General features: G+C 49.1%; 1 protein-coding gene across 1 annotated transcript; it reads left to right on the top strand.

Moving 5' to 3' along the window:
• Positions 1-39,517: 39,517 nt before the first annotated feature.
• Pdia5 (protein disulfide isomerase family A member 5) lies at positions 39,518-126,260 on the top strand. The gene is made up of 17 exons (XM_060370318.1): positions 39,518-39,662; positions 62,632-62,758; positions 64,813-64,900; positions 72,539-72,622; positions 72,889-72,934; positions 75,078-75,170; positions 78,921-78,981; positions 83,114-83,181; positions 90,308-90,399; positions 90,514-90,585; positions 97,762-97,898; positions 113,159-113,229; positions 113,691-113,851; positions 116,406-116,536; positions 120,666-120,736; positions 125,636-125,770; positions 126,023-126,260. Exons 1-17 carry the CDS (start codon positions 39,627-39,629, stop codon positions 126,101-126,103), a joined length of 1,554 nt encoding a protein of 517 aa, XP_060226301.1. The 5' UTR covers positions 39,518-39,626; the 3' UTR covers positions 126,104-126,260.
• Positions 126,261-129,115: the final 2,855 nt, after the last annotated feature.

The following is a 129,115-nucleotide window of genomic DNA, read 5'->3' as shown; positions in this document are numbered from 1 at the left end:
GGGAATGGAAGATGGGGCAGGAATTTGCCAGACAGAAAAGTGGGAGGAAGCAGAGTATTCCAGGCAGAGGAAATAGCATGTGTAAAAGCACAAGGCGATATAATTAGATTGGTGTTTGAAGAATTACTTGGCCCTGGCTAACAGATTCCGAGAGAGCCGAAGCCGTAAACGTGAGCAGGTGTGTTATGTGGTGGAAACAGCATCACACCAGCAGTTTGAGCTCCTGGGCTCCAGGATGGCAGTGTGCCCCGAGGACCTGAATGACCTTGAGCAAGCCTTCTACGTCTTCCTGGACCCTGGTGCCTTGCGGGTAAATTGAAAGGGTTGATAACTGGTTTCTCGGGCCCAAGGAATTCTGCAGTGCTCCCTTCATTTGCCCATACTTCTTTCAATCCTGCTCTATACGATGCTCGTGGCCATGGTCATACAATGTGCGCAGCCCTTGACAGTTTACAAAGGCATCTTCCACCTGCTATTTCTTTGGCCTTCACATGCATCTAGAGGAGGGAGGCACGCTGGAACCTGGGCTTTCTCGTCACCCATCTACAAACACCCATCTCTCTGCTGCTGACTCTCAAGTTGTGTCTGCGGCTCTGACCTCACTCTGGAGACCAGATGTATGTAACTAGCTGCTGGGCTAAGGCAGCAGTTCTCATCTTGTGGGTCAAGACCCCTTTGGGGGGGGCTCCCACATCAGATAGCCTGCATAACAGTAGCAAAATTACAGTTATGAAGTAGCAGCGAGGATAGTTTTATGGTTTGGGGGGTGTCACCGAGACCCCGGGAACTGCACTGAAGGGCTGCAGCATTAGGATGGCGGAGAACCACTGTACCTCAGGAATGCCCCATGAGTTCTCCACACGTCCTGAGTGACACCTGGGATCAGATGAGTGCCTCCCTTAAGACCCCACTGGTAGGAAATACAAACCCGGTCTTTCTAGGGCATAGGATGTGGCTCAGTGGTAGAGCACTTGGCCAGCATGTGCAGCGTGTGGGGTCCATCCCACCACAAGGAAAGAGCCAACCAACAAACCCCCGTTTTTATAATGCCTCAAAGCCACTCCACACCCATCATGGCAACCAGCAGTACACCCTGCTGTGTCTTCCTTTCAGGCTCTCGCCACTCCTCCACCTCCTCCACAAGCTCCCCAGTTCCCGCCATCCTCCTGTCCCTGAGTATTTGCTCTGCCTGTTTTCATCTTTGGGCCTTGGGCTGCTTTCCATACAGAAGCCTCCCTAAGTCAGATCCCGTCATTGCGTTGCTGAAAACCCCCCCTTTGGACCCCCTGTCTTTCTAAAGAAAATGCCCTGTTCTTACCAGACCCAGGTGTGTGAGGCCCCTTCTAACCATATGTATTCCCCGTGTCCCCTACCTCTTCAGCCACACCACCCTCCTGGCTGTTTCTCAAAGACCCAAGGCTCTTGCCAAGGAGCCTTTGTGTTTCATGTTTTCCATCTGGAGAGTTCTGCCAAATGTCCACATGGGTCATTTCCTCACTTCAGTTTCCGCCATTGACTATCTCCACCTGACATTTCGCCTGAATCTACGTGCTGTGAAAGCGGAAGGAATCTGCCTGATCAATGCTGCCACCCCAACCCACAGAGAAGTACTTGGCAAATACAGCGTGTGTGATAATGACTTAGTGCATGCACGAAGTATTAACTGTCCCCGCTTTGCAAGTAGGGAAACTGAGGCCCAGGGATTCTCTGAGAGCTGAGACGTGAATTCAGATCTTCCCATGTCAGATCATTCTCATTAGTTGATTCATTCAACACATATAGATATGTTGGTACTTTAGTGGGTTGCAATAGACAATGTACATTACAGTATAACTGCAGAGAGCGTTGATTGTAGATTTGCCCTTGGGCTGACACCAGGACCTTTTCAGACATCTTTTTCCCTTCCTCTTTCCCACTGTCCTGACACAGTGGATCTGTGGATCTGGGCTGAGGGTAACAAGGATCAAGAAAGAGGAGTGAAGATCAGAAGACAAGATAAAAGCATGGCTGACTCAGGGGCAGTGCCAGACTTCCTGGTACTCAGGATAAAGGACCAGAGGAAGCACTCAATTGCAGGGCAAGAGACAGGGTCCCTCACAGGATGTTTGGGTCCAGAGAAAACTTTCAGTGAGACCAGTATCTGTGATGATTTGCCAGGTTGAAGATTCCTGGTCAGGGGTCCTGGACAGGATTAGGACAGGACAGGTGTTGCTGGATAGGGTTAGGACAGGACAAGTGTTTCAGAACAGGGTTAGGATAGGACAGGTATTACTGGACAGGATTAGACTGGACAGGGGTTGCTGGACAGGGTTAGGACAGGATGGGTGTTGTTAGAGGTCACCCAGATAGGCTCATCTCACCAAAAGGATCCCAGATGGTCATCAAGAAAGGTTGTGCAAGGCAGGTACAGTGGCTCATGCCTGTAATCCCAGCACTTGGGGAGTCCAAGGCCAGCCTGGTCTACAAAGTGAGTCTAGGACAGCCAAAGCTACACAGGGAAACCTTGTCTTGAAAAACACAAAAAAAAGAAAGAGAGAGGAAAGAAAGAAAGAAAGAAAGAAAGAAAGAAAGAAAGAAAGAAAGAAAGAAAGAAAGAAGGAAGGAAGGAAGGAAGGAAGGAAGGAAGGAAGGAAGGTTGTGCACCTGTGCTTAGTGGTCACAAACAGAACCAGAAAGAGCCTCCTGACAGGATGGATGGACCCTATCCCCCAAGTGGTTGAGAGGTCCAGAGAAGCTCCATCTTCAGAACCAAATGATTCTCTCTGGTGCCCCCAGCCCCAAATTCTCATGCCAGGGAGACAATAGTCAGGCAAAACTCCTTAGCTGGACAAGGCAACTCATACATGATAACACCAGGACCTAGTTCCCAGCTTACAGAGACGAAGCTTTCGAGGCAGTGTTACTGACTGGGTACATGGGAGGATGAGAGAGGATGTTGCTAGATTATACCTGGATGGGATGACAGAAGCCTTGAATGCTGTGGAGAGGAGTTGGGCTTTTCCAACAACCAAAAGAATCCTCTGAGGTTCGACGCAGAGGCTGATCGTGTGAGACACTGGGCAGACTAGAGGAAGTGGAACAGTTATAAGGCTAGTGTGACAGCCCCGGTGACTGTCCAGAACCTTGCAGAGGACATATAGGTCCAAAAGAAGATGGAGAAGAGAAAAGAGCAAGAGATTCAATACGGCACAGAAAGGAGGAGTGTGGGAGCCAAGAGAAAAATAAGCAAAGGCTGATTGAGTTGGGGAAGCTGTGGCCCTCCACCAGCTTGCTTGTTGCCAGCTCTGCCCCAAGACTGGGGAGTGAGTGGGGGTGTAGCGTGGATGGCATCTTGGTAATGACACAAGCACCATTTGTCTCAGATATCAGCGGGAAGCCCTGATTTGGGCAGGGTAGAGTGGAGGCAGGCTTCTTCCTTTCAATTAAAGAAGAATCTTCATCACCTTCTTATTTGCTCAGCTCTTGGCTGGAAGGGACCCAGGTAGAGGATAAGCAGTGCTTATGCGATGATCATCTCAGAGAGGCTGTGAGGTGCATCCAAGGAGTAAACAATAGGAGAATGCCAGAGTAGCTGTCCCAGGCAAGAAATGTGGACAAGTTCATTGGAGAGGGAGACCTCAGGGATCCCAATAGAAGGAGTGTGCAATCACCTTCATCCACCAAAAGGTGCAGGAGAGAGAAGGCATTGGTGACATTCCTTGAGAAACAAACAAACAAACAAACAAAAGACAGTCACCCTAATCAACTCAGACCTGTCCATTAAGCTTTAAACCATACTCATATGATACAACAGAGTTTCCAAAGAATACCAGAAACTTTCACTTCAGGGTCTTTCTTTCTTTCTTTCTTTCTTTCTTTCTTTCTTTCTTTCTTTCTTTCTTTCTTTCTTTCTGTCTGTCTGTCTGTCTTTCTTTCTTTCTTTCTTTCTTTTTTCTCTCTCTTTCTTTCCTTCTTTCTTTCACAAGATTTCACTGTGTTGTCCAGGAGAGCCTCCGATTCCAGGTCCTCCCACCTCAGTATCTCCAGGTGCAGGGATTCAATGTTCAGAGGCAAAAGATCACCCTTTACACAAGTGTGGATGAGAAATGTCTCGCCTTTTCCAAAGCTCCCAGGTGACTCTCACCTGGGGCCAGGAGGGAGCGCTCAGAGCATCAAGGCTGAAAATATCAGTCTCCCTGGCTTTCCCTCCAGGCGCTGCCATTTGCCAGCTGTGCGCTGATCAAACTACTTAATCCCTTTGTTCCCCAATCTCCTCATTTTCAAAATTTGGCACTAATAAGCCATTAAGTTGTAGGAAGGATTAAGAGAGACAACACAAGATGAACCTGGGATGCTTCAAAAATTGTACTAAATGTTAGTTTTTATTGCTATCAACTGAGTTTGTATACATTGGCTGAAAGGGGCCACTAAGCTTAAAGTGGCTTAAAGTATGCTTAAGAATAAACAAATCCAGCCGGGCATAGAGGCACACGCCTGTAATCCCATTACTCTGAGAGACAGAGGCAGGGAGATCTGTGAGTTTGAGGCCAACCTGGTCTACAAATTGAGTCCAGGACAGCCAAGGCTGCACAGAAAAATCCTGTCTTGAAAAAACAAAACAAAACAAAAAAAAAAAAAAAACAAAAAAGAAAAGAAAAAAGAAAAAAAGAAAGAAAGAAAAAGAAGAATAAACAAATCCAAACCCTGATGGTGCCTCTATCAAGATCCAGGAACCGGTGTTTGGAATTATTTCCAGCTCCCAGGACATGAGTTTGAAACATAACTTCAAATGCTCAGAAAACACGTCAGTTGTCAGCAAGGGGTAGGAACCACCCAAAATGGCCACACCCATGCCTATCCCTGACCCTGGAGAAGGAAGAGAAAGAACCAGCTAGAGTGGCTGAGGGCCACAAGCTGCAAAGGTTATGAATACTTCCGAGACCAGGCAAGGGCAGGGTGGGACCCAGCCAGGCTATCAATAACAGAGAGAAGGTGAACATGGACTCAGGCCAGCCAAGTACTCGCTGGAGGGGAAGATGATCAAGGAACAGCTAGAACAAATAAAAGAAATGGGTAATAAACTCCTGGAGCACATTACTTCAAGATGTAGGACCTGAGGGAAATATAAATGGATTCACGCGGGGTCTGGAAAGATGAATGTCAGAGTTGGAAACGGCTACCCAGGGAGGCAGACAGACGGCCACCTTGAAGGTCGGCGGTGGGGAAGGCAGCAGTGGCCACATCTCCTCAGCAGTGGAGAGACCACTGACGAGCGAGCGATGCTCAGCTGAGGGTTCTTGGTTTCCCTTGGGAGGGCTTGTGAAAGGGCGGGAAATGAAGAAGATCTGCTGCTTTCAGGGGTCGTGAGGAAACTGGTTTGCCTCAAGCCCGTTGTCCAGAAAGGGAACTTATATGTGTAACTAGAGTTAGATTTTATTTTTATTCAGAGGCAACAGTGGGAGACTTGCAGATAATCCAAGAACCATAGGAGGTTTAACCCCTTTAGCCCAACCCCTTTGAAAAGACACAAAAACACGCAGCTGGGTGGCACATGCCTTTAATCCTAGTACTCAAGAGGCAGAGGCAGGTGGATCTCTGAGTTCAAGGCCAGCCCGGTCTACAAAAGTGAGTCCAGGACAGCCAGGGCTATTTCTCAGAGAAACGCTGTCTCAAAAACAAAAACAAAACCAAAAAAGACACAAGAACAGAGCCCAAAGTGATAAATGCATGAGAACCCCAAGACTCTTTGAGTCCATGTAGTGGATGGGGGCGGGGTGGGAGACTGAGAGGTCATTGGAGAAAAACTCGTTACTGCATCAGTAAACTTGAGGCAATGTCTTACCTCCCCTGAGTCCAATATGAAACGACTCCACACGCTCTCGGCCCCCTTAGCTTGGGAGTAAAAGGACAAACTTAAAAAAAAAAAAATCACAAAGCTGATTTCTTGTGCTTTATTTTCTTAGCTGGTAGGACTCGAAGCTTTGCCCCCAAATCCTCCTCATAATGCTTACAAGCTCCAGCAAATACTTCAGCCGAGTCCTGGCGGCAGCCGTACCCCGGTGCGTAGCGCAGCGTTTCATGCACAGTAAAAGCTCAACCAATATGTGTTGAATGAGTTGGTGGAAAACTCCCCTTTTCAGTGTGGATTCCCACCCCAACGTCAGAAAAGCAAACCACCCCCGACTCCCAACAGGAGGCTGAGGCCAATTCCTACATCCTCGGTGACTGTTATTCCGAAGTCTTAGGGTAAATGTGGCTAGGCTTCGCTCTAGGACCCTATACATCCGGGATGTCCCAATGAGATATATACGTGTTCAACACAGAGCCCGGGATGCCACAGACAACACAACAGTCTGAGTCTTTTTCTTCCTGTTGCCTAACTAGGACAACTGACTAAGAGAGGTAGACGGATGTCGGAGACTTCAAACAATGAAAGCAATCTGGAGACCGCGGATCACTCACCACTTGCACAATGTGGTAGTTCTAGTCCCTGGAACCAGAGAAGACCATAATAGTGCTCTTCTTACGGGTTTGCTTTAGACCTCACTATTTCCAAAAAACTGTTCAAGGCAAGTCAAACAGGTCTTAGAACAGACATCTATGTACATAAGTAAAATAAGACAAAGGTACCAGCTGCTTGGTGGGGTTAATGGGATGCAGGAATGGAAGAGGATGAAGGATGATGCTGGGCAGAGGCTGAGATGGTCTGTGAGAAGAGTCACAGGCCCCGGTTCCAGTATAGGCCATGGCTGAGGGAGTAAAGATGGTCGGCAGCGATGGCCTTGTCTCAGCTTGGCCCATTTATGACAGCGCCCAAAGCTGTATATTTGTGAAGTTCCAGGGTGAGCAGAAAGTGCTCCGTGTCTCTTTGATGAGTCCAATAAAGCAGAGACCTGGTGGGAAGATCAAAGACCTGGTGGGCATGATAGACTTAAACTTGGAAATGAGAAACAGCATTGCTTTGGGGAAAACAAGGTACACACGTACGATCTACGTGTGAGCTTTCCGCCGCCGTGACAAATACTGGACTGGAGTGAAGCAAACTGAAAAGGAAAAAAGATTCCTTTGGATTTATAGCTCTAGCCTGCGATCAGCTGGCTGGCTTCATTGCTACTGGCCTGTGAAGAGCGTTGGAAGCAAGAGCCATGGGAGAGTGATAAGCTGCTCCCTTATGGTAGGCAGGAGGCAGAGAGACAGAGAGTGAGCCTGGGTGTCACCAGACTGCTTTCTGCTGCTTTTCATGGCGCTCTCTATACTTTGATCAGGCTTTTACCTGTCAGCTCCTGCTCTGTAGACATCTGTGTCATCTGTCTACAAGAAACGCTGTCCCGGCCACACCCAGAAGTGGGCTTCGTTAATCCCCTAGGTGTTGCTGAATCGCACAGAGCAAGCAACCCTTGAGATCTTTAAACAAGATTGGTTACCGTTGTTTATCTATTGTTATGTCTTGCCACACTCGTGGAGGCCACAGGACAGCTTACTGGGACTGGTTCTTTCCTTCTGCCGTGTGGAACACGGGACTCGAACTCAGGTCTTCAGGCTTGGTGGCAGGCACCTTTACACACTGGGCCACCTTGCTGGCCCAGCGTTTAAGATTTTGACATTTGGTTTCCCTCTCTCTCAGTTTATTTTGTTCTAAAGGCAAGGAGACAGGAAACAACTCTGGGTTTTCTCCACTCTGGGAGTGGCATGGGAGGTGTGCCTTGTGCTTGTGAATTGACCAAGAAAACCAGAGGAAGGATGAGAGGATCAAGCCAAGAGAAATGTGCTGAGGACTGTCCCCACAGGGGGTCTTGTTGGGCTATGACCACAACTCAGCCTTCTGAGTTGGACAGTGCCTTCTCCATTCAAGGGTATCCCATACATCAGCCTAGTGAACCTCTGAGACCCAAAGGACTTCAGCCTGTTACTACCCTTTATTTCACGACCCTACTCCCCACTTCCAGGGAAGGTGAAATCATCCTGAGCCAGTAACTTTTAAATGAAAACTGGCTGAGAAAGGCTGGATTGTGTTGAATGTGCCTGAGAGTGCCCGGAATAACATTTCTTGCATTAAGCAGAACAAAGGCTTGAGGTCAGAAATTAACTTGAGTTCTAAGAAAATGAAGTTGCATGTTTGTACACCTGAGTCTGTGGGTGTGAAATGTCTACCTGCTATTCTGGTTTTTGGTGTTACTGTTGCTATAGTAATGCTTCAGTTAACCAGAGAGGATCCTTCTAAGAGCACCCAGCTTCAGGAGGCCCCTAAAAGAAGCATCTTTGGTGCTGGGAACCCCTCAAACCTGGGGCAGCAATGAGGAACTTGAAGAGTCATGCAGCACACACTTGGGGTTGGCTGACTTCCATACCCTAAACCTCTATTTTCTCTTTTCTCTTCCACCTCAGCTCAGCCGTATGACGTTGGGCAAGCCATTTAACCTGACACCGAGAACCTAGGGAAAGAAAACTAGGAGCCTTTGTTTACCCTATAGGGTTGTAACTTTGAATTTCTCTATCAGATATGCTTCTCCTGGGCCTCAGGCAGAGTTACATTTGAGTCTTGACTCTTGCTTTGTCTGTTCAGCATATGTGAAATGTTGGAATGGGAGAAATTTTATTGTTGTTGTTTATGAGCACAGGCAACAAAAGCCAAAAAACACAAATGGGCTTCCATCAAATTATAAAGCTTCTTCACAGCAAAGCATATAATCAACAGAGCAAAGAGACGGCCCACAGAAGAGGAGAAAATATTTGCAAACTATTCATTCAGCAAGGAATTAATATCCAGAATATATAAGCCACTCAAACATCTCAACAGTTAAAAAGCAAACAATCCAGCTAAACAATGGGCAAATGATCTGAATAGGTATCATCAAAAGAAAACACATAAATGGCCAACAGGTAGGTGGAAAAGGCTAAACTTCACTAGCCATCCGTGAAAGGCAAAGCAAAACTGTGGTAAGACATCACGTCACCCCAGTAAGAATGACAGTCATCATGAAGGCAGAAAAAACAAAACAAAAAACTGCCAGCAAAGATGCAGAGCGAGGACTCACACACACCAGCAGAATTAGCAAAGCCACTACAGAAAGCAGTATGGCCATTCCTCAAAAAATAAAACAACCAACCACACCTTGCATCTGTCACACTCGCAGAAGTACAGCCCAAGGATGTGAAGTCGCTGTGTCAAAAAGATGTCCTCACTTCCATGCTCACTGCAGCGCCACTCCAACAGCCAAGACGTGGAAGCAAGCTAGGTGACCGTCAACTAATGGATAGATAAAGAAAATGTGATATATATGAAGAGTAAAAGAAGAAGAGTAAAAGCCTGTCATTTGCAACCACATGGATGAGCCTAGAGAGCATCATGTTAAGTGAAAGAAGCCAGCCCCAGACATTGATACCATGTGATCTCACTCATATGCAAAGGCTAAAACAGTTGATAGCATAGATGTAGGGAATGGGTAGTGTGGGAAAGGTAAAGGGAAGGAAGGATGGAGTAAGTTGCTTTTTGGGCACTTGGTTACAGGTAAATAAATGAAGCATGTTCTAATATTCTTTATCACAGTGGAGCAGATTAACCATTATTGTTTGTGTCCAATAAGCGGGAGAGCTCGCTGTGGAAGTACATACCTGTAATCCCTGTACTTGGGAAACTGGAGCAGAAGGATGACAGTTGGAGACTAAATAGAACCGTCTCAGTAGAGTAAACAAATAAATTCTAATGAGCCATGAGTTGAAATGAGCTGACAGCCAAACGGCAAGGCTACAGTGTCTGAACAAATACTGAGAACCCACTGTATGACAGGTGAGACTACGTGTGAATTAATATCAATGCCATCAAAGTAGCCAAGGAGCTACAAAATAGCAGAAGAGGGGAATCTGAGTATTCCCAAAAAGAAAGGAGAAATGTTTGAGGAGGTGGCTCTGGCAATTACTCTGATTGGATCATTATGCACTAAACAGTGTGTTTGTGGCACACACTCTTTGCCTCATAAACATGTACAATTAATACGCGTTAGTGAAAAATGAGATGGTTCCAAGTACACAAAAGTATCCATAAGACAGCCAGATTTGAGCATCCTTTGTGTGGTGAGAATTCAAGGCCATTTTATGACAATACCAGTCAAGCAAACACGGTAAACTCCTCCCTTCCATCCTTTCTTCCCTAGTGAGCAGGAGAGAGAAGGGAGTTAAAGCAGACAGCTTGCTGCCTCTCATCCCACTTGGGGAATGGAATTATTTTTGAATGGAGGACAAAGTGCTAACAGGATTAACTGCTGTAATTCTATGATTGAATTTAGGACTGAGTTTGCACCTTAGGGTAATTACAGGATGTTTTGTTGTAGAGAATCGAGTAGAGTTTTACATTCTAAAACGGGGTGCAGATTTCCTCCAACACAAAGGTGTTCCAATTCATTTGTTTATTACTGATTTTGTTTTGTTTTTTTTAAATCGTTTTGTTTATTTTTCTTTTATGTGCATTGGTGTTTTGTCTGCATGTCTGTCTGGGTGAGGGTGTCAGATTTACTAGAGCTGGAGTTGCAGACAGTTGTGAGCTGTCACGTGGGTGCTGGGAATTGAACCCAGGTCCTCTGGAAGAGCAGCCAGTGCTCTTAATCACTGAACCATCTCTCCAGCCCCACTGATTTTGTTTTTTTGAGACCAGGTCTGGCTATGTGGTCTAAGCTAGCCCTTCTCATAATCCTCCTGCTTCAGCCTCCTAGGTATGTACCTACAACCATGCCAACTCCATCAAGTAAGTTTAGAAAGACATGAGAGAAAAAAACTGTTACATTGTTGCATTCTTACAGTCTTTGCTAAATATGTTGATTATGCAATGGCATCCAGTTCTGGTAGCTGTTGCTCCCAGGGGTGAAGGTGAGGACATAGGAGTGTGGGTGTGGGTGTGGGTGTGGGTGTGGGGTATCTGCCTCCCTAACATCTTCCTCTTTCTGATAGTGAAACCCCAGTTTCCATCAAAGAATAATTCTGCCCTCTTTGTATTTTTGGTTCACCACAGCCATCCACTTTCACATGTGGCTTTAAGAAAGTCCTGTATCTAAGCTCAGCCAATCAGACTTTCTTACCAGATTCATGAACCCTGACAGCAGGGGTGTCATCACACAAAATTCATTATTCCCACCAGCCTCCATTAGTTCTCGTCCCCCAGAACTGCAGAACATACCTTGATTCCACGGTCCCCAAAGACATCCCCTTTCCTCGTGCGTTAGCCATGGCTGATTTGTCTGCTCCTTGCATTAGAGAGATCCTGCTTGTCAAACTGGAGGATGAAACGTGTGGCAGAGCAGAGCTGGCAATGTGACAAGAGCCATCCCGTGGGAGGGAGTCCTGTGCTCCTCTAATGGAAATGTCACAGAGAACATCACATCTCCTGTAGAATGTGGACAGTTATAAAAGGTGACAGATAGATAGCCAGATGTATAGGTAAAGACGCATACGTTTGCTTCACAAATCATACAGGTCTTCTCTCTGGCCTGGCGCTGAGAAGGTGAGTGGAGTTTGGTTTATGTTTTGGTTTAAGGCTGCTGTGGCATTTCGATGTAGGACACAGATGATTTGACTGAATTAGTAAAAAGCAAGTCACTTCATCCTGAAGCTATGGACCAATTCTGCAGCTCTTCCAAGAAACTCTTTACTGAATATTGTCTCTTCTTGAGCAGTTTTATGTATTGAAACTGGGTTTTTTGGTACGTGTGGCTTAATGATGTTTATCTCAGTAGGAGTCAGTGAATCAAATGTCCTGGGGTTTAAGCAGAACAAAATAGAGGGGAATCAAGAACTCCTTATTGAAGGCTGGGAATATAGCTTAGCTGGGATGTGTAGGGCCGTAAGCTCAATCCCCTGTGCCAAAGCTCAATCCCCTGTGCCAAGTACACATACACACACACACTTATCCCTTCTTTGGGCATTCTTGTTCTCTGACCAGTAAGCCTCCTCTACTGTCTCCTTGCTAGTACAATGTGAGTGTTATTCAGACACCAGTCTATATTTTAGGGGTGGATTGCCCCAACCTAATCAACAATCTTAGTTTTTCAAAATAGTACTTATCTTGTTAGTAATTGGTTCGGGGGGGGGGAAGACGGCTGACTAAACTTTTGTTCAGTGGGGCACTCACAGCCATTTGCTTCATGGATTATTCCACGAAGGGACACGTGTCACTTCCTTTCCTTATCACTATGACAAAATGTCGGAGAGAAACAACCTCAGGAAGAGAGGTTTGCTCTGGCTCGCAGTCTAGGGATACAGCTCAGTATAGCAGGAAGTTGTCTTACGGTCGGGACTCCGTCTGTGAAGGCAGCTTGCTGGAGAGCTTGCCACATTCTCCCAGCTCAGGAAGCTCAAAGAGCTAATTCAGATACTGGGAAGGTATCATCCTCAAGGAGAGAGAGAGAGAGATCATATTAAGTGGGAATGACAATGACTTGAGCTTTGAAACATCAAAACTCACCCCCACAGACACACCTCTTCCAACAAGAGCACACCTTCTAATCCTTTCCAAATAGTTCCACCAATTGCAGACCAAGCATTCAGCTATAGGAACTTGAGGAGGCTTTTCTCATTCAACCGTAACACCATCATGAGTTTTTTGGGTTTTTTTTCTTTTTTTCTTTTTTTTTAATCTTAAGATACAAGGAAAATACCAGTATCTTTTCTGTCTCTGGAAGCTGCTGTGTTGAGGATGTGATGCCTGGAGATAGTGTGGCTGTTGGATGACTATGAGGAATACAGGCTAATGAACTGAAGATGGTGGCGGGGGGGGGGGGTCCAGGACAGAACTTGCTCTTTGATGGTACTGTTAAGCCAAAAAAATTGACCAGTTCTATAATTGCCTGAGGTCTGTGCTTCTTGTTATATGAATAGAATTATAATAATTATTTTCATTTCTTCAAGCATTTTGGGGTTATTGACGTTTTGTTTTGTTTTCTAGTTCTTTGAAAGCCCTTTCCAGTCAGCAGTTCCCAACGCATTCTAGAAACTTTCCTAAGGGGCCCGTTCATATCTGTAGGGTTGGTCATGAAGGGACAAAGATACTTTTTCCTAACTGGTTCTAATGTTCTTTTGAACCTTTCAAAATGACTGTTTGAGAACTGAGGACTTCTCTAGGTACACAGAGCCAGATTATTACTAGATAATTATAAACTGCTCCCTGAGGCTGTGGCCTCACCGAATGGTCCCCCGTCTCCCTGCTCTCCTCCCTCACCCACTCGCTCTGTGCTACTTCCCTAGTCTGACCTGTGGACCAGGGGAGTATTCAGAATATGAAGTATTATCACAAAACAAATGTCATGAGCAGGCTGCTCTAACATGTAGACACTACAGAGGATTTCTCTCTTTTTTTTTTTTTTGCCTTGTGACAATATTACAGATAGGACTTTCATATTGCTCGTGCCCGCGCGGGGGGGTTGGGTGTCTTTCAAGGTCAAAAACTTAAAAGAACTCGAGAAAATCATGTCCTGTAGCGTGTGTGAAGAAACATGTCCCTTGCTGAGAAAGAGATGCTAAATTGGCTCAAAATACATCTGCACATCATCCTGGTTAACAGCAGAAGAAACACAGACCCTGTGCTTTTGTAGGCACAGGGGCTCCTAGTGTAGTCACCAGGGGCAGAGGAGCAGCAATAACTGATGTGGGTTCCGAGGCCGTGAAAGAGTTAAAACACCCACTGCCACAGTGGAGAAGCAAAAGCTCCTTTGGAAGAGCAGCAATTGCCAGAGATAAGGCAGCTCTGACCTTTGGTTCGCTGATTAATTTTGCAGAAAGGCAACCTGCAGAACACTGCCCCCAAGAGCAGGCAGGCCGTGACCTTCACCCAGCCATGCTGGAGAAAAACACAGAGCCAAACCCAAGCTGACTTTGGGGCTTTTCCAAGAGAGCAATTTACAGGCATTTCCTGGGGTCACCGATCACTCAGTCCCATGGGTAGTCCTGTCTGATGTCATTACTGCAGTGCCAAGCAAGACACGGCTGCCACCGCAGAGGCCGACCCCTGTGCCACACCAAGGCCCACTTACCCACTGCTCCTGCCTCCCTTCTCTATCTATACAAGCGCCTTCCTCTTCCTGCTTCTCTATCTGCAGAGGCCCATCTGCCTCTCAAGGCGGTGGGATGTGAAAGGGACTCCTTCCACTCCACCTCCACAGTTCTCCAAGGTGCTAACTTAGCCAGACTGGAGTCCTGCCCTCGGAAGTCCAGAGACGGAACAACAGGGGGAAAAGGGCAGCCTTTTTCCAGGACCAGCAGGCAGAAGGATGAAGTCAGCTCTATTCTGCCGAGCTGGAAACCATGGCCAGCCATGAGAGGCAGTAAGAGTCCAAAGTAGAGGTGAGGTGATGATTCCTGGGTTTCCCAAGCTCTACCCTGGTGGACCAATCAATCTGCGGCCCTGCGACTCCCCACACCCAATATTACAGCCCTTGGGGGCAGCTCCGTTTTTGTGTAGCTTAGCAAATTGTTTCTGATCAAACAAACCCAGTGCGTTATAGCTGGGGGCCTCTCCTCGCTCATCATGCGCCTCCTTGGACAAGTTGGAGGGGCTCACTGAACACACAGGGCAGTGGGGAATAGCAGCGTTGCACCAATAATCACTCAAATAAATATATAATGAGTGATCTTTTGGGTCCTTTCCCTGAAGGACGGAATTACATCCCGCATAGACACTTATGAAGATGAAAATGCATTTTAATAGGTTGAAAAGGTCAGGTCCCCCGCACATCAACAGTTAAACTTCAGCCATGTGGAAACTGTACTAATCCTAGCAGCTCTCTGCCTCCTGCCAGATGACTGAGGCCTCACGGTGGATCTGTAGACTTCAGCTTCCCATCATCACTTTTATTGCTCTCTTTAAACCCTGGGGTTTCAATTTTCCTTCCCACCAGAGCTATCCCGCTTCTCCCCACCCCCACCCCCGTAATTCTCTAGCCCCGGGCTGTACCATCCACACCTCAGAAGAGCCACCTCTCCCTAGCAGAGGGCTGCTCAGACCCCAAGGAGCTGTGCTGTCACTGATTTATGACTCCTCGTCCTCTGCCTGTTGAGGAAAATCACTTTATCAAGATGAGCCGTCCGGGTGGGGGTGGAGCCGGGTTTCCTGTTTGGCTTCTAGTGGCCCTCCTGCATATTTCAGAGGCCCTTAGTTGACAAGCCACGAGGAGGACTGCGTGCAAGGGATGTGGAAAGAAGTAAATGTTGCACGGAGGTGTGTGTTTTGCCTTACACTCATTCAGTTGTGCAATCCGGGATTTACAGGAGGAGATGCAGCAGCTCTGAATGGAGGACTGAGGGGCAGCTGTCCACGCACGGGCACAGCAGGGAGGCATGGCCTCAGTCTCCCCAGCAATGGTGCTGGACACACTGGGAGTTCACTACTGGCAGCATCAGTAACATGGCCTCCTACGTTAGCACTGGAAGGGCCTGGCATTTCCACCTGGCTGTCTCAAACGAGGAAAGCAAGGTTCAGAAAGGAGGTGTGAGCCTACCATAGAGGCTCACACCTGTAATCCCAGCATGCAGCGGGCACAGTCAGGGGACAGCTGTAAATCTGAGGTCAGTCTGGTTAACACAGGGAGTTCCAGGCCAGCCCAGGCTACATGTGAGGCTGTTTCAAGAACCCTTCCCCCACCTCCCCCCCCCCCCGTAAAAGGGAGGACAAAGGTCAGAGCTGCATCTCAGTGGTAGAACACCCTTGCTACCTATGCAAGTCCCCAGTATCATCAAAGGAAAATAGAAAAGCAAGGTAAGGAGGAAGGAATTGTGTGATGCCAGGCGGTGAAGGTAGGACAGAAGCTGCAGTCAGGTCTAACTTAGGATCCCTACTAGGCTTGTTGTGGGCAGCCTGAGACACGGGGAGCCAGACAGTGGCCTTGGTACTATATATAGTAATCTTGACATCATTGAGGTACCCCAGTCTGAGACAGACATACAAGAAGATATGCAAGGCTTTTCCCCCCCACTCTTTATTTCCATCTAAATAGTTGTACCATTATATTATAAAAACTTTAAAAGTAAGACAAAGAAAAAAATCTTATCCTAGATTTTTGGAAGAATTTATCTATGGGAGAATTTATCTCTTTCGTTTATTTGTTTTGTTTTGTTGTTTTTTGAGACAGGGTCTCACTTTGTAGCTGTGGCTGTCCTGTATTCAATCTGTAGAGCAGGCTGGCCTCGAACTCACAGAGGTCCACCTGCCTCTGCTGGTATTAAAGGTATGTGACACCACTGCCTGGAACATTTAGCTCTTTTCCTTATTTTTTTCATATATATATATATATATTTTTTTTTTTTTTCCTGAATGTACTTGAGATTATACTGTATCTATATAGTCTTGGGTCCTGGGTTTTCATTTAAGTTTATAGCACAAGCATTTTCCATGCTATTACTTTGTCTTCGTGGCTATAGTATTTATGGTTACTTATGCTTCCAAATAGAGGTATCACAGTAGAGCCACTCCTATTATCATTAGACGTTAGATTTCTCCAATTTTCAATTAACATAAAGAGTGGAATAATGAACATCTTACATTGTGTTTTCTCCATACTTATGTTATTTCTTTAGGATAGCGTCCAAAAATGGAGTATCTGAGCCAATAATTCTGAGCCATTTTACAGCTCTTGAAACAGATTGCCAAATTGCCTGCTAAAAGCTTCTTACCAATTTACATAAACAATTTTGAATAAGAGTCAAAAAAGGTGACCAAATAAAAACTTAGCCAGGACTTAAATAAGAACCGCTCCGTGTACACACCAGGGTAGTTAAATATCGGGCTTGTAGGCCGCGGGGACATCAGACCTCTCTCTCATAGGGCGGAACAAAAGAAGAATATAAAGGGCCGCAGGCTGGTCGCGCTGTTATTACTTCCAAGCTTCTGTGCTGTGGTTTCTTGTGGCTGTACAAGAGAATAACTTCAATTCTGTCAGCTGGCTGAGACCAAGGGCTGCCCCAAGAGATCCTGGTTTAATTAGATGGACCCGGAGCGCGGTCTGGCTCTGAGATTGGAGACGGTCCCCAGGTGATTCTGTGGGGCACAGGTTGAACACTCCTCAAGAGGCAGTCAGCCCCGCCGATTTCAAGACACAACGCCCCGTGATGACTTCCCTAGATTTGTTTCCTTCTGAGCTTCCTGTGCTCCGGGAGACCTCAACCTGAGGGTGCCAACAAGTCTCCCTGCTCCGCCCATCCTGAGGCCAGAAATGCCTGCTACATCCGGCTCCCACGGTCCCAGAGTCTGGAGGTCCGAGGATTACTAAAACGACCAATGAGGAAGCGCTTGACCTTATTGGGGTGACGAAGGGCTCTGCGCTGCCTGTCTCCCTGGAACCCACCATAATGGCAATCTCAAATATCCACCTGGAAGGGATTTGCTAAGCCCTTTAATACAGTTCCTCATGTTGTGGTGACCCCCAAGCATAAAATTATTTCTGTTGCTACTTCTCTTAACTGTAATCTTGCTACTATTATGAATGGTAATGTAAATAGTTTTGGAGGCAGAGATTTGCCAGAGGGACCGCAGCCCGCCAGTTGAGAATTACTGTTGTAGGGTATCAGGCAGCCATTTAAAAGAGTTTATTTGTGCTAAGAGGAAAAGTTCTTCAAGATGCTGAGTGAAGACTGGATACCTGAAAGAGATGTGTTATGTTTGAGTGACAAGAACCCTATTACACGTTTACTTCCCTGTACACAGAAACTCTGAAAATCCTGCAGAGGCACATAGCTGTGATGACTTTGGAAGCATGGCTTTGCAGGCATGCCACCGGGAAGAAGAGAGGGTACCTGACACACTTCCCTCAGGTCCTCCTCTGTGGCTTGTGTGCCTCTGGAATGTTATTTAATTTTTATAAGTGTTTTGCCAGCATGTATGCCTGTGCGTCACCTGCATGTCTAATGCCTGTGGAGGCCAGAGAAGGACACCAGATCCCTTGAAATTGGAATTGCAGATGGCTGGATGGTTGTGAGCCACCCTGTAGGTGCTGGCAACTGAATCCAGGTCCTCTGCAAGAATGGCAAGCACTTTTACCCACTGAGCCGTCTCTCTGGCCCCAGCTTGTTTGTTTCCCAGACAGAGTTTCGCTCCACAGCCCAGGCTGGCCTTTAACTCCCCGTGCTCTTGTCTCTATCCCCTGAGCTGCACCACGCCTAGCCTTGTGCTGCTCTTACGGTTTTTGTTTTTCAAAGAGCGGTAGCGATGGCTTTGACTTGCGATGGTCTGACTTGGGAGTTTCGAAATTTTGGAGCAAGATGTAGTGTTGTGCTCCCTTGTGAGGCCAGGCAGTGACAGCTCCCGTTAGGCCTCATGGTCTTGAAAGGAGGCATATACTATACCTTCACTTATCATGCCTCTGTGTGTGTGTGTGTGTGTGTGTGTGTGTGTGTGTGTGTGTGTTTGTATGTAGTATAGGTATATGACTCCTGCAGAGACTAGAGGAAAATATTGGTTGGCTCCCTCTATCACATGCTGTCTTATTCCCATGGGACAGAGTCCCTTACTGGATGGGAAGCTCCAGACAGGGTCTCAAACTGAATGGAAAGGTTGTTGTTTTGACTAAGCTAGTTGGTCAGAAAAGTCCCAGGATCCATCTCTCTGTGTCTCTACCCTCAATGTTGAGGTTACAGGCACCCACAGTCGTGCTTGGCTTTTATAAGCAGGTACTAGGGATTCAAACTCAGGTACTCACGTTTACACAGGGGGTTTTCTTGCTCCTTGCACCCTCTCTGCAGCCCCATCACAAAATCTCAGTTTATGGGTAGTTGCTCGGGTTCTGACAGTAAGTAGAGGAGTATCTGTGTGTATCTGTGTGTAGCATTGTATCATGCTAGGTGTGATGACATACATATTTAATACCAGTGCTGCAGAGGCAGAGGCAGAGGCAGAGGCAGAGGCAGAGGCAGAGGCAGAGGCAGAGGCAGAGGCAGAGGCAGAGGCAGAGGCAGAGGCAGATCTCTGTAAATTCTAGGGCAGCCTGGGCTTCATAGAGAGTTCCAGGATAGCCAAGGCTACATAGGTGAGATCCTCTCCAAACAAAACAAACGCATGAACAAAGCACCTAGCACACCCCCCTCCGTACAGCAGGCTGCAGATCTAAAGCCGCCAGAGCTGTCCCTCTTGAGGTGAGTTAGGCCAGGGTTATTACTGCTTTACAGACGGAGAAGTGGAAGCACGAAGAGGTACAGGCACAGCAACCGGATCCAGGCTAATGAAAGGTGGGCCGGAGTCCAGGACTTCTGCTCTGCATCTCCAGCCACCATACTCTTCTCCGTGACCCTGTGCTTTGAAGCAGGATTCTGATGTCCCAGAAAACACTGGTTTCCACTCGCCGTGCTCCTCACCCGGAGCCTGGGAAGCACAGGAGTTGCCTATGAGAAACTGTGTCCGCAGGAGAGAAGACGAGGAAGAATTAGCAGCTCTCTCGAATTCTAGGAGCCCTAGCAGCAAGCAGGGCCCTTCCCTGCCTCCCGGCACTTGGCCTGGTTGTGAGGGAGGGGAAATCTTATGCTGAGACTGCTGGAAATGGGGGGGGGGCAGGAGGAAGAAATGCAATAATGGATTGCCACAGAGGCAGCACGTTCAGCATTTGGGAAGCCGAAATCCATTCCCGGCCTGCTCCTAGCCACAGACTCTGGGCAGCAAAGGGTTAATCACCCATCTCTGCTGAGTCTGATCCTGAAAAGCTCCCTGGTAGAGAGCTGAGGTCTTTAAAGCTGTGCAGGGAGAGCTCATCATCCCTCAGAGGCCCATAGCATACTCCCACCCTCATGGGCACCTTTAAAGGTCATTTGTGTACTTGGCTTCCAACTGCACCCTCTGTCTCTCCCAGGTAAATCCAGAAACTTAGTGAGGGGAGGCAGCGGGCATCTTTCCTCCCTCAGTGTCCTGCGACATGTTGCCTCCGGGTGGAACGAAAACTCCTCGTGCTCACCAAAGGTTAGGTACTGAGATGTGTGGTAAAGACAGCAGAAATGATACATACCCAGTCTCCAACACAGGTGCCTGGCAGCCAACAGCTCTCAGACCGTTTCTCCTTTTCACCTCACTACAGAGACACTGCTCCCTCACCACTCTGGGACCACGGGTCACCTTCTTCTCCCCTTTGCTACATCTTCTTAACGCACCCAAATAACCCCCCTTTCTCGAAGCTGAGCTCCTGTCCCTTCCACAGAAACGCTCTTTTAGGCCACTCCCATCCTCTCTGCAGGTCCCATAGTACCTTGGCTGGCTCCCCCCAGACCACATGTCCTAAAGGATCTGCTTTGCCGTTAGTATGTGCGTGGGGGAAGCTTTCCGTCTCAGCGCATGACGAGAACCTTCCCAGTCATCTGTAAGAACCTACCGGGGAGCTGTCAGCGTCCTGTACACTGGAGCAGACAGTGCCGAAATGTCCATCCAGCAGGTTTGCCAATATCCCAGCACTTTCCCACACATGATCATTGTCACCTGCTATTATTTTGGCGCTCCTCAGCCACTGTTGAAAGAATTAGGGATGAGCAGCTGAACTGAGCTAGAATGATCACTCTGTTCAGTCCTAGGAATTAGAAACGGAGGACATTTACTACTGGCTCAGCCAACACTGTTCCATCCATCCATTCTGGACCAAGTTGTCTTCCCCACTCAGACAATGGTGATATCATAACCCTTAGCACCCATGACTGTAGTCTTACTTGGTCTTTGCAGGCGACCAGTTAAGATTAGGTCGTATGACTGGTGGCCTTATAAAAAGGGGACATCTGGACACTGAAACAGATACAGGCCAAGACAAAAGGATGTGAGATTGCAAGGGAGACACATCTATAAGCCAAGGCTATCAGAAGCTAGGAACCAGCCTTGCTGACGTCTTGGCTTCACGTGGCTGGCCTCAAAAACTGTGACATAATTTTTGCTATAGAAAACCTAAGAAATTAGTAAATCTTCTCTCATGAACCGCATGTTAAGCATGTGGTTGACAAGATGGGCAGTTCTCAGGGACTGGAGAAATTGCCCAGTGATTTAGAGTACTGGCTGGCTGCTTTTCCAGAGGACCTGGGTTCAGTTCTCAGCACTCAACCTGTGGCTCACAACCATCTGTAACTTCAGTTCCAGGGAATCTGATGCCCTCTTCTGACCTCCATGGGCACCAAGCACACACGTGGTGTCTAGACACACACGCAGGCAAAGCACCCGTACACATACAGTTAAAAATAACAAGACTAATAAGTGCTGCTTTTCTTTCCCTCCTCACCCGCCCTCTATGGTTATCATCACCGCCACCATTGTCTTTGTCATTGGCATGCTTATGGAGCCTTTCTTTGTGCCAAGCACCATACTAAACACTCTAAATTTAACCTTTCTAATAATCCCCAACGTGGATCCTGTCTGTCCCTACTTTACAGATGTAGAAACCGAGACTTGGTGTCAAGAGTCACATGGCCAATGAGCAAGAGAGCCCAGATTTAGACCCAGGTCGTCTGCCTGGAGATGGAGTCCATGCACTGTCACCGTCTAACGGTCCTCCCACCTGTCGGAGAGCTGAAGACAGGTCCCAAGCTACATCAATTAGAGTCGCTCTCTAGGATTTTTTTAAGGTATGAATTTGGAGGCCAGGGTGATTGCCCAACCCAATGGCCTGAGTTCCATCCCTGGGACCTACATCGTGAAAGGAATTTGTCTTCTGACCTCACACTCGTACTCTCCCAAATAAATAAATAAAATATAGAAACAAAATTCAGAATATGAATCCGAGAGAGAGAAGAGGTAATCTTGGCTGGCTGCATTTATCAGACAGCCTTTGACACATAGGAGGGGAAGATCTGTTTAGAGAAAGGATAGTCAGAGATGAGCGACGGAGAGATGAATGATGTCTGGTCCCTGTCACTTTCTAACCAGGAGAGTTTATCCCAACCCAACCCTTCCCAAAGCTTGTTTGTAGAGCTCACAAATCCCTTTCCTTGGCTTCCCATCATTTACAGATACAAGATTCTAGACTAGAACACATGTATACACATTGGGAGCTGGGTCTGAAGGACTCTCGCCCCATTTGAGGTGCTCTCCTGAGAGGTCTCTTCTCAGCCTCTATAAGGAGTGCTCTCTCTGCAAGAAACTGAGTACCAGAAAGAGCTGGTTCTGCAGTGGAAGATGCAGGGAATGTGTTTGAACAAAGTAGAAAAGAGAGAGAGAGAGAGCACAGTAGCTTGCTGTGGAGTCTGAGAGCACTGGGTCCTAAGGCTTGGCTGCTTTCCTGCCCTTGAAACCCAGGAGCCATCCCTACATGCGCGTAATCCACTCCTCCTTTTCAGTTTAAATTGGCATAAGTTGGTCTCAATAGGTTGTATGCAAAGAATCATAAATAATACAGGCGCAGCAGGAACCCAATAACTCTTGAATATAATGGAAGGTTCTTAAGGGAGGCATAAGGATGGCGACTATTGCTTAAGAATACTGCTCAGAAGCTTGTATGTGGAGGAGATGAGTTGAGAGAGCACAGAAAGGGGATACCATAACAAAGAGGCACCCACTGAGGTCAGGGTTAGAGGTGACAGGGCCCAAGGGACTGCAAAGGGAAGTGGGGGTTCCTGAGGATAAGGAATTGGCAGGGCTCTGCCATTGAGGAGAGTAGGGGTGTCAGGGACAGACTTCTCAGAGATGGCTGGGAATCTGAGCCTGCCTCCTGAAGGATGGAGCCATTAATAGATGGAGAAAAGTAAGGAATGAAGCAAGCTGAGGCTGCAGTGACAGAGCTAATTAGAGTTAGCAGGAAGGAATGTGGCTCTGTGTTCGAGCCAGGAAAGGCAGAAAGCCTGGTGAGTGAGAGCTGGAGCCTCCGAGGCCAAGGCAGCTCTGGGAAAGCATAAAGGAAGAAACGGTGAAAGGCAGGCAGCTTAATTTAGGAAGTGAGAGAATGACTTACCTGAGTAGAGACAGAGCAGACAGTTCCAGGAGGGCAGAACCGAGGAAACGGAGGAGGGAGGCCTTCCCAGAGGCGATCCAATCGTGGGAAACAATGTTCGGGAAAGGGCAGACAGAGCAAGAAAGGACGGGTCTCAGGGGACCGAGACAAGGTGATTTAGCTCACTTGGATTATAAGAATCCCCCAAGGGACCAGTGAGTCAATGATGAGGGGAGGAGGACAGATGGCGAGGGCCCTGGAGAGGAAGGATGAAGCAATATACTGCCAGGACAAGCTGCAAGAATGTGGTGAGGATGCCTTTACAGCCGAGGAAGGAGCTAGGCTGTCTGCTCCATGAGAAAGGTGAAGCCTCCAGAGGTGGAGGCGAGGTAAGGAGCCTGGGCCTGCCCTACCTGATTCGGAGGTGAGAGGTGGCCCTGTAGGTGAGACCTTGAGCAGAAAGAAAGAAGAAGCGAAAGATTGTGCTTGCGAATAACCAGCAAACTTCAGCAGAGAAGGAATTCACCAGAAAGCTCTCAGTGGCTCGTAGAATCCAGAAGTACATTAACTATTTGTCCTTCACAACAAAGTACCCAACATTTAGAGGGTAAATGTAACACGTTTGTAATCCCAATTTCTGCAGGCCAGCTGCGCAGTTCTGGTTTGAGGGGCCCTTAGGAGTCTGTCCTTGTGGTGTTAGGTGGGTTTGACCTTCTGAAGTTTGGGGCTGGAGGAGCATTTCCAAGATGGCATGTTCCCTTGTGGGTGGGGTTCTTTCTCCTGTAGATGAATGTTCCTGTGACACAACCGTTGGCTTCCTCCAGAGTGGCTAGTGCTGAAGACACAGGGAGCATGGGAGAAAGGGCAATGCCTGCTGACGTAGTCTCCCAGGTCACACACCAAGGTGTCACTGTGTTCCACACAGGAGAATGAGCCACTAAGTCTAGCTCATTTTGATGGAGAAGGTGAGTTAAGCCTTACCCCTTGAGGATAATGCATATTTGTGTGCACGTTCTAGAAATTAAAGCACCACAGGAAACTTGGAGAACTAGTCTTAAAAACTTAGGAAGTTGCAGCCAAGGTCATGCCAAAGAACTGCCCAGGGAAGACACTGGAGGCTCTGCTACCCAGACATGGTAACTTGCTTGCAACGCAGGTGCCAGGGAGAGCCGTTCTGCATCTGTACAAGACATCAGTGATTCAAAGGCCGAGGGACCTGCATCCCACTTCCGAAATCCCCCCCCCAAGAGCCCATCTCTGAGGATGCCAAGACTCTCCTGAGGTATTTAGTGGGGGCAGGATATTGGGTTTCACATCATAGCCAGGATGAGATTCTGAGTCATTTACATGTAACTATAACAGAAGAGTGACCCCACAAGTGGAGGATACATAGATGTCTTAAATTCTGACGCATGGCTTTAAATACGCTGAAGCCTTTAGTAATGCAAATGTTATTATTAAGGAGGAAAACGGTGTCTTCTAAGGTCAATTCTAGATTTAGCTTTAGCAAGACAGTGGCTTTTTTTTTTTTTTAATGAGCTAGATGATAGGACCAGAGGCCTTGTGGGTAAAGCCCTCAGAGAGGGAACTTCTGGGAAAAGAAAAATGGAAGGAATACAGATGCAGCGTGGAAATAGCTCTCAAGACGGATGCAGTCAGGAGCTAGGCAGAGGCACTCGGCTCCTCAGATGCTGCAGACAGACTTCTAATCGTCCCACAATGCCCAGTTAAAGAGTGACGACTGGGTAGCGTTTGGGGGAACTCTAGCCACATGGGAAGACTGTCTTCTAACTGAAGGCTAAAGAATGGCCTGGAGGGGAACACTGGCTTAGGCAGTCTCCTAGTGGTTCTCAACCCGTAGGCCGTGACCCCTTTGGAGACCGACTGGCCCTTTCACAGGAACGGCCTATCAGATATCCTGCATGCAAGATATTTACAGTATGACTCATAACGGCAGCAAAATTACAGTTTTGAAGTAGCAATGAGAATAATTTTATGCTTGGGGGTCACCACCCCGTGAGGAACTGTATTAAAGGGTCACAGCATCAGGAAGGTTGAGAGCTGCTGTCTCAGCAGGAGGCAGGATACTTGGTTTGGAAGGGGTGCAGGGGGTGGGGGAGGAGGGAGAGCGAAGCCAGGAGAGTTGGAGATCAAGGGCAGAGGGGACAGTTCTCAACTCCATTTGCCAGCTTGAGGACTGGGCCCTGCAATGTGATGTCTTCTTAATGGAATGACAGATGGATGCCCCGCAAATGGTCTATGATGAATGTCCAATCAATGTCCAATAGTGAATTACTAATTACCCAGTACGCAACCACGCTATCCTCAGGCCTGCCTTAGAGGGGCAAGCAGCTGACAGGGCTGCCCTGAGATGTCTTCACGCACCCTGGTTTCGGGAAGGGTCTGCTTGCCGAGGATTCTCTTTTGGTTGGAAGATTACTTGATCAGTTTACTCTGCTCTTTGCCCATAATGCTGAGAAAGTTTGTTTCCTGCACTGTCAAACACTGTATTTCAAACCATTAATAAGCTCCTACTATGTGCTAGGCCCTGTGTGGTAGGATCAATCAACTAAATTTAGTCTTTGTCCCAAGAGTCTTTGTTTCTCTTTCTGTCTTTGTCTTTGTCTCTGTCTCTCTCTCTCTGTCTCTCTCTGTCTGTCTGTCTGTCTGTCTCTCTCTCTCTCTCTTTCTCTCTCTCTCTCTCGTGTGTGTGTGTGTACATACATGTGTTTGGATTCAGGGATTAGCATGGTGGGAATTTGGACACCTTACGAAAACGTGCTACACTGTGAAAAACAAGTGTTAAAGAGCAGTGTCGCCAATGCAATTCTCTGAGATGCCCTGCCCATGCGGTCTCACGGACTCTTCAACACAAGCCCACGCAACATTCCCAACTCATATCATATCCTCAGAAGGAGGATGTGAAGTCACGGAATTTCTCCGGTCATCTGGATCGTGAGCGGCAGAGCCTGCCCCATGCCCGTGTCTCTCTAAGGACTTGGGGTTTGGTTTTGTTGCCTGCCTCCAGCTGCCATAAGTACATCTAGCACAGAGCTTACTGTTTTAACTTTCTGCATTTTTTTTAAACTGGACTTGCCTTATTTATTTGTCTAGTCTCAAATTTTCACATTTTTTTCACATCCAAAACCATTTTATTGCAACGTGTAGGAAAAAAAATTGTAAAGGAACACGGGGCTGGCGAGGTGTGAAGATCTGAGTTCAATCCCAGGGTCCCGTAGGAGGAGACACACTATAGTGGTTCACTGGCTCAGCCTGGTTCTGAACACGCAACACAAGTACCTTGTGTTGTTTATTCTGTCCTGTCATGCAGTGAGAGTCAACACTACCTGAAACACCCAGGCTCAGATTAGAGCCTACAGGATGCTAAGACACGGTATGTTTTGTTTTGCTTTATTGTATATACAAAGTTTTCTGCTCTTATAGAAACATACGAATTTAATTACAGAAAGCCAAGACTGCTAGTATTTTTCCACTGTCATTCCCCAGCATGCAAGGATCAGATTGATATCTCTTTGAATTGTATTGATTGTATTGTGTTAGAAAGGTTGGGTTTTAAAATTGCTGTTTGAATTATTGACTTAAATTTCATAAAATCATTAAATGCATTCGACTTGGGATTAGGATAGAATTTCCAATCATTTTTTGAACCGGCCCCAAAGACACTTTTACCATTTTGTATTATGTATTTATGCAAAGCAACTTTCCCAGCATAGATGATCTTAAAATAAAAATATTGATCAACCCTGAAAAATGTTGAAGACTCTTTATAACCTGCAGAAACAAATTTTCAGCCAAGATTTGTTTATGTAAAAATAAATAGCTAGGTTATCTCATTAAAATGAACTATTAATGAGATTGCATTAATAGTTCAAAAAAAAATAAAAAGCAAACAAAAAGGATTTATTTTCATATTTTAATTGTACGTTTGTGTGTGTATGCTTATGAGTATGTGGGTATGTGCTTGTGAGCATAGGTACCAGAGAGGGCATTAATTATTAATAAATGGTTAGGTTATATGTGTAAGAAATAACGGTTTTAAAATAAATGTTTAGGTTTTACTGATTTATCATTGGTAAATGTTTGATTTGTGAACCTGTTTTACGTATCTGTATACTTGGGGCCTCATACAAACTTCTTGCATGAAAATAGGGTCAAAAGTATATAAAGTTTAAGAAGCTGTGATACAGACCAGGAGAGCAATTGTCCATCTGTTGGAGGCCTTTGTTTAACTGAAACCAGGTAAGGGTCACAGAGGACACTAACGGGTTAGCACCGTGGTTCCCAGGCTCTGAACACTATGTCACAACTACGAAGGGAGAATGAGCCACTGTTCTTGACTGTGACCAGATTCCTGCCAGTAAACAATTTAGAGGATGAAGGGATTATCTGGCTTACCGTTTGAAGGGATACTCTCCATCATGGTGGGGAAAGTGTGGGGAGCTGGTCACATCACACTTTCAGTCAGGGTGCTGGCTAGTTTTATGTCAACTTGACACAGGTGGAGTCATGTGACAGGAGGGAACTCAACTGAGAAAATAAGTCTGCAAGATAGGGCTCTCAGGCAGGTTTGAAGGGCATTGTCTTAATTAATGAATGACATTCAAAATGCATTTAAAAATATTTTATTTTCAGCAAGGAGTGGTGGCGCTTTCCTTTAATCACAGAACTTTCCAGGCAAAGGCAGGCAGATCACTATAAGTTCAAGGCCATCCAGGTCTACAAAGCAAGCTCCCAGGCCAGCCATGTCTATCTACCAGTGAGACTCTGTCTCAAAAAAAAAAATAAAAAGCAAACAAAAAGGATTTATTTTCATATTTTAATTGTACGTTTGTGTGTGTATGCTTATGAATATGTGGGTATGTGCTTGTGAGCATAGGTACCAGAGAGGGCATCTGATTCCCCGAAGCCAGAGTTATAGATTGTTGTGAACCGCCCAATGTGGTTGCTGGGAACCAAACTCTGGTTTTCCATAAGAGGAGTATATGCTCTTAACTGCTGAGCCATCGCTTTAGCTCTCCAGAATCTTATTTTTTTAAAAAATATTACATCATGCATATATGCATGTATTTTAAAATTATGCATATGTCTGTTGTATGTCTGTTTATGAACATATGCGTGTGTGTGTGTATGTGTGTGCCCCCAGAGTTCAAAACCCCTAAACCTGGAGTTACAGATGGCCGTGAGCTACCATGTGGGTGCTGGAGATTTGGCTCCTTTATAAGAGCAGCAGGTGCTCTTAACTACTGAGCTATCTCTCCAGCCCCCCAGAACTGTATTTCTGCTTCCACAAGCCCATGCTCTTACTGCTCCCGGGTCTACTTTCTGGCCCCTGATCCGAGTCCCCGTGTCACCCCTCCCCCCACATTGAACAATGAATGAAGTCACGTGTCCTGTATCTTAGCTTCCCAGGACCCAGAGGCAATCTTTTCATATTTACTGCCAACAGAGACAACGAATCCGTCTCCAGACACATGGTGCTTGTAACATCCAAGGTCAGAAGCGAAGCAGACGGTCGTCAGCTGCCTCATAACCCTGAGCGCGTCCGTGATAAAGCGTATCTCAGGATAACGTTGGGCGAATTTCCAGGGGAGGATGGCGCTCGTTTTCCCACAGCGCTTCTGAAGGGCAGGGTAGGGCTCCAGAATCAGCTCGTTCATCCTAGCAGGGCGGTACAGCAGGTGGTGCCGGATGGACATAGAGATAAAGACAGGCCTCGAAGAAAATGAGGTGGGCTAGAAGCCGTGGCTGAAGACAAGCCGGATGGTGCTGGGCCAGAGTTCTCAGTCCTCTGGCCCTCTAAGCCCAGGCTTTACAGAGTGGCCTCAACGCTTTCCAGAAGACCGCAGAGGAGCCTCGGCTGTAAATAGCACAGATGAGACAGCGCTCAGGTATTTGGGCGATGATGCTCAGGCACAGGACGGATGCCTCCAAGTCTAACTAAAGGCTGCAGAGGATGAGTGAGAAGGTCTCCAACGGAGTCTCCCAGAACCTGAGCAGCTCGGTCAGGTGACACCCGAGGAAGTAGACACCGTTCAGATGGAGCTTCTGGAGAGAGTCAAGTTTGGGAAACTGAGGAATGAATGTGGTAACACACTCTCCCACACCTCTGGGAGAGCGTGTTCCTGTTGACCCGAGCTCAGGCTAGGAACAAAACGTTGCGGGGGTTCTCTGCTCAGCTTTACTTCGGGATAGAGGCTGATTCAAAATCCCTCAGGCTATCCGTGACACGGTAGATGAGCAGTGTCCAAACCTGCACTTTCAAACTGCACAGCAATACCAACCTTCTCCTCTGCGGGGACGAAAGAAAGACGTGTTTGTTCCGGGAATTTGTTGTTCATTCACATCATGGCAGTTGAGCATAAGTCCGCTAACATCTTCAAGGCTGCTTCCTCCCTATCCTTGATGCTCCTCTGCCCTTGGATTCTTCCTTAATTGATTGACTGAGTTGTTCTCTCTCTCACTCTCTCTCTCTCTCTCTCTCCTTTCTTACTGTCAGTATCTGGCTTTTACTAGTGAGAAGCTACCACCTTCTGGGTTGGACTTTCACGACAAGTTCATCCAGCATGGCCTGTCAGGTGTCCAGGTCCGAAGTCTTCATTAGTCTCCTCCCACCGTGCCTCGGAGGGAGAGCAAAGGGTGGTTCACCTTCCCCTCAGGATCTCTGTGTTTGCTGGTGAAGGCCTAGTTCACAGTGCAGGAAAGAGCTCCATGTGGGTCTCTTAGAGCCAAGACAGCCAAGGCCTTGTTTCTCTGCAGTCTTGCTCTGCTGCTTCCAAGTGTGTGGGTGAGGCCTGGAAACATTCTGATGAGTGGGAGATGAATATTCATGACAGGACTTTCAGAATCCCAGACCAGGCAGTGACTGAAGTGAATTCAAGAGGCTCCTGAATTCTCACTTTTTTTTTCTTGGCTTCAGTTAAAAAGTTTCAGTACTGTGAACATAACATCAACTTTTTCATCTTTTTTTAAAAAAAGATTTATTTATTTTTATGTGCATTGGTGTTCTGCCTCAATGTCTGTGTGAGAGTGCCAGATTCTCTGGAACTGGAGTTACAGACAGTTGTGAGCTGCCATGTGGGAGCTGGGAATTGAACTCAGGTCCAGTCTGGAAGAGCAGCCAGTGCTCTTAACCACTGAGCCATCTCTCCAGCTTCCAACATTTTCATCTTCATCACCTTTTTGTGTTTTTTGTTTTGTTTTGTTTTTTTGAGACAGGGTTTCTCTGTATAGCCCTGACTGTCCTGGATCCTGGAACTCATTCTGTAGATCAAACCGGCCTTGAACTCACAGAGATCCATACCCGCCTCTGCCTCCCGAGTGCTGGGATTAAAAGCATGTGCCACCACCGGGCTTCAGGGAGTACACCCAGTAGTGTTAAGTACGCTTGCATTGCTGTGCAGCCAATCTCCAGATCCGTGCTGCACAACTGAAACATCTCACTAAGTAAGTGGCGGTTCTCCCTCCTCTAGTGACAATCACCATTCTACTTTCTGCTGCTGAACTTGACGCTTGTAGGTACCTCACATAAGGAGAATAAGTCAAGGTGTTTGTCTTTTGGAGACTAGCTTGTTTCATTTAAAAAAAAAAAATATATATATATATATATATATCTTTGTTTCTTTCTGTGTGTGTCTGTGCTCATGAGTGGAGGTGCTTGTGGAAGCCAGAAGAGGGCGTCTGATCCCCTAGACCTGGAGTAATAAGTGGTTGTGAACTGCCTGACCTGGGTGCTGGGAAGGGAACCCCAGTCCTTCCTCAAGAGGAGCATGTACTCTTAACTGCTGAGCCATCTCTCCAACCCAAGGTGGGCTTGATTTTAACCATAATGTCACCATTTCATTTATGTTGAGAACATATCAGAACTTCCTCCCTGTTTACAATTGGATAACATTCCCCAGTACACCGCCCTTTCTCTGTCCGTTCATCTGTCATCACCTAGGTTGCTTCTCCCTCTCCAATATTGCACACAATGCTGCTGTGAACATGAGTGTTAGGGGTTCAGGCAACAGACTGAGCTCAACAGATGTTTATTGAACTGTAAACAGGAACTGACTGGCCAGGGCCTTAATCTGGACTCGGGAGCCAGGTGACCTCGGTCTGCCCCTAAGGCAGATTTTTTTTTTATACAAAAAAATGTAACCAAGTAGTAACCAGGTAACAAAAATGTAACCAGGTGTAAGAAACAAACCGCAACTAGGTAACAACCTGGTAACAAAAATGCAACCAGGTGTCCAGATGTAGGAAGAGACATTCCATCATCTTGGCGAGCTAGACAAAGCATTTCTAAATTGACCTTTAATTTGATTGGTTCTGCAGTTTGCGGACTCCATAGAGTATCTAGGTAACAAATTATACAAAGTTTGAGAAATGAAACCTTAGAGACATAACCAAAATGGACACTTGGAGGCAAAATGGCTTCTGATAAGCTAAAGGCTATAGCAGGTGTTAACAGAGGCGCCACAGATATACAAAGAAATACCGTAGGTCTCAACAGTGGGGCTATGGAATTTAAGCAGGTTACAATAGGCACACATTTCTTTTCAAGGACCTTGCTGGATCATAGCATAATTACATTTTGTGAGGTGTTGGGTATTAAATCCAGTCATTGGTTTATGTTCTACCACTGAACTACCCACTAGCCCCTGGCAATTAAATGTTTGAGGGCTATTTTACAAAAAGGGTTTTGTCGTTTTACATTAGAGCAGTGTATCTAGATTCCAGGTGTACCATTTTACAACACCACAGCCACATGTATAGATTCCAATTTCTTCCCACTTTTGCCAATATTTCCCTCCTTCCTTTCCTTTTTTTTCTCTTTTTTAATAGCAGCCATCTTAGTTGTGAGTTGGTATCTCATTGTGATTTGTTTTGTGTTTTTCTAACAATTAATAGTAGTGAGAAAATTTGTGAATTTGTGTATAGTTGGTAATGTGTATTCATCTTCTTCATTTTAAAGCCAGGTTTTGTTTTATTTTCTTTTCATCTATTTGTGTTATGGAATTCTGAACAGAGAGACAGGACATGGAGGCTCCTTTAAGGAGACAGCTTGTGACAGAGTTAGCAGTTTTTGACCAAACTTATGTTCAGGAGAGAGAGAAAAAAAGCCACAAACATAAAAACAAACCATGATGGTATACATGCCTTTAATCTTAGCACTTGGGAGGCAGAGGCAGGTGGATCCCTTCATGTGAGGCCAGCCTGGTCTATAGAGTGAGTTCCAGGACAGCCAGAATTATACAAAGAAATCCCGTCTTGAAAAACAAAACCAAGCTGGGCACAGTGGCACACACCTATAATCCCAGCACTTGGGGAGCCAGAGGCAGGCAGATCTCTGTGAGCTCAAGACTAGCCTTGTCTACAAAGCAAGTCCAGGACAGCCAAGGCTACACAGAGAAACCCTGTCTTGAAAACAAAAACAAGGGTGCTGGAGAGATGGCTCAGAGGATAAGAGCACTGATTGCTCTTCCCAAAGGTCCTGAGTTCAATTCCCAGCAACCACATGGTGGCTCACAACCATCTAAACATGAAATCTGGTTCCCTCTTCTGGTGTGCAGGTGTACATGCTAACACACATTGCATAAGTAATAAATAAATAAATCTTTAAAAAACAAAAAACAAAACAAAACAAAATAAAAAACAATAAAAAAGAAAAACCAAAACCAACCAACCAACCCTCCCCCCCACATTCTACCCCTAAAAACTGAATCCCGAGTACAGAGAGACAGAGGCTTTTACGTGATTTTTGCTTCTTTGTCACCCATGAATGGCAATATAATTTCATTGGCTGTTGTAGGATGGGATTCTAAAGAGAGGAAAGGGAAGGAAGAAACTGCAGGAGAGATATCAACTCTCAGAGCAACCCATGCAGCTGTTTTTCTGTTTTGCTTTTCCTTGGTTTTTAGAGCCTGGACCACAGTGTGTGTAAAGGTCAGAGGACGATCTGCAGGAGTCTGGTCTCTCCACTACGTGAACTTCAGGGATCTAACTCCAATCGTTAGGATTCACGGAAAGCACCCTCACCTGCTGAGCTAACCTGCTGATAACCAGAGCGCTTATTTTTATTTTTGTGATTGGGTTATTTTTATGTTCCAATACCCCATTATTAAATAAATGCATCATTTAAAAGTATTCATTTCATATCCTGAAGATTATCTATCACTCTGTTGACTGAGTCCTTCGATGGCACAGAATTTTCAAATTTTGACATAGTCTAATTTGTCTCTTTTGTTGTTTGAACTTTTTACTTTGTATCTAAGAAATTATTGTTAAATTCAATGTTATGTTTTTTGAAATTAGGTTTATATTTGTGTGTCTGTGTGTGTGTGTGTTTTCACAGGTACCTGTGCCACAGTACATGAGGGAGGTCAGCTACTCTCCTTCAACTATTCAGCTCTCAGGAACTGAACGCAGGTTGTCATGTTTGGGAGCAAGCACCTCTATTTGCCAAGCCATCTTTCTGGCTTTTATTTAGTCTTTGGTCCATTTTGGGTTAATTTTCATAGGTGCTGGACCCATACAATATGGGTCCAATCTCATTCATTTGTACAGATACTCAGCTTTCCTGGTTCTAATTGTTGAAAAGGTGGTTCTCCAGTTTCAGCCATCTCTAAGTGCACAATTTAGTGCCATTATGACTGCCAGAAGGCAGGCAGGCAGGCAGCAGCGTTCCACGGACAGAATGAAAAGAGTGAACCGAGCACTCGCACGCCGGCACGCTCTAATCCATCACTCTCTGCTCTTGACCGTGGATGTAAAGTGACCCGTCCTTTCCAGCTCCAATCTGAAACCCCAAACTGTGATTCCAGTACACCCCCCTCTCTCTTGAATTCCTTTTGTCAGAGCATTTAATCACAGCATATAGGATAAGAAACTGAGACGCCCTTGTTAGGGAATTGTGTTACCTAGAGGCATGACGCAGCCTTCACGTCTGTAGTTACCAACAGGAGACCCTGGCAATATGGGTCCTGTTAACATTCCCTGGTAGAAACGCGTGTGTATGGGAGCAGGGCTGGTCAGCGTGCCTACGCCTCAGATTCCAGTCACACACCTGTAGCCCCGGCTGCATGTAATTCTGCTCCAGCTGCAATTGATCTTGGAAAGCACTAGAGTGTATAGAAAGAAGGTGGAGGGTTGACTGGGCATGGGGACTTCAGTGGTACAGCTTTCTTGAGTCATTATGTGTGTTGGACAGGGCTTTTGGTGATGGAGCTGAGTAACCCTTCCTCCCATAAGTAACTGCTCACCAAAACAAAACAAAACAAAACAAAAACCAATTAAGCCCAAGCCAGGTACAGTGGCTCACGCCTGTAATCCCAGCACTCTGGGAGGCAGAGGCAGGTGGATCTCTGAGTTTGAAGCCAGCCTGGTCTACAAAGTGAGTCCAGGACAACCAAGGCTACACAGAGAAGCCTTGTCTCGAAAAACCAAAACCAAACCAAAACAAAACAAAACTAAGCCCCAAAATTTATTGGCTCATTAATTTGTAGATGAAATTGTTACTTTGCTCTGTCCTTGGTGCCCTATCTGGAGTGAATAAGACATTGTTCACACTCTATCAGGAAAAGTAACACAACGCTCATTTGGAAGCTCTGTGTGGATTAAACACATTCCCATTGGCCCTTCCCTCCAGCCCCTGAAAAGCATCGTTGTCCCTTCTGTCTCTATGACTTAATCATTGTCTTTGTCCTTCAGGACCACCGTCTATACAGAAAGTTCTGGGATTCTAAAGAAGGGGAACTGAGTCCTGGGCTGGTAGGATTTAAAATGATGAGTGAGGCTCTGCTCTCAGCCGTCAAAGTAGACGTAATGGGTAGGGTAGGATGAAGGCTTGTAAGGCAGCCCCGGCAATTGTGAGTACTATGCTATTTCAGATGGCTCAATTACTTTTAGCTGGCTCCTTCACCAGCGCTGACAGGTTACCAAAGCTTTCTTAGCTGTTTCTCTTTTGAGATCTGGTGTCTTTTTACGTTCTCTATTCAGAGCTGATCTTTCCCACCTTTATCTCATGCCTCCTTTTTTTTTTCTTTCAATTTGTGAACTTTATTGAAATATATATTTTTTTCAGTATAAATCTGTGAATGTGTGTGATGATTTTTCACAGTATGAACACATCGATGCATCTAAATTCACAGGGTAGAAGAGAACTTTGCCAGCATCCCAAAAGACCCCTTTCAGCGATTCCTCATGCTCTTCCTCTAAAAGGTCTGTTCCTTTCCACTCATGTGCCTCATATACACGGAAGCGAGCAGAACACATTCTTTTCTGTCTTGCTAGCATTTCTCATGTCCTCGCTTCTTCTTCTTTTTTTGTTCTGAGTCAATTCCCATCATGCTGATTGTCAAAAATGGTCACTATGGTCCTCATCTCAGCCGAGATGGTGGAGGGGGTTGACTACATGAGCGTAAGGTGAGGTCAGATTCACAATACAGCACCAGACAGTAGTTTCTCTAACTGAGCCCTGAGGGACCGGAGCTGGAAAATGAATGGTTCCCATTGCAGGCCCTAATGGAGGAGGAATGCACTTGCCCTGAGCTCTGCTCCTAACATTTCAAGGAGAGTGAAGCTAAGAATTGCTAAACATTCCCGGAAGAACCATAAATCGCATTTTAGCTTGTTTCAATTGCAGAATGAAATGGTCTGTTTTCTTGGAGATTTTTCTTCTTCCTTCTCAGTCCCTTGTCCTCTAGTTACCTGGCTCTCAGCTCTCAGGTATAGGGTGGGCTGCTTGCCTGCCTTCCTTTCTTCCTTCTATCCTCTGTCCCCGGTGTGTGACATTATTCCTGGGAAGACAAGGACTAATGAGTCATCATTACAGAGAGGTAGTTGACAATAAACCAAAGTATCAATACCACCCAAATTTAACTTGGTGAACCGATGAGTTTATTAGGGTTACTTTACGGGAATATGGGATCAGTACCAGGCAGCTAGCTGCATATTACTGAAAGCCCACCCCAGTGTGGGTGATGGTTCATGAAAGTCAGAACCCTGAAGCTCTCTGCACAACTTGCAGGCAGCTCTACAGGCTGGAATCTTCCTCTTCTCTGCTGTCCTTACTGTGTAAGTAACCTCAGGGAAAGAGGGATCTTGTAAAAGTGCTAAGTTTTAGGAATTTACTAATACTTTTGAGTCTTAAAGGACCCCTTTTTACAGCTTTCTGAGTCTTGGTGAGCTTTGCCTCCAGGGAGACATACTTTAATTCAGAGAAAAATGCTATATAACACCCTCTCCTTTCTCTTTCCCTTTATTTCTCCCCTTTCTCAGTTTTGACAATTGAATTTTAAGGTTCCCTAGACCAGGAACTTCAGCCAGTCTTAGAAGACATTTAAGTTACAAGGAGTCCTAATTATTAGAAGATTCACCAAACCTTTCATTGCCTAGACCTTTTAAAAGTCCACCGTACAAACGTTACTGTAACAGCCCAGGCAATTAATTCGGCAATTAATAAGTGACTTTTTATGTAATTAGTCATCAGGCAACCATCATTTAAGCACATTCTCTCCCACTCCCACAGTGCTTCTTCATGTTTCCTGGAACCTCCCCTGTGTTCCTCCTCCCTTTCTTTTTTTTGTACCATCACAGATCACCCTTGCCTGTTGAACTTGAGTTTAACAAAAGCCCACAGTGAGTATTTCCTTGGGTCTGCCTGCTTCCCCTCGGCCTCAGAGTAGGCATGTCTGTAAAGTAGTTTCCATAGACTGAAGTGAGAGGTTCTGGGGAGCACCCACGTTGAAGGTAGGCTTCATAGTCCGGTAGATTGAGGACCAGGCTGAATAAAGAGGGGAAAGAAGCAAACCAGTTGGCACGGACACATCTGTTTCAGCTTCCTGGTCACCATGGTGAGAACCACTGTGCTTCTCCATGCTCTTCCCACCAAGAAACTCGGAGCCCACACAAATAATCCCATCCTTAAGGCACCCCTGTGGGGTGCTTTGTCGCAAGGAGGGTCTAAGACAGGGAGGGTCTTGGTTTTTCTCACAAGCTTCCTTTTGCCGAAGGGAAATAGAGTCCCAGGGAATGATGCGTGGCCCACCTTCCCATGCATGGGTTGTGAGCTTGAAGCCGCTGAGTGTGTGAGGGAAGCCGTGTTCCTCAACAGGACTTCATAGGGCCAGTCACCCAGGCAGTGCTGGAGACACCCATGTGGCTCAGGTCCTGGAAGTGGAATGGTAAACAGGAAGGCAAACTCATTTTCCGGAGGAGCAACAGAAAACAAACACAACTAAATACGGCTGTCCCCCAGAATCGTTCGTCGGGGATTGTTTTCTAGAACGCCCCTCCAGACAGGGAGCTCCAGGGTGTTCAAGTGCCTCGAGTAAAACAGCTCAGCATTTGCATATAACCTGCGTTTAGCTCTTGTCCACTTCCGCATCATCTCTACATTACTCATGATGCTTAATGTAATGCAAATGCTATGTAAATAGATGTTCCAAAGGCATGTTTAGGGAACAATGACAAGGAAGAAATCTATGCGGGTTCAGTATAGTTGAAGATCTTTTTACAGAATGTTTTAAACCCACAGTTGGTTGAATTTGTGAATGCAGAACCCGTGGATAGAAACAGAATGAAAAGTGCAAACTGTGGTCTGCACAGGCAAAGCAGGGACCCAGAGCTAGGGAATTAGGAGGCTCAGGGAGGGGAGGGTGAAATTGCCTTTTATGGTTTGCTGTGGATGGGGACAGAGGAGCGCTCCAACGGATTAGAATGTGCCAGTCAAACAAAGAACAGGAAGTACGAGCTGCTCAGGGGATGGGTCCCAGGAAACACTGATATGAGTGACAGGAGCTGAACAGGCCAGAGCGGAATGAGGATCTGGGTGAGGTCTGAAGGGCTGACACAGGGCTCCAGATCACGGAGGAATTTGTTATGCTAAGGCAGTGGTTCGCAACGACCCCTTTGTGGGCTGAGCAACTCTTTCACAGGGGTCCCCTAGCAGATGTCCTGCATGTCCGATATTTACATTAGGACTCATAACGGTACCAAAATTACAGTTATGAAGTAGAAAGGAAAATAATGTTGGGGGTCACCCCAACACGAGGAACTGTATTAAAGGGTCCCAGTATTAGGAAGGTTGAGAACCGTAGGAAACCATTGGAGGGGTTTAGGGAAGTGCCTAGCCAGACCCAAGTGACATTACCACACGGATTATTAGGAACAGCAGGCATTCACTCAAGACTGCTGCTACGTTTGTGTAGGTAGGGCACACTGGTGACCGTTGGTGGTGGAAGAATACAAGTATGTTGGAGGTAGAACTGAGGGTGTGGTGAGGAAGGAGATGGGCTGGTCTCTAGAGGCAAAGGTGACTTCTAGGTGTGGCCTTGAACTTGTAGACACGGGGTAACATTTATGCAGGGATCGTCTCCATTGTCCGTAGTTGTCTGTTTGCGACCTCAGGACAGAATAGGTATCCAACAAACACTTCTAAGTGAATGACAAGCCGACGGCACACATGACAAAGCGGATTCAAAAGAGGACTTTTTGTTTTGTTTTGTTTTAATTGTTTTTTACATGTATGGGTGTTTTACCCACACATATGTATGGGTACCACATGCATCGCTTGTGCCCTTGGAGATCAGAAGAGGGGATCAGATGCCCTGGAACTGGGGTTATGAGACGGTTGTTAGTTGCCATGTGGGTGCTGGTAACCAAACCCAGCCATCTTTCCAGCCCCCATTTTACAGTTTCTGTTCAGGTAATTAACATTCGTTTAACATCAATTAGCTATCTACAGGCTACAGTTTGGTGGCATTTAATGCATCCCGATGTCTCGCAGGTCTCCCTCAATCTAATTCTGAAAGACTTTCATCATTACCCTCAGTGGATTCTCAAATTGAAATTCCATCTCCTCCTTTCCCCAGCTCAGACAACCAGTAATCTGCTTGCTTGCACAAAAAGGTCAAAAACAAAAACAAAACAACAACAAAACTTCCACAAATTTTGCATATTTTATATAAATACAACCATACAGTGTACAACCTTTTATATCTGGTTTTTAATAAATCAGTATCATGTATTTTTGATATTTGTTCACATTGGTGGCACTTCTATTTATTGGCTGAATAGTATTCCTTTGTATGGGTGTATATCACATTTTCTTTATCTGTCCATTGAGGGTATTTGGGTTGTATCTACTTTTTTTTGACTATTGTAAGCAGTGCAGCTAGGAACATTGGTGTGAAATTACTGTTGGAATACACTCTTCAGTGCTTTTGAGTATGTGCTTTAGGAGTAAGTGGGTCTACGGTAATCTATACTTAACTTTTTAGGGATCTCTAAATTGTTTTCCGACACCTCAATAAAGAGGAAGGTGGGAGCCTGGGAATCCTACCCTCCACAGGCTACGCTAGACTTTACAATTAGTATCAACAGTCAACTGACTGGAATTCTCTGGCTTGCCTCCTAATCCTCAGGGTGGGGAAACTAACGTCTGGGGCAGAGTGAGTTTGGTTCTGAAGCTGCCGGCACAGAGCAGGGCCCCCTAGTGAACCATCCCACCCCGACTCCCCAGAAACCCCCCACCCCCCATCCCGGCAGCTGCTGCCCTGTGTCCCCAAGTAAAGTCCAGCGCAGAGGCGTCCGGCTCTGCCGCTCGTGAACTACAACTCCCGGCAGGCACCTGTCTGAGCCGCCTCTCCCAGCCTGGTGCGCATGCTTTGGCAGACGTGGCACCGGGAACTCGGAGGCGGGGAGCGGCTGTGAAGTGGCTGTAGCTGTTGGCCGAGGTGGAGCTGTCGGGCGTGCGCGGGAGCCCGGAGCAGACAGCAGGAGGCGGCGGGGATGGCGCGGGCGTGGGGGCTGCTACTGGCGATCGGGGTGAGGCTGCTGGCCGGCGACACGTGGGTCCCGCACGGCCGCGGTCGCGCGCGGTCCGGTGCGGTCGGGGGCGTGCGCGCCGGGTAGCAGCGGGGTCCAGGTCCTCCGCTCCCCGCCGGGGCTGGGCCGGGTGATCCCTCGCTCCGGGTTCACGCTCCCGCACAACTTCGCCCGGGCGCAGGTCTGGGGTGCCCTCAGCCTAAGCAGGGATCCCCGGGCGGCGCCTGCACCTGTGTGAGTGTGGGGTGGAGGTTGCCTTCCACTTGCGCAGCGGGCACCCTTGCTCGCGGCTTGGACGCCGGGAGAAAGGGCGCGCAGCGGGCTGGGTGGGGTCGTCACCTCCAGGAGTTCTTGCTCCCACAGCCATGGGATGCCGCCTCCAGCCCCGGCCACTTTCGGGGTAGTGTGGCGCCGGGGATCTTTAGACGAGTCTGCGTTTCCTTCCACGAGATGGGGGACCGTAGAGAGACCCCGCTAACGAGCTTGTCAGACAGGTCGGCGGTCCACAGGCGGCAAAAACGCTGCCGGAGTGATACAGAAGTGGAGGAGGGGTGCACCGGGCTACAGGCTGCGTGGGGATGGGAGGACTTTCCCCGGGCATCCCCGGGAGAAGTGGGGATGGGTGTAACCCCCGGAGCTGAGGTGCGGCTGTGGGTGTGCGACAGGGTGCTGTGGCCTTCCACACCTCTCCCAGAACTCGGCATCCTCGTGCTGGGTCCGTCTCCTTACGCCCCACCGCCAGTACCAACAAGTCCACCGGACTTGCTGCCCCTGCAACTCCACGGTTTCCCCTTTGGGTGTGGCAAGGATGCCGGGCAGAAGTGGGCGGGGGGGGGGAAGAGAGGGGTGAGTGGGCTTAAACATTTGAACTTGCAGCGCCTGTCCTTTGGGGTCACCGCTTACGGAGCGCCCTCGAGTTTTCTGTGTGTGTGTAAGTAAGGAAGTTCCCTGCGCTGTGTCCTCCCTTTAGGAGAGATGTAGGCTACGTGGGTCTTTGTTGGTACCCTGTAAGGCGGTGGTGGTGTTGAACCAGTGCCCTCAGTTTCCTGGAGCCAGTAGGTCTGACTGCCATCAGGATGTCAGCTCTTGAACTCTGGGGGAGGAAGGTTCTGCTTTCTGACTTTCTCCCTCCCTCCAGTGAAAACAAGGGCTTAGGAGCCTGAACTTTTACTCTGTAAACATTTATCAACCGCAGTGTTTGCCACCGGGTTGGATTTTTGGGTGGAGATCAAACTACGCTTTGTGCCTGCTGTCAGGTGTTGCCTTGGGCCGAGCAACAGTGAATCCTGTGAGCAAATAATGATGGTAGGACAAGAGCTAACTGCTGGTAGCGCGCCACGGGGGAGCCATACATTATTTGAGAGACAGGTCCGCCAGGGAGAGTCTCTGTGTCCTTCCTGAGATGGGCGGAACTGAGACCTGGAATAAATGTGTAGTAGGTTCTTCAGAGGTCTAGCAGGGGCCTTCCCCACACTCAGTGAGGAAGAGCCCCAAGGGTTGTCCAAAGCTCTGGAGTCCGAAACAAGCATTGTATGTCTCTAGGCCGGGCAGGTGCAAGGCGGAGGGATGAGTAGTCCGGTGATGAGTGACTGCTGGCTCCGCCTCTGTAAATTCACAAGCTATGTGCTTCTGATAAAGGCTTCCTATATCCCCGGGAGCACTTGAGGTTCTTTGTTCACTTTATTGACTGAAGGCCACTGGGTGTGGCCCAGGGGTTATGAAGAGGAACGTAACTGGGTCTGATAGGACAGGAGGAGGTTGAGGCAGGAGGATCATGTTTGGGCTACAGAATAAGTTTAAGGGCAGCCTGGGCAGGCTCAGTCTCAAAGGAGGGGATGGGGGGGTAGGGGGAGGAGGAGTCCTAAAACTCAGGGACAGAGTGCTTGCCTAGCATGTGTTAGATTCAATCCTTAATACTGTATAAAAATAAAAGAAAAAAAAATTGAGTATCTCCTGTCCAGTATTATCTGTGGTCAGTAAGAAGAGAGGTGAGGTCTGAAGACACAGGGCAGAACTTTTGCTTACAGGAAGCCCTGGGTTTGATCCCAGCACCACGTGAACTGGGTGTGGTGTAAAGCCAGGCAGTTGGGATCAGGAAGTCAAGGCCATCCTCGGAATTCCAGGCCAGCCCCCATGTCTTTAAAAAAAAGTGAGCATTGTACAAAAAAAGTGATATTTTGAGGGACCACATTCACTTTTATCACAACATAGTAATAACTCGCTGCACTTCGTTGATGTAACTTATTTTAGATCTTTGCCTAGCTATAAATTGAACTTGATCACAGGTATGTAGGTCTGAGAGGGAAAGTCAGTATGTTCTGCTCCATCTGCAGTTTCACTCCAGAGTGGCCGCTCCTCAGATAAGGTAAACTGATGGGAAAGGGTTTACAGAGATTTGTGTACAGGGCTGTACACGTACCACATCATTTTACAAAAGCAAAAATATGGACATAATTTAATAATAGTGGCATATTGTAGTGCCTTCTGGCCTCCTTCAGACTTTGGAAAGTAATGTTTCCCTGTTAGTTTGGGCATCTCTAACAGATACACCATAGATGGGGCCCTTGTAATGACAAATTTGTTTCTCGCTGTTTCAGGTGCTGGGTGACTGATGTCAGGGTGCTAGGGCAAAACAGATCCTCTTCCAGGCCACTGACTGCTGATTTCTTGTATCCGTGGGTGACACAGAGGGACCTGGAGCTTTCTGGGTCCATTTGAAAAAGCACCAATCCTATTCCTGCAGGTTTTTACATTTAAGCCCTGATAAACTTCCGAAGGCCCCATCTCTTTATATCCACGACAGTGTGTGTGTCGTTAGGATTTCCAAGTGAATTTTAGGGTATACCAAGCAGTAGGTCCCACATTCAGAATACACTCAGTACAGTTAATACTTCTTGTTCAGATATGCTAAGATGCGGGTGAAGACCAGTTAGAGAGGGCACATGCTCAGCTGTAAAAACCGAGCTTCAGAACAGTCTTCAGGGTGGAGTATGAAAAACTAGCAGAACACTGAGGTACCGATCGTTCTAGAAGGTGGAGCAGTGGGTGGCTTGTGTTTTTACTTCGCTGCTTTTTAAAAATATTTTCTAAGTGTTCTATATAAGTGTATAATCCGAAAGATAAAAAAAAAAAAAAAAAAAAAAAAGAAAGGCTTTCTTGGAAGCCCTTTTTAGTTTTTTAGAAAAATCCCTGGTGCTACCTGGGACAAGTTAGCCCCAAGAGCTCCCAGACTAAAGAGATCAGGGCCCCTCAATCTGAGAGCCTGCTTTCCTGCTGTCTACTTGACACTTCCTGCCCAGCTTGACCTTCCACGAGGACTGTGCATGCTTTGTTATACAGTGTCTAGGCGGTCACAGGATGGAGAACTGTCCTGTCAGGACCAATCAGCGGCTGTCTCCAAGTTCTCAAATGTTTAGCCAAGGAGTCTGTGAGACTGTGGCAGAACTTTCAGGACTGTACAGACAAATCGCAAAAATAACATCAGCGAATGGATTTTTTTTTTTTAATGTACCCAAATATTCTCAGTTTAAAAACTTGTCCAGCAGCTGAGCACACACTTAAGACTTAAGAAAAGCCATCTGTGTGCTAGGCATGGTGGCACACGCCTTTAATCCTAGCACTTGGGAGGCAGAGGCAGGTGGATCCCTGAGTTTGAGGCCAGCCTGGTCTACAGGGTGAGTTCCAGAACAGCCAGGGCTACACAGAGAGACCCTGTTTAGAAAAATAAAGAAAGAAGAAAAACTTGCCTAGGGCTTTGGTTTTGGCTCGGTGGTAGAGTACTTAGTTACAATGTGGGAGGCCCTGGGTTCACTCTCCTGGGAGACATGCATTTTTTTTTATGTCTATATTTTGTATACAGTGTTTAGTGTTTTGTTTTTTTTTTCATGGTAGTATATTGCGATTTCATATAAAAAAGCTCATTCTTTATATATTTTTAAAAGATGGACCACGAGCTTGTGACATCTGAGAAGTCGTCTTACTTGGCCCTCTTCATTTTGCAGTGCTGGGGATTGAACCTTGAGCCTGTCACATGCTAGACCAGCACCCCACACCCCCAGCCCTCAGCAGAACCAAGGAACAGAGCCAGACCCACTGAATTATAAATTGGGTCTCTCCCATTCCCCACCCCCTGCTTGCTTCCAGTGCCTACGCCCCCGTGGTGGCTGGAACCTCAGAGCCCAGGGGACTGTGGGTGCAGGCTGGGAAGGCATGTTCCCCCAGTGGCCTCTCCTGCAGAGCTTTTAAATTTTTCTCAGGCAGGTTTTCTTTTCCTCTAGCACCATTATGTATTTAATAGGCCTTTGTGGGCTGGCCTGGGGACCTAATTGCCATTGATAATGCTGCTTGGAGCCTAGAGTGCACTTTTCCCACAGAAGTAAACACATTACCAAGGAAGCCTTAAAATGTGTGGGGTACATAGGTGGAGCTGTGGCTGAGTGCCATGTGGATGTCAAGTGCTGATGGCTGGGGATTCAGGCCAGGGGCAGGTGGTGGGTGCTGAGTGACTAGAGAAGGCCTCAGGAAAGAGTTGCTCTCACAAGAAGAGTGGACTCCAGGCTCTCTGACTGTTTGACTCCTTCTCTGGCCATTGTGTGGTGGGCACTTAGCCCAGGCCCTGGTATATGGGTGGCAGGGTAGCGTTTGGTGGAAAGAGTGAGTCTGCAGACAGGGAAGGAAGCCTCCAAGACAGATGGGAGCAAGACAGTGAAAGGTCCGAGTGGTGGGGAAGAAGGCTGGAAAAGTGGACAGTCAGGAGCCTCACATGTCTGCCAAACCCTGGGACTGAACTCTGTAGGCCCTGGAGAGACAGGCGAAAGTGGTCCTTTTGATAACACCACGGGACATGGAATCGTACGGATTGAGGGGAGCTGCTAGGCCACTTTGCTTAGAACACTTTTCCTCTCACACTCCTCTTTGTTGTCTGTTAGAGTCAAGTGTGATATGTTGGAAAGGAAGCGGGCTTTCAGCCAAATGATGCTCCGCAGATGCATGGCCTTGGGCCCCCGAGTCACTTATTCGTAAGCCACGGTAATAATACCCATTTTGCCGGCTGGAAAGGATTTGAAACGATGCAAAAAAGCAACACAGTGCTCCGTATCACTGCAAGCTGTTGAATACTGGGCGTAGGACATTGGTCACATGCATCGATGGTCCAGGCTGGCAGACGTGAACAGGGAAACCCTGTGATAGGGGTGCCAGGTGGTGGTGGGGCGTGTGCCCCTGGGGTTCTCCTTCAGGGCCTCTTGGAGCTGACTCTTGCCTGCCTTCCCCTGGGAATTGGTTGCTGCATACAAAGAGGCTGAGGAGTTAAGTCCCTGTTTCTCCCCTTTCCTTCTGAAAGTCGATCCTCTTTCAGGGGGAGGGGGATCCTCAGGTCGGGGGAGGGGGTTTAGAGACACACCAACCAGACCACATTAATTAATCCCTAGAGGGTTTCACCCCAGCTTTGTGGTTTGGTTCTGTGGGGTCCTTCTGTGTGGTTGGTTTTGAAACTAAGTGCTCCGGGTTAGAAACAGCTGTAAGGAGAGCACATGCTCTTTCACACCCAGGTAACTGCCCTAACCACCCACCTGCTCTATTTTGGACCCAGGCGGGGACAGAAGAGGTACCAGTGTTTTACCCTCACCCTGTGGTGGGCTGTCTGTCCCTTCTGCTCGTCGCGTCTTGCAGTATTGCTCCTATGTCTCTGGCTGTTTGTTCTAGGGACTGGAACTGTGAGAAATCTTACGTTTGTAGAGGGACTCAGGGTTGACCCAGTTGGTCCGTTGTGTCCCATTTCAGTGTGGTGTTCGTTCCTGTGACCCCAGAGAGGGATGAGTCTGTGGACTGAGGTGGGGAGGAATGCGTTTCTCAAGGGCGGAGGGCATGTGGCTCCGAGGGCGAAGGCGCAGTGGCTGCCCTGAATGTTTAAGCAGCCGAGTTGGCCTTGTTTTTCTGGCGTGGCAGTGCCGCTTGCCCTGTAGCTTCTTGATTGCTGTAGCGGGGGCTGGGGGGGGGGTCACCACTGGCTAGGTACCAGCTGGCTTCCTCCTCTCCAAGAAGCTCCAGTTTGCATCCCCTTTGGCTACCCTGCGCCACATGCCAGTCTTCTAGCACTTCTTATCAGCTATTAGCTTTGCAGTGGTGCACTGGGGGGCTAATGACACTCAGATGGCATGAGGTTAGAATAGCCTTTTTACAGTCTTTTTATTCCTCAAAGTCACACTGAGGCCCCAGTTGTATGCGTAGTTTTCAGCTCATTACAGCTTTCTAGAGCAGGGGTAGAGTTCCATCTCCTCTAAAGAATGCCGTCATTCCTCCAGCCCTTTGGCGTCTTGTCTGTCAGCAGATCTTTTTAGACCTCATTGGCAAGTGCCTACAAGGTCCAGGCCGAGAGCTGGGTTCAAGTGTACAGGTGACCTAGCCCAGAGGTAATGCTAGGCTGGGAAGCTCCATGGTTAGGCCAGGTAGGCACAGGGTCCTTTCATCAAGGGGCCTCGTCTTACTGCATCCCAGGAGGAATATTCTATGTGCCCATTGAGGAAATGGGCCAGTGCGGAAATGGGCCAGTGCCAGCATCCCAAGGGTGTGACCGGAGTTTGGCCATTCAACAGATGCTCCCCCCCCCAATGTTTATTTTCTTGGAAACCATTATGAGCTGGGTCCAGTGCTGAGATATTTGGGCTGTGGTGATAAGGCCAGCGCCACCCTTCCTCCTGAGTCAAATATTATTGATCTCACTCAGATGTGAACTGCCGGCAGAGAAAGAAAGCATAGCGGTGAGAGACGGTGTGACGGTCCCTCGCCCGATGCAGGGAGCTGAAGAAAGGCTTTTCCAAGAACCCGAGGGCCCCGTCTCAGAATAGTGTGTTCAAAGGTCTCGGAACCTTCACAAAGGAAAGCAGTTAGAACCACAACATCTCTTGAGTGAGATGGCACTGACCCATTGAAAAGAGATTTGCGGGGTTGGAGAGTCATGGAAGAGCTGGACGGCAGGTGTGAGAATTTCTGTCGCTTCAGGCAGCGCTGCCCACAGTCGGCACGTTGAGGGTATCTGCACCAAGAGCAACAAAAAGCTGGTTTCTGTTGGAAGGGTGAGCGCCTGCGGTCGCTACTGTCACGTGCTACCCACCCCGTTCTGGGTACCCCGATGGCAGCAAGCGTAAGGGTGGATCTCTCCTCCACCCAGATCCGTAGCCCCTCCCGCCCGGTGTGCTGCCCTCGCTGTATAAATAACAGCAGGTGAGGGAGCGGAGGCAAGGGGGATATGAGTTCCAGGCCAGCCTGCGCCACGTAGTCATTGCTCCAGAAAGCTCCGTGGCAGAGGGTTCACGCAGGGGTAGAACACATAAAGCCCTGGGTTCCATCCTCTGGGCCACAAACAGGGTCGGATTCATAGATACAGGTGCATGGGAAAGTTATCCAAGATTTGGGACGTAAAAGATGATTTATACACTTTATTTATTTATTTATTTATTTTAGATTTGTTTGTTTTCACTGATTGTCCCGCGTGTGGGTGTTTTGCCTGCATCTGTCTGAGCACCAAGTGCAAAACCGGAAGAGGGCATTGGTTCCCCTGGACCTCTAGATATAGACAAGTGTGAGCTACTTACTTCATGGGTGCTGGGAATTGAACCCTGGTCCTCTGGAAGAACAGCAAGGCTCTTAGCCATTGAGCCACCTTTCCAGCCCCCAGTTTGTGAACTTTGTATGTCATAGCATAGCACTGTAGATGTCCACCCGGAAGGCCAGCTGCGATGGGGAGAGAGCTTTTGTTTACTCTCAGGGCTCATGTTTGCATTTGAGGAGGCTGCAAATGATCTATCTGTATGTGAACGGGAAGAGAAACCCAGTTGTTCCTGTTAGCTAATTTGGTCCTAACTATGTTACTTTCCAGCAGCCTCTTAAAAAAAAAAAAAATTAAAAAAAAAATATTTTTTTGAGCTTCCCTCCTTATATCCTCTTTTGACCTAGGTTTGCTATTTCAATTCATCTTTTATTGAGTTAAATAAAACTTTTGAAATATATGCTTAATTTTTGATTTGTGTGGGAATGAGGTTTCTTTCTTTCTTTCTTTTTTTAAAAGAAGTTGACTGATCCTGGAACCCACAGCAAGAACTGCCGAGTCAGCAGGTGTGGTGCCTGACCTCAGCTGTCAGCTTGACACATCCGGGAAGGGGGAACCTCCATTGAAGAATTGCCTTCGTCAGTCTGGCCTTGTGGGCACATCTGTCGGGGCATTTTCTTGGTTGCTAATTGTTTGAGAAAGGCCCAGCCCACCATGGGCGGTACCCTTCCTAGGCAGGCGGGACTGTGTAAGAAAGGTGGGCCAGGGCGTTTACACTCCTGCCCTGCTTGAGCTCCTGCCCTTGAGCTCCTTCCCTCGGGGAAGCACTTTGGACTGAAAGCTTAAGATGGGGCTAAACCCCAACAGCAGGTCATATTGAATGTGCTTCGCAGAGCAGAGGCTGGGGACTGGGGGCGCTAGTTAGGAGAGCCCTTCTATAGAGATGTCTGTCGTGGAAAGTGTGGGTGGAAAAAGGAGGGGGACTGAGTGAGCCCAGAGGGACCTCAGCATGTTTAGAGAGAGGGAGAGGAAACTGACAGGGGAGTTAGGAGACCGGAGGATCACAGAGGCTTAAGAGGCTGAGGACCCACAGGAGTTGTGGGGCAGGGGACATGGTTGAGCCATTTCAGCAGGGGCCAGATTTCAGAGGGGTGAGGACTGGGGTCCAGAGAGAGCAGTTTCAAAAGATTCACCACCTGCAGCCTCTCCAGGCAGGCTGTAGCTAAAATCCACTTTAAGAGAATGTGCTGACCCATTTCCCCAGCAAAGGTTTGGTCAATAAACTTTAACTAGCTTTTTTTTTTTTTTATAAGGAAAGAATATGCACATACGTTTCTGACTTCTGGGCTGTCCAGACCTGTGGAGTAACTGTCTTTAAGAGTCAGATCCCTCAATCTGTACTTACAGGAAGCATGTACTTAAAACAGTTGTGATACAGCTGTGGGTGGTGGCCCATGCCTTTAATCCTAGCTCTCGGGAAGCCTTGGCAAGAGCCAGGCAGAGGTCTGTGTGTGTTTGAGGTCAGCCTGGTCTACCTAGGGAGTTCCAGGCCAGCCTGGGCTGTAAAAGGACGAGGGGTGGGGGTGACAGCTACAAAAAATTGTGGTGTCTTCATTTCTCGTGGCCGTGACAAGACCCCTGAGGTAACTAAGAGGAGGGAAGTTTTATTTTGCCTGGGCTGGTGGCGTCACCAGCTGTCACGGTGGCCAGCCTGCGGAAAAGGCCTGTGTACCTTGTGGAGCAGAGACAGCAAGGAGCCTGAGTCCCAGGATTGTCTGACCTTCCAATAATGCGGCAGTTGGGAACCGAGCTTTGTACACTTGGGCCGTGGGGGAACATTGCAAATCCAAACTATGGCGGGGAGCGTTAATTTGTGCGGCAGGCAGTCATTTGGCAGGCGAGGTTACTGCTCTCCCCTGACTGCTGCGGGTGTGCGATTCTGCCTCTGTCTTGAGCCGTGTCACTTGGCCCGAGCACGTGGAGTTTTCACTTCTCTGTGAAAGACTTGCAGGGAATTTCAGGCCTGCTGGGCTAAGGGAGGACGATGGATCAAGCCGTCACGGCTCTTTTCAGTCACACTCAGTGGCAGGAAGGGAAAAGTGAACTCGCTGGCCTCGTGGCTCTTTTTCTTAGAGCTCCAGGGAATGAGAGGGAGTGCCAGAGGTGTCTGGGGCAGTGTTCCCGTGGCCAGGTGTAGAGAAGAATGCAGGGTCTGTGCTGACACATCGGCCGGGCTCTGCATCTGCCCTCCTAGGCTTAGCCTGGAGCGAGTCTTTTAACTGCTTTTTAACAGTTTCCATGTCTCTAATATGGAGGTGGTTCCACTCCCCACGGCAGTGGTTTATAGCAAGAACACATGCACATCTTTTTGGGGTCAGGGGAGGTACTAGAACCCAGGGCCTCACCCATGCTAGACCTAGACTGCGCCGTCACTGGGCTCTGAACCCCACCCTGTGCCCCACACAAGCACGGCGGACCTAACTGTTTTTCTCCGAATGCTCGGTCATGCCACCAGTCGGACATTCTGATGTTTCCGATCCGTGCCTGTTTGAAAAAGATTCAGGTGTCGCCCACCGGGCTGATTTTATGGCTGCTTCTGAGGACATTCTGCATTATTGGAGGACATTCTGCGTTAATGTGTGTGAAAGCATGGCTTTGTACTGTGGGTCAGGAGCACTCGAATTGTTCTTTTTTTTTTCTTATCAATTAGCAAAGCTTTGAGGCACGATTGGGTTTCCAGAGTGGGAATTCACCTCCTTCTTTCCCTCCTCCTCGTCCTCCTCCCCCTGCTCTCTAATTCCGTGTTTCTACCCGTTCATCCTCGTTAGCAGGCCTGGCACACGGGGCTGGCAGTCACCCAAAGCCCTCTTGGCCCTAGAAGAGGTTTTCCAAAACATTAAAAGCCTCAGGGACTTATGTCTTGGTTAAATGCACTGCAGTTGCAATTTCAGGATAAGCAAACCTGTTTTTATAGGCTCCTGGATCAATGGTCCTGCCCCTGACCTGTCCCCCGTTGACAGCCACACTTGAGCTGTGTGGAATACTGGGAGAGACTGTGCTGTGCCGCCCTTTTCGTAAGGGGTGGTTTCTTAAAGGAAGCAAAAGGCAGGCTGAGGATTCTTTCGCAGAAGTGCTGGGATCACAAGTATTTTGGATTTCAGATTTACCTTGAATATTTGCATATATGCATAATGAGATCTTGGTGACGGGGTTCCGGGGCTGAGGATCATTTCCCTTTCAAATTCGTCTTGTATGTGTAGCCTGAAGGTAATTTTGTGGAGTATTTTTATCATACCTGCATTTGAACTGGGATACATCCTGTGGAGTCAAGTGTGACCTTGTCCATTGCCAAGTTTTGTGTTTGGACCCATGGTGGCATGAATGTGTAATCCCAGCATTTGGGAGGCCGACTCCCTGGGTGCTGGGGTCCTTCAGACTTGGGTCCGAATCAAAGATCACTTGCTCTGTTACCCCAGCAAGTGCTATAGCTTTAATACCAAGTGCTGGCTGAAGGCCCCCAGGAAGGTCCGAAGAGGGCGATGGGTTCCCTGAACCTGGAGTTGAGGATGGTTATGAGCCACGAGGTGGGTGCTGAGAATCGAACCTTGGTGTGCTGCAAAAGCAGCAGGTGCTCTTGTCTCTCCAGCCCTCCTCCTTACCCCAATCTGCTGCTTAATGTACACACCTACCCCCAGGTGGTGGCCACGTCTGGGGAACACCTTTAAACCCCAGCACTTAAGTCAGAGTCAGAGGCAGGTGGATCTCTGTGAGTTGGAGGTCAGCCTGGTCTACACAGTGAGTTCCAGGACAGCCAGGGCTACACAGAGAAACCCTGTCTCTGAAAACAAAAACAAAAGAAAACAACAACAAATACATACATCCACCTAGTTCCCCCACAACACAACAGAGGGTGTGCTTGTGTTCCCAGCCCCCACGCCAACTTCCCATTCAGGGATTCACAGCGCTTTCTTGTCTTTTGAAGCCTGCTAGATAGACAGTGACACTAGAAACTCATGTGTTCCCCAAACTTGCTTTGTGGTTCGGTCCCCTTCCTGTCCCGTGGTTGGTGGCAGATGTTTAGGAATCGTCCTTTGAAGGAGCCTGATTTACTTATGCTTAAAGGTGCTGTTTCGTACGGTCCCCTCACCGAATCATTTTAGAAGAATTTGCTAGGTATGTGTTGCATGCAGGCTGCTCTCCTTTTCGTGGGGGCTGGGGATTTGAACCCAGGGCCTTGTGCACGCTAGGCAAGTGCTCTGCCACAGAGCTACATCCCCAGTCTCGTTTCTTTTGTTTTCAAGTTCTATATGCCGGTCCTTGTAAAGAAAACAAACAACAATAGAAACCGTAAAACCAAAACCAACCAACCAGCCTCTTCACAAACAAAATACAACAAGACAGAAAACCCATGGTCCCTGAGGTGCTGGAGCAGCCAGCTGGAAGGGCAAGGGTAGGAAGGACAGGCGAGCACTGTGTGTGTGTGTGTGTGTGTGTGTGCGCGCGCGCGCGCGCGCTCACTCAAATGTGTGCACTCACATGTGTATGGGGTGGTGAATGCATGTGTGTGCTGGCCTGAGGCTGATGTTGAGCGTCTTTCTCAATAAATCTCCACCTTCCATACTGAGACAGGGTGTCTCACCCAAGCTCAAGGATTTGGCTGGTCTGTAGCCATCTTAGTCCTGGGGTCTGATCTCTGCCTCTGGAGGGCTAAGACAATAGACAAGGCCCCCAGGCCTGCCTGGCATTTACCTGGGAGCAGGGGATCTGAACTCCTGTCTAACACTTGCACAAGTGTTATACCACTGAGGAATGTCCCTAGCTCCGTCCCACCCACAGCAAGCGTTTTGTTGTTTTTCTCTCCCAAACGGAAGCACTGCCAGACCTCACGGAAGAGTTGCACAAGGAATGAACACAAAGGCTCCTCATACACCCTTTATTCAGGAGCCACGGTCCAGCTAATCACGTTCGGTGTCACTCTTCTTCCACGTGCTCTCCAAGTGCTTCAGTCATGCGGCACCGCGGTGTTTGAACCGCCTTTCCCAGAGTTAACTAGTTCCTGTCATTAAGCAATGACTGTATTTCCTATGGCACAGGAATATTATCGTACCTCACACAATGCAATGATTACAATCAGGAAAGAGAGCGGATGGCCCTTAGTGTTCTCCGGGGAATGGGTCCGGAACCCTGCTGATAGGAAAATCCACTAGCGCTCAGATCCCTGAGACCAGCGTACGGCTTTACAGGTACGTAGCCCTCCCGTGCGCTCTGACTGTCACCTGCTTATGATGCCTGTACGCTGGGAATGCTGTGCGAACAGTCAGACAGACTGTGGGGACTGTGACGAGAACAGTCATTCTGTCAGTCAGTACAGGTGAATTCTTTTTATTTTTATTTATTATTGATTACAATCTATTCACTTGTATCCCGGCTGTAGCCCCCTCCCTCATCTCCTCCCACTCCCACCCTCACCCCTTCTTTTCCTCCTATGCCCCTCCCCTAGTCCACTGATAGGGGAGGACTTCCTCCCCTTCCATCTGACCTTAGCCTATCAGGTGAATGTTTACCAGTACTTTGGCTCTGAAGTTGATGGAATCCTCAGGTGTGTCAGCCGCAGATGTGTGGGGCCGACTCTGGACCAGCCCGAGGCCAGTGTGCGCTGTCATCCTTCAGCTCCCTTTGCTCTGGGTGACTCTCCACTTGTTGCCTTCTGTAACCTTGACTTTTTTTTTTTTTGAAGAGTTTTCTAAAGATTTTTGTTTGTTCATTGGTTTCCAAGTTTTAAAATAACTTTTAAAATTCATTTATTTATTTGGGTTCTGGGTCTGCATGTCTGTTCTAGATCATCAGGCTTGGCAGCAAGCTCCTTTACCGACTGAGCAAACTTGCCTATCCTGTTTATTTCTTTTGGTCTCGACAGGATCATGTGGTGTTAGGCTGGCTTCTAACCCTCTGTCCTCCTGCCTCAATCCCAAGTGGTGGGCTTACAGATGTGAGCCCACCGCACCCACGCTACAATTTGAGTTTTGGTGTTTCCATTAAGCGAACCATAGCAGGGGGTCATTTCCCCACCCTGCCCCATTACCAGTGATGTTAAATTAACATCAGTCCCTCACTTAACTAGGGAACTCTGAAATTCTGACATGTTTTGGTGCTGCTTTATTTTATTTTATTTTATTTTATTTTATTTATTTAATTTATTTTTGAGACAGGGTTTCTTTGTGTAGCCTTGGCTGTCCTGGACTCGCTTTGTCACTTTGTAGACCAGGCTGGCTTCGAACTCAGATCTGCCTGCCTCTGCCTCCCCAAGTGCTTGGTTTCAGTTCTTTAGAGTTGAATCTCTTGATTGGGAGATTCTTTGAGAGATATGTCCATAATGTAGTGGTAATTTTTTTTTAAATATTGAAATCAAACATTCTTATTACGTTGAGTTATAAAATAGAGAAAGAAGCATATACCCATCCAAGGACAAATTTTGCTTAGCTATATTTCATTCTCTGCCAATTTTTTTTTTTCTGAGTGTCATTTTGTTTTTTAATGCTTACAGCTGTGGTCGTGCTTTTCCTTTTTGAAACTTAACCTCTAGACACTCGTTTTTGCATTGCACCATCATTGCTCCATGCCAGTGTGTGCAACCAGTCCCCTGCGGTGGGTATTTGGGTTGTCTGACTCTTGTCAGTGGGGCTGTATGAGTCAGATCTGTGTCAGAAGTTCTGCTCACACACAGACCCCACCCAGACAGCTCCTCAGAAGTGGATCCACCAGGTCAAAGGGCACAAGCACTTTTAAGAGACCCGCTACCTCATGCCAAGCAGCTTGCCAGAAAAATTGGATGTGTTAGGTTCCTGCCAGCACCGTGACAGTCGGGCTCCATATTTTAAGAGGTTCGTTAATGGTGTCCCAGTCCCTTTCTCCCTTTTTTAACCATGGCCCACCAGCAAAGAGTTGTGTGATTAATTTCCTGTGTTCTGAGTTATGAAAGCAGGGCTACTTATTTCCAAAAATAAATCACAGTGCCAGGGAGCACGTTACCTTCCTCAAGCCACACAGCGCTGGGCATCAGGCTGAGCTCTGGCGTCATGTGTCTCAGGAAGAGCCTTCGGGATGAGGGGACACTTGAGATCACATTGTGAGGGCTTGGGGTCTTCAGAGGGGATGCTGGGCTTCAGCATAGGATGGCTGTAGACGGCCTCGGAGGGGAGGGGTTTAAGCCTCCCATGATTAGCATTGTTCAAGGTGACAGAAAGCAGCCAGAGGACGTGGACTTCCGGGAGGGAACTTCACATGGTGAGTTCCCATCATATTTTGCTGTGTCACCCACCTTGCTCTGACCCTTGCAAGGGGTGAGCTGGCCTTCAGTCTCCCGCATGGTCCCTTACTAGAAAAGGGCCAGATAGGCAAACTGCAGCTGACCTGATCAGAGATGCTAAGTCACAGTGCCAGTGGCCAGGAGGCGCACGGGCACGTGGATCCCTCCGCACTTCCTCCTAAGCACACCATTTGAAGTGGGATAATACCAGATTTGGTATTCAGGGTGCTTTTGACAGCAGGTATTTAGTGTTTTCTTGTTGAGGCTGCTGTTTAATTAGGTGCTATTTGTGTGTGTACCAGAAGGACTAGATTTGACAGTGCCCCAAGAAGACCATTTGTTTCACTCATGTCGAAGCCTGGAGAGGGAGCGCTCTCTGTCGGGTGGGGAACCAAACGTCTTCTAGAAAGCTGACTACAAACCTTTAGCAAGTACGTCCTTCTCATCTCAGTATGGCTGCTTGAGTTCCAGCCATCTTATATAACTCCAGCTGGCAGGGAGGAGGAGGACACTTTAAGAAGACCCCTGCCAAACCGGGCATAGCAGCTGTAAGTTCAAGGCCGACCTCAGCCTGGTCTGCAGAGAGAGTTCCAGCCCTGCCAAGGCTACACAGAGAGACCCTGTCTCAAAACAAACAAACAACTCCTATTACATACTGCTAACTACTGTCTTTATTTTTTTTTTTATGACATTTTTGCGAGATTTTCTTTCCTGTGTTGTCCTGTCTGTGAGAGTTGTCAGATCCCCTGGAACTGGAATCAGAGCCATGCGGGTGCTGGGAACTGAACTGGGGTCCTCTGGAAGAGCAGCCAGTGCTCTTAACCACGTAGCTGTCTCTCCAGCACCAAAGACTGTCCTTAGTAGTTACCACATAGTTCTTAGGCTTACCCTCCATGGGCTAGGATTTTGCCAAATGGTCACCGTTGGTGCAGAGGAGTCTCTGAGGCAAGGCTTTCATTGCAGTGGCCACAAGCCCCAGGAATTCAGCCGCCTCTTCAGAAGGCAATCTTGCCTTCCGGGTAGTCACAGGATTAGGTGTGTCGAATGCTACCATTGGGAATAACTTCGGAAATTGCTTTTAGCCCTTCCGTTTACGGAGAAGGACACAGACTGAGTAGAGATGACCTGCTTACCCATGATCACTCAGCCGGTAACTGACAAGCTCGATACCAACTCCGAGTCGTCCCTCCGCCGCCCCTCCCAGGTGTAGGCTCTGAATTCTCAGCCAGCCTGTTTGCCCGCATCCGGTTCAGACCCTTGTCTGTTTCACCCCTCGGTCCCTTTACCAGCAGTTTCTTCAGTGTCTAGACTTCCAGATTCTGACATTTCAAAGCTATTTTGGGCAGAATGTGGGTTAAACTAAATTAAACTGGTTTCTTCACAGCTCTCAACACGAGAAGGGAGTCTCTACCCAGGTGACGGAGAGAAAAGGCTCGAGTCCCACCTCCACCCTTCCTCCTAAATGTTAAACTTCTACCCCCAGATCCTCCTTCTCCTGCAAGCCGCTTTTACGTAATTGACTGTCTCTGGGACTCGCAGAGGATGGTGAATCTGTGATGACAGCCACTGCCAGTTACAGGGGATGGGAGGGTGCTGGCACATGCCACAGAGACAGAGATTGTTTGTTTGTTTGTTCGTTTGTTTTAGATGGAGGGGGTGAGGAGCATTGCTGTCCCTGGTTGTTTTGGTGGTACCGCTGGATGGCTCAGTGGAGAGAAAGGGGTTTGTGTATGCTGTGAGATGGGGCGTGGGCACCAGGCAGCGGGGAGTGCATAGCACACGGGCCCTGCTGGGGACATATCTGGGGTGACTGCCTCCTGTCCAACGTTAGTACCCTTGGACTTGTGGAAAAAGCAGGGTGTCGGTGTAAACTCCTGCTGGGCCTCCCTGACCACTCGTTTCTGTTGCTAGGAAGTGGCTCCCTTTCTATGTGGCCAATTAGGCCAGAGGCCTGTGAGTGGAAAGAGACAGTGGAAAGACATCTACCGCTCTGGGCTCCGGGTGTCACAAACGATTGGAAGCCCTGGGCCTGCTGCTTATCTGCCACACGTCCTTGGTCGCCTAAGCTCTGGTCCTTCTCCATCTTCTGTACCCACAAGCTGGGTTATCCTAGCTCTGGTCCTCCTCTATCTGTAGAAGGGCACAAGGAGCCACCTGCTGGGCTATCCTAGCCGTAAACCGGCCGCCAGGCTCACGGAGCTGGCAGGGTTCTAAATGTGCTGTGTGACCTCTACCGCAGGTCGCTGCACAGACGGCTGAAGATGCCAGGTTTTGTGGCGCTGAATGTGCGTACGTGTGCATGCCTTCCTGCCTGGACCTGTGGCTCAGCCTGATTGCAGGCGAGGCCTCCGGGAGGAAGAGGTGGTCCCCGGTTGCTGTTGTCCTTGCTCGTTATTAGTACTCAGAGGCAATTAGCAGTTGTTACGTGCTTCTGTCTGCCAAGGATCACATTAGGTTCGTGTCCTCCTCCTCCCTCATTTAATAATGAACCAAGCCACCAGTTGAGTGTGGACATTATCCTCCGTCCTTCTGGGTGGAGAGATGACACTCAGCAGTCTAGTGTCAAGCCTAGGGTCTCATAAATGGTGGTAACTGGACTCGTGCCATGTCCGTCTGACCCCAGAGTCGAGGCTCTTCCCCAGGGGTGACTAAAAGATGGCAGAGGGAGGGCTGTGTTGGTGATGAACTGTGTGCAGGGAGATGAGCAGCTGTGTAGATAGGAGAGCCGTTCAGAGACACAGCAGATGAAGGAGTCTGCTCTCCTGCACTTGACCTAGCCAGCCATGATGCCATGATGAGGTTTCCCAGGGCCAGGAAGGAAGCCTTGCATTCTGCTGAAGGGGTTAGGCGGTGGTGGAAGGGGGCTGGTGATTAGAGCAGACTCCAATCTCTGATGAGGTGGGTTGATGTTTTTCTGGTATAAGTAGAATCTGACTCTGGGTATATGTGTGTGGGGGGTCATCTCCTTTGTAGAAGAAAAGGGGGAACACTCATCTCCATCAGGTTGTAGCTGGGAAGTATTTTATGGGTCTCAGCCCAATAGGGGCAGGGGAGAGTGTGTTGTGAGCAGCTGGTCATCTTTTCTGCCCTCCTGCTCTGGAGTTCCTGACTGCCAGTGTAAAGGTTTGCCAAGCACAGGAACTGTCCAGGGCTGGCTGGGAATCGGCTGGCTTTGGGAGCACTCCAATACCGCCTTTTCCGCCCTGGGCATGGTGGAGGAGCAGATAATTTGCTCACCAGAAACACCGCTGTTGTGGCTGTGAATATTGCTGTCAGGCAGGTTTGAGGGTTGTAACTTAAGGAGTGGAGTCCGCCGGTGGCTCTGGGCAAGCTGGTCCAGGCTCACCCACTGCAACTTTGAGTCAGAAAAAGGAAGGGGCCTGCTAGAAGGGTTAACAGAGGGAAGCAGAGGAGAAAATGGAATGTGAAGTAGGTGGAGGAAAGGGAGGCTGACCGGGCAGGAGGGGGGCTTCCTTCTCTACTGCCTCTGTGGGTGCTTGTGAGGGTGAGGTCTCAGGACCCACCTGCCTTCCAGCGTTTTCTACCTAGAAGTCTTAGCTTGTGCCATTCTCTCTGGTCTGGCCATTCTGGTTGGGCTTTCTTTCTGTCGGGCTTTAACAGCCTGCCTCTCGGCACATCCCGAGTCTTCTGTGCCTGCAGACACCCGAAGGTTCCCTGTATTCTGTGGGGACCCTCTAGCCAACAATATCTGTTTGCCACATCTTCTACCCAGCTCTGCCCTGGGTAAAATTGTTCAGTACCCTGGCTTACAGGCCTTCCTTCCCTCCAAAATGCTCTCAAATGTCCCCAGAGACTGTCACAGCCTTTGTCTTTTCCCAGCCTCTTCCCACTCAATCTGGCTTGTGTGTCTCTCTCACACCTGGGCTGCTCTTAACACCACCCTTCTTCCTGGGCCGGGCCCTTCTTTCTTGTCCCCGCTCTGGCTCTATATCAGGGAGGCTTCAGTTGTCTCACTGCTCTTCTAGCTTGGAGGACACGTGTTGTTCATGGGTGCTTTTTCACATGTCTGTTGGCCACCACCCCAGAAATCCTTAGCCCACTGCCATCTTCTTCAGTCCAAGGGAAAAAAAGCTGCCTCCACTGCCGGTCCGTCTCTCATGTTTGGCTGCAGTTCCATCCTTGGAGCCGTTTTAGACTCTTCTTGTGAATGGTCGTTGGAGATGGACCTTTTTCTCTTACCTGGTCAATCGTCTGGCTGTTTCCTCTACTCCTGCTGCCAGCTCTGAGGTTCTTGGAAGAGGAGTCTGTTGTCCATCTGATACTCCCTGGATGGCCACCGTCAAGTTCTGGGCCGGCAGGGACCCAACCACCTGCCTTCCTCCTCAGCCCCATTCAGGATAATCATTGTGCAGCAGCCTCCCTGGATTTCATGGCCCTTTCTGGACCTCTTAAAGCCACCAATGACTCTCTGTGTGACATCTGTAGGCCAGGTGTAATTTGTAAGCTTATCAAGCACTCCTGAGGACTGGCCGGGGTACCTTACCCTCCAAAGCTCTTAGGTAGGGGTAAGGACCCAGTAAAGCTGGGAAATTCAGGCCCTCCCAGAGCTGTCTATGTAAGCCTACAGAAAGGAATCGCCAGCGCCAACCCGAGCTTCTTGTGTGGTGGATTTCAGGCAAAGTCAATTTGCTCAGGGTATTTCCAGAGAAGCTTAACTCTCTACTGCGTCAGTAAACATTGGGCGAGAGGCTTTAGTGGCTGGCTGGAAGGTGCCATGTTTATCTCAGGTGGCCCTTAGTTAGATGCCCTAAGGGACTTGTCTGGCTTTATATAAAGGAAGCCAGGGTATGTGGAAGAATGACCTAAGGGACTGTCTGGATTTATCTAAAGAAGTCAGAGTACATGGGAGATTGGGATTCCTATGGCTTCCATGATGGATGCTATGTCAGTGAGACCAGTAGCACTTCCGCTGCTTGGCAGGTGCCTGCCAGACCCAGGGTGGTTGACCTGGAAGGGAGTGTTCCTGCCCAGGGAAGCTATGTTTCCTGACTGTATTCTCTGAGGATGAAAAGCAGAACAGCAAGTGGCCATGTTTCTCCAACACACCGTCCAGTTGTTTCTCTAACACCGCCATGGACGCTGAGCCACGGACTTTGAGTATTCAGTGCATAAGCCCCGCTGGGAGCAGTGGGATGACATGTGGTAGTCTACACTGAAGGAACGTCCTTGTGAGCTTTGGAGATGCTCTGCCCAGAGCAGTGGGTCCTGACCCTTCCTGGGAGGTTTTCCTCTCTGGACATCAATGGGATATGGTCACGTTTCCCTCTCTTCCCCCTGTTGAGCTGGCGGTAGGTATTGGATGTTACACTCGTAGAACGCTTTATGTCTTTGCAAAGCACATTCGAGAAGTTCCCCCATCTGTCACAGCGGTGCCACCAGGGAGGCATTACCATCCTGCTGGCACAGTGAGTCACTGGGCCTCTGTAAGGTTGAGTGCTCTTGCTGGCCACCTTAGCTTTTGAGGAGTGAAGCGTACACACAGCTCAAAGAGGAGATGGCCTGCCTGACTGGCATGGGACACATAAGAAATTTAAATTACTTGTTGGCATGTTTCTGGAAGAAATTCAAACTCCTCTCGACGTGGAAGAAGCTATCACGTGGTCTCTAGTTGCCTCTGTGTCCATGGCTTTGCTCCACAACCTCTGTCCTTGTAGGAGCTGGTTGCTTTGTAGCCTGCTGTCTGGGCCAGCGTTCCATTTTCATGAAGAGACACCACAACCACCGCAACTCTTACAAAGGGGAACATCTAATTTAGGACTGGCTTACAGTGCAGAGGTTCAGTCCATGTTGTCATGGCGGGAAGCATGTCGGCAAGCAGACATGGCGCTGGAGAGGAGCTGTGAGTTCTATATCCAGATCAGCAGGCAGCAGGAAGAGAGGGAAACGCTGGGCCTGGCTTGAGCTTCTGACACCTCAAAGCCCACCCCCAGTGGCACACTTCTTCCAGCAAGGCCACACCTACTCCAAAAGGCCACATCCCGTAATCCCTGTCAAGTTAACTCCATTCCCTAATGACCGAGCATTCAAATACATAAGCCTATGGAGGCCATTCCTATGCAAACCATCACCCCTGCTGACACCTGGGCCCCGCTCCTCGCCATCAACGTGGAAACAGACCTTGCCTCTCCCAATGCTGGGTTCGGATTCTTTGTGGCTTCGGTTCCCTGACAGGCATTCTATATTTCTTGTCATGTAAGAGCATGGGTTCCCATAATTCTGGGAAAGAGTGCGTTGGTGGCACACTTAGGACATCTGAGGCATCTTCAGCTCGTGTGAAGAACCCCTCCTGGTTGACAGGTAGTGTGGCTGGGTGTACAGTGGCGTCCTTCTGAGAACTCTGAAGGCAGTGCTCTCCAGTCTACGCAGTGAGGAGGCTTTTGTCTCTGGTCTGTCGAGGGTGGAGCTGCTGTTTGTAGAATCTCCTTTTTGTCAGCATTAGCCGGGAAGTATTCAGGTGCCTCTGAGCTGGCCTGGGGGATCCTACTTTGTAACTTCTTGTTACTTCTATTTTCCCCCGGTTCCCACTCTGCTTCTAGTCATTCTTTGTGCCTGCAGAGGCACCCGGCATCTCCAGTTCCTAAGAGCTTGGGGATGTTTGGCTTGGTTTGGTTTGGTTTTGGTTTGTTTCTTGGTTTTTCCAGACAGGGTTTCTCTGTGTAGTCCTGGCCATCCTGGAACTCTCTCTATACACCTGGCTGGCCTCTAACTCAGAGATTCACCTGCTTCTGCCTCCCAAGTGCTGGAATTAAAGGCGTACGCCACCACCTCCACCCCCACCCTTACCATCGGCCACTTGGCTCATTTTCTGTTGGCCAGATCTCAGCCATTGTTTGGCTGAGTGAGAAAAGCTTAGTCTTGTGCTCATCCATTCCATTCTGTATGTGAGAGAGATGCTGCCCTGTGGGTTCTGTCCATCAGTGCTAGGTGGGATGGAGTTTTCAAACTGTCTTGTGTGGTCCTTGATCACATCAGTATCAGAGGTCTTCTTGACAGGTGACAAGTGTGTTTATGTATTTAAACAGTCCAGACAACCTCACACAGAGGGCTTGGGGGACGTGGGCCAGGAGGGCCCTCTGGGGGTAAAAATGTAGGTGTGGTGCTGGGGTGGGGGAGGTGTTGCTTCATCCTCCAGCAAGAACATTTGTTTTCACAAGACAGGCCTTGTCAACAATCAGCCATGAAAGGAGTAAGGTGTAGCCGGCCTTTGCTACTTTGTGGGCTCTTCTTTCCTTCTCCACCCATTTTTCACCCTTTCAATCCCCTAACACTAGATAGGAGAGAAAAAAAAAAAGATAGAGAGGAAAGGAAAGAGATCCCTGAATAAAGTCAGGGGTCAGAAAGGGGGCAACGTTATAGTTAGACTACTTCCTGCTGATTAGGGTCATCGAGTTCCTTGGGGAAAGTTTGATCATTGAAGTCAGTATCTCTAATTTATTTTTGTTTGTTTCTTCTTAACAAACCATTTGCATACCCACCGAAAAGTCCCCAGAATTCCAGATGTCACACAATCACAGAAACTGCAGCAGGCAACGTCACGCCTCTGCTGGAGCATGAGGGAAATCATAGTCAGCTACTTCGAAGCAGCCCCATATACCCTCACCTGGGATTAAAATGAAAACATGTCCTTGTAATATTCCTATGTTTTTAAAGAAACCAAAATTCCAAAATTGTCACTACAGTAAGAGTTTAGCAGGCTCTACCATTTACTGCTGAGTTATTGGCTACTGATACAGTCCAGGAGATGAGTTTCAGGGTCTTTAGGTTTTTTTACGAAGTGATGAGTCTACAAGGGAAAAGCTCTAACCCTATGGTCACAAAGATGTTCTGGTTGAATTTGGTGGGTCAGGAAATCAAAGAGATGTGAATATGTGAGAGAGATTTGGGGGGTGTTGGGCAGAGATGGTAAGGTTATAGGAGACAGGGGTGGGAGTGTTCAATAGGCATTGTGTGCAGGTGTGAAATCATCTAAGAAAAATTTTATGAATAAAAATGTTTTAAATTAAAAAAAAAAAAGCGTGCGTTTTGGGTGGGGCATCCGTGGGAACCGGGAGAGGGCCAGAAGCTAGACTCATAGGCGTTGGCTACTTGGTCTCTAGGTGGTCCTGCCTGCTTGGCTGTCCTCCACCAAGGTCTCTTCACTCATTGAGAGGATCTCCGACCCTAAAGACTTGAAGAAACTTCTCAGGACCCGCAATAATGTGCTCGTGCTTTACTCGGAATCCGGTGAGTGGCTCCTCCAGACCTGTCAGGGTATGTGCGGTGGGTGGGACGGCGAGGGAGAGGACCAGAGGGGCATTAGTATGTTTTGCTTTCTTTGGAGGTTACATAGGGTATTTGGTTATGTTTTGCAACCTGGTTGGGGGAGGGGGTTCATATGTCTGTTCCTTCTTATGAGCCTCCTGTGAGAAGAATGCTTTGGAACCTTTAGCCAACCCAGCAGAGAGGAGCATGTTGAGTGGCGGATGGATACCTTGGCTCCCTGCCAGCCACAGGCCCAACCCTGCCAGGGCAGGCTTCATGGGAGCTGCAGATTAACTACCAGGCTGGCCTGTTGCCAGCTGAACTGGTCCCAGGCCTGTGGACATTTACCTGAGCCAGTGGTCCTGGCCTTGCCTGACCCCCCGGCTGTGCTACTGTGGGGTGAGAAGCCAACTCTCTGGACTGGAGCAGCCACCTGCCGCCCCTCTGACCTTGGGCTGGTAAGGGTACAGTGGACAGTTTGCTCGGCTCTTGGCAGTGACTTTGGGGAAGGGAAGTGGCTGGCTGTCAGTGTGGTTCTAGCAGAGTTAAGTATTTCTGCTCCTCCCGAGGATGCCAAGTTTTCTACGTCCCTGAGAAGCAACAGCCAGTGGCTGGGCCCGTTCTGGGCACAGATCCCCTTGGCAGCTAGCTCATCCTCTACATTCATTGGCACTCTGGGCTGATGGATGATTTGGCTGTGTGTCCCTCTCGAAGGCTCTCAACATATGGCTGCTCTTGCCATTTGCTGCTTTCCTGTTGGAGCCCAGTGTGTGAGCTCCTGGTCTTCTGTGGGTAGGGAAATTGAGGCAAAGGGAATTGAGAAACTCTCCTACAGTCTGGGGCTTGGAGTAACCCCCTTGTAAACTCCTGTTGCGGGGCTGGTTGCCAGTGAAGAAACTTTGGGGTAACCCCCTTGTCAGCTGCTGAGTCCGGTGGTCCTTCTCTGGGACAGGGCCAGTGAATAAGGCTGTCAGATAGGAGTATCCCATTGATAAATGAGGTCACCGGAGATGGGAGGACATGACACTGGAGGCCAGCCGCTCCTGGTGGCAGAGCGGGTCCCTTATGTCATCTCTGCATCTCACTCCTTCAGAGGGAGCATAGGAAAAAGTGGCTTCACTCTGCCATGTGGGGCATTGGAACCAGCAGGGGTCTGAGACAGACGTCTTGTGGAGTGGGAGAGTGGGAAGTTGAGGTTAGTGATGGAATTACAGTCCCTAACGGAGGCAGGGGTTAAGCACTGCTTTGCCCCTTACCTGGCTCTACCTTCCTTCAGTTCACTGGAAGTCCAGCCCTCCCTGTGCTGGGGGCAGGGCCTGGGCGGTGATGTCACCTGCTGCTTACTGTCCAGACTCTGGCCACCAGCGGGTTTTTCCCCCCTTCCTCCCATTCTTCCAAGCAGCTCTTTCCTCCCCGTGGTGGGATGTTGCATGTTGTTCTTCATCTACACCACCCTCCCCCGTCCCAGTGGTGCGCACAGTAGAACAATGGCTTCCCTGCTTCAGTGGTTCGCTGCCTCCGGCTGCCCTGGCTGGCATTTCCTGGGAATGCCTCCTCTGAACGACTCCTAGCATGTTTCTTAAGCGATGCTCATTGTTCACACGCGTGAAAGGCTCAGCATGCCCTCCATTCACGCACAGCTCCCACTTCCACCCTGGAAGAGGAGCTCCTCAGAGGTACATAATTCAGATATCATTTTTTGTGCTTGGCTCTGGGGCTATATCATGGAGTTTGGGGCAGGAGAAGGCAGCAGATCTCTTTTCTCCGGGATCTGCCCGATGGGCCCTTTGAGTGAGTTCACTGGATGGTTAAGGAGGAGATGATAAGAGCCAGCCAGGCCCAAGTATCAAACAGCAGCCGTCGCCACCCTGCAGTAGACATCACAGACTGGCACAGCTGACATCCTGCTCCAGTAGCTCTGTCTAGACACTCGGAAATTGGCATCCGGACCAAAGAGGCACTCTTCTGGTGCTCACCCCAGCCTGCCCGGTCTAGAGACCTTGGACACAAATGTTTAATCTTCCATTCTTTCACAGAGGCCGCAGCTGAAAGTCATCTCAAGCTACTGGCCACTGTGGCCCAGGCCGTGAAAGGACAAGGTACCATCTGCTGGGTGGACTGTGGGTATGTATTGGGGATCCGGGGCACACTGGTGGGGGCCGGGGGTGTGCTTGGGGCCTCTGGTGGCTGGGGCAGAGGAGAGACTGTGATAGAAAGGCCCCTGAGGTAACATGAGGTGGAGTCACTCCTGCCTTGCAAAGGGAAGGTTTGGTTCCCCGCCCCTATTTTCTCATTTCTCATTTTCCCTGGCCCCCCTTTTTCTCATTTTCCTGGAGCTCTCTTTCTCTTATGTCCCATGTGTATTGCTTTATTTATCTTCTCAGAAGGCAGTAAGGCAGAGGGAGTCTTTCCTGTTGAAAGAGGGGAGCCTTGATTCCAGCAGTTGGCTTGTGGTGGGTCTGCAGCAATGGCCATGAACCATGAGCTTCACCTCTAGTCTGGACCCTTCTCAAGCCTATAGCACAAACAGTGTAATCAGCTGGCCACCAGACTAGACCTCCTTGGCCCCAAGGCTGGCTCAGGCTTGTGCAGGTTAAGTGAGTTTGGGAACCCTATGCAGGAGTAAGCTTCTTTCTATTCTGCCTGAGTCCTAAATCACTGTCGGAAGGGAGTGTTGGTGCACACTGATTTTTAAGCTGCAGAAGAGAAAAAGAATAGCACAAGAGAGTCCTGTATGGAGGCGTGTGCATGTGTGTGCATGGATGTATGTGTCTAGCCTGGTGTCTCCAGATTCATGCCAACACTGGCTGAGCAGAAAGACTTCTCACTGGGTGGCTACTGCGGTCTTAGCCATGGGTTAACCGTAGTTGATAGCTGGCTTGACAGCACTCCTATCATTCAGGTGTTTCTGTCACCCCCATTTCACCAGCAGTGCTCTGTGTGACTGGACGAATGACAAAATCTATCAGAGGGGACAGGACGCTTTGGGATTTCCATATCCGAAGATGACAAACAGTTTTGCCAGGCTGATGGAGCCTTATTGCAGGGCATTCTTAAGAGGCTTACAGGAGCCAGGAGCGAGCGGAGGAGCTTTGATGTAGTGATGTGTTCCCTCCAGGTCTATCCATTAGCTTTTACCAAGCACTTACTATGTGCTTTGAGGATTCACAGATGAATAGCCGTGCCTTCTAGGAGCTCAGCATGCGAGGGAGAAGCGTAAGCCAGGGCTTACGCTGCCAAGTGAGGAGTGCTGTAAACAGGCTCCGTCCATGTCTACGAGGCAGTCAGTATCTGAGGCCTGGAGAGGCCTTTGCAGAGGCAGTGGGGTTCAACAAGGGGGACAGAGACCCCTCACGGGGCCCTGGCTTTCCCTGCCAGGGCTCCCAATCGCCTCTGCCTGTGGGGATGAACAACCTGTTTCCAGAGGAGCCCGTGGAACCTCCAGGGCAGGATACCTGAGCTGGTGGGTCCGAGGGTCAGTGGGTGAAGGGAGATGAGCTTAGAGATTAGGATGAAATTGCAGCCTTGGTGTCCGGGGTTAGCACCAGCGGGAGAATCCTGTGAATCTAATACGCTGGAGGTAAAACTCAAGGCGGAGGAAGGTCGGGGCTTAGAAAAGGCACCTTGTTCAAGAGGCAGGACTGGTCCAGTGGCTGCCTCTGATTATCAGATTTCTCCTCCTGAGAGGAAGTACAATCTCAGGTGTTAAAGAGCTTTAGAGTAGTATAGCAAAGGAGGTAGATTACGGCAAAGCCTGGATGTCTGGGTCTGGGCTTGGGATTAGAGGCCAAGTACTGCCAACTGGCTCTTCCCATGGCAACCCAAGGGACAGTGCTCGGGTTCTGATTCTTGTAAGCCACCCCGAGTCACCACTCAGGGTCTCAGGGGCCACTGATAGACAAGGGATGAGCTGGCTCCTGCCATCCTGCCTACTCGTCCTGTTTCCTACTCTTGAGAACCTACCCTGTGAATCCTGAAAGCACTGACCATGTGGACTCCGTGGGAGCCTACAGGTCAGCTTGAGTTTGGGGATGAGACCCTCCCATTACTTGATGTGTTTGAGCATGGCTTTCTGCTGATGTCCCCTGAGGAGGGAGGAGGCGGCCTGGGGCCAGTGTTGCTCTTTCACCCGCTGCTATGAGGCAGCAGATGGTCACCCTACAGTAACTTTCTGCTGAAGTTCCCATCTCTGTCTGTCTAGCTAGACTTCCCGCCTTGGCTCTGGGGAAGAAGACCCTTCCCCTCCACCTCTACCCAGAGCTTATTGAGTGTGGGGGTCAGCCCCAGTCCATAGCATGCTTTGTTCTGTTTTCAGAAGTGTGAGGTGACACATACCTGTAATACCAGTACCTCGAAGCTATGACAGGAACAGTGTGAACTGAAGGCTGGCCATGGAGTGTGATCAGTTTTTGTATATGTACAGGTCAGGAGACCCGGCTTCAAGTTCAGACCGTGGAACCTTTGTAAATCACCGTTCCTTTCTGGACCATGGTGTAACCAACCATCCTTGAAATGTGCAGTAGGACCTTCCAAATTGCTCTCATCTCAAAATCATCTAGTCCAGAAAATGCCCAAAGCCGCCAGTTTGGTGTGCTTAGCTGTCTGGTGGGCATGTGCCTTCCAGTGCTAGAGTCTGGTTAGCGGGGCTTCCTCCCATTCTGGGTCCCTTTCTCCTCTCTGACTTGGTAAGATGCTGTTCTCTGTCCCCCTCCATTCTCTTCCTTTGCATTTTACTCCAGATCCTTTCTTCTCCCAAAGCTATTTCTTTAACGTTTATTTAGCTTCCTGGCTCTTTCCTTGCACTTTCTGCATGCACACCTGCTGATCCTCATGTGTTCCTCTGTTGGCTTTTATCCCAGTCCCCGGCTGTCCCTTGAGCACGTGGATTCTGTCTGTGGATTTGTCAGTTCTTCCTTCTCCCTCTCCCTCCCAGATCCTCCTTCCACAGCTGCCTGGTAGGCTGGGGTGGCTGTGCACTGGGTCACCTGTGAGGGGGTTGGTAGCCCCCAAGTGCTCTGGGGCCTGGCTTAGCACTGGCTGGGGCCTTATGTGGAACTGCTACCTAGGAGGTTGAACTGGAGCTAGGAACAGATAGGCTCCGTGGGCAGACTCTCCCTCAGCTGCTGGCTGCTTGCTTCTCCTGGAGAGCACTACCACTGCCTAACCATATTCCCTTCCTTCACCTTTCCCATCTGTTTGATTTCCCTGAAGCAGTAATGGCTCCCCCAGATGCAAGATTATGGGCCTGCCAGGGCAGGTGGGATGTATTTTGAAGTCTTAACGTTTTCTTCTAAGAATTATTTGAATTTTACATTTACACCTTCTTGCCTAAGCGGGGGCAAATGTTCCTTCCCATGGGAGAAAATAGACTCCCATGAGAGGTGCCATGCTTGTTTTGTGACTCCAGATATTCTCTGGCATCTGGTGTGCTTTTGGGGGATAAGTTCCAGCCGAGGAGCAAAGCGTTAAACTAGCGGCTCTCGACCTTCCTAACGCTGAGACCCTTTAATACAGTCTCTCACATTGTGGTTACCCCCACAACCATAAAATTATTTTCGTTGCTACCTCATAACTAATTTTGCTATAGTTATGAATCGTCATGTAAACATCTGATATGCAGGATATCGGATACGGGACCCACAGCTTGAGAACTGCTGCCCTACGCACGGGTCTGGACACATATGTGGAGAGGGGCCTTGTACCTCCTGGGAGTGGAAGCCACACTCCTCTCAATCTGGGTTCTCAGTACAGCATCTAACGCATAACACCTCATTGCCTACTTCTTTTTTTTTTTTTTTTTTTCTTTTCCAGTTTTTGAAACAGGGTTTTGCTGTATAGCTGTCCTGGAACTCAGTATGTAAACCAGGCTGGCCTCGAACTCTTAGAGATCTGCCTGCCTCTGCCTCCCAAGTGCTAGGATCAAAGGTGTGCATCACCACTGCCTGGCTTCATCACCTGCTTCTAGAGGTCGGCACCAAGAAGACTAGCCAATCGGGGATGGTTCGTGTAGCATCCTTTTATGGAAGAGTTCTCTGCCGTGCCCAGGTCTTAGCAGGTTTAAGATTCAGCTGCTCCAAGCCTGCCCTTCAGCTGTTTCCTCACGGTACCTTCTGGCCATACCTTGTCTTTATTTGGTTTGTAGCTCAGGCTTCACTGAAGGTCCTACCTTCTGGTGATGGAGCCGGCACGCCATCTCCTAGGACAGGTTCAGGCCACGGCTTTGGAAAGATCCAGCAATGCCTCCTGCTAGCCTGCATCACCTTCTCTCTTACTCTCACTCCACCTGCTACTGCTGGGTCTGACTCCTCAGTTTAAGCCATCCAACCAACGCAGTGCCTTCCCCCTGCCGCCACAGCAGCCACCCAAACTAGTAGCCCCTCCCCCTCTTGGAGTTGGGGATATGAGATGGGGGACAGGGCACACATAGGCCTCTGTGATCTTTCCCTCCTCATTCCTTGTCGGTAGTGAAGTAGAGAGGGGTTGGTGTGTGGCCTTGATACCTCTCCCCGCAGACGGGTGGCTGGTTCCTGCCAGCCAGAGGAGAGCCTGGCTCTCTGGGACCTCTGGCAAAGCGGCTCATTTCTCTGCCTTTGTCTCCTTTTCCCTGGAGCCTCAGTCATGAGCTGCTACAGGAGGGAGGAAGAGAGGGAGGGAGGCAGTGGATCAATTAATTGTTCTTAATCTCTCAACTCAGATCCTTTTAAGTCCCGAGCATGGGTAATTTTCTTCCCTTCCTGAACTCTGATGACTTTTCCTGTCTGAGCACCACAATTAGCACTGGCTCACATGCATACCCAGACACTCCCGAGAGACAGGATTGTTGGGGAGAGGGCAGAGAGCTGAGGGAGCCCCCTCAGGGTTTGTCACCTGGTGGGCTGCCCAGGAAGCCAGAAGTTCGGGCCCTTGTCCCAGCAGCTCCGAGATAGCATCTTTCATCCATCTCCACTTCCATGAATTCAATGCCTTGTCCAGTCAGGTTATTGTTCGAATGCCACGGTGTGCTGGCTGCTCCGGTGACCCTAAGGAGCAGCTGTGAGTGGAGGCAAGGCCTTGCCTTCAGGGGGCAAACCTTGCTGATGGGGAACAGGCAGAGACAAGTGGTCACACGTCATTAGTGAAGTGGAGAGAGACAGTGGGAGAAGGGAGTCTGGGAGTGCTCTGACAGGAAAGAAGCCACCCCATGTCCCATCCCTCTCAAAAGAAGCCACCCCATGACCCATCCCTCTCAAAAGAAGCCACCCCATGTCCCATCCCTCTCAAAAGAAGCCACTCCGTGTCCCATCCCTCTCACAGAGAATGTAGCAGGCAGGGGAGAGGAGAGAACCTTCGGACAGTGTCACATAAGCCAAGGGAGAGGGTTATATAGCCTGTAGCAAGGAGCCCTGGGATAGAGATGGGTCAGTTACTCCACTACAAGCTGGGCTAGGCCTCAGGACCACCCCAAGGAGGAAGAAATAGGCTGGGTGCTCCCGTTTTCCCTGTTCCACCACCCGCATTGTTTACTGTGAAGCTTTCCTCCTGAGTGGCTTTTGGGGCGTCATCTGTGAGTGTCTTCTATGGGCTAGTTGGCAGGACTGGCAAGGACTTGGAGATGGGGACTGGCCTGGGAGCCTATTCTTTCTTCCTATACTTGGTGAAGATTTCAGGCCCTGCTGGCTGTCAGGCTGGGCCTGGGGCTTGGGGGGGGTCACATGGCAGCCATCGCTAAGTTCCTGCACTGTTTGTTGTCGCACTTGGTGGTGGGAAGGTGATCAAAGAAACGGCCGAACAGAGCAGAACATAGCCGGATGGACGACGAGCAAAGTGTCATAATAGCCCCAGCATCATCCTCTCTCCCAGGGACTTAGCTCAGGACGGGAAAGGGTGGCCCATTTGCTGCCGTTTGGCTCACAGGCCTCGTCGGTTCAGCTTCACGGTAGACTCCCCAAAGTCGAGGGTAAACCCATCACAAGCAGCTGCTGTCAGAATGGGGGTGTGTGGCATACTGAAGGCCACATAGGGAGAGAGGGTCTAGGCCAGAGGCTGTGGGGTTGCCTTCTGACGCGTGCTGTCATCCTGTCCAGCTCACCTCTTTGTCCCAGACTTCAAACCCTTGGCCATTTATATCATCCTTGTGATGATGTTGCCACACGCCCTTCCTCTGTTCATTCCTCATTAGTCCTTCAATCCCTGCTGTTCAGAGTCCAGTGACTAGAAGAATGGTCACAAAGGTGGCCAAATGTCTGGCACTATAAGGAGAGGGAAGCTGGAGGCCTGGGTGAGGAGGAGCAGGGTGACATCCTCATCCACCTGCATCTCCAGGCTGGCCTCAAACTCAGAGATCCTGCCTCTGCCTCGTGAGTGCGTGCACCACCACCGCCCAGCCAGACATGTTTTCTTAACCAGAAAACCTCACTCTCATATCGGTGCCTGCAATTTTGCTCGTCTGCTGATGGTATTGCTTGGAGAATTGAGCTGGGTGGTTTAATGAGCCCATCTGTTCTGGAGCTCCTGCCCAGCTGTGCAATGCTGGTGTCTATATGTGGAGGTGAGGTATGGCGACAGGTGGGAGAGGAAGTCACTTCCCACAGGTGGCCTCCATACCTGGCAGAACAGTTTCCCCAGAGACTGCTGCTGTGTGAATGTCTAACGGCTGGAATATTCTCACTGGTCCCATTCAGACCTGGAGACATAGTCTTTAAATGACAACCAGGGTGCTGGGTGGAGGGAGCGGCAGGCTGCCGTTGGCTGGTCGCTAGGAGACGTGGAGAGTGCAGACAGCGCAGGGAGTCTCTAAGTGACTGGGACCGGGAGGCAAGAAGAAGAAGGACCCTTGCAGGCCAGTGCTCTCACTTGGTAGTTCTCACACTCCAGCACAGAGAACAGGATTGCCCAGAAGTGGTGTCAAGACACTTTTGCTCAAGTACCCAAGAGCTTTGTATGTAGTGGGTCTGGGCTAGGGCCTTTGTGTTTCTAATGAGTTCCTGAGTAATACTGGCCCAAGGATCACACCTGGAGATTTTAGTGGCCTCTCTGGAAGGATGCCACAGTTACAGCAGGTCATACACGAGCACCTTCTGAACGCCGAGGGGTACCTGACAGGCGTTGCCTGCCCGGAGGTTTCCTAGTCTATCCCCCGTCACCGAGGGAGAGGCTCCTCTAACCACAGCGCTGCTCTTCTTGCTGGCTTCTAACAAGTTTCAGCACTCCTCCCAACATGGCAGGACATCTTTTCCCAGACAGATGGCCTATAGCAGGTGGCTCATGTTCAGAGCCTCAGAAACAAAATCTTGCTCAGGCACCACTTCCACAGATTCTGAAGCAGAAGGCCAGACTGTTTTAAGCTTCCCCAGGTAGACAGACCATATTGCGGGGGGTCCATAGCCCCATATGGTCTTGAACTCCTGAGCTCAAACAATTCTGCCTCAGCTTCCTGAGCGATTGGGTCTAGGGTCCCTAGCTTCGGGTTTATATTTCTTACTATAGTGAGCTCCTCACCCCCTCACTTTTCCAGCACTTGCCCTGACTGGACCCATCCTGGAGGCCTCTTGAGCACATCCTCTCCCTGTGTGCTTGTCCCCTCCCCCAACCAGCACAGACTACATACCCCGCCAGGCCAGTTACCCTCCAGTTCCCTTGGAGCCACTGCCACGTGGTCTTCATCTGCCCCCCGAGAATTCCGGGTCACCTGCCTCGTTTCGTAGGCTTCCAGCAGATTTCTGTTGTCAGCGCCTATGTGGCGACTTCAGGTAACAAATGGTTCCCGACATTTTTGTCTTCCAGTGACGCAGAGAGTAGAAAATTGTGCAAGAAGATGAAAGTTGACCTCAGCCCAAAGGACAAGAAGATTGAATTATTCCATTATCAGTAAGTACACGTGGGCTTTTCCAATTTAGAGTAAGGGCTGAGAGCTTTTCTTGGTAATTTCAGTGAAGAGCAGATTTTAGGTGGAGTTAGTTTATTTCAGAATACTCCCCCCCCCAGATTTATCATTATTTCTTAGAAAGAAAGAGACAGACACACACACACACACACACACACACACACACACACACACACACAGAAAAACCTGAACAGTGCCTGTTAGCTGAAAACATATTAAAAGTTAATGCCTTTTCTTCCTTGTTTGACAGGGATGGTGCATTTCACATGGAATATGACCGAGCTGTGACGCTGAAGGTGAATTTGCCTCCCTCCCTCTCAGCAGGGTGGAGTCTGAATGGACACCAGAAGCTTGACAGGTCTCCCTGAAAGGAGAAAGGGCAGGTTGCAATCTAAGGGTCCTTGTCACTAATGCCCACGTCAGCAGAGGATCCAGCCAAGTTTATAGCTATTGACGCGAGGGACACCCAGGCTTTGTCAGTGAACGTCCAGGAGTTGTCTAGCAAGGCAGGTGATATCATGACCCTCCCCTCCACAGATTTGGGTCCCCTTTTGCTTCAAAGCCATCTCTGTGAAGGTACCCACAGTGGCCACTCATAGGCACACACTGCCTAGGTTAGCATGGGGACAGATTGGCCTCTTCAAGTTGATGTGGCTTGTGCCAGGTGGGATGTGCTTGGACTCAGCTGTCCCTGCGGTAGTCCAGTTTGTAAGTAAGTGGAAAGCCTACATGAAGATGAGTGAGGTCCTGAACTGGCAGGTGCCATATTGCTTTCACCGAGGAGTCGCCTTTCAACTGCCCTCAGCTCTCCTTCAGCCTCAGTGTCTTCTGCCTCAAACCAGCATACTACTTCTGGTGGCTGGGGCCGAGTATTTCACTCGGTTCTAACCCGAGCTGAACTCGGGTTCTCTGAGGCCCCTCTTCTCAGGCAGAGGTTCATTTCTGAGCTCCTGTCTCTGTGTCCCCTCCCTTATTTATTTGCTTTCGACATGCTGGGGAAGGAAGCGAGGGCCTCGTGCCTTTGAGGCAGGCGCTCTAAAAACCGAGCTGCGCGTTCTGCCCCATCTCTCTTTCTCCGTGGATCTTTCTTTCCGGATGTTCTTATTCACTCACCTGTGGGTGTAGCTGTCAGTGCTCAGCTCCGTCCGCCCTTCTCACGGGGGCGGGGGGCATTTCTTATTTACCCAACCCCTGTATGTAAGTTGCTATAGCTATACTCTCTATGGGCCTCCTGCCTGATTCTTTACTCTTTTAATTCCCATGTAGACACTTGGAGATTTATTTCCTACTACAGTTCTCAGCCTTGTGTGTTCTGTGTTCTGACATGGGCTGATGTCCTTGGAGAGAGAATGCATGTTCCCCAGCAGCAAGATCTGATTGGGAAGCAGGATAGGGGGTAAATTGTTCATATACTGATTAAAGAAAGTCTGCCCAGGAGTCATGGAGCAGGAATGGTGGCTGCCCAGATCTCTGTGTCAGGGAAGTAGCCAGAAGCTCAGGAGTATCTGGTGAAGGAGGCTGGGTGGTCTCTGTCACACCCCTGTATGTAGGGAGACTCTCCTTCTGCAGGTCAGAGAAGCAGGCTGAGTATGGCGCAGGGTTAGAGGCTCTGGTTTCAGTATGGGCAGCCACACTTGTAGGATCTCCAAACTCACAGGGTCTAGAGAGACTAGGGCAGAGTCCCTGGACTTCTCTGGGGCAGGGGAAGATGTAGCATTTACCCCGATTGTCAAACGTGGGTCCTCCAGGAGAGCAGCCACTGCTCTTAATTAGTGAGCCATCTCTTCAGCTCCCCCAAATAAGCAATCTTCCTTCATCAAACTGGGACTCTGAAGATCCTTGTGTGTGTTGACTCAGGTTGGCAGCTCCCCTCAGCCATGAGCGGGATAATTCTCCAGCCTGGACCCCACTGGCTCACACATGGAGTATAACCTGTCTCTAAGGCTCTCTCTCCATCAGCAGTGTAGACCATGGGCTCCCCAGTGGCTCATGAGTGCTGTGATTACCTGCTTAGGACACTGACAGTCGAGGGACTTAGGGATGTGGAAGGATGTGTTTCACAGAATCCCAGAGAGGCCTTGGTTCAGTCAAGCAGAAAGGCTTCCTGGGGGAAGATGTGTAGGTGAAATTGGCCTGTCTTTGGCTGAAGAAGCCAGCTTATTGTCTCAAGGTACAAGGTAGAGGTGTGTGTCCTCGTCAGCTGACCAGTGGCACCGGGTGACTGAAAAAGCCAGGGTGGGGGGAAGTGCTGGGTCACTTAGTGGTGATGTCCAGGGACAAGAAATTTCTTTGTCTCCTCCAAGAAAGTGCCACTTGCAGTCCCATGCCTGGCACTTGGTGCCTGGGTATCCAGACAGGTAACAGAGTAAGTTTCTGGGTCTGCCACCGCTCCCATTTTCTGACTGACGTCCTTTTTTCCCTCCTTCTGTTCTCCCTCAGTCCATAGTGGCCTTTCTGAAGGACCCTAAAGGTCCCCCACTGTGGGAAGAAGATCCTGGAGCCAAAGATGTTGTCCACATTGACAGTGAAAAGGTAATCTATTCCACATTGGTTCTCATGGATACTAGAGCCTCCTGGTACTGGGTCTCCCAAGGAGAGGAGCCCAGGACCTAGCCCATTTGTCTTTTCCTCCAGCTGAATGAGGCCAGAACCCTACTCTTTGATGGCCAGCTCCGGCTCCATACCATAGCCAACAGGAGCTCCTAGAAGGCTCCTGAGAAGCCTCCATTCTCCACCGCCTTATTTAATGTGTTCTAACGTGCTCAGCTGTTCTTGGCAGAATAGATCTAATTGCCTCCTGTTGCTGTGTAAGACAGATGTTGCTGAGATCAGTTTTGTCTTTTTTTTTTTTTGAGTCATGTGTAACTTTGAACACATTCTTTAGCCTCTTGAGTTGCATTTTCAGAGTTGGCCAGGCCTGAGGGTGGAAGGGTGAGCCTTGTTTGTGTTCGTTAGTTCTTGATGATTTAAACAAAGCTGTGATTAGCCTGGCCCTCAGCCCTCCTGAAGGCATGTGCTTCTGTGTAGCCTCATACCTCGTGGGTGTGGTGTCCTGTGTATGTGGCCGTGCCTTCACATGGTGGGGTGACAAGTACTGTCTCTGAGAGTTCATATGGTCTGAGGCAGGCAGCACTGGCTTGCACACATGTGCACACATACACACACACACACAGAGGGAGAGAAAATGCTTTTACTGTCTTGATTAAATGAAACATCAATGTTATCTTTCTTTGTCTCCTTTTGCCTTTCATTTAAAATTAGTAACTATTCTTTCTTTCTTCTTTTTTTTGGGGGGGATTGTTTTTTTTTTTTTTTTTGAGACAGGGTCTCTCTATTGTATCCTTGGAACTCACTCAGTAGACCAGGCTGGAACCCATCGATTCACCTGCCTCTGAGTGTTGGGATTAAAGGCATGGCTAAAATTATTTACTACTCTTAATGCTTATTAACCAAAAAAGAAATGATGGCTTTAAAAAAAAAATTTGGAGGGTGGGATTATATATGATCATTGTGATCCACCCAAGAATCAGTTTAAAGTTACTAGATGTCCACATTCTGAGGCAGAAAGTTTTGTCACCAGATTTATCACCTATAAGGTAAAGATTCTCAGAAAGCACCTGTCATGGGGGCCAGGGAAAGTGAGGCACCAGTGTCAGGAGGTGGCATGGCTACTGTGAAAAGAAGAAAATCCAAACCAATTGTCCCACCTGTACTGGTAAACCATTGCTTCTTTGGAAAGCAGTGGCCTGGCGCCTCCCTACCCCCAGCGTCACATCCTGAACATCCTATTTTTGTCTTATGTAACTGTAAGAATATTAAGAAGTGAGCCAGGCGTGGAGGTACCTACCTGTAGCCAAGCACTTGGGAGGCAGAAGCAGATCGGTCTCTGTGAGTTTGAGGCATGGTCTACCAAGCAAGTCCAGGACAGCCAGGGCTACACAGAGAAACCCTGCCTGGAAAACCAACCAAACAAAGAGGGTTATTAAGAAGTGGGGTTGTCCCCCCCACTTTTGTCCGTATTCCTGTTGTTATCCTCTATGCTGTTTTCTCTTTTGCCAACATGATATAGCTGCTTTTCTGAAGTTAGACTTCTCACAGATAGCTTAAGGTTCAATATTCAAGTTAAATTAGTGGTTTCCTTTATAAGCTTAGAATTCCATACTTTTTGGTAGCTTTCCATTGTAACTCATTGTTAATGATGTGAGTCCAACATTTTGTTGTTGTTTTAAAGACAAGGTTGCTAGGTAGGCCTGTGTGTCGATATGTAAACCAGGCTGGCCTTGAACTCACAGAGAACTGTGACAGAGATTGAATGCATGTGCCACTATGCCCAGCTGGGGGCCCAAATTTTTATAGGCTAGGCATAATAAAACCTTTTCCTCTCAGATCTTTTATTGGGTTTTTAATCTGCAGAGCTCTCAGAAGATAATAATTTTTGAAGTGTTCACATCTTTTAACCCCACTTAGGGTCAAATATCTGTGTGAAAGTTGTTAGGATCAAAAATGTAGTCATGTTTTAATCCCTAGCCCCTCCTCAAAAATTAATTAATTAATTAAAATAAGGCCATGACGAAGGAGGAAATTCGAGTGCGCTTGCTACTAATGAGAGCTGCTGACCACGGCTCTCGGGAGCCACTTTCCGAAGGCTCCTGCAGCCTCCTACAAGGATGCTTCTGTGGAGATGTCTGTCCAGCCCGGTCCTGACCACATCTCATTACTGATCTCGAGCACCAACTTACGTAATCTTTATTCCACCGCTGAAAGTGTCTCTTTAACGTTATGCCTGTGGTTCCCTTGATTGCATCTGCTGCTCCCAAATAAGCACCACGGTTCCTATTCCCAGTGTCAAGCATCAAACCCAGGCCTTGAGCGAGCCAACTTCCTCCCTCTGAGCTACGGCCTAAACACCACGGCTTCCTAAAGCGCCCCTCTTCGGTTATCATTTAGGTTAGCATCCAATCATGATTCTGTTTTAAAACAACCGCCTGACCCCTCTGTGGGTGTAAGGAAGAGTAAGCTTTTCAGGGTTTTCCACAGAACGTTTTAGATTCCCAAAAGAATGAAAATCTTGTTTTATCTAGCTGAAAAAAAAAATTTAAGTAATACACACTCTCTGTTGAGTATTTGGAAAGTATAGCTGATGCATAAAAGAAAACCACAAATTGCCCTGTCTCTTCATTGAGGGATGGCCCGCTACTGATACTTTTTATAGGCTTCCAGGCTTTTAAGGTAATGCAGACATAAATATTTTTACTCAGAAGAACGTCATTGTTTACGTGCTGTTCTATAACTGTCCGCCCCACCCCCCGGTATAGCTCACACATCTCACTGTGACATTAAATACGCCTCTCCGCTGTTTTAATGTTGCAGCTGTACTCCATTGTGTGGGATCTGCCATCATTTATTTACTTAATGCCATGTTGCTGTCAATAAGCCGCATTCTGAAATTTTCTCTTATTCTCCTTATTATTCAAAAGAAAAAGCTCTAATTTTCTTCTGGGAAAGCTTGTTAGAAGAGCTTACTGTAATCAAAACATGCTCTGTGACAGCGTTCCCCGCAGCCCTCGGCGGGCTCGCGTTCCTCATCTTTCGTTGGCTATCATCAGAGAGCGGGCCTCTGACCTCTCGGCACTTTTTATATTTACCATGTTTATTTAACAGGTCATTTCATATTGCCGAATAATGCGCCGAGCACTGATCTAACTTCCACAAATGCCATTGATCTGTTTCTGATGCCCCGGATTGTGGCACAGGCTCTCAAGTCCTCCGGGGCCCTGTGGACCCATGGCTATGGCAGTGCTGAAGCCAGGGAGATCAGTAGGTGTGGGCTCACCGGCCGTTTCTTCAGCCAGCAGATCCCCGTGGCCATACAGGGTGGTCCTGAAAATGGAGACCTTTCCTGGGACACAGTCACTCTCAAAATCATGTGGAGGGCTGGCCTTTTCAGTAGTCTCATAGAAAAATGGCTCCTTGATGTCTTTATAGATTGTATAGAGCTGAAAGTTAGTAGCTGGTCCTGGCTACTTCATCTCACCCAGTGGTTTGCAAAGAACCATTTGTCCTCTCTGACCCTGAGTTTCCTCCTCTCTGATGACAGAGTAGCCTAGAACAGGACAGCCCAAGGTTCATTCAGCTGCTGGTGGGTGACAACTGAGTCCCATGTGACTTCTGAAGCGTTTACCCTGGTGCCTCCTTACCACTGGGTTCTGGGTAAAGACAGCCTGAAGCTTTCGTGCTGTCTCCTTGTGCGTGACCTCTCGGCATTTTCTCTTCATGCCCCAGGACTTCCGACGGCTCCTGAAGAAAGAAGAGAAGCCACTCCTCATGATGTTCTACGCTCCCTGTAAGTGAACGCTCCTTGGGCCAGAGTCCATTCAGCCAGGGTTGCCTAGGGCTCTGCTGTCTCCACCTTTTGGCCTTCCTCTCGGTCTTTCTGACTGGCTCCCATCTTCCTGCTGCCCTCTCCCTTCTCTATCCACTGGAGTTGGCACCCTCCTGCCATCTCCACCCTGGACATTATACTACAGGGTGTCTGTCTAGTTAGCTGGCAAGTGCCTTCTCATGCCTCGTGCCCTCTGTCTCAGTACAAGCTGTAGCCCTGATGCTGCCCCACTCACCGTGAGCCCTTGGTCTTGCCATTCCTCCTCACCTCAAGGCTGTCTGTCACTGGGACACTAGCTCCCTCAACACTGCTGGTGTCATCTGGCAGGACCAGGGGACCAAGGTGAGAGGACACAATGATTTGGGCTCCATAGCTGTGTGAGGCCAGAGGCTATGGGAGATGACAGAAGGACAGTTGAGGTGGCCAGGGGAAGGGTCTGATTCCAGGTGGCTCCCGTGAGCTAGAGTGCTCGAGCTCCATCTCTCTGGGCTCAGTTTCTGCACTTGCCAGAGAACAGGCTTTCTCACCTTCTATCTGCATTTCACAGATTTGAAAACATTTTACATCACCACCCAGCGCTATAAGTATATGTAAATTACATGTAAATAAGCTGATGCTATGTCACAAAACCATGCTTACCCTTACCACATGCCACGTCCTGAACCAGTTGAACACTATATTTCGTTTTATTGGAAAACTGTTTGCTTTGGCTGCTGCTTCAGCATTAGCCTCTGATATGGATCAGCACACTGTGGCCCCCATGGCTCACTGTTTCTGTAATAAAGTTTTATTGGAACATAGCTTTGTCTGTACACTGAAACACCACCTATGGCTTCTGGAAAGCTGATTAAGTACTGGTAACAGAGAAACAATCTCAAGCAGGGACTGTCTAACCACTCCTGCAGCTATGAGTTAGTAGTCCCACAGCATGACTGGAACCTGGTGAGGCCCTGAACTGTGACTCCAGAGCTACACAGGAAGGCTTCTGTCCTTCCAGAAGCCAGAGGGATTGTCACTTGTGGGAGGAAGTTGTGCCCAGGGGTATGGGCGGCGGGGGCGGCTGGCACAGTCTGTGGCACCAGGCTTCTGTTGACTCTTGAAAGCTTATCTCCCTTCCGTTTTCTTGGAAGCTCCCTGCATAGAGGCTCTTCCCCTGCTGTTAGTGTGTACCTCTAGCCAGATGCCTCCTTGGGGTTCTGGTGGCCTTGCCTGATTGAGCCTGCTTTGTTCACCATGACAACATAACAGTCTCTACCCCACCCTAACCTCCTCCCAAAACTCTCTTGGCCTCAAAGGTGTTGATACAATGGGAGGAGGCCAGTTAGCCCATGTCTGAAGCCTTACCGGGGCTCATTCTCTATTAATGCTCATTAGCTAGTCTCGGCCTCTTTTTTTTTTTCCTTTTTTTTTTTTTCTTTCTCTTTTCTGTGGCCCTTATTAATCATTCAGCTGCAGATTGCTTCAGAGATTACCCTTCTGCTTTGGCATCTGGAGGAGTGGGCCTCCTTTGGTTTGTCTGAACCTCCAGAACTCAATACATTAATAAAATGAAACTGTCGAGTTGTGTGTGTGTGTGTGTGTGTGTGTGTGTGTGTATATATGTTAGTAGGCAGTGCCTGCCAGGAGGCAGGACCGTGGTACAAGCCACTCAAGGCTCCCCATAACTCCATCAATCATTTTAAAAGCGCATTCACTAGTGCTCGCAGCCTGATGTTTGTGCCACCTGCCCCACCCACTCTCAGGCTTCCTGGCACTGGGCCTGTGCTGTGCATCACAGCAGAGATTGTTTTTAATAATAGCAGGCTGAGGCTGGAGGAGTTGAGAGCCTCAGAGATGGCACAGGGCATATAGTGGTGGGAAGGGAAGAAGAAAACGGACTCGCTGAGCTAAGCTTCCCATGGAGGCTCAGGTTGGAGAGCCTCCAAAGTCCCAGGGTCCCCAGATCCCTTTTGTTCTGTGTGTGTGTTTAGTGAAACGAACTCAGGCTTTTATTATTCCTAGACCAGCCCCAGCTGCTGTGGCCCCACTCCTGGGAATCACAGCTATCCCCTAACCCGGCAATCTGTCAGGACTATGATCTTGTGATTACACGTGGATGAATAAACCCAGAGACGGTGGGAGCCTTTAGCTGTGACAAGGCGTCTGGGTCCCCAGGCCCTGCTGCTCTCTCAGTAAATGTTTGTTCACCGAATTAATGAGAAAATAAAAAGGCCGCCTGCTCTGGGGCTGGGGCTTCGAGAGCGATATTTAGTCTTACCTCTTCCCCTGCCTTGCAGGTGAATCCCCGAAAGGGAAACTTAGATGGGAAGCTGGGTACCAGCTTTGGTTTTGTAGCCAGGTTGAAAATGGGGCTAGCTTGGGCTTTCTGGTTCTTCCTCATCCTTCATCCCTCCCCCCAGCCCCCACCAGGACCTTCTCCTCACAGAACCATGGACCTCTGCCCCTGGTACAGTGGGCAGAACATTTGCTGCAGGCTACCCCTGGGGAGAGCTGGGAGAGAGGCCACACCTGTGGGGGCAGGTGATCAGCGTTGCCCCTGATGGCTGGCTGGGCTGGTGGGAAAGCTGAGAGGAGGCAGTGAAGTGGAAGAGGGGTGCCATACCTCCTCCTCACTTTCCTCCTGCAATGGTGTGACATCCCTTTCTCCTATGGACGCATGTCTCCCTCAGTGGGTGGGGAGCTGACTCATACCCCGTGTAGAACTGAGATGGCTCCTGGGCCTTGAGTTACACCCCCTACCCCACCAGTCCCCTAGTCCCCCACCTCCAGCCCCAGCTCCACCCCCCCACCCCCGCTGGGTCAGGCTCTGCCTACTCCCCTTGTGATTCTGCATAGTACCTGTGGGACAGGCACTGTCAGTTACAGACAGCTCAAGGGTCAGGGGCGGACAGATTCAGACGGGGGTCCTAGTCCCTGGAGCACAGCATCTCTGCTGTGCAGTCTGCTGCTTTCCCTGCCGTAGGCACTGGCTTGTGTATTTCCACTAGAGCACCGACGTCCCTCTGGGAGTCTCCACAGTGAGGGCAGTGTGATCTCCACCTTTGTTGCCACAAGTACTCTCCACATCAGGGTGAGCAAGCCAGCAAAAGAGAGCCACTTGTCTTCCCAGGGCCATTTCCCAGGCTCCAGGTTTGTAGCATGTGGTAGAGGTACCTGTCCATCAGGCAGGAATGGAGAGAAGGCTGTAGGGTATTTGTGGTTTCCTGTCAGAAATTCTTGCATCTGTATCCCACCCAGTAGACTTATTACCAAGGGTTGGATAGTCCCAGGAAGAAGACAGACACACAGACTCCACAGTCTCTATCTATATATACCTCTGTCTGCTCATGGAAGGGGAGAATTCCCTCCCATCTGGATTCTTGGCTCATAGCATCTCCTTCTTAAGAGAGGAGTGTGACCATTCAAACCACAGAAACCTGGGAAGGAGGAGCACCAGTCTCCCGTGCAGAGCCAGGGAGGCTGAAGTCTGTTTTCCTCCTTCTGCATTTGCCAGAAGTAGGCACAGCCCAGAAAGGAGGTAATGTGGCCAAGGCCATCAGCAAGCAGAGTAAAGATTAGCGCCTAAGTCCTGAGTCCTGGCCCAGTGCTGTTCCCGCCTGAGGGAGCCAGCAGCTTTCATGCTGTGGCTGCCTCCAGTTTATTGCCTAATTGTGCTTGTAAATGGAAGAGAAAAGAGGCATGAAAATCCCAAAAGTCATTGTACTCATAGTCACAAATTTTCCTTTCTGGTGGCATTTGACTCTGGTTCATTTGCCATCCCTGAATGGGTAAGGAGAGCATCTATTAGCTGTACATGTAGGAGGCTCCCCTCGTTGCTATAGAGCTGATCAGCCACGCTGGAACATTGTGGGCTTTGGTACCCTTGCTTTTTCCATCTGAAATCCGTGGAGACACTAAGGTCTCCATCTTGCTTCATCCTGTAAACTCTTTGGTGGCCAGGCCTTTGCTTCCTATCCCTTCGGGTTCCACGGGGCCCAAGACAACCCTGAGTTTCCCAGTGTATGGGGATGGCAACTGGTGTGGGGGCTGGGAGGGAAACTCAGGGCCCACCGTCACTGTAACCAGATTTGGTTTTTCCTTCTGCTTGTGACAGGGTGCAGCGTCTGCAAGAGGATCATGCCGCATTTCCAGAAGGCTGCCACCCAAGTGCGAGGCCAGTTTGTAAGTAGGGTGCCTCGGGGCCAGCAGGGCTTTGTGGTTCTGTCTTGGGGCCAGGATTGGGTGGCAAGGGCAGGTTCTGAACTGTGAAGCCATCAGCCGCTGCTGTCCAGGTTGCTCCTGAGACCTGTTCTCCATGAGGGTGGAGAACTAAGTGCGTAGTGTTTGCAGGGCCGGAGTGTGTGGTACCTGTCAAAGGCCAGCAATGACAATGACGAGGAAGCCAGCCAACCAGGGCCAGGGAGCAAGGGCAGGACATCCAAAGTCCAGTGTTTTTGGGTATGGGGGTCCAACATGGATGGAGCAGTTGCTAGAGGGGGTTCATTGGCAAAGAAGGGGGTTTGGTGGTCCTAGGGGGTGCAGCAGAAACTCAGAGCAGGCTCACAGAAATCATGCTCTCCCCGGGTCTCTGGACTCTGTGAGGGGGTTAAAGAAGCAGAGCAGAATGAAGCAGGAGAGCTGCAGAACCAAGACTTGTAGACAATCCCCAAAGGAAGGAAGGGAGGCAGATTGGAGGTGCCAGGGAAGCCTACCTTTTTGAGGACACGAGGGGGAGAAAGCATCAGGGCAGCAGTTCTTTGGAGAAGCCAGCACAAGCAGGATGGTACTGAGGTGGGCGTTCAGCTGAGAGGAGGAGACAGGCTGAGCTCCACCACAGAGGGCTCCCTGCTGCCTGCATGTCCTCGGCCCCGTCAAGCACTGTCTCCTCTGCCATGATTCTGTCCACTCCCGAGACCGAGTCAGGAGCACGCTTGTTCTGCTGACCACCTCCGCTACGTATAGGCGTGCCGATCTGAGCATGTTTACATCATTGTGATACAGAGCTCCAGGTCTTTGTCATCTTATAGAACTGAAACCTTGCACTCTCTCAACATACATTTCCACTCGGCTCCCCGCCCCTAGCGTTGATATAGATCTCTCTCTTTTCTGCTTCCATGATTTTGAGGTTTGGTCCTCATTAAAATGGACTCCTGTGGTATTTGTCATTGGTAACTGGCTTATTTTGCTTAGCATGATATCATCCGGGGCATCCACGTTGTAGTGTGTGACATCATTTCCTCTTTTCTTTTAAAGCCGTATAACATACTCACACCTACACCCACACCTATCACTTATCTATTTAGCCCTCAGTACACATTTGGGTTTCATCCGGCTCTTGGCTGTTACAAAGGAGGCTGTAAACATGGATGTGCAGATGTCTCTGCTGCTTCGACTGATTCATTTGTCCATTTCTGCACTTAACCCTAAGTAGCAGTAGCAGTTTTTTTGTTTGTTTTGAGTTTTTTTGTTTTTTGGTTTTTTTGGTTTTTTTTTTTTTTTTTTTTGGTGACAATGGGAAAAGTGTCTGCTGCTGCTCTTAGGAGCATGGAAAAATCCATACACCACTTACCGAAGGCCATCTCACCGAGTCTGGCCCATGTGCCATTATGGAAGAGCTGAAGTCTTGAAACGGCACCCCAATCTTTATGGATCAAATTAAATGGGGATCAGTTCAAAGTCAATGTCAGAAGCATCACGTAGACAGGGGGATTGCCCGCAATCCGGCTAGAGGTTTGACTTACAGGAGCCAGTGCTTTCGCTGCTGACCTCATTCTAGGGCAACACCGTGGTCCTACTTGCCTCTCACTAATGAATTTTTAGTAGCTTGCCTGAAGACGTTTGGCCTTGAGGTACATATACATCACTCTGGGGAAATTTCACTACGCATTTCTGGAGCCTCAATAGATACCGTATTTTAAAATTATTTAGCCCGGAGAAAAGACTTAATTACCCACCACGTTCTCCTTGCCTGTGCCCGAGTATATTTCAAACTGCTCAACTCGACTTCCGGGTTCTGTGGAACTGTCAAGTAAATAACTCAAGCCTCAAATCAGAACAGGAATTACCCACAGCCAGCTAGCCCCACCCATACATACCTCCTGAACCATTCTGGGCCACTGGCACGTGCTCCCCCTCACTATTCCCACACGGCCCTGCCACACTGCCACAGTGTCCCTGTGGCCCTGGCACACAGGTCCACCTGCCTTTGTTTTTGTATCCTATCACTTTGCCACTTAATACGGTTGCGATCTGTGGGTTTCCTGGGAGCAGGAGCTGCGTTCACGTCCAGTGTGTTTCTTCAGCCCGGGGGCATCAAAGGTACCTGGTCCGTACTGACCAGAGAGGGGGTGTTTATCGCTCCTGGGTTGGTTTTATTTTAGGCTGCAGGCTTGTCTAGAATGGTATTCCCTCCTCCTAAAGGAATGCAGAGTATCAGTCATTGAGCTCAGGCACACAGTGGGAAGGAGGCTTGTAGGACAGGGATTTTGCCCTTGGCTGAGGGCTTGTACCAGGCTGTTCTGTGAAGTTGGGCCCTGAAGCGCACTCATGTTCAGGGGACCTGCTCTTCCTTCGTGAGCCCAATCTAGAGATCTAAAAGTTGCCCGTTCTGGTTCTGCCAATGGCCAGCAGTTCTCAGCCTGTGAGTGGCAGTTCTTTTGGGGGAGTCGAATGACCCTTTCACAGGGGTCACCTGAGGTCATCGGAAAACACAGATATTTACATTACGATTCATAACAGCAGCAAAATTGCAATTATGAAACAGCAATGAAAATAATTTTATGGTTGGAGGGGTCACCACAGCATGAGTATCTGTATTAAAGGGTCGCAGCGTTAGGAAGGTTGGGGACCACTGACGAGTGAGTGACGTCAAGAAAGCAGGAAAGCTTGTACCTGCCCAGAAGCCAGGGACAGGACTGGAGGGCTGGGCAACCCAGAGGTGTGATTGCTTTCTGCCCTTACACACAGAGCACAGCGGGGCTGACATAGACTCTTTTTCTCCAGAAATCAAAGGTTTGCCCCCGCCCCACTGCTAAAATCCAGCTGCCTAGGGCATCCAGCCCCCTCTTCATCTCTGTCACCTTTGAGTCCCTTTGTCTGGCTTTGTCTGTGGCAAAGGTCAGAAGTTGTCTTCTGCTACAGAGCTTGGGAGGCGTCCAACCTGATGATGTCATACAGGAAGTCACGCCAGGTCAGGGATGTTCGGCCTTTGCCAAACTCAAACCCACCCCTTCGGCACTGGTGACTCATGCGCATCTGCCCTCACTGCTGCTAACTAATTGACATCCTAGTCAGCAGCCCAGCAGCACCCAGGTTCTGCAGCGTCAGAAAGAGCTGTGCCTCTGTGTGCTTCCCCTCCCAACCTTGCCCTTATCCACAGCCACACCGGGCCTCTGAGCAGTGCCAGTCTCCTGTTAGCCTTGGCCAGGGTACGGCCAGAGTAGATGTGAAGCCAAAGTGCTAACAGACTTGTACAGGTCAGGCTGGGTGCTGGTGCCCACTCGTTTGCCTAGCTGGGAGTTCTTGAGCGAGCTGCTGAGCCTTGGAGCCTCCATTGCTCTAGCTCTGAAATGGGGGTGCTGATGCTGGCCTGTCGTGTTGTGAGGAACGAATGTGTAGGCAATGGGGCACCTGGTAGATGGGATGACCGCACCTCCCCCTAACTGCCCTGAGCCCACCCTTCAGGAGGTGCCCCCAAGACCTGCAGGCTCTCTGTAGTGCACATGCCTGGCACTGCGCTTTCCTTGCCTTGCTAGAGTTGGCCCCCTCATGGTCTTCTCTGTGCCCTTGCTTCTGCCCAAGCTCCAATACTGCACATCTGGTAGCTTACACGGCATTACAGTCTAGATTTTCCCCCGTCTTTCTAAATGGAGTGTTGAAAATAAAATTCAGCCTCTCTCCACCTGACGGACTGCGTGTAGCCCTCCTTCAGGCCCCTTCTTGAACTGCCTGGCCCCTCAGCCGTGTGCCCTGCATCTCGGCAAACGTGTCTTCTCAGATCCGCCATCTTGGATCAGGCTCTGCTTGGTCACCGAGGTGTTTGTTGAAGGCTACTCGCCTGATCCCCTGACAGGCCCTGACAGCCTGTCCTGTGCATTCACCCCATGTATTCTGGGATTCTGTGTATCCTGTGTATTCTGTGTACTCTGCATCTATGAATTCAACCAACAGTGGATCTATGGTATATGGGGAGAAATGCTCCCATATTGAGCATGTGCAGACTGTTTTTTCCCCTTCATCCCTTAAGCCATATACTATTACGGTGGCGCTTTAGAATCTATATTGTCTTTCGTTTGGGAATAATGTGAGATAATTGGGGGCCATATGTGTCTCTGTAGAGTATATGCAAATGCTACTCCATTTCATAGAAGAGATGAGACTCCCGGGATTTCTATATCCTGATATTTCCAATTCCAGTGGATAGTGAGGGACGACTGTATTTCAAAGAACTGCAGCTGGGTAGTGGTGCTTTCTTTGACCCTGATAGTTCTCTCCCACACCTGAATAGAATCCCACGTGCACTGGCAGCTAAACCCTTTTAAGTGACGTTGGCTAGCTCCCTCATTGTCTGCTCTCTTCCAATTCTATGTATTCCACAGTCCAGTTAAATAGAAATTCTCTCTTTTTTTTGGGGGGGGGGAGGGCTGTGGGATGGGCCTTACCTGCTGTAAACCTTGCATCGTTTCCCTTCCTGGAATGTCCTGGCAATCTGACCCTACTTGGAGCAGTAGCTTATGAACTGTCTCCACTCTTCAGCTTCCATGATTGTTCCTAGCCAAGGACTAAACACATAGAAGTGCCTGTTGGGCATACCGAGCTTGTGATCACTAGAGGCTGTCGCCTCACTGTCTTCTCCTTGCTCTGGGAACAGCTCTTTTTCCTTCTTGACTTCAAAAACTCTAACTCTAAAAGTGTTTCTACATATTACTCAAAAAATGCACATCTTGCGGGGCATGGTGTCTCACGCCTTTAATCTCAGGCCTGTAGAGGCAGAGGCAGGAGAATCTTTGAGTTTCAGGCCAGCCTGGTCTACATAGTTAATTCTAGGACAGCCAGAGCTACACAGGGAGACCCTGTTCAAAGCACACACACACACAGACAGAGACAGAGAGATCATTAACTAGTCATTGTCCCCCAAATGGCCCAGAAATACTACAGAATCTTGAGATTAACTGACACTCCAAGAATAGGTGTTTTGAAAAGTCTGCCCAGGAGATAAGATTATTTTTTGCCTAAATGGATGAATGAATCTTTAGTGGTAGGGAATAGGCATCTTCAGCAATCATCTGGGGACCAGAATGCCCAAAGTGAGGGACCAGAAGCAAAAATAGCATGTGCTGTGGAAATGTAAGCAGATTGTAAACTTTGTAATATTAACAAAATACCTAATTCATCCTGAGTTCAAACAGACTTTATTTGTGTTGTCTCTTAATCATCAGAACACACGAGTTGCTGCAGAAGAGGAAACTGAGGTACAAGAGAGGCAGCTGGGCCTTGTCAGAGGAAATGTGTCTGCTAGGTAGGGGGTTTGGACTGCAGTCTGCGTGTTTGTCAGGAGCTCATAGCACATACTCCAAGCCTCTGGTAGAGGAGGAGGAAGAGGAGGAAGAAGACACATGCTTTGCAAGGTGTCTGAATAGGCAGACAGGCCAATTTCCTTCCCGTGCTGAAATCTTAGACTGTCTCCTTCCTTGGTAAATTAACAGCAACAACAACAAAAAAAAATCTAGACCCTAGCAGGTGTACAATTAAGAGATTCGTAAGAACGAAGGATTCGAAGTCGAGACAGCGACCATATGGGCTGAGTGTAGAGTTGGATTTTCGCCCGTAGTCAGTAGGATTGTAAAGTTTGGTGCAGAGAAGTGGTGTGATGAAAAAAGAGGATGTGTGCGATTAATCTTGTGGCAAATGTGCACTGACTTGAAGGAGATCAATTAGACAGGAAAAAAGAACCTGGAAATAGATAAATATTACTGGAAGAGACTGAATCAATCTGGGGAACGTGCACAGTGGCTTTGAGAGGGCTCCAGGGCTTCTCGTCAGTTCTGTTTCAGGTGTATTCCCCCCCTGCCTTTTTCACAACATCCCAAAATGGATGGGGTGAGGGGAAACCTATGTTTTAGCAAGCCCTTAGTACGTGTCTGTTGTATGCCAGGCACTAAGCTAGGTATTTAAAACAATAGGAAAGATATGCCCCAATTTCAGGGACTGAGGAGGCTGAAGGCACAGACAGCATGACAAGACCATCAAGGAAAGAAGGACTGTGATGTCACAGAGCACCAGTCTGTGTTTAAAATCCTTGACCTAAGTTGTTACATCCCCTATACCTTCCAAACAAAGTCACTCAGGGAAGGTGAGTGGCTTTCTGAAGGCCACACAGCTCCTAGGTGGTACAGAAACTAGGGTCAAGTTTGTTGCCCACTGGCGTCACCATGTTCCTTGTTCTCCTTCTGTGTGTCCACTTCTGTTAGAACTGGTGATGTCTAGCTTCCTATATTGCCTTTTATGCTCTCCCCCTTCATCCCTGTGTCCCCTTGCTCTGTAAGCAGCCTTCCTGTGTCTTGCCATTCAACAACATTCTCTCATGAGAACAGACTCAAGAGTCGTACGCACCTCATCCAGCCCCACAGAAGAAGATGCCACCATAGGAAGGGCATCACATGAGACACTTCGTTCTGGGTTGCTCTTAGCACTGCGCCACATAAGAGTAACACAGCCACCCAGGCTTTCCACTCCAACTCAAGGGTGTGGGCCATGCAAGTGGGGAAGGTTACGTAGGTCTGTGGAGACCTCATTGCTCATGTCCAGTGAGATCCACGTTCTCCTTAACCACATATGGGAAATGGAGTCTAAGACTACTGTATCAAGCCTAGGTGGGCAGCCTGCAGACAGGACAGGAGACGTCCAGGAAGATATCCAAGGCCCTTGTACAGAAAGGCTGAGTGTATTCAGAAGCCTCTGTTTCTGCATCTTAGAAAGATCGGCCTGAGTTGACATAAGCCGAAAACAAAAAAAACACTGTGTTCTTAGGTGGCTGTAGCCATGCTCCAAGCCCCCGGAACCCCATTTTATTTGGCCCCAAATGCTCTTTCTTGTGGACCAGCTATCTGGAGGGCAGCCCCGGAACCCAGATGCCTGACCTTTCCAAAGCTCTCCATTGTGAACTGGGCTGGCTCAGACAGCCTCGTCCCCCTGGTTGCACGCCAGCCTGCAAGGCTTTGTCCCGTGTGTCATCTTGCAGTGTGACACCCGGCCAGGCCTCGCATGGACAGGTGTGGGTAGGAGACCGGTCTCTTCTCTGTCCTCTCAGGTACTGGCTGGGATGAACGTCTACCCCTCGGAGTTTGAGAACATCAAGGAGGAGTACAACGTGCGTGGCTACCCTACCATCTGCTATTTCGAGTGAGTCTCCTGACTCCCTTCTGCAGTGCGTGTCACCCCCGCCCTCGCTCCCCACCCCGGGGCATTGGTCTCCCTTACTGATCCCTCTTTGTCCCTCTGCGTTGCCTTTCACAGGAAAGGGCGGTTTCTGTTCCAGTATGAGAACTACGGGTCTACGGCTGAGGACATCGTGGAGTGGCTGAAGAAGTGAGTTGGGCATTTTGTGTTTGGGTCCATGGGGGGTTGGAGGCAGGCGTCTGCCATGCTAAGGGCAGGCCCTCACTCACAGGGCTATGCTGGAGTAGAGGTCAAAGAAGGGAGAAGACTGATCTGCTGCCTGCATGGCTGTACCCCATGGGGATCTGTGATAGGGGGTGCAGGAGCCATGAGGATTTGCTGAGCTGTTGACTTGTGGTAACCTGTGGGGCCTGTCTAGAGTCCCCGCTCCCTCTTTCTTCGTGGGGAGGGCCTATCTAACCTGTTGACTGTCTCGGTGTAGTCAAGTCAGAAATCTTCCCATTCAAATTCAAACATGCCACTACCATCCCCCACCCACACCTCCCCTCAACTGTGTGACGGCTAGAAGTATTTCTCACCCCGCCTTGTCAAGTCTGAGAGAGTTCCATGGAGGGCTCTCTGAAAATAGGACTGTCACTTGAGTGCTTATTTAAAAAAAAAAAAAATTCAACGCTGTATTTGATGCTATGAAGCTGCTCTGGAACATTCTAATGCCTTCGACTCTTGAGATGGCCCCTCCCAAGCCTGCTTCGTGGCAACCTTCAATCCCTGCTTTATAATATGACTAGATCCAGTCTCACAGTTCTGCCGGCCCCATCCCTCATCTTAGCTGGCATGAGCCAGGCCAGCTGCTGGGTCCTGTCATCCCACTGAGCATTCCACTCATCCTAACCTGAGCCTAATCTCGCCACCACCTTCACCGAGCTCAGTGTTCTCTTCTGGAGCCCCCAGGCTACTCCTTCCCCAGCGCCCCCCAGGCCACCTTCTCCCCAGTGCCCACCCTGCTCTCACTTGTGGTTATTTGTGCATACATCTAGAAAGATCAGCAGCAGTTTGGGGGTTCTTCTTTGTGGCTGACCCCATTGGAAGGACCTGATAGAGTTTCTTGTCGAGTACCCACAGTAGAACTGACAAGAAGGTGTTTTTAATCTTTGTTTCATGGTCAAGTTAACCTGGGCGGAGGGATGGAGCAGCCTGCCCCAGACTGTAGAACTGGTGATGGGTAGCAAGACCACTGACCCTGCTCCTCAGGAGACACCCTGGGGTCCCATTCAGAGTTGAGCATGGGACCTCAGCTTCATCCCTTCTCCAGTTGCCAGCTCATTAATATATATTGGCATCTTTACCTTAGGGATCCTGAGCACAAACCCTAGGGTTAAAGAATTAGTTATCTAAAGATAGAGAGGTTCAAGATGTGTGTTTTCAGAAATTGTGAAAAGGATGGGTTTTATATTAAAAACAAAACCCCGAAGGAGCGCTCTGTTGGATTTCTGAAGGTTGAGGCCCTATCTCCCTGAGCTCCCAGGGGCCCAGGAGATGAAGCACCAGTCCACCTGTGTTTGCATAGAGACATGTAATTTTTGGAAGCATTTTCACATCTCTCTCCCCATCGGTTACCTCATTTTCAGCCCCTGCCGGGGAAGGCTGTTCCTATTACTCTGTGTTCATTGTCTTAACCCGGGCCTTCACTTTCTTATTTCCCTTTTTCATTTGATAATAAGCGTGTACTCTCCTCCAGCCTGACATATCTCGGTCCACCTTGGGAAAAGGTTTCAACAAATAGCAATCTCATTTGTCACCGGAGCATAAAATCTGCCAGCTTCCTCCCCCTTCTCTAACCTTTTCTCATTTCAAAACACCCTCATCTCTTTCTCGAAGGATAAGGTTTCATCTGGGGCGGGGCAGGGAGTGGGGAGCTGTGTTCAGAGAGGGCAGCTCTCCGTCGTCGATGTGGGGTTTGTGGAGATTTGTGACTGGTTGCTGTCTCTCCACTGGAGCCTGCCACCTGTCCTGTAGCTTCTTCTTGCCTCTCCACACCCACTGGCTTCTTCCCCACTCCCACCCCTCCCCACTGACCTGATCAACTGAAGCCCAGGGCCACCTGCTCTGGACTGCTCTCCTGACCATGCCTGTCTCCTCCCACCTTCCTTCTGGGGGTCAGGAGCCCCTGTCAGCCTAGTACCCATGTAGTCTCAAGATGAGAGAGGAAGGAAGTGCCAGGAAGGAAAAATTGTGTGTTGGGGCACACAGCAGTGCTTCCCCTTACCAAAGTTGGAGGAGACAAGTCACCTCTTACAGGAAGTCCAGTGAGCTGCCGATCTTATGCCCCAGCAAGAGTTAGCCACGGCACTGTGTTGCTACCTACTTTAAAATTTTAAGGGTTTTTTTTTTTTTGTTTGTTTGTTTGTTTGTTTGTTTGTTTTTTTAGTTTATGGCCTTCATGTAAGATGTTTCTTATAAAATACTTTTAAAGTGTGAGGAAAAAGTATTTCTGAGCCCTATTACCCAGAGATATTTGGATGAATTTCCCTTCATGTTTTCCTCTGTGTGTACCCAGCTCCATGTGTGGTTTCTCCTTGTCTCATGTATTTCAAGTCTTACCAGTTCCCTCCATCCTAGTAGGCAGCAGAGGGGCTCATCTTACCCACTGTCCTGGTGCTGAGCTGGTCTCCATGGTCTCTGCAGCCAAGAGTGAAAATATCAGGGTACCTCCATCCTGGCTGTTTGTCCCAGTGGTATATAAAGCCCCAGAGAGAACCTGCCCTCCCTCCTCTCTCTGTGACTCCCACATTGCCCTGAAATGAGCTTACAGATGGCCCTTTCAGTCTTAGAGAGCCCAAGACAGATATTCTGTCTGATCTTCAGAGCACATGAAAGCAGCTAGAGGCCTGGAATGGTACTGAGGAGACAGTAACCATGCCCCAGCAATTACCCATCGTGCCCTTTACCTCACTGGTTTTGTTTCTTAAGTTGTGTGTATTTGTAAAAATGTGGTGTTGTATGTGTGGTCTGTGCATACTTGAATGTATGGGGGTGAATACACATGTACCCATTCAGAGTCCTGTAGAGGAGTTTTAATTCAGAACATGGCTGCTCTGGCAGGAGATCACATCCAAAAACCTTCTAGTGTGTGTGATCTTCTGGAATACAAACACGCCTTTAATCCAGGAGACAGAGGCAAGCAGATCGTGATTCAAGGCCAGCCTGGTTTAGAACAAGTTTCAGGTAAAGAAAAGCTTAGATCCAGGTGTGATGATACATGCCTTTAATCCCAAACAATGAAGGTAAGGTTAGTTTGTTGAAGGACGCACCCAAGTTTGAAAGTGATGTTTAATTGAGTGGCAGAAAAAGTGACAAATCAGTGAAAGATTTGACAGACTAGGATACGCCCAACTATCACGAGAAGAGAAGAAACGGAAGCTACTTAGGGGACCATGCAGAGAAAGAGAGAAAGCAGTTTTTACCTGGACAGTAACAGAGAAACAGTTTGCAGAGAGAGAACTCAACTGAAGACCAAATGAGTCAGAGAATGAGAAGGAGGCAGATTATAGCAGATTGCTGGAGTTAAGTCTGACACCAAGCAGAGCAATCCCAGGGCTGAGAGAGAAGCCAGGTTGAATAAGTCAGCTGGGAAAATAGTTTGAGCCAGAACAGCTGAGTTGAACCAGCTAGCCCAGAACTCAGTAAGAAGCAGAAGAGATGAGCTTATTAAGCAGTAAGTCTCAGAGGCTGAAAATAGTCTAGACCTAGGTTAGAAGCTTCCAGTACTAGGCCTATAGGTTTGCAGACAGAGGCCTAGGGTTACAGAGAGGCCTAGGTTAGCAGATAGAGGCAATAAGCCTCAGAGACAACAACTGAACCAGGCAAATGAAAGTTCCTTTTGCAGAGGAGACGCTGAGTGCCTTGCTCTATCATGCTCTGCCTTATTCCCTTGCAACAGGGTCTCTCAACACATCTAGGGCTAGGCTGGCAGCTAGCAAGCCTGGTGAGCCTCCTGTGTCCACCTTCTACAGCACTGGGGATGGTTACATGAGACCATGCCTGGTTTCTTATATGGTCTCTGGGGATTTGAACCCATATCTTCACACTTGCGTGCTAAACACTTTTATCCACTGAGCTATGACCCCAGCCCTTTGCCTCATTTTGAATTCAAGTTATCCATGATTATCTAGGAATGTCTAGGTAGTCCTTTGTAAATTTACAGAGCATCTCTCTCTCTCTGAGAGAACCTGAGAAATAACTGTAAAAAAGCCAGAGAGTAGTCCATTGCCCAGTAGATATTTAAAGCTGAAGTTGCTTACCTAGGCTCCTGGGGTCACAGGCATGTTATACAGCTGCTTTCTCCCCCTGGTTCTGCTGTCTGATGAAGATACAAACTTCTGCAGTGTTTCTTCTCTAAGAGTTTCTACTGGTTGGCGTTAGCTCTCATCAGAGATACAGAAAATAAATTACGATTTCTTCTTTCAGAGCAATCTGAAATGCCTTTTTAAATTTTTATTTGTTTATTCTACTTTTTTGAGACAAGGTCTCACTATGTAATCCCGGCCTGGAACTCACTATGTAGACCAGGCTGGCCTGGAGATCTCAAGCCCTCTGCGTGCCTCTTGTCTCCTTTAACCAGGTTTCTTCCCTCTTTGCAGGCAAGCTTGCATTAGATGTCTGCTGTGCACTGGGTGCAAGAGATAGGAAAGCCAGAGGGGGCCCCTGTCTGCAGAGAGCTGGCTGCCTGGGGAGGCAGACGGTGAAATGTTCCACCCAATGTTCTGCAGACAGACTTCTGCTCCTTCCCTCGCTCCCGCTTCAGCACATTTCCTGACAGATGTGCTCCATCCTTCAGTGCTCTCCTGAAAGTAGTCCCCCAGTGGTATGTGGCATGAGTGCTCCTTAGGACGGGTTTATAGTGACACTCCCCTATTTTCAGCCCAGCTGTACCCCCACTTCAAAGCTGTGGCTCCTGTCACCAAGGTGATTTTTTTTTTTCCTAGCTCCTGCAATTGTGCTGACTTCTCTTTTCTTTCCTGTTGTCATTTCAGTGAATTACACGTTCCAAACAAACAGACAAAGCTCCTTTGTGGTTTTAGGGTAGTCTCTAAACTGGAAGCTTCTCAGGCTCTTCCTTAATACCCTGCCAAGACGTAGCTTCTGCCTCTCATGTTGTTGAGTTTTCTCCCTGCCACTCCCTAGAGGGAATAACATCATCTCATATGGTCTCAAGTCGTTTTTTTTTCTTTCATAGCAGACACAAACAAGAGCACTATATCTCCCTTTTTTATACAAGAGCTAGTAGATGATAGGTTGCTATGCACATCTCCAGTAATCTGCCCATGCTGCTGTGTAAAGAATACTCATTCCTCAGCGCTCAGCCTCTACTGACAGAGGTGGTTCACGGTGTACCTAACCTGCCCCTACTGAATGCATACTGACTGGCGCCTAGTCTCTGCGTGACAAATCGCCTGCCATAGATATCTTTTTAAAATTCACTTATCATTTTTAAATAGAGCTTCGGCTGGCCTGGGACTTGCTATGCAGACCCGGCTGGCCTCCAATTCCTAAGAGAAATCTGTCCCTCTTTGCTGGGCTCAAAGGCATGCGCTACCACAGCCAGCTGCTATAGAGATTTACTTGGAAGATGAATTCCCTAATGTAACCGGTTTAAGGGTTCGTGGCTAGATTTCATGGAACTAGTATCTGGCTGCTGATTTCCCAACGCTTGAATTCGCCACCATTGCCATCTTGTTAGAGAATTTGGGGAATCACAGCCTGTGTCCCAAGTCAGGTCCCACCTCCCATCCTCAATAAGCCAATTAAAGAGCCAAATTAAAAGTGGAACCCAGCAGGGTGTGGTGGTGCACGCCTTTGATCTCCGCACTCAGAGCATGCAGAGTCAGGCAGATCTCTTTGAGTTCGAGGCCAGCCTGGAGTACGTAGCAAGTTCCAGGACAGCACTGGCTACATAGTGAGACTCGGCCTTAAAAAAAAAAAAGTAAGAAAAGAGAGACTTTCTTTTTTTCAATGTGGCCCCATTGGGAACATAGGGATTCAGCAAATCTTCCCCAGAGGCCATCTTTGGGGTTCTGATGTGAGATGAATGGTTGAATAGAGGGCCAAGGATACTTGTAAATGGTCCTTTTCAGAGTGTGGTCCTGCCTACTGTTGACCTGTCATCATCTGAACTTCAGTCCATACTGTAGGACTGTGTGGAATCTCTTTCAGGGAGATCAAGTCTCCCTCCGACTAGTACCCTTCCTTTCCCAGATCCCAGGGACATCCTTGAGTCTTGAGGGTTCCACCGTTTCAAGTCTGGTAGTCAGATAGACTCAAGTGTCTTTTTAGGAATCTTCACTTTTGCCAGCTCAGTTCCAGTCTGACACTGGGTAAACACGGACCAAAGGCTTTGCTGCTTCCTGTGTCTTGAGACCCGTGAGACTGAGGCTTCCCAGCACCTGGAGCTCAGTCCACGGAGTCAGCATGGGCTCCGTAGACTCCGAGCCCAGCCCCTGCTTCTGCGGGACTGGGAGATGGCAGGTCCTGCTGTGTGAGCCACGTTACTCGGTGATTAATTCTCCAGCCCTGGCTGCTTGAACTCTAAAATGTTCCCTGCTGGAGGTGCCTACAGGCAGGGAACATTAGTCGTCTGTTCACATTTATCACCCGAAGGGTCTTCTCCAAGCTGCAGTTAAGGGGTTTTGGCAAAGGTGCTTGACAGTAAAAGCAGCAGGGATCTTATGTCACCAACCATCACGTCCTGGGTAGGAAGTGGGTACCTGAGGAGCCTTCCCTCCCCGTAGTACTAGGGGCTATGGACACCGGTGTGTGGTTCTCTACAGAGCGAACAGGTCCTGAAGGAGCAGGCAGCTGCTGGAGTTTCGCAGCTGTTGAGTGATGACGTTGATGAGGGCTTTGGGAGCGCCAGCCGCTCTGTTCTTGGCCTCTGGAAGGAATTAGTAAGGTAGTCCAGATCCTGGCAATGTGCATACCACTGGCCTGGTTTCCCTCAGGCTCAGTGGTCACTCCACGCCACCGCTGTTCCTTCTCACCGGCTTCCTGGACGTTCGTAATACCTTGAAAACGCTGGCAAGCCCTCCAGTTGCTGGGAAAGTCAGATTTCCTGAGGTGTCTTAGAAAGCTGGAGCAAACAGCTGCCATGCTCACTGGGTGACAGCTAAGCACCTCGGTGCTCCTCTTGAGAGAAGGTGGAGATAGGCAGGGCAGTCCCTCTCTGCCCAGGACTCTTCATCCAGGTCCCGTTTCCACTGTTGTAAAAGGCCTTGGTGTGGGGAGCTATGTGTCCAGGGGGCTGGATTTTGCAAGGGCTGTTCAGGCCCCAGGGCTTACTCTGAGCTCTGCCTGTTTTTGGTCTTCCAGTCCACAGCCACCACAGCCCCAGGTCCCCGAGACTCCCTGGGCAGATGAGGGCGGCTCCGTTTATCACCTGACCGATGAAGACTTTGACCAGTTTGTGAAGGAGCACTCCTCTGTCCTCGTCATGTTCCATGCCCCATGTGAGTGGAACTCTGCTGCCCCTACCTCCCCCTTCCTCAGCGTAGGACACCACCTTGGGACTGACTGGCCAGGGGACAGAGCAGGAAGTAGTGCGGTGCCTAGCCTCAGCTCATGTGCCCGCCCTGTACGTATCTCCATCAGAAGTGCACAAAAGTCCTGATTGGGCCACAAGTGTCCCTCAGGAGACCTCGGTGAAGCTGCGTCCTCCGCAGGCCTGAGTGTCTTCCTCACGCCAGCAATGGCTAAGGAGTCACACTGGGTATGTTCTTAGATCCTTACTACAGCAGAACAGGCCCTTCACTTACCTAGGGTGGGAACCAAGGTACAGAGAGGGCCTGCCCTTTCTTGATGGCTGAATAGGCAGTGGGGCCAGCATCTAGAGTGTCCTCCCCCCCCCCCCCCGCTGCTTCACCTATGTTCAGTCTCACACCGAGATGACCACAGAGGATCACGGGCCCTGGTGTTCTCAAGAGTGCCTGGAAGGCATGGAGCTTACCCTGTTTCTGAGCCCGTGTCCTCCCTGTGCTATGGAGAACCAAAAAGGTTGACTAGGTGGCTTCGGGAGAAGAGGGCTGCTCCTGGAAAGGGAGAGCAAGGTTATGGGAGAGTAAAGGATGGCTGCTCTGCATGGAGCTTCCAGTGGCTTCTGGGAAAGGCCAGGCCGCTCCCAAGAGGAGATGAGCTGAATGGCCCGGGACAAGGATGCACATGAGAGGTGCTCAGTTCTCACAGCCTTCTGCTACCACCAGTGATTATGAGTGTGTTCTCCAGAGGAGGGGGATACGAGGTTGATTAACCCTGTGTGCTGGAGGCCCTCAGGCCCGCAGAGCGGCGGCCTCAGGAAGGGCTGCCTTCCATCTTAACTGCAGTGCCATCCAGTGCGTGTGATTTATAAGATTGTCACACATGGCCCCACTGCTTGGAGTCTTATGCTGCTTCAGTCTTTGGTGGCCACAGAATGGGGATTGGCAGGGTGGGAGGGTCCGGCATGCCAGGTTCTACTAGCCTGATCCCTTGGGGAGCTGCTACTATGAATTCCCCTAACATTTTCTCCCTCTTAAAAGTGCCAGATTCTTGAGAATCCAGAAGAAAACCATTTCCTGTAGTTTTGTTTCTAATCCTAGAAAATAGGCAAAAGGCTCAGAAGCATCCCCCCCCCAGGAGTCTTTAGATTTGTGGTCTTATGTGACCCTGTTGATTAAGGACAGTGTCAGAAGAGCAGAGGAAGATGGCATGCATCTGTGTGAGTCTGAGGCCAGCCTAGGGTGCAGAGTGAGACCTTATCTCGAAAAAGAAAGCAAAGATTAATGACGGCCTGTGGCCTATGCTGTCCTCTAGGCCGGAATAGGGGGCTGGGTGGGTTGGGAGGCTTAGTAAAAAGGTATTCCCAAAGTTAGCAGTACCTTAGAGACAAACATGGCCTGGATACCCACCCCTCAAGCTAAATTATGCTTTCCTGGACTGTCTCAAAATGGAGGATGGAAGCAAGACTTGCAGGGGGGGTATTCTGTTGGATTCAGAGCTGAAGTCACCCTGCTTGCATCCTCAGCCCAGCTATAAAGGCAGATGCTCCAGTATTTTCTCCTTTACATACCTATTCTTCTGGTCAGTTGGATGCTCAGTCACACCCTGTCCATTCATGGGTCAGGATATGTGTTCGTCTCTACTTTCCTGCAGAGTGCGGGGTTCAGGAGACAGCGCGAGGTTCGTTTCTGCATGAGCTGCCTGCTGATGTCCCCTTCGATGGCAGTGGCTCTGCTTTAAATAGTATGCTCTCTAGACCTTCTTTTCCTCAACAGGAGCCGTGCCTTTCAGCTTGGGAAGGGCTGAGGCCTCAGGGGTAAAGGGCAATCAGAGCTCAGGGTGGGATTCACGGGGAACACTCTTAGCTGCTTGGCTTTGAACTTCCAGTCGGAGTATTCCCAAAGCCCCCGGCAAGAGGCTCGAGGCCTGCAGAGCGATTCTGGGTTTTTCCTGTAAAGAGAGGGTGACTCCTGAAAGTCAGTAGTATTTCAGGTGTCAGTGTCAGGCCACTTGGAGAGTGGCTGGGAAGCAAACCCTCTCAAAGACTCAGGAAAACAGAACTAGAATCCATCAGCATAGCAAAGCACAGACTCTGCTGAGGATGGCCGGCCATGCTCGGCTTGGTTCCTGGGCAAGAGTTACTGAGTCAGAGAGTGAGCGTGACTTTCTTTTAGGGAGACATTCAACAAGTGAACTGCTGTTCTGACTGTGATGGGGAGAACAGAACAGGACGGTGGCACCTGGGGAAGGTGTCCTTATCCAGCCTCGTGGCTGGGCCTGTCTAGAGAGTATATGCTTCATTGTAATGAGCATCTATCTAAAACGCAAGCTGTGAGCATCAGGACAGACTCTCAGAGTTGCAAGGTTTATTGTTGGGTAAAGAAGAGCCAGCCAGGACTGGAGAGATGGCTCAGAGGTTAAGAGCACTAGCTACTCTTCCAGAGGTCCTGAATTCAATTCCCAACAACCACATGGTGGCTCATAACCATCTATAATGAGATCTGGTGCTCTCTGCTGGCATGCAGACAGAACACTATATATGTAATAAAGTAAATCTAAAATACAAAAACAAAAAACAACTAGCTGAAAGAGTTGACTTCTTCCTTAAGATTTTTAAAATAGCCGAGACAGAAGGAATAGGGCTTAAACTAAAAAAATAAATAAATAAACAAATTTATATTTAATGGCTCTTGGCAGTTTAGGGATATATGGGGAAGAAGGGTCCGCTTATTCCAGCTGGCTCCCTGTAAGACCCACAGTTTTTCTGTGCATTGTTATTGCGGTAAGTGCTGAGACAGTGGTTTCTGTCCTGGTCAGCCTTTGAATGGCCAAGGAGAGAAAGCCTTCAGCTTTCCTCTCGACCTAGGCCTACCCAGGCGGGAGCTCCTGGCAACTGTAAGCTGCCAGGACACATCGTGTGTTTGGTGCCTGCTGCTTTCTCAGGGTACCCGTGGCCCTGCTCCTGGGCGCCCAGAGGGGGAGGACTATGGGCCCTGGTTGTTGTATATTGTCAGTGCCCTGTAGTTGGACTGACCGTGAAACCTCTCTTTGCCCCAGCTTCTTCCTTCTGCCTCAGCTTGCCCAGTGGCTCCATGGTTTTCCTTCCCTCCCTCCCTCCCTCCCTCCCTCCCTCCCTCCCTCCCTCCTAGTAAGCCATACAGATACCCCAATTCAGCTGATGCCTGCATAGTCCTTGGAAGGGCGGGGTTAGGCTGCACCTGTCAAGACTCTCTGTGTAGCCTAGCTGTAGTCACATGGCTTAGAGCCAGTCTGTCCCATGGGCCTCACTCTCCAGAGGCTAAGTTGGGCCTCCTGGGGAGGACAGGACAGATGCAGGCAAAGGGCTGAGAGGTGTAGGCTCATGGATTGTGCTGTGTGTGGCAGACCTGGCTTCGCAGCCCTAGAGTGCCCTCTCCTCCTTTATCATCGAAGCCTTGCACCTGACCTCCCTCGGGCTTCCATGAAGGGCTTGGCATGAATGCTGCACGTGGAGGCCTGTAGCTGTAGTCCCACTCCAGCCCCTCGGGACAAAAGCAGGGTCTACATGTAAAAGGCATGCCCCACAGATACTGGCTGTTGCCACACTCCAGTGCCCTTCGTTTATTTCTGCCACAATCTGTATAAGAAATCAGGTGGCTGTCATTCACCTCTCCCTGTTGTTCTCCCCTTTCTTCCTTTTTTCTTCCTCCCTTCTTTATTTTTTCCTTTCTCTTCCTCTTCCTCTTCGTACTCCTCCTTGTCCTTCTTCCTCTCCTCCTTTTCTTCTTCTTTTTAAAGACAGAGCCTCTAGCCCAAGCTAGCACCAAACTTCCAATACAGTCAAGGAAGACCTTGAACCTCTGATCCTCCTTTCTCCATCTCTCAAGTGCTGAGGCTACAGGAGGCCTATGCAACCATGCCCAGTTTTGTGGTTCGTAGGTTTCAAACCCAGGGCTTTCTGTATGCCAGTTAAGCACTCTCCTAAGCAAGCCTCATCTCCCAGCCCCTTTGTTGATTTCTGTGCTTCTCCTGGAATGCCTGAGGGAAAGTACCTCCACAGCAGGAAGAAATAAAAGTGACCAAGAAAAAAAAAACCTACTTCCTGTCCATTTCCAGAGGTAACCACTCCATTTGGAGGCATCATTTTGCTAATATTTTCCTTTAGATTTTTTCTTTTTAAAATATTTTTTAGATATATTATATATGATGAGTGTTTTACCTGAATGCATGTATGTGCACTATATACATTCCTGGTACCTTGGGAGGCCAGAATAGGGTGTTGGATCACCTGATACTAGAGTTACAGATGGTTATGAGCTACCATGTAGGTGCTGGGAACCAGACCCAGGGCCTCTGCAAGCACAGCAAATGCTCTTCACCGCTGAGTTGTATTTCCAACCTCCTTTCCCTTGCTTATAACTTCTTCAAGTTAATTACAGTAGAACTGGCCCCTTTGTCAACACGTGTATAGATTAGTCTACCCATCATGCCCTGAAAACCTTCCTACTGCTGTCTGTTCTTTCCTAATTGTACAAATCATTTAAGAATAATGGTAATGCCTTTGTTGTTGTTGCTGCTGCTGCTGCTGCTGCTGCTGCTGGCAAAGCTAAGTTCAAGAGCTGCATAAGAATACAACAGTGGGAAAATTGCAAACAGTGGGAAGCCCCCTCTCCCAGACCCCCTCTCCACTGCAGGGCTGGACACTACCAATGTCCGCATCACCACCTCTTTCTCCAATGCTTCACCCACATCCTGGGAACTTTCATTTTCTTTTCGTCTTCTTTTCCAATCTTAATACCCGTAGGAACGCTCTTTATCCATTTTTCTGTGATTTGACTTCCTTTACTGATCAGTGGGTTGTGATGTTTTCACGTAGATAAAAGTGTTGACATATACATCTAAGCACTGCACCGTGTGTTATAATTTGGAGGTGCCATATATCTTAAACAAATCCCCTGCTGATGGACAATTGTCCTCAAGCTTCCACTGTTCAGACAGTACAGGAGACATTTTCTAGGTGGCCGTGTCTAAGTCTTTAGGATTCATTGCCAAAGTGGAGTTGCTTGCCGTGGGGTGGACTCGTTGTTCTGGAACAGTGAGTCTCTAGGTGTTTTACTGTACCAGATGTGTTTTTCTGTACCTTTCCATGTGTGGCAGAGTCAGAACCCTGGCAACCTTAAGGTTCTGGTTTGTGGTGGTTTGAATGAGGATATCCTCTCAACCTGGTCCCCAGTTGATAGGTTTACGAGGTATGGGCTTTCTAGAGGAAGTGTGTCCCTGGAGGTGGGCTCTGAGGTTTTAAAAGCCACCTGCCATTTCCAGTCTTCTCATTGCTTCCTGCTTGTGGTTTGAGAGCTGAGCGCTCTTCCAGCTCACGTCCTCACCTTGCTGATGAAGGACTCTAACCGTCTAGAACCGTAAGCCCAAATAAGCCTTTCCTTCCAGAGGCTGCCTTGGTCATGGTGTCTTACCACAGCGACAGAGAAGCAGCCAAGACACAGTGTGAATCCAAAACATCCCTCACAACCTCATGTTTCGAATGTTTATTCCGCAACTGATGACACTGTTTGGGGGTGCTGTGGAACCTCTAGGAGGATGGGTGTAGCAGTTAGAAACAAGCTACTGAGGGTGAGCCCTTGAAAGTTGTCACCAGGCCCTTCATTCTGGCCTTACCCTGTGCATCCTGGTCTACCATGATGTGAACAGCCTCCTTCCCACATTCCCACCGCTGTCAGTGAAGCCGTTCTACCACGCCTTCCGTGCCACAGTGGGCCAAAATTCCTGAAAACCACAAACCCAAAGAAACCTTACCTCAAGCCGGGCGTGGTGGCGCATGCTTGTCATCCCAGCCCTCAGTAAGGCAGAGGCAGGTGGATAGATGTGAGTTCCAAGCAAGCCTACTTTATAAAGTGGGTCCAGGACAGCCAAGGCTGCACAGAGAAACCTTGTCTCAAAAACACCAGTGCAGTAGAAGTAACGGATACACTGTTGGCCTTTGCTTTCCCTACTAAACTGAACAACTGGCAACTTGCCTGCAGCTCTCCTAGTGCTGAAGGAACTAAACTTCCTCTCATGAGGTAACCTCCTGTACCAGCCAGCTTTCATCACTGAGAACATTACTGAGAAAAGCAGAGTAAAAGGAGGGGAGACTGACTTACTTTCAGCTAATGGTTTCAGTGGTGTCAGTCCATGGTCACATAGCCCTGTTGCCTGTGGGCCTTCGTCAGTGTTAGGCCCAGCAGGAGCCTAATTTTCAGAAACGATGAAGAGAACTCAGGAGACCAGATCTCATAGATGCAAAATGGCAAGAGGTTTATTTTAACCATTGCGCAAAGGGGTCACCCCTGCTGGTCAGCAAAGAGTGGCCCTGGGAGACAAAGGCCTTGGGTTTTTAAAGTACAAGGCACGGGAATTTTGAGTTTGCAGTCTTGGCAATTCAGGATTGGATGAGGAAGCTATAAAGTAAAATAATTGGTTAGTTTTAGGTGCTCAAGCTTGACCAGTCTTGCCAAGTGTGGATGCGGCTGCAATTAAAGGTGGGGGTGGGGGTGATTAGCTCATCCTTGAAGATCGGGGCTGTGGGCTTTTGGTTGGAGGTCAGGGGCTATTCAGAAGAAGGATTGAGGCCATCTAGGTTGATTGCTAAGAAACACGATCTCGAAGACAAGGGTCTGGTCATTCTTTTTGCTGAGTGAAGGTCATTGCTTGCTCGCTTTTTTTATATCTGTCCTCACAGATGGCCAGGGTCACATTCCTTCGTTCTCTGGAAAGGTACTAAGAGGCTTTAGCTTAACCTCGGCCTAAAACTAAAAAATATAGGCTTTAGAAGACATATAGGTTACAAAGTCTGATCCTTTCAGTCAGAGCAGAACATCATGGCAGGTGGAGGAGGCTGAGGTACTGAGAGAAAGCAGAGAAAGGGAGGGATTATACCTCCAGAGACCTTCCTTCCTCCTGGCAGATCCCATCTCCAGAGGTTTCTATACCTCCCGACACCATCCGTTGGGCACGTAAACTTTTAGGGAGTCATTTGAGAGCTAAACCAGTGCTCCAGGCTTTTCAGTTTCTCCGATGAAAGCAACCTGATCATACCCTATATCCACTTCTCACTAGGCTGTCTTTTTCCTTTTACCAAGAGTTCTCTCATTGTGGGTCTTAATCTGCATCTGTTTGGGTGTTTCCTCTACATCTCTGCTGCTTACCCTTAGTCCGTGGCTTGCTTTAACCTTGCTTGTGGGGGCCTCTCCTTACACAAAGCTTTACGTTTTCATAGCCACACTGTAGTATTTGCTGAGCAACTGCTATGAACCAGGTGTCATCTAGACACTTTCTCATATACTACTTCATCCGTATGACAAATCCTGTAAGGTCAATATCATTAGTCCCATTTTATGAAAAGGAAGGCCAGTGGACCAACAGGCCAGTGCACTTGCCAAAAGTCATATGGCCAAACCAGTGCAGTCAGAATTAAAGTTAACCCAGGTGATCCTGGAAGCCACATCCCAGCACTGAGGTTCTGGGAGTCTGCCTTTCCCATCATCATCACTGCTGGCTTGTGTTTTGCTCCTGAAGCCCTCCCCTAGCCCCCCTACCAGAATGTGTCAACACTGTCAACAGTGTGTCTTTGTTGTAACATTTGTTTTCCATTTCATTTTCTTCCTCTAAACTTTTCATTTCTTGTGTCAGGTGAAAGGACTTTATCTTTAGTTTTTTGGGGGTTTTGTTTTGTTTTGTTTTAATGTATACATTGTCTTCTTGATATTTTCTTACAATACTGAAAACACCTTTTTGTACATGCTTTTGGTGGCCACCTAATGTTCCATCACTGTAAATTGCATAACCAGCGACATAATGTTGAGACTTGGAGTTGTTTACTGAATTCCCCATTATAAATCACACCGCCTAGAACACTTTCATGCATAAATATTTATCCACATGTCAGATTATTTCCTCAGGATTGAAACCTGCAAATAAAAATTTTAAAGCTTGTTATCAGCATTTTACGATAACATAAAAGATGGAATGAAGGGATGAAGGGCTGTGAGAAATAGAAGCATCCGTCAGGGTACGTGACTCAGTCCCGAGGGGTCAGTGGTTCAGCTTGATGGTACCCAAACATCAGTGATGTTGCTGGCATTAGTAGGAAACTCACTGAACTGAGCCACTGGGACGTTTTACAGATGAATTTGACCTCCTGTAAAATTCTGTTTTCAGCATCCAGGAAAGCTCACGACTAGTCTATAATACAGTTGTCAGTAGAGGTGAAGAGGAGTTTAAGGGCTTTGGGGGTGACAGGAGGCTAACATTCCTGGAGCCAGAGGAGAATGGGATAAGAGGTGTTTGTGTGAGACCTCGGTAGATCACAGAGGTAGTGGCAAGCACACTTACACCAATGATAAAAACCCAACAAGGAAGTCTGGCCATAAAACTTAATGGCCTGTCATATCACAGTGAGGACACTAACGCAGCAGGCCAGAGTCCTGTTCCCCACATCTATCACTTCTCTGACTGTCCTGCATCTCACAAAGCTGGATGACACCCAGAAAGCAAGGCCCGGGGAGGTTGGGACTTGGAGTAACTGTCACAGGCACTACGTTTCACCACAGCGCCCCTAAATGGATGTTGTTAAGGAGGAAGGCGTTAGCCAGACCTTTCCAGGACCCCTCATTCTAAACTGACTCATTATTACCCACTCTTGACATCTCATTTGGAGTGCAGAAGGAAAGATGCTAAAACGGGAAACCTTAGTGATTTGTCGTGAGCTCTGTCATAGGTACGAGAAGTGCTAGCCCAGCGTCCAGAAGGCTGGAGATCCCTGAAGACACTGTCAGGGCTGGGAAGGGGCTGCAGTGCTCTGTGGTATTGAGGAGGGAATGTGTGTGCACAGTGAGTAGCTTGACCACCAACTTTGCCAAGAAGGGGTGTTCAGTCACTTCAGCGATGATGATCTGTGCCCTTGGCTATAAAGCATTTCATTTGGTTAAGCCTTTTTTTTGTTAGTTTTCTATCCTCATGCCAAAATAACTGAGATAATCAACTTAAAAACTGAGGAGGAGAGGCAAGCCAGGCAGTGGTTGACACACACCTTTAATCCAGCAATTGGGAGGCAGAGGCAGGAGGATCTGAGTTCGAGACCAGCCTGGTCTACAGAGTCAGTTCCAGGACAGCCCAGGGCTGCATAGGGAAACCTTGTCTCAGAAAAAAAAAAGTAAATAAACTCTGGAGAGGCCTATTTTGGCTCACAATTCAGAAGTTTCTGTCCATGATCCTTTGTCCCCATTACTTTGAGGCCAGTAGTTCTCAACCCCTTTGGGGGGGGGGGGCGGGTCATATCAGATATGATTCATAACAGTAGCAAATTTTCAGTTATGGAGTAGCAATGAAAATAATTTTATGGTTGGGGGTCAGCACAACGTGAGGAACTGTATTAAAGGGTCGCAGGTTAGGCAGGTTGAGAACCACCGTGTTAGGCTGTGGTGAGGCGGAACATGGCGGTCGGAGCGTGTGGTGGAGCTGGCTGCCTTCCTCGTGGCTGGCTAGGAAACAGAGAGGAAGAGGAATGGGCTGCAGTCCAGTGTCCCTTTTAAGGGCACATCTCCAGAGATCTAACTTGTAGCTTCCCCACATCCTAGGCCCCACATCCTAAAGGTTTCACCACTGTGTGACAGTAGCACAGACCGGGGCCTAGACCCATGTAGACCTTTGGGGGACACTTATCCTTGCTATAGTATAGTACTTTGGTACAGAGGTGTAAACTTGAACAGTACAGCCTTGAGGCTCGCTTTCAAAAAAAAAAATGTGTGGAGCTTGACATCAAGAGTGAACCAGATAAACAGCTGGTTCATACAGGCTCCTGCCTGAATGAGAATTTACGTTACAGCTGAGCTGGCAGGGTGCATTGGGTAAAACTAGAAGGAAATGCTGGCTGTTAGAAGAGAGAACGATGGGGTGAGGCCCCTTCCGGTTGAGAGGAGAAGATTGAATTTGAGCAGAAGCACCAGGAGAAGTTGGTAGGGGTGGGGTGGGGTGCGTTGCAACAAGGTGGGGCTGGACGGGACATGCGTCATTAGTATTTGAGGTGGAGCAGGAATGCAGTCAAGGGTCCTGAAGTAGAAGTAAGCCTGACGTGACTGTAGCGTAAAAGCTGAGGCTGGAGGGCCGGTGGGAGACAAGATGGCACGGGGGCTTATGGTTATGATTAAGGAGTTTAGATTTTATTCTACCACCTGTGGCAGGAAGCCCTTGGAAAGTTTTAAGCAAGGGGATGTGATAAGATTTATATGGTGAAGAGACCCTGGCTGCTCATAAATATCGGGAGATAGCACGGGCAACCTAAGATTAAGTGCCGGGGGAATACCTGAATAAGAAGTGTTTTATGACTAGAAGAAAAAAAAAACAGCTCGATCTATGGGACTCAGGTCAACTGGAAGGACTCAGAGGAGGGCCCAAACCAGCTCAGAACACAAGGGTGGTCTGGGGGCGATGCTGTCCTCAATGAGGCCTTACCCATCAGGGCGTGGGCTGTGATAAAGAGAGGCAGGTGGTGGTGAATCTGGGGGGACTTACCATTCCTAGATCGACAAACTCTGACTGAAATGGACCAGCTGATCTGTCATGTGTCTCGTGGGGGTGCCGGGGCAGTTTTTAATAGCTGTGTACAGAAAACCAGCTCCTCCCTGCTCTGCCCTGAAAGACTGGGCTGGACGTGCAGGAGAGAGCCGTGCATGCGAGCAGAAGAATGTAGAGGTTTTCAGCCATCCCCATGCCCGGCGCAGACACTGTGGGTCATGGGCTGATCACCACCCCTCCTTGCAGTGAGCCAGTTCTCCGTCCCTGAGCTTGCCTCTGGCCCTCTGTTGATAGAACCTGGCAGGTGGTATAGAGCCCATTTTCCACCCCAGCAGGACAGTGGCATCAAAGGACAGAAACCCGATAAAGGCATGAAGGTAGTGCAAGGTGAACTCCTTGTCCTCAAGGAGCCTGCTGCCTCAGCTGGGGCGTTTAGAAAGAGATGGTGATTTTGTTTGGAGGCTTTTTCGGTTTACGTCCACCGACCTCCCGTGCAATCCCACTGTCCAGGCCCTGCCTGTGTACACATCACACTCAGGGAACTGAGCGTTGCGGGGACCTTCTGCAAGTACAAGTTCAGGGCTTCACATCCATCACCCCCTCCTTCTCCCTAGGCCTGGGTGATGACAGGCCCAGCCTCCGAAAGCGGGAATGTCTCTGGACTTAACTTCTCTCCAAGGCTTCTTGTACAGCGTGAACTCTGTACCCTGCCAAGCGAGGGGAAGTCAGCCTCGGGCGGGAAAATGGGGCGATCTCTTTGAGCAAAGCATTAGAATTACCGGGCTGGAGATAGCCCTGTGAGGTCCCAGCAAGCACTGAAGAATTCCTTTATTTTTACCATAACCCCCCAAAGGATGTCTTCCTCTCTGTTTAGTTCAAGCAGACTTGCCTTTCAATCATAATACATTTTACACCAAGACGGTGGAACCTCCCATCGACTGTCCCTTTTGCTCCTAACTTATTAGCTAGTGTGGAAGCTTCCCTGAGTCTGGACATCTGTAAGACAGCCCACCTTTCTCCGCCTACCTCTTAGGGGAAAGGGACCACATCAGGCTCTCCTTGGCCTCCTAGCTATTTAGTCTAGGACCCGAGTTCTCCGAGCCCAGGGAGACCCTTAGAAGATCCCTTAGAAGTTACTCATGAATTTGGGAGGAGGGGCGTCGGTGGGGAAGAAGAACTTTTAGTAAGTCTTTAGCACCCGAGACTCAGCCTCCAAGGCAACCTCTCCTCCTTCCTGCCTCTGAGGTAGCTGCGAGGCCAGCCTGGAGCCCCCAGCTGAGTGCAAGATGCACATTTCTAACTGAGGGAGAGGGAGAGGGACGGGAACTAGTGCTGCCCACTCTGTATGCATCACGTAGACTCTGTCATAAAAGGGGCTTCGTGGTCATTCCTGGAGATCTGCCTGCCATCTGAACATAGAAAGGTTTATGTGCAAAAAGCAACCAGCCAACCTCCCTGTTTTAACCCAGACTTTTTGTTGTTGTTGTTTTGTTTTTTTGTTTTCAAGACAGGATTTCTCTTGTAGTCCTGGCTGTCCTGGACTTGCTTTGTAGACCAGGCTGGCCTCGAACTCACAGAGGTTTGTCTGCCTCTATGACAGCAGTAGAGGCAGGGATCAAAGGTGTACACCACCAGGCCCGGCTTAAACCCAATTCTTGAAGAAGAAGAAAAAGATAGGTGGTTTGTAATGATGCTAAGATGTTTTTTTTTGTTTTGGTTTTTTTTTTTTTCTGGAAAGTATGTTTTTATAATTCAAACTAATGATGACTTTGACACTTGTACAATTGATGGGGCTTTAGTCACATGAGCCCCGACCCTGTCGAGAAGCAACCCTGGTGACCAGAGCTCAGTGTCTCACAGGAGCCGCTGGGGACACTTTCTGGGCCAGTGGTCTTCCTTGCCTTGCTGCTGCCTTGCTGGGACCTGGGGACATCTTTGTTCTGAGGCTGTCCTTCCTCTGAAGATGGGGTCACTGTTTTCCTGCTGCGTATTTATTTGATACGTGTCCTTTCATCTGCCCCAGCAACTCTTGTTCTCTTCAGATTAATTAGGCTTGTCCTTCCTGTTGCTACCCAGGAACTACTTGCTGTGTCAATTAAAGGGTGGTTACTTTGCTTCATGTGGAGGCCCAGGGTAGAAAATGCCCTGGTCCAGAATCATGGTATATATATTCACTTAAAAGTAGACATTAGCCATAGAATAGAGGATAACCATACTAAAATCTACAGGCCTAAAGAAGCTAAACAAAGAAGGACCCCAGGGAGGATGCGTAAATCTCATTCAGAATGGTAAACAGGATAGACACCAGAAGTAGTGGAAGAAAGGGAACAGGATGGGAGCCTTCCATAGAGGTCCTCCACCCAACAGGCGTTTGAAGCAGATGCTGAGACTCACAGCCAAACTGGGTAGAGTACAGGGAGTCTCTTGAAGAAGGCAGATAGAAAGACATGGTGGAGACAGGAACTCCACAAGGAGACCAACAGGACTAAAAAATCTAAGCCCAGGGGTCCCTGCAGAGACTGATGCACCAATCAAGGACCATGCGTGGAGAGGGTCTAGGCCCCCTGCTCAGATGTACCCCATAGGCAGCTCAGTCTCCATGTGGGTCCCTGAGTAAGGGGATCAGGGGCTGTCTCTGCCTGCTTGTTGATCACTTCCCCCTGGCAATGTGGCCTTGCCAGGCCACAGAGGAAGAGGATCCAGGCAGTCCTGATGAAACTTGATAAGCTATGGGCAGATGGCAGAGGAGGAGAGCACCCCCTTTCAGTGAACTAGGGGAAGAGATAAGGGGGACGAAGGAAGGAGGGTGGGACCGGGAGGAGATGAGGGAGGGAGCTACGATATAAAATGAATAAATTGTAAAATATTTTTAAAAAATTAAAAATTAAAAAAGAAAAAGAAAAAAATGCCCAGATCCTGCCTTGGAGGAGTCAGTCTGAGTCAGGTCCAGCAGCGTGGCCCTGAAAGAGGAACAGGAAGGAGCCACAGGGACACTCTTTCTCTGTTTCATCTCCTGAAAGCACCCTGTGAACACTAAATTGTCCCAAGCCCCAGGCCACAGTTCGCTCCATCTTCAGTCTGGATGAGCCCAGGGCCTGAGACCCCCTCTTCCCTCTTGTGTTGTAGCCCAGAAGGAGTGGGAAGCTGCCTGTATAGAAGCAGCAGGATCCCGTACCTCCTTCTTGTCTGATGGGTGGCTTGTGCTCTCTGCCATAAGGCCATCTGGGAAGAGCCAGCTTGTTGGCTGCCACAGATGGCAGCTACTGCCTGAGCAAAAGTCTGTCCAGTGGAGTCACTTCCTTCACTGTCCCCAGTGCTCTGCCTAGGGGCATGGTGTTCAGTTAGGATCCTGTCAGGAAGCAGAGTGTCCACCCTGGAGCTAATTTATCCCTGTACTGCCTGGATGTGAGCTTTGTGGGGCTTTGGAGGAGACCTCCAGTCTTGGCAAGGCTTGGGTGCAGGTAGGAATGCCAGTACAATCACTCAGGTGGCTTCCAGGAAGGGAAGATGTGGGGGAGTCTCCTTTATTAATAGTGGCCCGTGACTGTCTGTCTTCCTTTTTTTTTTTTAAATCCAGAATCCCACACAATTAGCACACTCCCAAGAAGGCTGTCATATCTCAGCAGGCTAGGCTCCCTTTGAGAGCCTCCTGCCGCTGTCAAAGCCTCTTCGCCACACAGCCTCTTCAGCATCCAAAGCCAGAAAACACTTTCAATGAAAAGAAAAGTTTCTTTGAGCCCCTTACGTCACCCACACAGAGCGCCTGTTTTCTTTTAATGTCTTTAATCTTTTTTTTGCATGTTTTTGTGTGTTCTTTTGTGCACATATTCATGCCTATGTGTGTACTGTGGAGGTTAAATGACAGCTAATGGTTCTCTGGTTCTCTCCTTCTACTCTGTGGGACTCAGGGATTCAACCAAAGTCGTCAGATTTGGCAGCAAGCGCCTTTACCTACCGAGCCATCTCACTGCCCCTGCTTGCTTTTCAATGTACCAAATTCTGTCCTCCGTGACATCTGGATTCCCTTGTGTGCTTGTAAGGAAAGGGCAGGCTTTATCCCAAGGGGGTGCCATTTGGTTTGGACATAAGCGGGTCCCGTGCCTGGGCCTCACACCTTCTCCTGCAGGGATTCGGAACTTAGCTTTCCCCATATTTTTGCTTCCCTGGATTTTTATTCCCACCCTGCAGCTCAGAGAAGGCGATTAGTGACTGCGACACCCGTACCAGGAAGTACATGCTTGGCTAGAGCCAGGGCCTCCCGCTGCCCTGCTGGGGGCTGGGGCACACGGCTGACTGTGTCTGTCTGGTCAGCCTCAGGCAGCCATCCGCCGTCTTAGTGCTTCAGTTTCCCGCCTGTAAAATAGTGACCACGTCAGTTTCTATGCAGCAGCTCTGCTCCAGCAGCACCCCAGACTAAATATGTGAAAACATGTGTTGTTTATATGACTATCTCATACATGTCCCTTGGTCTCCGTGACCTCAGTCCACCCCCCCCCACACACACACACACGCACAGACTGAGCAGGAGAGTTCTTTGAGCTGGCACTTGTCGCAGTCCTTGTTGTCATTGTCGTTTCCCAGTACCCAGATTCCCACAGTGAGGCCAAGCCAGTCACCGGGGAGGCCAGCCTGGGGAACGCCAGGGCTTCCATGCCATGAGAACATTTTCCTTGGACTCTCCCCACAGGGTGTGGACACTGTAAGAAAATGAAGCCGGAGTTTGAGAGTGCGGCTGAAGTCCTCCACGGAGATGCCGAGGTAAGCTTCCTGTCCCGAGTCCTCACCAGCCCTGAGATGGCTCTCCCTGTCCCCAGAAATGAGCAGTACCTCCATGTCCCCTAGGAATAGGTCAATTATGGTCAGACAGTTGGGGGCCCCTCCCAAGGACCGTTTAGTGCCGAAAGCCTATGAGACCATGTTTCTGTAGCTGACTGGGAGGGCTCTGCCCAGTCCCTCTTTTCTCTGGGCCCTTGACTCTTGGGAGCAGGCCCTGTTCTGCCCAGCATGGTTGGTGAGGCAGATTCAGAAGCCCGTCACTAAGAAGCGATGGGCCATGCCAGGATTGGATTGTTCCCTGGGATACGCAGGTGCAGAGATTCAGGCACCCCGCGCGGGCCTGTCGGGGCCTGAGGGAGGGTTGGGCTGCCGCCTGGGCTCCTCTTTCCCCGCAGCACCACTTCTGGGGCTGTAATGCATGGTTGGCCTTTCCCCCACCCCAGAGCTCTGCTGTCCTTGCAGCTGTGGACGCCACTGTCAACGAGGCCCTGGCAGAGAGATTCCACATCTCGGCATTTCCTACCCTGAAGTACTTCAAGGACGGCGAGCAACAAGCAGTGCCTGCTCTCAGAACAAAGAACAAGTTCATTGAGTGGGTGAAGAAGTAAGTTTGTTTGGGTTTTTTTTGGCTTTGATAGTGCCCTAACTAACCTGGTCCCTGGAGATGGCCTTGAAGGAAGAGAAGTGAACTTTACGGGGGTCCCCTGTCCTTGAATCGGGGCCCAAGGACCCAAGAGATTTGACTCCCTCGGTCTGAAGTCACATTCCTGTGAGGATCTGAAGGCATTCATTCTAGTTGGTTCCATGGGCTTCAGTGAGTGTGAACTGCCTTCTCCGCCCCAGGAGAAGTTGGGCAGTTGGCTCCTCTAACCTGGTCGTGCATCCCCATCAGGTGTGGCAAGTGTATATTAAGACGTACAGATTCTGACACTCTTATTTCTGAAGCGAGGACTCAAAGGATATGAACAGGCCTCCCAGCCGTGGTGCTTAGAGAAACCCGGGTATGTGAAATAGGAGCACCGACAGTACCAGGCCCTGGAGGTGCCTCTTGCAAGAGAAAAGAAAAACGTCAAGGTCCCACCCTGTTTTCCTCTGCTCCCCAGGAGAGGAGCCTGAGTAGCCCGGTTCTGAAAGAGAGCAAGTTTTCCATTTCCCAGGTCTTCTCTGCTTTCTAACACAGGTGGCTACCCTGCTGTCCCAGCGTTGCTCAGGAAGGCGTTAGACTCGGGGCCCACACATGGTAGCTAAGCGCTCCACCCTTGAATCATATTCCAAACCTTGTTTCTCTGGGCCTCTTTTCATCCAAAAATCCTACTGCGGCCAGAGAGTTTATTCCTAGGGTCACCACCCAGGGATGAGCAATAGCACTTTGAGGCATTTAAAAGAGAGCCTTTTGGTGTCAGGACAGCAGATGATTCTAGGATGGAAGGTGGAGGGGTCTCATCCAGAAGCGGGGCGAGCAGATGGTACCAGGTGATACACATGGTGTTGACCGCTGGGTGGACAGGTGGCCAAGCCCCAGGTAGCTGAGATGTGCCTGCCATGGTACAGCCGGCAAAGCAGCATTCAGGGACTGAGCCCGCAGAAAAGACAAGTTGGTGCCGCCAACCGTGAAGCCAGGGGCCTTAGAGCATAGAGAAAAGCAAAGGGTTGGTTTTGGTCACCAGCACAGGGATACCGTAGCCAGCATGGAGAATTTGGGGAAGAAATAAGGACTGGAGAAAAAAGGTAACATGTTCCAAGTCTTGGTGGCTTTGGGGTAACAGTGGGGCCTCTGGCTGGAAACAGGCTTGGGTGAGAGGACAAGTTCATGGTATCCACAGCTCCTGGAGATCCTGAGAGTCAGCATCAGGTCTCGTGAGAATCACAGAGACTCGGCATAGAACTGGAGGAAGAGGAGAGTGCGGGACACTGGAGTTAGGAAGCGCTTTTAGAGGATGTGCGAAAGGTGACAGGGCAGAGGGTCCTGTGCCACTCTGAACCAAGCCCTAGGTTGTCGGTTCAGGGTTGTGGCCGGAGTGGGGGAGGGGGTAGTACATGGCAGCTTGGTACAGCCTTCCTTGCCAAGGGGAAGCAAGGCTGCAGAGGCTTCTAAAAGACCCGGGATCTGGGTTTGTTGACCTTTGCCTGCGATCCCAGCTCTCATTGGGCTAAAGCCAGAAGATTACAAATTCCAGGCCAGCCTATGCCACATGACAAGACCTTGTCTCAAAAACAAATAAACAAGACTCAGCACTAGTCAGCACTCCCATATTGTAACAAATACCTGAGTAAATCAACTGACAAAGAGGAAACTTCCTTGTTTCAATTTGGGACGTGTCCTTCTAAGGTTACTTGGCAGTGATCTAAAACAAACCTCACACCCCACCACACTTAGGCTTCCCGATGCTTCCTAACAGTGCCACTCTGAAAACACACAGGCTTTTGGGAGACATCCAGAGCTGACTAGAGCAAGTTTCGTCCTTGTGTGGGGCAGAACGGGATGGGGGACCAGCGGACAAGCAGAAACCAGAAAGTACCTAACGCCTAGTGCCTGCCTGTTTATCGGCGCACCCAGCGTCTCTAGGCTGAGCTGAGCCGGATCTTCACCTACACATCCTGCATCCATAGTTACCACCCGGGTACCACTGTCTTGAGTAACAGAAAAGCAAATGGAGACTCAGAGGGGCTTGGTGACTTTCCTTAAAGTCACACGTCTCACATGTAACCTGGACTGGAGCCTGGGTCTTCCTCGTTTCTTGGCTGGTTCTCTCTCTGTCTCTCTGTCTTTCTCTCTCTCTCCTTCTCTCCCTCTCTTCCTCTTCCTCTTTTTCTCCCAGAACAAAAGCATCAAAGAAAATGATGGAGGACCCAGGGGACCCTAGGAGGCAGGCAGGAAGGGCCGAGGGAGACTTGTGGAGAAGGTTCTATGCCTTAGCAAGGAATGATGACCCCACACCAGGGCAGGTGCCTGTGTTCAGATGGGGCCAGCTCTCCCACCTCTTCATGGATAGTGCAGATTTGTTGGCCTCTAAACCAAGGTTTTAAAATGAAGTCCCAGAAGAAATGCAACATTGTTTTGTTCATTTGAGTTGCTTCAGTGGCCTGAGGTGGGGTGGAGTTTGCACCTGTCTGTCAACAGTTCATGAATGCTCCGCCTTCCCCACCAACCTCTGCAGCCCAGAGGCTCCCCCACCTCCAGAGCCCACGTGGGAAGAACAGCAGACCAGCGTCTTACATCTGACGGGGGACAACTTCCGGGATACCCTGAAGAAAAAGAAGCACACCTTGGTCATGTTCTATGCCCCTTGTAAGTAGCTTCTGTTCATAAGGCGGGAGGTGAGAGAGCTGTGCTTAGCTCTGCCACATCAAAAAGAGTACCCACGCCAGGTACCGGCTGGCTATCGGTCATCTCTGAAATCATGTTTACCTAAAGCAGGACTCCCAACTTCACCAAAGGCTGAGGGGGCCCCCAAAAATCATTGCTTCCTTGTGTCGGCTCCCATCAGGTTCTTGCCCTCACTGGGGATGCCTTTCTCTTATCAGGCCTACAGGCTGTGTGTGTGGTAGGAACCAGTCTCCTAGTTCGGTCTCTGGGTTTCTCCGTGCAACCTGTACTCCCCCTACTTATACACACGCATGCACAGGCACACACACACACACACACACACACACACACACACACACATACACACACGCATGCACACAATTTTGCAGTTTCTTCTGCTCTCCTCCTGTTCCTCCCCCTGGCACGGAGCTTACCTTCAAGGCCTTAGAACTCCCTCTCCCGACCTTTCCTAGAGGTTTTGATCTGTTTGAGTTTCTGTGCATCAGAAAGGCACAGTCACCTGCAAGCTCCGTGATTGTCATCTCAATCAGAGTACAAGCTGGGGAGGTGGCCCGTCTGCTAGCAGTGGTGTTTGTGACCTCGGGTTTTTTGTGCATTCCCGTCTTGAAGTTGTTAATTGACACTTAGGGGGGAGGCGTCTTAGAATTTCCCACTCTTCTCTTGCCCTTCTCTCTCTCCCACAGGTTACAGCTCAGCTTAATGGAGTGAGGATAATAAAAGTCTCTGTCTACAGAGAAGCCAGGCACTCAAGTCTAGTCGTAAACCCACTCAGTTGTAGCCGGCCCTCCTGTTCCCTCACTGTTCGGTGTCAGTAGCCTGCAGCGTCTCATTGTCTGCTATCCCTGTCTGAGAGGCCCTAGTCGATGATGGCCTGAGACCCCATCCCTCAGGCAGCCAGCACACCCTGGCAGCCTCCCTTCCTTCAGCCTTGGCCTTTTCTCAGAGTTGGGTTTGCTCTTAAAGTCCCTTACAGAGTTCCTCCAAGACCCAGCCTGCCCTTAGAGTATGTCTGGAAGCCTGAATGGGATTTGTAAAATGAACATTTTCCTGAGGGTCGACACCCAGGATTTTTGTGGCTTGCTCCAAGCCTTGTGGCAAGTTAGTGGCAGGCCCTTCCTGCAGCCCAGGCAACTCTGTCTCAAGCATAGTTCATCAAGCGTGATCACTGAGAGGAACCTGTAGGCTCTATAGTTCAGTGCCCAGCCACCGAACAGACTTCACAAAGACTAAACAAAATGCTTCCCCAGAAATGGCCCCTCTCCTCAGCCCAGGCCATACTTTGTCCCTCACTGTAGTACCCTCTGATAGACACAGAGTCCTTGCTGGCTGCTAGAGCAGACAGGTTTCTCTGCCCCCAGGTAGGCACATGGTTGAGACAAGTCTGCCTCCCTTCTCCAAAGAGCAGCTTTGCACTGCTCCCAGAGTACGGGGTTAGGTGCCATATCCCTGCTGGGCCTCGGGGACTCGCAATTCTCCTACAGAACTCTTTCGTGCCAGGTCACAGTCATCGCAAGGCTGTGGGTGATTCAGCTGCCAGCAAAAAGCTTGGTCTGCGGAGTTTCCCATCTCTACCCCATCTTCAGATCTTAACTCAGTACTCCTGGGTGCTACATCTTTGGAGTTGGGGGGCCAATCTAAGGACAAATAAGTCTGTCTTTCTGTGCTTTCTGATAAGATACTTACTTGTGAGACACACACATACACACCCCACTCTTTAACTTATTTATATATAAAGAATCCAAATACAGGCTGGAGAGATGGCTCAGAGGTTAAGAGCACAGGCTGTTTTTCCAAAGGTCCTGAGTTCAATTCTCAGCAACCATGTGGTGGCTCACAACCATCTGTAATGAGATCTGGTGCCCTCTTCTGGCCTGCTGGCTCACATGCAGGCAGAATATCGTATACATAATAAATAAATAAATCTTTAAAAATAATCTAAATACTGTGGAAATGTCAAGTATCAGATAAAATTCTGGTTGGAAAGCTGGCCTATCACATCCAGCCCCACTCCTCCCTCTTTTTTTTTTCCCCAGATCTGCGTCCTCATGCATCTTTATTCCCCACTTCCCTATCTACCCACAGCTTCCTGCTCTGGTCATGGGAACTTCGCCTCCTAGACCCACTCAGCACATTCTCCAGGGCTGAGGTTTTCCATCCCATCCTGAGGCCTCAGCTCTGTCCTCACAGGTCAGAAGGCCTAATGGGTTTCCTGCTTCTTAGTTCACCTCCAATTTTAAAAACCCATGGTGAACTCTGGCCCACCCGATGCCTCCTAGAAATATCCCGTGCACGTTCCAAAGCAGCCACCCCCCACCAGTTACTCATCTGCCATATTCTCTCTTTAGATAATGAGAAAACGAGATGCAGGGAGCTGTTCATCCAAGGCCTCGACATTTTAAATTGATGGCATAGGAATTAGCACTGGGCTGGCGGTGGCCTTTATGCTTTCAATAAGTGGAGGTTAAAAGGGGGAAATTAAGAGTGAAACTGGACTGTGAGGCCTGGGGTGGATGGTTGTCAGCCCACCCTGTACGTGTGCCGTTAGTAGGCCTGCCCTTCACAGGGCCTGTAGCTGCCCACGGGATGAGTCTACCAATAGACTGTGCTCTTTAAATGTTTTGAAATTATGTAACAGCACTCCTCTGTACTATGACATTCTCATAAATTTCAGCTTTGCCTCTCTTTTAGGTCAAATTAATGGTGTTACTTATAATTGCCATTTGAGGTAGTTGAAAAGTCATATGTCCCTTATCTGCCACGTGGTCTCATTTATTCTGAAATAGCCACCCCAGGTCTCTTCTGTTCCCGTATCAGATGTTGGGAAACCCCCGAGTCCCTCCCCATCATCCCCACTCTATTCCTGAGCCAGCTGGCTGCTCCCCAAGTCTGGCCATGTGGGTGGTCCCAGCCATCTCAGGAACCAACTCAAATGCTACATTCAGATTAAATTTGTAGCTTAGCCTTGATTTAGCTTCACAAAACCCTTTGGAATGCCAGTCGGCATTATCTCGTTTTAAAAAGGAGAACTCAGAAAAGCAAAGCCATTTCTGTCCCTGCCGAGGAAGCTCTGTGTGCCTCCCTAGGTGGGATGTGCAGGCCTTTGCCAGGAAGCCGAGGCTGCATCCGGGTCTCCCAGCAGGCGTGTGACCCCTGCCACCTGTCCTCATCAGAACTGATGACCACAGTCAGGGTCAAAGCTGTCCATCCATGGCAGCTCCGTTCACTCATAGTGAACGAATGTGAGAGTGGTGGGTTTGGGTTCTGATCCTTTCACCCTGAGGGAAAGGCCAGGATAGCCTGTGGCTTCCCCAGCTTCTGTGACAGGAGGAGAAAACAGGCCACAAATAGGTTCCTGAGCCACTCTTTACTTGGGGGGGGGGGGTGGCGTGTCTCAAGGTGGTGCACTGACCAAGAAACAAGACTCATAAGTGGAATGCCTCAGCCCTTCCTCCACTCTATGGGCCTTTTCCCTGGGACAGGGGCTGGGGGCTGCTGACTCTGTAGCTGCTGACTCATCGTCCTCTGAGCCTCTCTTGAGTGCTTCCATCGTTGCCTTCAAGATTAAGATTGTAGGAAGGGGTAGAAGTTGTTGAAGAGAAGGAAGGTATCAGCGAAGCTGGAGCCTTGGGACCGTGGACCCCATCTTCCCAGTGCCGCTTGCTCAGACATGAGGTAGAAAGATGACCCACCATCATCCCGAGGGCAAGAGAACAGTAGGATAGACCTGTGGCGTCCTGAGCACACGTGGTCCTTCCCCAAGTCCCTCTGCACTGTGGAGCCAACTCCTCTGCTCTCCAGGGCAGTGTCTGCAGAATGCCATCACAGCGCCATCACAAGCCTTCCTTTACGCCAGAAGGCAGATGAGAAGTTCTAGGGCAGGAGTGTCCCCAGACTCATGGATGGCCCTAGAACCGCAAAGCCCCGTGCCCACAGACAGCCGAGGGAGAGGTTTGAGTGGCAAGGTTGACACACCAAGCCTGACAGGGTGAGCAGGATGTGGGGCTCCCCGAAAGGGCTATCCAGAGATTCTGAAAGCGGCTCCATCTCTGCTACCGTCAGACACACGGTGACACTCTCTTCTCTCACCCAGGGTGCCCACACTGTAAGAAGGTCATCCCGCACTTTACTGCCACAGCTGACGCCTTCAAAGATGACCGAAAGGTAAGGACCCTCCCTGTCTTGGTCCACCCCCGGTTTGCCTTGCACTGGTTCTTCCACCTTCCCTTATTCCCTGTGGGCTAGATTGCCCGACCCTAAGCGCACTTCCGCCCAGACCTGTGAACAGGGTCATCCTCGGGAAGCAGGGCATTCTTTCTCCTCGCCGTGCAGACAGACTGGATTTCTGCTGCGGAAATCAACTGGAGATAGAAGCCGAAGCGTTAACAGCGTTTCCGTGGAGGGAGGGGGTGTGTGAAGGGCCCCCGGTGTGTTCATTTTTCTTTAGTGCTCAAACGTTTTTACGGTAGGATCGTAGTCATGCGTTACTTATATAATTAAAAATACAAATAAGAACCCCACCAAAGTCAAATGGAGGAGGTTTCGGTGGGGGTGGGGGGACACCAGACCATGCCAGAGGATCCTCGCCCTGCCTAAGCTAAAGGCTCCTGCAACTGCCAGCTGATGAAGCATAAAATTAACAGGCTGGAGCTGCAGATTGGATTAGGGTGTGGGTGCCAGGGAGTGGGCGCCAGGCCTGTTTCTACAGCAGGGAAACAGAGCCACTACTGGGGAGGGTGGGTATGAAGCAGGGCTGGACCTCAGAACTCAGGGAAACCCTCTTCATCGCCAGTCCCCAAGTTCCCTTCTTCTGGAAGGTTCTTGTTGGTTGTTTATGGGGGAGCAGGGCTGGATAAGCAGTCTGCCGCTGAGTTCCATTCCTGGTCTTTGAATTCCCTTCTCATCTTACAGAGCTGGTAGAGATGGTTGCAAAGATTGTTCCCAGCTCTTAGACACAGTCACAGGAATCGGTCACATACCAGGCCTCGCTGGTTTCTACGGGGACTAAGACACACACACTGGACCCAGGGTCATGAGTTCAACCAAAGCAGAGCAGGTGACATGGCATGTGTGAGTGTCCTGGGCACGGTGAGGGTTTGACGGAGGCAAACAGAAGATAGGCCGGCAGGTACCTCTGGGATGACAGAGGCAGAAGTCCTGGGACACCTTCTGCACTTTGAGGGTGTCAGAGATAGGATGATGAGAACTCACCGATTCAGGAAGCCAGGCAGGGAGCAGGCACACATATGGTGTGTGAGGACCAATAGAACAAGATTCCTTCTTGGACGCTGGGACTCTGCCCCACACTCAGAGAGTGTGACTGTTTCCCATAAGCCCTGGCTAAGCCCCTGAGGTACTTCCTCACTCTTCCGGGGTGCAGAAAGAACCACAAACTTTTTTTTTTTTTTTTTTTGCCTGCCACTTGCCTGGTGGTTGCTTCTGCCCTGGAAGCTCCAGTGATGCCCACTGTCACCTGACTGCCTGCCTCCCCACTGAAATAGTTTTCACCCCAAGTCATCACGCATCACCCCCGGAGCTGGGACTCCAAGGGTGCCAGGAACTGGTGACTTGTAAGAGCTCAGCCATATACTGGTCATACCCTGGTGTTTGGGAACCATCGGTGCACCCCATTTGCTTTTATTTTGGAGAGACTGTGGCTTAGAGACGAGCCATGTCCTTTGCCCAAGATGCCCCATTGGTCATGGGTAGCCGGAACTGGGTCACCCTCGGCCACACCCTTGCTGCCACCTCTCGGCTGCAATCGTATTTTGTTTCCCACCCAAAAGCCAGTCTCGGTTCCTTCCCCAATCAATATGCAGTTGGTTTCTCACTTCCATTTTCATAGCCAAAGTCAATATTAGCTCCTGCAGAGATTTATTTTACTGAATCAATAAAGCGGTGTGAGGCAGCTCGTGCTTTAGCCCGGGAGCCTAAATCCCCTCCCAGGAGCTTAGTTGGGGACTTTATCAGTTGACACGCTCCTCACTGGTGGAAAAAGGCTACAGACTGTGAGCGTTGGGATAGATGGTGTCATCGAATGACCCGGAGGATGGGGGGGCGGGCCAACAGTGGAGGACAGGTGGACCAGAGCAGAGGCTGGGGATTGCTGAGCTGCAAGGAAGGGCTTACCTCTCACTGCACTTTAAGGTATGAGCAGCTTGGGCAAGGGGGCAGGGCCAGTGAAAGTGTGAAGGTCGTCCTGGGGGAGGTTACAAGGCCAGAGGTGCCCCCTCTGTGGCTGACCTCCATCACCACCCTAATCTGTACAGCTGATAGAGGTCATGTGTCAGACTCCTGTCCATCAGCAGTGAAAGCCTCTCAACACGGGAGCCTCATTCGCCCTTGAACTCCCAAAAGTCTTGATGCTTTGTACCCCCATGGAGGTTGCCTAAACGGCAGGATTGAAAATGAGACTCAAATGGCAGAATGAGAGTGGTGGAAGCTTTTATTCCAAATGAGCATTGAGTCCTTTGGTCCTCGCCGGAGCGTGATGGATTAGGTGTTATTACATCCCTCATTTTATGGGGTGGAATCTAGAGTCCAAGCCTATAGACAGGTTCCCTTGCTGGGAAGGAGCCGAGTCAGAATCCGAACACAAGCATTGCCAATTTACATTTCCCAAAAGCAGGACCCTGTGCTAGCTGGGACCCCTGTGAAGGGGATGCATTTGGGAGGAGATCCCAGGAGGTACCATAAGAGATTGAGAAAGTAATATGAAGGAGGAAGAAGCCAAAGGAGGGATGGTATGGGCAGTTGGCTGTGGGTACCTGAGGCTCTGTCCCTTGGGAGACCACCTAAGACATGAGCCACAGCGTTTTTCCATGCAAAGCTCCTGGAAGCCAGGTACTGGTCCTTGACCCCTAACCCATCACTAGCCTTAGTTCTGCAACTTGGGGGCTAGGTGAAGCTCTCAGGTCGAGACTTTAGGTACCAGAGCAAGTCTTTGGCTGAGGACCCTTCAGGACATGGACAGAATCCAGTGATCCATTCCATCTCCGTAAGAACAAGGCCAGAGACTGCAGGGGTTGTAGGGATGTTGAGTGCAGGTGACCAGTGAAGATCACAAGTAGGTCTTGATGGGACGAGAGCTCAGGCAGGTGAGGCAGAGACCTCAGAGAACAGATTCTTCCTGAAGGATATTGGCCACACTCATCTCCTATAGAAACTGAACCTGGATTCCCGCCCTCCCCCCCCCCTTGCAGCTAAAAGTCTCAGTCTGTGTACACGGCTGACAGCTAGTGTGAGGGATTCACAAGTATCCATTTTTAATTTAGTGGATTTATAAAAACCATACACTACATTTCCAACAGCTCCGGGGCATGTATACAAATTGAATTCATAATTTAAAGCGGACGCAGGGAGAGCAGCGGCCCAGAGCAGTGTTCATCAAACCTGGAGCAGAGTTAGCAGCGGCCCCTAGCCCAGGGCTGGCCGCAGTGGACCCTGTGGATTCCCTGCTGGCCGTGTGGAGTCCGGAGTGCTTGTCCGGGAGAAGAAAACCCTGCAGTTGGACGACAACGGGAGCGTCTGCCTCGTGTCTCTAAATAATTCAGAACACAATTTAGAAGATGAGCCGGGGTTCTCCGGAACCTGCTTCGGCCAGCTGCTAGCCTAAGCGAATTGAGCTCATGGTGGGTGCTGGGGAAGGGCAGGGTTAACCTCCCGGAAGGAGACAGATGCCCGTCTGCTCAGCCAGTCGCTGCCTGTGGGAATGCAGGGCAAGCACCATTCCAATCTTCTGATGTTTGTAGAGGAGCTCGGAGCCAAATTTTTATATTAAATCTTCTGGCTCCTTCCACATTGGCAGCTAATTCAAATTTATTTTCTTTTTAAGTTCTATGTGGGCCAAACAGAGCGGGCTCGAGAGCCAGCTATGGATTATCTTCAGTGAGTTTGCAAACTTCGCTATAAAAGTCTTGTTGTATAAAACAATCAGGCTGCAGATGCAAAGGGAAGCCTGGAGAGGTGAGGGAGCACAGCGATGGTGCTCTAGTGGCAGGCTGGGGAGCCTTTCCCTTGCCTGCCCTAGCTGTCAGTCTTACAGCTCATAAGACAGTGGCCACGCGCCTAGGTACATAGTTAAGTAACCAGTACCTATGGCCGCCGTGGCCTGCAGAGCTCTTTTCCCTAGTTAGCAGGCAGAACTGTGAATCGTGGTTATTCAGCAATCTTGAATTGTCCCAGATGTCAGCAGAGCAGTCGCCAGGCTCTAGAATGATCTCATTTGTTACACAGCAGGAGCTTGTTGGCTGGACTTTGTCAACATCACCTGTTCTCCTCCCCACCACCTCCTCCACCCTGGCATCTGCAGCAGGCCTGGCACGTAAGAGGAAGATTTGCCTCCCATCTGAGCTTGCCATTCCTGCTTCCTGGGATGTGGTTCTGTGTATTGCCTCTAGCTGACTCTTTCTCCTCTTTTCCCAGTGTGTGACCGTCAGCAAAATAAAATCTTCCCCAACTTCTACTTCATACCCTCTTATTTTGAAAGAAAGACAAAAAAAAGGAAGAGCTGCCTGGCAAAATGCAGCTTGTTAGATGGCCCAGAAGAGGCCAAAGTCCACTTGAAGAACTTTTCACCAAAACCTGATTACTGATTACCTTAAAGAGACCAAACTCTGTAGCAGTTTCTGGAATGTACTGCCCTGTCATTGGCTTGGATGGTCAATGGTGCAGAATACCTTTGGTCTACTGGCATGCTGGGCTACTCCCATGGTAGCTCAGATCACACGAAGTTGAGAATGGTCTTTATCCAGTCCCTTCCCAGGTGCTAGCAGGGCCAGTGTATGGGTATGGAGTCAGTAGAAGAGAGTGGCACAGTAGCCAACGCTGCTAACCATTGGGCATAGGCTGACAGGCCTCATTTGAATCTTCCTGATCCTTATCCGAGGAAACTGAGGCGCCAAGCGGCTAGTTGTTCTCCATGAGTCTTAACGTGCCAGCAAGAAGATTTACCCTTAGGAAACTGGAGTACAATGCCCTCGCTTTCTCTTCAGTCCAGCACTGCCCCTGGCAGATGTGGTGACTGGCGATGTCTCCGCTGACCCTCCCCACCTCACCCCCTAGATTGCCTGTGCTGCTGTGGACTGTGTCAAGGACAAGAACCAGGACCTGTGTCAGCAGGAGGCCGTGAAGGCCTACCCCACTTTCCACTACTACCACTACGGGAAATTTGTAGAAAAGTATGAAAGTGATCGCACGGTGAGTGGAGTGGGCCCAAAAGCAGCCATTGCAGAGGGCAGACGGGAGCCTCAGCAGTCAGCTCGGACACTCTGTGCTGACAGGATTATGGGATACATCTTCACCTTGCTGGGAGCTGGGGGCGGGGGGCGGTGGGATGCCAAAACCAGCAGTGTCTCTCTGTGGGTCTGCACAGGAGCTGGGGGACTGGAGGGCGCATATCACTCAGGGTCTAAGTCCCTTCTCTTCGCTGTCTTCTTCCATACCCTGCAGGAATCAGGATTTACCAGTTTTATCCGAACCCTCCGGGAGGGAGACCTCAAGAGACTAGAGAAAAGGAGGGAAGAGCTGTAGCGCCTCCTCCTCCCCAGAGAGAGAGAGCCCTTCCTTTACACTGTGAACAATGCCTATCTCGTTCTTTCTGAATTTCCATGTGTTCCGAAGACAAAGTTTTTTATAGCCGCTCACGGCCTTTTGTACAATTTTGAAATAAAATCAAACCGTTTATTCAGTGGCAGAGCTTATTTTCGCAGGCCTGTGCTAGCAGGATCACGTGAGGTGGAGAATCACTTCCTCCCCCCCACATCGTCTCTGAGCGGTGGGGTCCATCTGAACACCACCTGTATCCCAAGAGGCCCTGGAGGGGGCAGAGGACATGGGGTGCCAGCCCCCTTAATCATTAGCAGAACAGAGAAATGACCACAAAGCACAGTTGTGGGGAGGCTCCGTAATGAGCATAGATACGCTACTCTTGCTAATTTTTCTCCCTTTGCTTTCGGTGTCATGTATAAAAAAAACATTGTCAGATTTAGTGTCTTTTTCCCATGTGTGTTGAGCTGAGAGTTCTTTAGTTTTAAGTCTTAGAGGGCTTTGTTCATCTTTAGCTAATTTTCTTGTGTGCTGAGAGTGTCCCGCTCCCTTATTTTATATGTGGGTATGCAGTTTTTTTTCTCAGGACCGTTTGTTGAAAATATTGTACTCTTCAGATGGTACTGACACCCCAGTTGAAAACCACTTGGTCGTATGTGTGGGCTTTCTTTCTGTCCCGTTTTTTCTGTGTGTGGATTTACATAACCCACCGCTAACAAGGTACAAAAATGTCCTACCCCAAAAATCTTTCTCAGCTACCTCTCCTCCCCACCCCTAACTGTGGCAGCCACTGGCCTGTTTTCCATCTCTGTAATGTTACCACTTGGGGGGTATTACAGAAATGAAGTCTTACAGCATGTAATGGTCAAGATCACCCTTTATCACCGCATAGTGTCCCTGAGATCCACCAGAGTTGTCGAGTAAACAGTGTGGTCTTTGTTGATTGTGAAGCAACATTCCATGGCATGCAATGCCAGTTAGTTAACCCATCTCCCTAGTAAGAGATTGTTGTGGGGACTCTTTCCAGAGAGATGTAAACAGATGTCTGGCCCTTCCTTAAAGGGTACCAATGACAAACCAAAACAGTGTTCTACCGAAGCCCAACTGTGGGTACCAGTGAGTTTGTTGGGCTAGCTAGGAAGCTAGGTGAAGAATTGCAGGAGCACGGTGATTCCAGAGCGTCCACATCACTTGGAAGGTCTCCAATATGGGCGGTGACTTCCCCATGGCTGTACAGATGTAGTCCCCCTCCCCCTCCCGAATTTCCATTAGCTTTGCCTACACTGTATCCTCCATGAGGCCATGGAAATCAGGTAGAATTCCATATAGCTGGCAGAGAGGTGCAGCAGGGAACAGCCAGAATCTGGCAACCCTCTCCACCATCTCTTGTGAAGGAAGAGTAGCAGGCAGCAGGCCCCATCTTGGTTGTTACAAGTTTAGCCACTGGAGTTCTGCGTGTTGTGATCAAGAAGCACATGAACAGTAGCCTGGTGCTCCATTAAGTGCCTGCATCAAGCTTCTCTTAATCTCGCCACTCAGGCAGCACAACAAGGTAAGTACCATTTAATAATGTATATTGAGAAAGACAGGCATTCAAATAACCTTTATTATATATATCTTTATAACTGCTTTATTATTAGTCGCTATTAATCCCCTATTATACCTAAGTTGTAAATTAAACTTTCCTAACTGTGATGGCTATTCTTGGTTGTCGACTTGACTACATCTGAATTAACTAAAACCCAAATTACTGGAAGGACTTTTTTTTTTTAACTTAATTAAATCATTTGAAACGGAGAGACTCATTTCTAGTCCAGATCTTCTGAGGTGGGAAGATCCATCTTCAATCTGGACCACGGCTTCTGTGGCAGCTTATATAAGGAACATGGGAGAAGAGAGTGCTTGCTGATTACCTGCTTGCTCTAGTGCTCACTAGCAAGTCCATTCCTTCACTGGAATTAGAGCCTGCTTCTTCAGGATTCTGGTGTGTACTGAAGGCCAGCTGAGACATCCAGCTTTGTGGGCTGAACAACTACTGGATTTATGGACCTTCCTTTCATAGGCAGCCACTGTTGGATTAGCTGGACCACAGCCTGTAAGTCATTCTAATAAATTCCCTTTATATAGAGAGATTCATTCTAAAGTTGATGCTCCAGAGAACCCTGACTATGTATGCATAGAAAACATAAATGTATACGGTTCCATATCAGATATTTACAACACATATATAAGGTTCTCTATCAGGTATTCATTGGAGATCTTACAGCACATACCCGATGCATAACTTACTGTATGGTATTCCTCTTGGTTAAATACAGGGCCCTGGACATGAAAGCCCACGTGGGACCTGACCCCCCACAGAGAGATGGGACAATGAGTCACTCACTCTAGATATTATATCTTGGTTAATCCCATACAAGACTGTAGGCTCCCTGTCAACAAAATCCATCAAAACCTTTTGATACTGTTTACAGAACAGATCAATCTTCGATAGTTCATTTCATGGACTGTATTTCTTAACTGATTTTTCACAGTATTACATATATTATAAGAAACGCTGACAAGTACAGAAAAGCATACTAAAATTTTAAACCATGCAAAGCTCCAGTACTCATCAATAGCTATTGAGTATAGTTTTATTGTAGCTCAGATGTCTCTTTGCTGTTAAAGGTTTTCTGTTCATTATAAGCTGCTAATGGCACCCTTGGATGCCAGTAGCCTCTCTCTATGTAAATATTTACTTGCAGATTCATGTCACTGATCCTGTGTTACAGATGGGGTATTGTTTTGTGGGTTTTTTTTTTCGGTCATGTATAATACTGGGAAGAACATTCCTGATTGTGTTACTTTACACATTTTTCAGAAGACACTTTCCAGATTTGACCTTATTTGTAAGGTCTGTAATCACCTTGTGAGTTTTTCTTTAGAATTTTATATATTTGTATCCTCAGTTATGAGGAGTTTCCTGTTTTTCTAAATTCATTAAATCTAGAAATT

The sequence above is a fragment of the Meriones unguiculatus genome, chromosome 17 (genome assembly GCF_030254825.1).
Source record: "Meriones unguiculatus strain TT.TT164.6M chromosome 17, Bangor_MerUng_6.1, whole genome shotgun sequence".
NCBI lineage: Eukaryota > Metazoa > Chordata > Mammalia > Rodentia > Muridae > Meriones > Meriones unguiculatus.
Note: the sequence above shows the minus strand (reverse complement) of the source record. Positions and strands in the feature narration are given on the sequence as shown.

Bases quoted from the DNA above. Each gene is read 5' to 3' on its own strand.
- Pdia5 (XM_060370318.1), top strand. From the start codon at position 39,627: ATGGCGCGGGCGTGGGGGCTGCTACTGGCGATCGGG. The intron at 97,899-113,158 runs GTGAGTGGAACT...CTCTCCCCACAG, and splicing joins CGTCATGTTCCATGCCCCAT to GGTGTGGACACTGTAAGAAA. The intron at 113,230-113,690 runs GTAAGCTTCCTG...CCCCCACCCCAG, and splicing joins TCCTCCACGGAGATGCCGAG to AGCTCTGCTGTCCTTGCAGC.